The following is a 144,179-nucleotide window of genomic DNA, read 5'->3' on the forward strand; positions in this document are numbered from 1 at the left end:
AGCATCACAAGATAATAAATGTGCAGACCATTATTCCTCATGAATGATGACAGAAAGCTTCAAAAACTCTAGCAAACTGGATTCAGCAGCACATAAAAATGTTAGACAAGCCTGGCATGGTGGTGCACACCTGTACTCCCAGCTACTTAAGTGACTGACGTGGCAGGATAACTTGAGCTTAGGAGTTTGAGACTATAGTGAGCTATGACTGCCACTCCGCCCCAACCTGGTGACATAGTAAGGCCTCAACTCTGATAAAAATTAAAGAAAATTAGAAAAGTATGTTAGACAATATAACCAAGTGGAATTATCTTACAAATACAAATTTAAAAATCAATCAATGTAATATACCATATTAATAGAATAAAGGAAAAAACCATGATTATTTCAATGGACATCTGACAAAGTCTGACACTCATTCCTGATAAATCTCCCAGAAATCTAGCAATAGAAATAACTTTCTCAACCTCCTACAGGACATCCATGAAATTTAATAAATTCCACTAAGGTATATTGAAAGACATATTGATACTTCCAACTCTATGCTCTTAAAAATTAATAAAATGATAACTAATAACAGTAATATATCCATCTGGAAAACATTAAACACTTCTCTAAAAATATTTCTTTTGCATGTGATAAAGGTAAAAGTTCAAATTTAATAAGAGGAGTGCTCTTGAGAAGACTGAAACTTGGTGTTCCTAATTTTTCTGACTCATTAGCAATTACGATCAAATTATCAATAATTCCAACAAGACAGGAGTATTCTCCTCAGCCACAAGGCATGATCACATAAAATCCTTATGTTAGGCATAACAGCATTTCATATTTGAATTGTTTAATAACATTATCATCATTGCTATATTCTCCTGGAAATAACACACAATACAGACTTCAAAAAATCAGAGCTTTTGCTGGGGATATATGCTCCTTCCAAAGGCAATTGTGTGCAGTATTCTGAGAAATAATTCCTCCAAAGGTAAAGTGTGGCTATCTGGGCTTTTGGAGGAAATACTCCAAAAATCCGCTTATTCTAAAAATCTTTTCCACTACAAACCACCATAAATGCTGGACAACAGAATATGTGCTCAACTGGGCAAATTATTCCTAAGTGGGGAATGAAAGTGAAGAAGCAGATGTGGCAGGAAGGAGGGAGGATGACAGCAGAGTTGGCAGGGTGGGGCTGCCCATGATGGTGCAGTCATAATAGGGGCATCCTTTGTTGGGTTTTAACAGCATTTGGGTGTGGATACAATGCTACAGCAACACCAGTGAAGGGGAGAAGAAACTGACCAGCCTAACTAAAGGAAAAGCCTCAAAGTTCCACAAGTCTAAGAAAAATGGCCTAGAATACTCAGACTGCAGTCAAAGGAAGATAAACAGTGAAGCTCCTCAGGCTATGCCTTGGCTGATGCCGGAAGGAAGGCAGCCCGTTGTTACTTTGGGGCTTCTGTACACAGTTTTTGCACAGAAATATTTAAGTGACTATAAATTAATTCAAATGTTTTCCAGGTGGATATTGAAGGAGAAACAGAAAAATCGAAGACAATCTCCTGTGGAAGAAAATTCTCCAACTCAAAACTCAACCGAACCCAAAGCTCAACCCAAAGCACTGAACAGCACATCAGTTAAGACCTGTCAAATATAATCACACAATCTAATATTTTTAAACATGCAAAATGAAGACCACCGAAGTCAATGTCATTCAGAAATAACAACAACAAAACCGGAGCACCCTATACAATTAGGCCTCAAGGAATTCCAAAGTAGTGTATTAGGTATAGAAAATATATATGTAATTAGAAACATTTACAGATTAGAGGGATACAGACAATGTAAAAAATATGAGCTAAAATATGAGTAAAAGAATGAACTGAAATCTATACTTAGGTGTCAGGACAAGAAGAAAAATGAATAGAAAATATAAAATAGAGGTGAAAATAAATTGAAAATGGAATGAAAGGGCTATTTCTAATGAATTTTCAAAACAGACATTTAAATAAACAGAGAAAATAGTAGAAAATAAGACATGTTTAAACATTTCAAAGAATGATGAAATACATGCTCATCAAATATCAACCAAGAAAAGCACAAAAGGTATACATACCTAAAAACATCATAAATGAAAATGTTAACACCAAAATAAAAGAAATGAATTAAACTCATTGAAATATAAAATGCAAATTATGGAACAATAGATTTTAATCCTGTTTCTCAGCTTCTTCATGAAATTGATATATCAATAGATATTAAGCTTGAAGTTGTAGGTTAAATATGTGTTAATCTGGAATTGCATACCTAGCTAAAATATTTTTCAAGATTGTGGAAAAATGTAAATTAATTCATACAAGTAATACAAAGTCTTTAATGCAATTATTCACATCTTTAAAAAGTATAGGCTGGGTGCAGTGGCTCACGCCTGTAATCCCAGCACTTTGGGAGGCCGAGGTGGGCGGATCACGAGGTCGGAGTTTGAGACCAGCCTGCCCAATATGATGAAACCCTGTCTCTACTAAAAATACAAAAATTAGCCGGGCATGGTGGCGAGCACCTGTAATCCCAGCTACTTGGGAGGCTGAGGCAGACGAATTGCTTGAACCTGGGAGGCAGTGGTTGCAGTGAGCCAAGATTGGGCCATTGCACTCCAGCCTGGGTGACAGAGCGAGACTGTCTCAAAAAATAAAAAATAAAAAAAGAAAGAAAAAAGTATAATAACATTTTAAATAAATTCCTACATTTTATTAACATTTGTGAAGTATGATTTTTTTTAAAAAAATTGGCCTCTAAAACGGTTAACAATTTCAGTAAAGAAGAAAATAAAAATTCAATGTTTGATATACATATATAAAAATAAATTTCAGGAAAATGAAAGGTCCATGTGATGACAGAATCCAAATTATATAAAAGATAGAAATTTCAATATTTGTTTTTACACATTTTAAGGAAAAAACCCTGAAAGCAGGGTTTTTATTTTTATTTTTTTATTTTTCTGCACTTTACCAGAAAATAATGTTAATAAGTCTTGAGTTTTCAAGTCCTTCTCACTGACTTTGGCACTTAGAGAACAGCCAGCACAGGCTCAGGACACCGTGCTGGGCATTCTATCAAGGAGACCATCCTCATGGAAATGCAGCAGAAAGCTACATGCAGAAGATGGATGGATGCTCCCCTCCCAGAGACCAGCAGGTGCAAATGTAGAGGGAGTGGGCCAGGGAGGGGCTGTGAACACCAAGCTGGGAGAGGTGCTTGGACCTCCATTGGACCCTCCTGCCTGCAGGGGCCTCACAGGGTTCCATCAGAGGCGAATCCTAGGTTCCCTGTCCTATGGCTGGCCCCTGAGACTTGCTCCACCTGCCAGCTCTTTCCACAAAGACATCAGGATGGCAAACCCAACCCAGCCCCCTCACAGAAAAAGGGGATTAATGTCAGGGCCCATGCCCATCCTGGCCTGTTCAGTAACTGTTTAATTGAGTAGTGAATAGGTTAGGCCAGAACGTGCTGCTGTGGCCCCTGGGATCACATCCCTGAAGGGAACTTGCCTGGGGCTGTGACCTAAAGTGGGAAGCCCACTTGGGGTTCAGTGAGCTGGGACTTAGTTCCCAGCTCAGTTCCCTCTACCACTCCTGGGGGACTTAGGCTTGTCTAGAGCAGGCATTGAGGATGGCATATAGCAGACATGCTGAGCTGTCAGGTGGGTGCCAAGGGGTGAGCATGAGGCATCCCGAGGGTTGGAACCATCAGAAGGCCCTGAGGTCAGCCCAGAACCAGCCCAGCCTCTGTACCTGGAGCTGCAGGTGCACAGGCTGTACCTGGAGCTGCAGGGTGGGCGCTGTGCGATGGGCTGGTCAGAGTGGAGTGAGAAGCCAGTCAGGGAGGGGCTTTCATTGCCCTTTATCCTGTGGTGCAAATCAAGTCCCCAAGGCCACAAGCCAGGCGGGGCAGAAACAATGGGCTAAAGCATCGCCTTCTCTCCTCTTTGGCTCACATAGGCCCCTGACTTTCCTGGGCTTGCCTGAAAGTGAGAGAAAATCCCTCTTCTTGTGAGGATGAACAGAGAAGTCACCAGTCAAGTTTGGTGAGAGGGGGCCCAGGCACCCCCAGAGTCTTTGCAGGGCAGCACCCACTACTTGCTGGCTGGACCAGGAGGCCAGGCTGGGACATTCCGGGAACTGAGGTCACCAGTTCCTACTATGCCTCGAATCTGTCCCCACCATGCAACCTCGGGCCAGCTCAGGCTCTGCCACCAGCTCCCCACATCGTCGTCCCTCAAGAGCCCTAGAGTGGGTCCCCCCTGCTTGGTGTCTCTGGTCCCTGCTCTCCATTCTGAGGCCTGACAAGCACCCAACCTCCAAAGCTGTGTTTTCCTGGGGGAGCGGGTGTTGGGACCACTGGCATAGAACTCGCAGCTTAGCTACATGTTTGTTTCAGACTTGGTTAATCAATGCAGCAGTAAACCCGCTGCTTCTGGGGTACAGTCTCCTACATTTCACGGGTCAGGTAGACAGACTGCGTCCCCTTCACCCCCAGGTGTGCGAAAACACAGTTGACTCCACCTGCAATTCGGTCCTGCCCTCTTCCACCTGAAGAAGACCTGCTCACACCCCAGGGGTCAGCTCCGCGGCTTCTTCTTGGTGAAGCCTCCCTGACATCGCCTCTGGCACTGATACCACCCTCTGAGCCCCAGCACGGTCCCAGCAAAAGCCGCACGCTGTGCAACAGAGGCCTGCGCTCGACCTCGCTGTGCACACAGCAGGGGCTGCCCTTGGTCCCACCGTCTCCCCTAACGCCCCTGCCTCCCAGTCCCACGGCCCCCAAGAGGAGCCAGTACCCTAGCCCAGGGAGCCGGGTTGGGCGCGGCCTGGGGACCGGGCGTGGGAAGCTGGCCCACAGGGTCGCCCCTAGCAAGGAACCACCAGAGCGCGCATGCGGGAGCCGAGGCCGCAGCACTGGGTGGGCAGCTAGCTCGCCGAAGACCCACGCAGCGGGCCAGGCGCCAGCGGCCGCTAGGTCTGGGCGCGGGGCCGGGCCGGTGAGAGAAGGGTCCGGGGCACCCAGTGGGCTCGGATCTCGAGCGGTCCCCGTGACGGCCCCGCGACTGCGCGACTTCCCGCTCTAGAGAGTTTATGGACCCTGTCCCAGGAGGGCTCCGCAGCCGCCAGGGAGGTACCGGAGGGACCGCGGCGCTGGGAGAAGGTGGCGCCAGGCGGCCCTGGAGCCCTGGGCGACGCGGCCGGGCCGGCCAGAGGGCGGAGAAGTCCAAAGCAGGAGCCCGGACAGCCGCTTCCGCCCCTGCGCCGCCCTCCCGGCCCAGGTGACCGGTCGCCCTCCCTGGGGAGCAGCGCCCTCCTCCGCCTGGGCCGGAGCCGGGCGTGGGGGTCGCAGGCTGGTGCCACAGACTGAGGACACCGCGGCGTCTGCCCCGGGGAGCACGCCAAATGCCGGACGGAGCGGCTGTTGCAGATGGTGAGGCCGCAGCCCCGCTTGAGGGTAGGGTCGGGCGGGGTGTCGGGGTCCTGGCAGAGGCCGCGGCAAGGGCAGGAGCGGGTGCGCTGGCCGCTGCACATGCGCCGCCCGGCTCCGGGACCCTGCCCCCTGGTGGCAGCCAGCGGGAGGTGGCGTCCCTGTCCCCAGCCAGGCCGCAGCGCGAAGCTGCTTCCCCGCGGGGGGAGCGGAAGTGGCCCACCTGCCCGAGTGACTTACTAGTTAAAAAGCTGGGGTTGGAGCTGCCACGGGGGGAGGTGTGGAGGCCTGGGGGGCTCCGCCTAGACTTTCTGGGTGTCCTCCTGGGACCTCAGGTTCCTCACCTGTCCCAGAGGACTGATGGGCTGCTATGGCAGGGTTGTTTGGAGGATTAGGCCAAATAGTCCCAGTAAAGCCCCATTAGCCTCCCTGGCCTCTGGATTTTTTTTTTTTTTTCTGGCTTGGGTAACTGCGGAATGTGGCCAGGTGCTGAAGCGGGAAGGCTGGACTCTCCCTAGGCGTCGGGGTTCCTTCCTGGCGCCCCCTCTTCTTAGGCTCTTTTCAAGCACATACCCGGCAACGTGTGCTCTACCCAAGAGCGCTTCACATATCTTCCTGTGGGCTTAAAACCAGAACGCTTTGTTCCCTGACCCCGGCTCTCATATCACCCCAAAGCCAAGTCTTTTGGCGGAGCTGGCTTCAGATTCGAGTCTCAGTTTAATGCTTGTTCTCTAAGGTCTGCCCAGGGCTCTTATCATGGGGCGTTGTTCCACTCCACCCCACCCTGTGCCTCCCCCAATGCGCTGGGGGCCTCAACTGCAGGGACTTGGAACTGGGAGCCCTCCCTGACAGGCTGGCCTGGCCATGGACTGGTGGACCTCAGTCCCAGGGCGAGATACCCCGGGCAAGGACTCTCATCCCGGCTTTTGTACACTCCAGCCATTTAACCTGGTGTGGTGGCCTCGCTGAGACCCCAGGTCTGTGGGGCAGGATTTCTTCCTTGTGTCATAGTGGAGGAAACTGAGGCAGAGGGCCGGTGAATGACAAAGTCAGGGAAATGCTCTGATTGTGAAATGCCCCCTAGGCCTTGCAGGTCCCTTCAAGACACAGCATCCCTCGGGTTGCTGCATCAGTGGGCTGTTGGCTTGGGCACCCCAAGCTCAGCACCATGTGGGGATGAAGCTGGGGAATGTGGGGGCAGGGATATTCGTCCCCCGTATCGGCACGGCAGGAGTTTCATTCTCTGATATGTGTGGACACCACTGCATGTGTGGGTGTGGGTGGGGCCCCCACTGTGTTGATTAAGAAAGAGCCCTTCCTGGGGCCTCTGGGGAAGTGAGGGGCACCATGTGTGCCTGGCAGCTGGTTGGGGTGTGGAGGGGCTCGTCTGGACTCTGTCCTGTTGTCACCTTTTCAGGGCCAGCTAGACCCTGAAGTCTTAGTGCCAGTCATGCCCAGTTGCATGCTGCCCTTCACTTGCCTTCCCCCCCGCCCCCGCCTGACTCCCCCAGCTCAGCCCCTGCCGGGCTTTCTCAGGCCTCTGTGGACCCTGGATGGGATCCCAGGAGATGGCAACTTCACTGCCTGCCTCTGCCTGAAGTCTGGGGTCCCTGTGCAGGGTGGGTGAACAGGTCAGGGGTCAACTTTTGGCTGAGTGCGGGGCCTTTCCCTGATCCCCACCCCACACTGCTGGAACCACTGTGCACGGCTGGTCCCGGGGCTGCACTGGGTCCCCCAGCCTACTGCTGGACCGGATTGAGGAGAATACTTGTGCACATGGCTTGACCTGTTGTTAATGCCCAGTCCAAATCAGAACTAACCAGCTGTTTCCCTGGGGTCAGGGCCCAGGCCTGAGGCTGCCATGACCAGCCCATTCTCTGCCTTCTTGGGGGCCATCAGCGGCCAGTGCTTGGTGGTCCCCAAAAGACATGATGGCTAGGACTGGAGAGCTGGGGGTTAGGTCAGGAGACCCCCTGACCATGGGGGTCCACAGGGGCTGTCCCTGAGCTGTGGGTCCCTATGGGATGCAGGCACATGTGGATGCTTTAGGAGGTGAGCATGGGTCCTTCTGGCTGGCAGGATCTTGGTGGGCACTGGACATGTGGGGCCAGGTTAGGTGGGATGGGCAGAATTGGGCCTGGCTGGGGAGTGTGACTGGTGTGGCCAGAGTCTGCAATGAGCCCCTCACATCTAGGTTGCACATTGACAGAATGACAAGTGGCGGGTCAACCATCCCAGCTGGGTCTGGGGAAGCAGGCCTACCCAGTGGGACCCCCACCCTTGTCCTGGCCCCAAGTCCAGACTGCCTGCCTGCACTGGGCATTGTCTAGCCTTAGCAGGGAAGCCTGGGTGCGATGATCAGGTGTCATGTCTCTGGGTCTCAGGCCTTGGTGGGCCCTAGGCAGATGGGCAGGCACTGGGCAGGGGGAGGGTCTGGGGGCCACCTGAGTGCATCTGCCCCTGGGTGTGTGCCCCCACCCCAGCTCCTCAGCCCTCAGGGCAAAGTGACCAGGGCTCCTCACCTGCTGTGTGGCTCCACCTCTGACCCCCTTGCCTAATGACTGACAGACTCTCCCCTGAGCCTGTGGGAACTTTATGTGGGTCATTTGTGAGTTGGGGGTCCCAACCTCCCTATAGGAAGGAGCCCACCACCAACCACCCTAGTAGGCCCACCTGGGCCTCCTCACTCCACTGGCCTTTGAGACCCAACTGGCCAGACCTGGTGTCCTATTTATATTTTGCTCTTTTTCTCAGTGTGCGTTTTCTGTAATGGTTGTTGCATGGCACTTCCAGATAAGCTGCAGGGTAGAGACTGCTCCCTGCCGCAGAGAACCCCCACACCAAATAGCCCTCACCACGATCTCCTGGGCTGGTTGTGTCTGTGCTCAGCTTGGTGTAAATGGCACCTGCAGTGTGCACCATTGAGTGGATCTGTCCACACGGCTGCCTGAGCTGGCATCTCTGTCCTTGTTGCTGAGGCCCATTCTCTTCCCCCACTCTCCACCTGAGCTGCTCTTGAAGCCAAGAGGAGGGATGGAGAGGGACCCCACCCCTCCTGGGGTAAATCTCCACCATGAGGGGGCTGGGCTTGCCCACCCTGTCATCCACTCCTCTGAGCTCCATCTCAGCCAGAGGTCAGCCAACTGCAGCCTGTCCCCACCTGCTTTTGTGCCGCCCGTGAGTTAAGAGTGGATTTTACATTTCCAAATGTTCAAACAAATCAAAACGATTATACTTCATGATGCTGTGAAATTTGAATGTTGCTGGTTCATGAATAAAGCTGTACAGGAATCCAGCCATGCCTGTTTATTTACAGGTGGCCTGGGGAAGGCTGCTGTCTGGCTACAATGGCACAGTTAAGTCCTTGGCACAGAAAATGGTTGCCAAAGCTGATAATACTGACCCCTTTAGAGAAACAGCTTCCAGCCCAGGGTTTGAGGTTGTCTGGCAGGACCCCAGACTCTGGGTTAGATCCTTCCCCACTCACAGCTGTGTTGGCCTCCACTGGTATGCCTGTAAAGAAGGGGTGCCAGGGGCCTCCCAAGGGGATGTTGAGGCCTTGTGTGTCAGGTTTCAGTGTGTGTGCTTCACAGTCACTCATCTCACCCGCTGAGGTCCCGGGCCTGAGGTGGGCCTGCCTGCAGGAACAACTGGTCCTTGGCAGTGGGAACTCTGTGGAGCTGAGCTGCCACCCACCTGGCAGAGGTCCCATGGAGCTCACTGTCGGGGTCAAGGGTAGTGCAGGGCTGGTGTCCTGGACTGCATGGGCCCCAACTACTGCAGGTGCTGACTTCCTCCCATGAAGAAATCAGAGCCAACAGCTGCAGCAGCTCACCCAGTGCATGCTGTGCCCCTTCCGTGTTCATGTGACAGAGGGTGCCTGCTGGATCTGCACCAGTCTGTGGGTAGGGGGCCTTGGTGGCTATGTTCACTGAGTGGCTACCTGGCCCAGGAGTGGCCAAAGGGTCTCAGGAGGTATGGCCACAGCATCCTCTCCGTGAGGGTCTGTCTGATGATTGGTAGAGAGGAGGGCACCCCCAGGAGGTGAGGGGCTCCAACCCCATCAGTGAGGGACAGCTGGGGTCCTCCTGGGGAAAGTCAAAGGCTGAGCCCCAGGACAGAAGGACGCTGCCCTCAGCTGAGTAGCAGCAGGCACTTGGACGTGGGCCATCATGGGGCCGCAGCGCACACACCCTGTCTCCTGCATTGCACCTCGAGAGGTGAGGAAGTTGGGATGCCAAGGCTGAAGACACAGATGAGACCAGACTCCAGGCACTTGGGGCTGGTCTGGGGTAATGCCTGCTTCCCACTCACTAAGCCTTGCCCTCCACAGGCAAATGAGGGACCAAGGACTTGGGGACAACCTCCCTAGGGTCACACTGACAGTCAGGGTTCCCTTAGGGTGCAGGAGGGGCTGGGCCACTGACATGGCTCTGGATGCCTGGCCCATGGAGCTCACTGTCTGAGTGAGCTGGCTCTGGGGTTCAGGCTGGGGGTGGGAAGGGAGCACCCACACTGCAGATGGGAAGACTGAGACACAGGGCTCTAGGGGTTCCAGGGTTGGAAGGAGGCCAGGGCTGGCCTGCGAGGACTTTGGTGTTGGCTCTTGGTGAGGTAGGCCATCACAGGTGTGAGTGCAACAGGTCACAGGGGCTCAGGAGGCTGCCTGCTGGACCAAGGCCTTATGGGCAGCAGAAGGCAACTGTCACATCCCAGTGGAAGGGGAGGTTGGTGATGGGGGTGGCAAAGGGAGAGCCCACAGTGTTTTTCTGACAGATGGGCTGTGGGTGTGAGAGAGCAGTCAGGGGGACAATGCCTGGGTGATTTGGCCTGGAACAGTGGCAGGGGGACTTTGCCCAGCTGTGGAGGGGTTTGGCTGGGAGGTGCGGCTTCTGGTTCTGGAAATGCTGAGAGATGTGCAAATGTTGTTGAGGGTCATCAAGGGACAGATGTGTGGAGACAGTTACAATTTGGGGACAGATGGTGTGTTGGCTGAGCCCCTGGGCCCTCTGGCATGGAGGACACAAGGAGGTGAGGAGAAACCAGCCAGGGGACAGGGCTCAGGGAAAACCAAGCGAGCTGATCCCAAGAGTTGATCGAATCTGGGATGGGATGAACATTTTCCAGCTTCCTATTCAGCCCCTGCCCCTCGTCTCCCCTGCACCCACCTGGTTCCCTTGCCCTGAGTCCCTGCTTGTCCTGAGTCACTTCGTGTCCCTGCTTACCTGGCTGTCCTAGGCAGGCGTTTGATGTTTCCACCCCACGTGGGCTGGGGCTGTGAGGGTCACTGGAGGCCACCTTTCAGAAGGCACCATCTGGCAGTGGGCAGATGTGGCCTCCCAGTCCTGTGAAATAGCCCCCACCACAGCCTGCTGGGCTCTCTCCACTACCCACCCCAAGAGGCCTAGGAGGGCCACTCACAGCTCTGGGAGGTGCCTCTTTTCAGCTTCTGTTCACAGTTTCCACCTGGACCTAAGCTTCCTCCTCCAAGAGACGGGTGTGTCTCTGTGGATGGATGGCCAGGAGGTCACTTTGAGAGGGCACTGCCTCCCTCCTGGGAGCCCTGCCTCAGAAAGGCAGGCCAAATCTCAGGTCCTGGGAAAGAAAACAGTTGGGCTGTGAGGAAGTGGGTGATAACAGCTCTGGACATCAGAAGGAGGAGGTGGCAGGGCCTCAGGCACCATTCTCTCTGTCAGGCCACAGACCTCTGCAGAGGGTGGTGTAGGGTCTCAGATTCTAGTGAACTACAGCCACCTGGCTGCACATCATCTTTCCTGGCTCATCATTTTTTATTGTTGAAAAGTGGACATATTGAATACTATACTGTAGTAAATCTGGATAGCAAATTCTCCTCCCTCCCTAGGCTTTGTGGCTGTTTCTTGTGCGTTACAGTTGCTTATTTAGTGACCATTTCAGTTTATTTTTAAAGCTGTATTATTTGTCATAAGTGCTCACTGATTACGTTTCATTAGTTGTTGGCTCTTGATTTGAGAGAGGATTTTTTACATGTCTAGAGAATACACATTTTCTATCTTTGCAATTGTACTCTGCCTCTGTAACAAACCATGCCTTTAACACAGCCATGCAGTTTACAACTCGACTTTTGTCTTCACTTCCTGTTACTCAGAGAATAAATTTCAAGAATACATGAGATCTTAACCTTTCCCAAAACTTTTGTTGGGGCATGAGCGTAGCATTCTAGATTTTTAGAAATACATGGAAGCTTTTCAAAATGCTTCCTTATTTTCCAAATTATCACATCATACTGACTTTCTTTTCAGGCTTTTTAGTGTGTCTATTGTTTTGACATGTTTTGCTTCATAAGGCAGCAAGATTGCTCTTTTTCCCTAGGCAGGGATAATTATTCAAGCCAGAGTGGCCCAGCCCTTTGATTCCAGTTGATGGTCCCTAGGACAGCCTTAATCTTATACAGTAAAGAAAGGAAAATGAAGGTCACCTCTCAAAAGTAGCTGAAGCTGAATTTTGTAAAATTCAGACTCTATACATGGAATCTTTTCCCTATACATGGAATCTTTTCCATATGTTCTTTTTAATGTTCACACTCAGCTACATTGTTCTTTGATATCTTTCTTCCTCTTCATTGTGTTGATTTCCAGCAGTAAAATTGTCAAATCAGAGTTGTCCTGTCATGTCACATGCATTTCTACGTCGATTTTAACATAATCACGTGTTCAGCTTATCTGGGACTGCATATATGAGACACTATACATACGCCCCATGGCAGTGACAGATTCCATTATTTCACTTTTCATAAAGTGTCAAGTTGGGTCTTCTATCCTGTAATTTTCCTCTAACTATTTAACCATGCCTAAGAAAATGTCTATGTGACCTGTAATGAAAACATAAATAGCCACCAGCATAAACAGTCACCAATAGAATAAGTAAGTCTGGGGCAAAAAAGTGCTTCTAACAGAGCAACTCCAACTACGTCTACAGGATCTTTGAGAATTTTTTTTCTATTTCTAACATTTTTGTTTAATGTATACTTTCTCAGTTTGCCTGATTTCTCCACAAAATTAATTTATATATTCACTTATTAGCCATCTAAGGTTCATAAATATGTATTACTTTAATTCATTTTTTTCTACTTAATTGGCACTAAATTTACCCAATGATACTAATGTTTCTAGCTGTGCTAGCTTTGGCACTTGCAATAGTTTTGCTGCATTGACCATGCATATTCAGCTCGGATGTCCACGAGCCCATGTTTAACATAACAGATCTAGACAGAAGACGATTAACTGGCCATCTCCTTGTCATGGATGCAGGCTCTGTCTCCTTTCTCATCTTCTACTACTCTACAGTCTTAAATCACATTTTCAAGTAAAACATAATAGAAAAAATTTGTGTCTTTTTTATCAAGCAAGTAATTCAAATTCTAGGTCCTAGTCTCAAGTCTCTCTCAGAGTGACTCCTGTTCTGTTATTGCTTTTGTCAGACTTCTGTACCTTCCTCTAGGCCCATCTATAAACTTTCTTGTAAAATTCAGTTGTAGCAACAGTGTAAACAAAGTCACCAGGAAGTCTGAACTGGGAAGAGCCCATTGCAGCTTAGCAAGGCCTCTGTGGCCAGACTATCTCTCTAGATTCCTCCTCTCTGGGCAGGGCATCTCTGCGAAAAAGGCAGCAGCCCATCAGGGACTTATAGATAAAACCCCCATCTCCCTGGGACAGAGCACCTGGGGGAAGGGGTGGCTACAGGCACAGCTTCAGCAGACTTAAACGTCCCTGCCTGATGGCTCTGAAGAGAGCAGCGGACCTCCCAGCACAGCGTTCAAGCTCTGCTAAGGATCAAACTGCCTTCTTAAGTGGGTCCCTGATACCAGTGTATCCTGATTGGGAGACACCTCCCAGTAGGAGCCGACAGACACCTCATATGGCAGAGATCTAGCTAGTATCTGGCAGGTGCTCCTCTGGGACGAAGCTTCCAGAGGAAAGAACAGGCAGCAATCTTTGCTGTTCTGCAGCCTCCTTTACCCAGGCAAACAGGGCCTGGAGTGGACCTCTAGCAAATTCCAGCATACCAGCAACAGAGGGCACTGACTATTAGAAGGAAAACTAACAAACAGAAAGGAGAGCATGTCCACTCAGAGACCACATCCGAAGGTCACCAACATCAAAGACCAAAGGTAGATAAATCCATGAAGATGGGGAGAAACCAGGGCAAAAAGGCTGAAAATTCCAAAAACCAGAACACCCCTTCTCATCCGAAGGATCAAAACTCCTCATCAGCAAGGGAACAAAACTGGACTGAGAATGAGTTTGACAAATTGACAGAAGTAGGCTTCAGAAGTTGGGTAATAACAAACTCCTTCGAGCTAAAGGAGCATGTTCTAACGCAATGCAAGGAAGCTAAGAACCTTGAAAAAAGATTAGACGAATTGCTAACTAGAATAACCAGTTTGGAGAAGAATATAAATGACCTGATGGAGCTGAAAAACACAGCAAGAGAACTTCGTGAAGCATACACAAGTATCAATAGCCAAATCGATTAAGCAGAAGAAAGGATATCAGAGATTGAAGATCAACTTAATGAAATAAAGCAAGAAGACAAGATTAGAGAAAAAAGAATGAAAAGGAATGAGCAGAGCCTCCAAAAAATATGGGACAGTGTGAAAAGACCAAATCTACATTTGATTGGTGTACCTGAAAGTGACAGGGAGAATGGAACCAAGTTGGAAAACACTCTTCAGGATATTATCCAGGAAAACTTCCCCAACCTAGCAAGACAGGGTAACATTCAAATTCAGGAAATACAGAGAACAACACAAAGATACCCCTCAAGAAGAACAACCCCAAGACACATAATTATCGGATTCACCAAGGTTGAAATGAAGGGGAAAATGTTAAGGGCAGCCAGAGAGAAAGGTTGGGTTAACTCACAAAGGGAAGCCCATCAGACTAACAGCAGATCTCTCGGCAGAAACCCTACAAACCAGAAGAAAGTGGGGGCCAATATTCAGCATTCTTAAGGAAAAGAATTTTCAACCCAGAATTTTTCTTTCTTTTTTTTAATTATTATACTTTAAGTTGTAGGGTACATGTGCACAACATGCAGGTTTGTGACATATGTATACATGTGCCGTGTTGGTTTGCTGCACCCATTAACTCATCATTTACATTAAGTATTTCTCCTAATGCTATCCCTCCCCCATCCCCCACCCCACAACAGGCCCCTTCAACCCAGAATTTCATACCCAGCCAAACTAAGTTTCATAATCAAAGGAGAAATAACATCCTTTACAGACAAGCAAATGCTGAGAGATTTTGTCACCACCAGGCCTGCCTTACAAGAGCTCCTGAAGGAAGCACTAAACATGGAAAGGAACAAACGGTACCAGCCGCTGCAAAAACATACCAAATTGTAAAGATCATCATCACTAAGAAGAAACTGCATCAACTAATAGGCAAAATAACCAGCTAGTGTCAAAATGACAGGATCAAATTCACACATAAGAATATTAACCTTAAATATAAATGGCCTAAATTCCCCAATTAAAAGACACAGACTGGCAGGAGGCTCAAAATAAAGGGATAGAGGAATACTTACCAAGAAAATGGAAAGCAAAAAAAATTAAAAAATAAAAAAATAAAAAAAAGTAGGAGTTGCAATTTTAATCTGTGATAAAACAGACTTTAAACCAACAAAGATCAAAAGAGACAAGGCCATCACATAATGGTAAAGGTATCAATGCACCAAGAAGAGCTAACTATCCTGAATATATATGCACCCACTATAGGAGGATTCAGATTAATAAAATAAGTTCTTAGAGACCTAAGAAGAGACTTAGACTCCCACACAATAATAGTGGGAGACTTTAACACCCCACTGTCAATATTACACAGATCAATGAGACAGAAAATTAACAAGGATATTCAGGACTTGAACTCAGCTCTGAACCAAGTGGACCTAATAGACATCTACAGAACTCTCCACCCCAAATCAACAGAATAAACATTCTTCTCAGCACCTCATTGCACTTATTCTAAAATTGACCACATGAAGTAAAACACTCCTCAGGAAATACAAAAGGACAGAAATCATAACCAACAGTCTCTCAGACCACAGTGCAATCAAATTAGAACTCAGGATTAAGAAACTCACTCAAAACCACCCAACTATCTGGAAACTGAACAACCTGCTCCTGAATGACTACTGGGTAAATAATGAAACAAAGACAGAAATAAAGATGCTCTTTGAAACCAATGAGAATAAAGACACAACATATCAGAATCTCTGGAACACATTTAAAGCAGTGTGTAGAGAGAAATGTATAGCACTAAATGCTTACAAGAGAAAGCAGGAAAGATCTAAAATCGATATCCTAACATCAAAATTCAAAGAACTAAAAAAGCAGAGCAAAAAAATTCAAAAGCCAGCAGAAGACAAGAAATAACTAAGATCAGAGCAGAACTGAGGGAGATAGAGACACAAAAAAACCTCAAAAAATCAATGAATCCAGGAGCTGATTTTTTAAAAAAGATCAACAAAATAGATAGACCACCAGCCAGACTAATAAAGAAGAAAACACTGAAGAATCAAATAGTTGCAACAAAAAATGATAAAGGGGATATCACCACTGATCCTACAGAAATACAAGCTACCATCAGAGAATACTATAAACACCTCTATGCAAATAAACTAGAAAATCTAGAAGAAATGGGTAAATTCCTGGACACATACACCCTCCCAACTCTAAACCAGGAAGAAGTTGAATCCCTGAATAGACCAATAACAAGTTCTGAAATTGAGGCAGTAATTAATAGCCTACCAAATAAAAAAAGTCCAGGAGCAGATGGATTCACAGCCAAATTCTACCAGAGGTACAAAGAGGAGCTGGTACCATTCCTTCTGAAATTATTCCAAACAACAGAAAAATAGGGAATCCTCTCTAAATCATTTTATGAGGCCAGCATCATTCTGACACCAAAACCTGGCTGAGATACAACAAAAAAAGAAAATTTCAGGCCAATATCCCTGATGACTATCAGTGGGAAAACCCTCAGTAAAATATTGGCAATCTGAATCCAGCAGCACATCAAAAAGCTTATCCACCACGATCAAGTTGGCTTCATACCTGGGATGCAAGACTGGTTCAATATACACAAATCAACAAATATAATCCATCATATAAACAGAACCAATGACAAAAACTACATAATTATCTCAATAGATGCAGAAAAGGCCTTCCACAAAGTTCAACACCCCTTCATGCTAAAAACTCTCAATAAACTAGGTATTGATTGAACGTATCTCAAAATAATAAGAGCTATTTATGACAAACCCACAGCCAATATCATACTGAATGAGCAAAAACTGGAAGCATTCCCTTTGAAAACCAGCACAAGACAAAGATGCTGTCTCTTACCACTCCTGTTCCACATAGTATTGGAAGTTCTGGCCAGGGCAATCAGGCAAGAGAAAGAAATAAAGGGTATTCAAATAGGAAAAGAGGAAGTCAAATTGTCTCTGTTTGCAGATGACATGACTGTATATTTAGAAAACCCCACCATCTCAGCCTAAAATCTCGTTAAGCTGATGAGCAACTTCAGCAAAGTCTCAGGATACAAAATCAATGTGCAAAAATCCCAAGCATTCCTATACATCATTAACAGACAAACAGAGAGCCAAATCACAAGTGGACTTCCCATTGCAATTGCTACAAAGAGAATAAAATACCTAGGAATACAACTTACAAGGGATGTGAAGGACCTATTCAAGGAGAACTACAAACCACTGCTCAAGGAAATAAGAGAGGACACAAGCAAATGGAGAAACATTCCATGCTCATGGATAGGAAGAATCAATATCATGAAAATGGCCATACTGCCCAAAGTAATTTAAAGATTCAATGCTATCCCCATCAAGCTACCATTGACTTTCTTCACAGAATTGGAAAACACTACTTTAGGCTTCATATGGAACCAAAAAAGAGCCTGCATAGCCAAGACAATACCAAGCAAAAAGAACAAAGCTGGAAGCATCATGCTACCTGACTTCAAACTATACTACAAGGCTACAGTAACCAAAACAGCATGGAACTGGCACTAAAACAAATATATAGACCAATGGAACAGAACAGAGGCCTCAGAAATAACGCCGCATATCTACAACCATATAATCTTTGACAAACCTGACACAAACAAGCAATGGGGAAAGGATTGTCTATTTAATAAATGGTGTTGGGAAAACTGACTAGCTATATGCAGAAAACTGAAACTGGACTCCTTCCTTACACCTTATACAAAACTTAACTCAAGATGGAATAAGACTTAATCATAAGACCTAAAATGATAAAAACCCTAGAAGAAAACCCAGGCAATACCATTCAGGACATAGGCATGGGCAAATACTTCATGTCTAAAACACCAAAAGCAATAGCAACAAAAGCCAAAATAGACAAATGGGATCTAATTAAACTAAAGAGCTTCTGCACAGCAAAAGAAACCATCGTCAGAGTGAACAGGCAACCTACAGAATGGGAGAAAATTTTTGCAACCTACTCATCTGACAAAGGGCTAATATCCAGAATCTACAATGAACTCAAACAAATTTACAAGAAAAAAACAAATAACCCCATCAAAAAGTGGGCGAAGGATATGAACAGACACTTCTCAAAAGAAGACATTTGTGCAGCCAAAAAACGCATGAAAAAATGCTCATCATCACTGGCCATCAGAGAAATGCAAATCAAAACCACAATGAGATACCATCTCACACCAGTTAGAATGGCGATCATTAAAAAGTCAGGAAACAACAGGTGCTGGAGAGGCTGTGGAGAAATAGGAGCACTTTTACACTGTTGGTGGGACTGTAAACTAGTTCAACCATTGTGGAAGTCGGTGTGGCGATTCCTCAGGGATCTAGAACTAGAAATACCATTTGACCCAGCCATCCCATTACTGAGTATATACCCAAAGGATTATAAATCATGCTGCTATAAAGACACATGCACACGTATGTTTATTGTGGCACTATTCACAATAGCAAAGACTTGGAACCAAGCCAAATATCCAACAATGATAGACTGGATTAAGAAAATGTGGCACATATACACCATGGAATACTATGCAGCCATGAAAAATGATGAGTTCATGTCCTTTGTAGGGACGTGGATGAAGCTGGAAACCATCATTCTCAGCAAACTGTCCCAAGGACAAAAAAAACAAACACTGCATTTTCTCACTCATAGTGGGAATTGAACAATGAGAACACATGGACACAGGAAGGGGAACATCACACACCAGGGACTGTTGTGGGGTGAGGGGAGGGATAGCATTAGGAGATATACCTAATGCTAAATGACAAGTTAATGGGTGCAGCACACCAACATGGCGCATGTATACATATGTAACAAACCTGCACGTTGTGCACATGTACCCTAAAACTTAAAGTATAATAATAATAATAAAAGAAAGATACTATAGAAATGACTACAAATACATATGCATATCAAGAATAATGCCACTTTGTTCCCCTGGGACCACAGAAAAAGATTGTAGATATTGTATATCATGGCACCCTAGCACACAACAGAGGCCAATTATGCTTACTAAAATGCCTTACTAAATTATGCTTACTAAAATTATGCTTACTAAATGGTAAAACCAGATTGTGAAACAAAAACCTGTACCCCTATAAACTTTACCATTCTAAAGCCAGGCTTACCCATGTGGACTTCAGGTTACCCCATAAGAAAGTACCCAGCAACCTACCTATATGTTATCATATACCCTACCTGTATGTTATCAAAAAAGGAACCCAGACCCGTCCGGCCCAGCAACAATTCCAGGTCTTTAAGTGATTCTATAAGCATGTAGACCAGAAGTTACCAGGGCCTCCTCCTTTAGCTGAGAAACTATTTGCTCAGCTGGCTGAAAACACTGCCAGCAGCCTAGGCGTTTCCTCATGTTATGTTTGTGGAGGAACTAACATAGGAGACCAATGGCCTTAGAAAGCAAAAGAGTTAATGCCACAAGATAACTTTGACTGACTCTTCCCCCGAACCGATGCCCACAGGTTCAAGCGTCTGGCTCTTAAAAACTTATTTCATCAGGGGATACTGTGTTGCTCGCTGAGGAAAAGCTTTTACAGACCCAGTAGGAGAATTAATATGTTTAGTGCTGCAATATTATAGTGAAACACTAAGAAAAACTTTCTTGCGAGGTAAAAATAGTTCCAAATCACCTCATCCAAATCCATTCTCCCGTTTCTCTTCTCTAAATCACACCTGGTATCAGCTTGCTGCCTGGTATCAGCTTGAAGCTCCAAATACCTGGCAGGCACCCTCTGGTCTCTATTGGATTTGTGGGCCATAGGCCTACCAACAGTTACCAGCCAAATGGACAGGGGCTTGTGTACTCAGAACAATTAGGCCATCTTTCTTTTTGCTTCCACTGCAACACGAGGAAACCTTAGGGTATCCTGTCTATGATGAAATTAAAGGAAGAAACGAAAGAAATGTAGACATAAAAAAGACATAAAACAGGATATTAGAAAGACACAGATTGGCCACCTGAAAGAATAATTCAATACTGTGGGCCAGCTACCTGGGCACAAGATAGGTCATGGGGGTACCGCACCCCAATTTACATGCTTAACTGCATCATAAGTTTGCAAGCAGTCCTTGAAATTATCACTAATGAAACAGCAAATGCATTAGACTTATTGGCCCAGCAGACCACAAAAGTTAGAAACTCCATTTATCAAAATAGACTGGCTTTAGACTATCTCCTAGCCCAGGAAGGAGGAGTATGTGCAAAGTTTAATCTAACTAATTGCTGCCTAGAAATCGATGACAATAGAAAAGCTATTATCCAAATAACTGCAAGAATGAGAAAATTAGCCCATGTTCCAGTCCAGACCTGGAAAGGGTGGACTCCTGATTCCATCGTTGGAGGCTGGTTCACCTCTTTTGGTAGACTCAAAACCTTAATAGGAGTAGTTCCAGCCATACTAGGAGGTTGCTTGATACTTCCTTGCCTTTTACCCCTCCTTGTTAAGAGCATTAAATCAACTATAGAGGCAACTGTAGCTAGGCAGACTACCACTCAGCTAATGGCTCTGCGTAAATATCAGCCTGTGCCTAAAAAAGAAAAACTGTTCTTTCAAAAAGAATCAAGTAATAGTGATGCTTTCTATTAAAATCTTGTTTATAAAAGCATCAAATGGGAAAACTGAGGCAAAAATTTGAAAATAATGACAATAAGTATAGCATTCATTCACTCCAAGAAAAGTAACAGACAAGGCTATAAGAAGGTTGTAGTGACCCAGTCTGAGAAGTAAAAGCCAAGGCCCAGAATGTGACAAGGCAAAGGTTAAAAAAAAAAAAAGAACAAGTTTTCCTCTGCCTAGCAAGCTCACTTCAAAGACAGTTATAAGATAATGCTGTCCCTGAAGTCAAAACCAACGGAATAGGCTCCAGACACCCCTCCTCTGGAGCAAGCGTGAAGGAAAAAAAAAAAAAAAAGGACAAATGTCTGTATTTAGACAGTTCTTGTTTTTTCTTTCGAAGCAGCTACAAAGCCACAAGTTATATGAAGTCATCAGTTATGCTATAGATTACGTGACCTGTCAGTATATGATTTACTGCCTTTGTTTTGCTCTTGTATGCTAGCCTTTATAAACCAAACTCTTGTTTTTGTTCAACCCTCATTTTTTTGAGTGGGAATCCACTGAGTCAGTGTGTACCTTAATATAAACATCCTCCTGTTTTCCCATATAGGTCTCTCTCGTCCTCAGTTTCCCACAACAGAAATACCGGGTGCTGAAGGCTTTTTGGCTTCCTGCTCCCTCCCTGTTTACCCCTTTCATCGCCCTGCTTCCCAACCGCCCCGACTCTGCTCCCCATTTTCTGCACGCCTGCGCCCCCGCTGCAGCCCGGGACCTCCTCGTGGGGGGTCCACAATTGTAGCACCACCAGGTAGCGGCATCCCACCTCTTCCACCTCGCCGCCGCCACAGCACCAGGAGCCGGGCTTGCTGTGCGGGGAGCGGCGGGCCAGGGCCTGACCTCAAAGACGCAGGGGCGGGTTCCCTGCAGTCCTGAGAGGTTTCCGCTCCCGGAACCCTCAGGCAATTCAGTTCACTCATCCGGCGCCGCCTCCACCGTCCAAGCTGCGGGAAGGGGCGGGCAGGGGCAGCGGGCTGCTTTCCCGGGGGGAAGGACATTACCTTCGCCAGTCACCAGGAAAACCGTAACTGTACACCCGGAATCCCATTGCCAACAACTTCATGTAAACTCCAGTCCCAAGGACACAAGAGAGACCCAGGCCTCAGGCCCCATGGGCACTCTCGGCGTCAGGGCTCTCGTCAGACAGACTGGGGCAGTCTACAAATCTCGGGGCCCACCGCAACAAGTGGACAGGAAGGAGCAAATTAAGGGAAAACCCTACGAAACGCACCTCCAACGCAACCAACCAATCCAAGAAAAAACACGCTTCAGGGCTCCATTGGCCCACCCTCGTGGGCGGCCCTGCCGCCCTGTTCTGGCTCAGCTCAAGCACCCTCCACCCGACCCCAGCCTGCTCAAAGGGGCCCTGTGTACTGGAGCAGAACGCTTCCTCTCCAGGGCTCTATGGCTCTCGCTTTCTAGGTCCCTCACCCTCTCTCTTTCTCTTCTTCCCCCTTTACCTCGCGCTCTTTCTGTCACCTTTTCTCTCTCTCTCTCTCTCACCCTTCTGTCTCCACCCTCACCGTGCCTCTCTCTCTACTGCTGTCTCTCTCTTCCTCCGTTTCTATCTCTCCGTCTCTCATTCTTTGCTCTCCTTCAAGCTGTCTCTGTATGTGTCTTTGTCTGTGTGTCTGTGTGTGTGTTTGCCCACGCGCGTGCACCCTTTATGGGGAGGTGCGGTGGTTTAGCTCGTGGTGGTCATTAGTTGTGCCTGGGTGGGCCTCACCCCCTGTCCCCCGGGATCAGACTGCCGGCTTTGGTGCCAGCGCGGGGCAAACAGTGCCCCTCCGCCGGACCCCTTGTTGCCCACAGGCAGGGTCCTCCTCGGATAAGGCAACGGTGGTGAAGGCTTTGTGAGAAAGAGGGCCCGCGGGGCTGGGTCGGCTTATCGCCCTTGGGCAGCCCAGGCGGCTCTGATTGGGTGGGGCAAGAGGGGGCCTTGCAGGACGGGCAGCGAGGGATCCAAAACAATCCCTCAGCGCTAAGGCGGACGACCGGAGGGGATCCCAGGACCCAGGACCGTGGGCCGTGGGCCCTGGGCCCTGATGTCTCGGAGCACACCGCGTCCTGAGCGGGCCCGATGTGGTCTCGGGAGCTTGGGAGCCGGGGGAAGGCCTGGAGCTTCAGCGGAAGGGAGGCTGCCTGGAGAGCCTAAAGCCTGTTCTGGCCCAGCCCAAGCACCCTCCACCTACCCAGGCCTGCTCAAAGGGGCCCTATCTACCAGAGCAGAGCGCTCCCTCTCCAAAGCTCTATTGCTCTCGCTCTCTAGGTCCCTCACCCTCTCTTTCTCTTCTTCCCCTCCACCTCGCGCTTTTTTTGTCGCCTTTTCTCTCTCTCTCTTTCTCTCTCTCCTCCCTCACCCTGTCTCTCTCTCTATGGCTTGGAGAGCGCTTTCTCTCCAGGGCTCTATCGCTTTCGCTCTCTAGTTCCCTCACCCTCTCTCTTTCTCTTTTTCCCCCTCCACCTTGCGCTCTTTCTGTCGCCTTCTCTCTCTCTTTCTCTCTTCCCTCACTATGTCTCTCTATCGCTGTCTCTCTCTCCCTCCGTTTCTATCTCTCCATCCCTCTTGCTCTTGCTCTCCTTCAAGCTGTGTGTGTGTGTGTGTGTGTGTGTGTGTGTGTGGCCGCAAGCTTGCGCCCCTGTGTGAATGGGTGGTTTTGCTCATGGTGGTCGTGAGTTGTGTCTGGGTGTGCCTCAGCCCCTCTCTCCCAGGATCAGGCTGCCGGCTTTAGTGCTAGCGCGGGGCAAAGCAGAACCCACCCGGCCCCCTTGTTCCCCACAGGCTGGGTCCTCGTCGGGACAGGGGACAGGGGTGAAGGCGTTTTGAGAAAGAGGGCCCGCAGGACTGGGTCGGCTGATCGCCCTTGGCCAGCCCTGGAGGCTCTGGGTGGGTGGGGCAAGAGGGGACCTTGCAGAGGGATCCAAAACAATCCCTCACTGCTAAGGCAGAAGACCGGAGGGGATACCAGGACCGTGGGCCCTGGGCCCTGACGTCTCGGAGCACACCCGGTCCTGAGCGGGCCCGATGTAGTGGAAGCTCGGGAGCTCGGGAGCTCGGGAGCTGGGGAAAGGCCTGGAGCTTCGGCGGAAGGGAGGCCACCTCGAGAGCCCGAAGCCTGTGCAGGAGACAGAAGCCTCTGGCGCCCACGCCCGGCAGCAGGGCGGCGCTGTGGCGGTCCCGCGCTTGGCCTGGCCACCAGCTACTGCGGGAGGCTCCGGGAGGCCAGCGGAAGGCGCAGCGCGGTGGACGGTGCTCGGGCGTAGAGGGGGAAAGCGGCCGGTAGAGGGGGAGAGCAGACCAGCCCGGCCGCCGGCGAGCAGCTCAGGGGTACTTGATCCGAGCCCCGTGGACCCGGGGTTGCAGGGATGCCTGGAGTCGGGCGCGCAAGACTGAGCGGAGCTCTTGGGGCTGCCAGGCGTCTATGGCCATACCACCCTGAACGCGTCCAATCTCGCCTGATCTCTCGAAGCTAAGTAGGGTCAGGCCTGGTTAGTACTTAACTGGGAGACCGCCTGGGAATAACGGGTGCTGTAGGCTTTTTGGTTTCCCGGTCCCTCCCTCTTTCCTCCTTTTATCGCGGTGCTTCCCAACAGCACCCTGACTCTGCTCCTCCTTTTCCGCCCGCCTGCGCCCTCGCGGTACCCTGGGACCTCCTCGTGGGGCGTCCGCCACTGCAGCACTGCCAGTTAGCAGCTTCCCAGCTCTTCCGCCTGGCAGCCACCCCATCAGTAGGCCAGCTCGCTTCCCGGGGCGGGGCGGGCCGGGGCCAACCTCGAAGGCTCAGGGGCGGGTTCCCTGCCGTCCAGGGTGTCTTCCCTCTCCCGGGACGCCCAGGGAATTTAATTCACTCATCCAGCGCCGCTGCCACCGTCCAAGCCGGGGGAAGGGGCGGGCAGGGGAAGTGGGCCCCACAAGACACCAGCCTAGACCTCCGCTCCAGAACGCATGGGCTACTTTCCCCAGGGGAGGGACATTGCCTTCTCCAGCCACCAGGAAAACCGTCCCTGTGCACTCGGAATCCCATTGCCACCAACTTCGTATAAACTCCAGTCCCGAGGACACGAGACAGACCCAGGCCTCTGCCCCGTGGGGATGCTCGGTGCCACAGCTCTCGCTAGAGGGACGGTTGCACTCTACAAATCTCGGGGCCCACCGCACCAAGAGGACAGGGAGGAGCCAACAAAGGAAAAGTCCTATGAAACGCACCACCAAAGCAGCCAATCCAACAAAAAATACGTCTCAGGGCTCTGTTGGGTCACTCCGTTAGCCCTTCCACCCTGTTCTGGTCCAGCCCAAGCACCCTCCACCCTACCCTGGCCTGCTCAAAGGGGCCCTGTCTACCGGAGCAGAACACTCCCTCTCCAGGGCTCTATGGCTCTCTAAGTCCCTCATCCTCTCTCTTCTTCTTCCCCCTCCACCTCGTGCTCTTTCTGTAGCCTTCTCTCTCTCTCTCTCTCTCTCTCAATCCTGACTCACTCTGTCTCTCTATCACTGTCTTTCTCTCCCTCCGTTTCTATGTCTCCATCCCTCTCTCTTGCTCTCCTTCAAGCTGCCTGTGTCTGTGTCTTTGTCTGTGTGTCTGTGTGTGGGTGTATGTTTGCAGGAGGGGCAGCGAGGTGTGTCTGGGTGTGCCTCAGCCCCTCTCTCCCGGGATCCAGGGTGTGTGTGTTGGGGGGAAGCTGTGGAAAGGGTGTTGAAGGAAAGTGACAATCAGCTTCCTGAAGGGCACTGACAGGCCATTATTCCTGTGGCTTGGCAAATTTTCTGTTTGAACTTATTTCTTGTTAAGGGTCCAAGTGTACTGACTATGGAGATAAGAAAAGAATAGCTCTAAGTAGCTGAAGCTCTGTGAGGTACAGAAGATTTTTCTGGCCCAGAGAGACTTGAGTATGGGATTTGAGACACATCTCCACACCCTTTCCCAGGGGCAATTGTTTAAAGGTACGTTGTTCCTAACTAGCTGTCTCATCTGGAATTTGTGATACAAAGAACAATGTATAGCCAGTCAGTGACTTATGGATTTTAATGTAAATTTTTGATGAACATTTTAGGAACTGCCTCTTTTCTTAAAACCCACTTGTAATGGTTACTAGTTGGAATGTATAATCAGGGCAACTTTAGTCTATGCTCTCTGGTAGGTATCCTAAACATATGCTTTTGAATATACTTTTGAAAATAGATTCTGACTTTTTTATTATGATGGGTTGACAGGGGACTGGCCTGGGACACCTGCCTGGGTGTAAATACCCCAACCATGCGCTGCCCTGCCCAGCAGAAGAGGCGGGTGGACAGCAGGCCCCCTTTGGTCAGAAACACATGCATTGCGTAGCTGTTCTGGACCTGGGTCCTGCTTGCAAGGACAGTTCTACAGGCGCACCGGAATGCACCTCCGCTTTCCACCCGCCAGCATTCCCAAGCGCGCCTCGGCTTCTGACTGTTCTGTGCTTTGGGAGGAAAACTCATCTTCAGGTTTTTCTCCAACAGAAGATGATGATGACGTTGTTTAGACACTCAGGAACAGAGATTACAGATTGGCTTAAGAGTGCGCTCTTTATTAAAGATGGTATGCATGGAAAGACATGGAACAATTTTGGAAGGATACAAAAAAATTGCCCATTTTGTTAATAGTCTCATTCAACCCCTTTGCTGACCTCATCTCCTGTCACTCATAACCAAAGGAGGCGGGTCCTGGAGCCCTGTCCAATCAGGGACATCGACGTGGGAACTGTCCAATCAGGAGCGCAGCTTGAGAGGCAGAGGCGGTTTCCGGGATCTGGCGCGGCCTTTGTCTTGTGCTCCAGCTGGAGCTTCGGTCCCGTATTCTCGGCTATTTATCCCCAGCTGCGGGAGGCCCTGGTGACTCTGCTGCTGCAGTGTCTGGTTTCCCTGTGACCTGCAGGTACTGGGAGTTACACAGCTAAGATGCCAGGACACCCCGAAAGCCGGAAAACGGTGAGAGTTCCCGGGAGGGCGTTCCAAGATGGCGGCCCGGCCTCCCGGCGTCAGCACTGGAGTCCGCGGCCGGGAGTCCCGGCTGGCACCGGTGGGATCTGTCACCTCTGGGTAGGGGCGGGGCCAGGCCGCCGCGGGATTCTCCTCCCATCACTGCGCCGCGGCTTCCGCCCCGGCCTCTCTGGGCGGCTATGAAGCCGCAGTCCCGCGGGTCCCCCAGACTGTGTGCTTGGTCCAGAGGGGAGGGTCATCGGGGAGAAGCCAAATCGGTGTGCGAAACATGCGTGGGAAGAGCTGTTCCATGGGGCTTATCTTAGCTGTGCAGTCCATCTTTTTCCTGTGAAAAATGGAGTCACTTTTAAAGCTTTGAAGAGTTTGTTTGAGGAAAGGGAGTTTCATGAATGGGAGAGCGCCCAGCTATGGTGTGTGGCTTGTGGGTTTATGGAGGAGGTGCTTGAAGGAAAAGCTTTTTTGTAAGGTGCATGAGGAAGCAAGCCAAATTTAATAATTGACGACAGTTACAGTCACCTTATTTGGACTGTCCAGGTGGAAATTTCCTGGTTATTTAATTACTGATTAATTGGAGTTTTGTGATTGGTTGAACCTGGATTTTGTTTCTACTTAAGGCAGTCATTAACAAGAAATGCATTTGAACTATTAATATTCTTTTTCACGTAGAAACGCAAGACACTAGAGCCACCTTAGTCTAATTGCCTGCTAATTATTTTAACACTGCACAAGAGACTGCTTTTCCCCTGCATTTTCCAAATAACATGGAAAGCAGGGTCTTAAATCCACTCCTCTGTTCTCCCAGCCTGACTCTGGCCTGCAATAAAATACTACATTTTCAGTTTCTTTCCAAAATTCATAAAAACCACCATCACCTCTTCAGTTCACAACATTGTCAGCTATTTGTCTTTTATTGCGTACTCCAGGCACAATATTTTAATTAATCATTTTTTCACAGAACATTGGAGGGCACTCTTTGTTGTTGCTGTTGTTGTTTTGTTTGTTTGTTTTTTTTCTTTAAGAAGGAGTCTCGCTCTGTAGCCCAGGCTGTAGTGCAGTGGCGCGATCTTGGCTCACTGCAACCTCTGCCTCCCGGGTTCAAGCGATTCTCCTGCCTCAGCCTCCTGAGTAGCTGGGATTACGGACCCGCGCCACCACCTCCGGCTAATTTTTGTATTTTTAGTATTTTGTATTTTAGTTTCACCATGTTGGTCAGGCTAGTCTCCAACTCCTGACCTCGTGATCCCCCGCCTTGGCCTCCCAAAGTGCTGGGATTACAGGCGTGAGCCACCACGCCTGGCCTGTTGTTTTTTCCCTACCCGGCTTTTTTTTTGTTGAGTTGGAGTCTCGCTCTGTTGCCAGGCTGGAGTGCAGTGGTGTGATCTCGGCTCACTGCAACCACCGCCTCCTGGGTTCAAGCGATTCTCCTGCCTCAGCATCCCAAGTAGCTGGGACTACAGGCGTGCGCCACCACACCTGGCTAATTTTTGTATTTATAGTAGAGACGGGGTTTCACCATGTTGGCCAGGATTGTCTTGATCTCTTGACCTCGTGATCTACCCGCCTCTCCCTCCCAAAGTGTTGGGATTACAGGGGCGAGCTACCACGCCTGACTTGTTGTTTTTAAGAGGATCTTGCTCTGTCATCCAGGCTGCTGGAATGCAGTGACATTGTCATAGCTCACTGAAGCCTCCAACTCCTGGACTCAAGTGATTTTTCTGCCTCAGCCTCCTGAGTGGCTAGGCTTAAATGTGTGTGCTACCATGCCCGGCTAATTCTTTTTATTTATTTATTTTTTTTGTAGAGATTGGGTTTCGCTAGTTACCCATGCTTGTGGAACTCTTTAAAGATTCGTTTTCTGTTTGTGAAAGCAGAGAATAACCCCTTGGCACTCTATTGTAAAGAAATATTTGTGCCACTCTGCTTTTTATCTTTCCTAGGCACAGACGCCTTGTACAAAACCTTTGAAAACTTTGGAAACTTTACAGCTTGTATCCTCAGCCACTCTTTTTTATTTTTATTTATTTTTTGAGACGGAGGTCTCGCTCTGTCGCCCAGGCTGGAGCGCAGTGGCCTGATCTCGGCTCACTGCAAGCTCCGCCTCCCGTGTTCACGCCATTCTGCCTCAGCCTCCCGAGTAGCTGGGACTGCAGGCGCCCGCCACCATGCCCGGCTAGCTAAATTTTTTGTATTTTTAGTAGAGACGGGGTTTCACCGTGTTGGCCAGGATGGTCTTGATCTCCTGACCTCGTGATCCGCCCACCTCAGCCTCCCAAAGTGCTGGGATTACAGGCGTGAGCCACCGCGCCCGGCTCCTCAGCCACTCTTATCCTAGTCCTGAATTTCAGAATTGTCTGGGAATGGCCCAAGATGCCCACAGTGGCTATGTCTCTTGGAGTATCTAGTGAATTTTGGTTCCTGGGTTTTTTCCTCCGAGAGGACAGCCTATGGCATGGAGATGGAGCCTCTCAGTGAAGCAGCTGGATGTCCTGGGGCTGAGAGAAGTCTTCTGGTACACCCTTTACCTAAAAAGCTAACCCCTTAGACATTCTCCCCCAACCCCCAATTTCATTGCCTGGAGACACATCAGTGGTGTTGGGAAAAGACAGAAATAATTCCTGCCCTCTGGATTCTCAGACTTGTGAAGGGAGAAAAACTAGTCCAAAGGACAAGCAATAACTACTCCAGTGAGCTGGTGCGAGAACATGCAAAGCAAAACATCCCTGGGGCACACCGTGAGGCACAGTGCAGTGTCTCCAGACAGAATGGTCAGTGAGCACTTCAGTGAGCAGAATGAGGGGTGGGAGAATGTCCCAAATTATAGGATAGCCTGACTTGACGCTTGAGTCAGATGTGTCTGTGTTCCAGGTAGCACTGCTTCTCCCTGAGTTTGTCACCTTAAAAAGATTTGTTCACTTATTTCATCATCAGTTTTTTATTAAGTATATATTACACTTTATCAGTAGAGTTTGAAAGGTTAGAAGATATTTACAAAGGGTATGAAAGTGGTGAATTCTAGGAAAAAATATGTAGTCATATATTTCATTTGTTAAAAAACTCATTTACCTTTTTCTTCATCAGAGTGAGTGTAGTAAGTTTCTTAGTTCTGTTCTATTTTAAGGGTGATTTCAAACAGAATCTCAGGGCTTAAGTTTGGGAATTCTATCGGGGAGAAAAATAGGAAACATCTCTTTTTCATTATGCCTATAGGAAACTCACTTTCACAAGACAATATGGTAGATTAATTGGTAAATTATATAGATTCATGAAACATCAGTTCCTCTTTTTTACAGGGTGGATAATTTGTGACATTAAATGTTCTGTATTTAATTATCTGGACATCCAAATTCAATGCTAAGTTTTAGGAGATGGGACATGGCTCCTCTTAGAAGGGTTCACATTTAGTAAGTGTTTCCTAAATGATCTGTTATAGAAATATTTAATTGACGTTTTTGTTATCTGAAAGGAATAGACACTTTTGCCTTTCCTTTTGAAATATAAAATGTAAGTGTCTTACAATTTTATTCCCTTTTATAAACACTGTCTTTGAGTGATTTTGCTGAATTCTTCAAACTGGGCATTTTCTCATTTAAAACTAAATGAATAGCCCTGACTGGAAAGTAGAAGTCTGAGCCCAGTGACTCTAAGTTAAGGCCAATCTTGAGCCTGCAAAAGAAGGTCATTGAAGGCCCAGTTAGTTCTTCCTGCAGGAGCCACCTCCTGCAGGTGTCCCAGCCTGCTCACACAAGCGCGGAAGAGCCCTGTGCATTGAGAGAAGCTACAGATCTCCTGGAAAGTGGGAGATCCATAGGCAGATGCAAATGGGGTTGGGTTGGAAGACGGGTTCAGAAGCTCTTTCTGAGGATAAATTTCATTGTCCTGGGCTGTTTCTAGACTTTGTCAAATAAAGCTAATTTATATTTACATAAAAAGTTACTTAATTCTTTTTTTTTTTGATTTTTTATTTTTATTTTTTTTATTTTTTTCTCCAGAATTTTTCTTTATTTTCCATTGTAGTTTGGGTGATTTTTTTAAATTATTATTATACTTTAAGTTTTAGGGTACATGTGCACAATGTGCAGGTTAGTTACATATGTATACATGAAAAGTTACTTAATTCTAAAGGAGTATTGCAACGGGAAAAATACCAACTATATCTGCAGTCATCTGAAATGTTAGGCAGAAAAGGGCTTTATTTAAAGGGGAACACACAAAACTAGAAAGAATGTGGGAAGGGGAGGACAGGATGAAAGGTGCCAAAATTAGATCCTAGATCAGAGAATGTTTCACCCTGAGGTCAGCCTGTGTTTAGGAGGGGCATAAAGAGGAATTGTTTGTTGGCTCAGGCTGAGTGTGCGTCAAAGTTCAGGGGCCTGTTGGAGAGAGAGAAGCTAACCCATTTATGCCTAGTGTTCCATTATTGGAGCACTAAGCTCGTGGGAGTTATTTATACTTCCTACTGCTAGATGACCCTACTGCTCAGGGTCATCACCATGGTCTGATTTTTCACACACAAAAAAATTTGCCACCTCCAGCATAAATGGGTTAAGCGGTGGTTGGTGAACAAGTACTTTTTTTTTTTTTCTTTTTTTTTTTTTTTTACCACTAAAGAGAATTGTTCAGGTGATTGTTTATGAGACAAAAATGGGAATTTGCAATCCGTGTCTGGCTTTGTAATAGGTTAAAAAAAAAGGGAGCATCATCTAAGTCAAAATGAGAAGAGTGTTTCTTTTCATTCAGCTGTTCTTTGAGAACATAAAGGATGGGGAATTTCTTCAATCACATGCATTTACCAGGATTGCCTACCCACCCAATCTGCTCCTGCCACTTTCCTTTGCTGTATACAGATCTTTCATTTGGCTGTTTTGAGATGTACTTTCATGACAAACTGGTACATGTTTTGCTGAGTTCTGTGAGGAGTTCTGTCAAATTATTGAACTTGAGTATGGGGTTATGGGAGTCCCAGAGTTACAGGCAGTCACTCAAGAAGTATAGGTGGGTCCCTGGTGCATGTGACTGGCCTCTGTAGTGGGGGCAGTGATGTGGGACTGAGGCCTGGCCTTGCAAGGTCTGTGCAAACTGAGTGGTGTCAGTATTGAATTGTTGAACAACCAGTGGTGTTGGAGAATTGGTTGGTGTTCAGGAAACTCCACACCTCTGGTGTCAGAAGTTTTGTCAAAAGTGCAGGAGCGGCAGCTGGAGGCAGATGCCCTTTCTTAGCGAAGGGAGGCTCTGTTCTGTACACAGGCTGTCACACTGCACTGTCCTGTGATTCCAGGTGTCCTCCCAAGATGAGAGGGGACTGAGGACTTAGAGGTGTTGCTGGAGTGCAATCATAGCTAACTGCAACCTGGAAATCTTGGGCTCAAGGACTTCCTGCCTCACCCTCTGGAATAACTAGGACTACAGGCATATACTACCATGCCTGGCTAATTTGTAAAGTTTTTGTAGAGACAGGGTCTCAGTATGTTGTCCAGACTGGTCTTGAACTCCTGGCCTCAAGGTTGCTTTCTACCTCAGCCTGCCAAGGTGCTAAGATTATAGGTGTGAACCCCCATGCCTGACCGGGACAACTTAATATGTATTTTTTCTTCTGCTTCTTAAAATATATGCAATTTTTTTTTACCAGCTAAATAAATTTGAATCATTCTTTTTAACTCATGGTTGTCTTTATCTAAGACCTGGATTCTGTTGCATCGTTTTTTGTTTGTTTTTTGATTTGGCAGAAATTTATTGTTTTTAAAATTTTTAAAGTTGATTAAGAGCACGCAAAAGTTGAGCCCAAAGAATAGATCTTTCACCACATTGGTTAAATTTATTGCTAAGAAATCTATTATTTTGTTGCTATTGTAAATGAGTTTTTTTTACTGGTTTATTGCTACTCTGTATAAACAAAACTGATATTTGTATGTTAATTGTATATTCTGCTACTTTACTGAATGCATTTATTAGTTTAAGCTATTTCTTGGTGGACTATTTATGATTTTACATATATAAGATTATGCCATCTACAAACAGTGACTTTTTTTCTTCTTTTCAATTTTGATCTTCTACGTTTTCTTGCTTAATTATTCTACGTAGGACTTCCAGTTCTATGTTCAAATAGAACCATTAGAATGGTCATAATATAGACTTGCATTGGTGTTTGTGCATTTGAAGGAGCAAACACCTCTTTTCATTTTTATAAACTGGTTTCTGTAGGTAAAGGTCTTCATCTTTTGGGTCTCAAGCCTGATGAGATCTTTTCTGGGCTTGCAGTAAAAAGGGTTGTAGCTGGGTCACAAGGTTGCTGCCAAATCTGGAGTGGGTTTTACCTTTAGTGGGCTTATTACCAGGAGCACGTGTGGTTGTGAGTCCTGTCATGTTTTTGGGCAGACTGGATTGTCTTCAGGACTTTCTGTGGAGCAGGCACTAGGTCAGGGTTCTGCTATATGGTGGGCCTAATACCAGATGCGTGGATGAGTGTGGCTCCCACTGAGTACCTAGCAAGGTTTCCCCAGGTTATCTACAAACAGTGACTTTTGAACTGTTTTGTGTGGGTCACTAGTATGATGCCCTCAGCTTTTTTCTTATTCCTCATGATTGGTTTAGCCATTCAGTATTTCTTGTAGTTCTATGTACATTGTAGGCTTGCCTTTTCTGTTACTATGAAAAGTGGCACAGGAATTGTGATAGGGATTTGAGTTAACTTACAGATTGCTTTGGATAATATGACACTTCATTAATCAAAGGGCCTGTCTTCTCAAAGTGACTCTTCTTGATCTTGGGTTTTAGCACAGTTTCCTAATGCCCTGTATCCCAAAGCTCACTGTACTGTCCAGGCTGTTCTTGAACTCCTGGCCTGAAGCAGCCCTCCTGCCTCAGTCTCCTGAATGGAGGAGATTACTGTCATGAGCCACTGTGCCTGGCTCTCTCATAAAGTTACTTTGGTTGATGGATAGCTGACTAGTTTTTTTTTTTTTTTTTTTTTGCTGCAAGGGAATATAAAAGTAGGGAACTCCTATTCCATCATCTTGATAATGTCACTGTCTCCATACATTTCTGCCTTATTTTGTTCTCCTGTATGTTTGTGTGTTATTTTAGGTTCAAACATTAAGAACAACATGGTAGAATTTATACATTGTGTAAAAAGTAAATTAGATAGCTAGTAGGTACCCTATATATATTATAATATTCACCTGTAAGATTAAGTTTACTGCAGACAAAAGGGCTCATTGAGATTTTCATCCACTTTTTTCAACCTCTGTCCAAACTATAATATAGTTTATGCCCAAATTTTTATCAGTTACTCTTAACCATATTTCACAAAATTTGTATTTTTTAAATTTAGAAATGTGAGGCTATTATTTGCTTTTAAAGGCTGTATTACAGGTTATTTATTTTGTAAAATAATAGTATCAATGTATTAGTAATATAAATAGTTATTTGTAGTGTAAATACTTATTCATTAAAATTTTCACATTAGAGAATTTTCTTAATTATTGTAGTGCATTTTCTGTAAAATTGTACTGCCATACATCACAGGCCAATGATTCAGAATGCCTGGTCTTCACAGATGCACAGTCACATATGAACATTGTAGTTATTTAGAAAAATTCTTTTCTAGTGTTGTATCCATGTTCCAAACAAGATTTTATGGGTAAATGTTTCTCTCATTCTAGTTTTACAGTTCCATGTTAACTGTATTTTTATTTTAGGGTAGGTTCCTTGACATCAGTTTATTGTATTCTTGGTTTTACCTAAGCATTATTTTGGATGACAATGTACAGCTTTTTATGTACAGTTTATGTCAATTTGCAGTTTAATTGCAATATGAATTAGCCATATGTGTATTCACAATTCAATTTAAGTTCAACAGAGTTAATGAAAACTAAGCAAACTAATGTTACATGATAAAGCCCCAGTCAGCTGTCTTATACTTAAGCAAATACACCGAATAATAGTTTGTAGCTTTATTGCTGCTTTTGTTCAAACTATGTTTTATATCCTCTGTGACCAAGGAAATTTCTGATATTGTCCTATCAGGCTAAAGAAACAAAAAGCCGGGCGCGGTGGCTCATGCCTGTAATCCCAGCACTTTGGGAGGCCGAGGCGGGCGGATCACGAGGTCAGGAGATCGAGACCATCCTGGCTAACATGGTGAAACCCCGTCTCTACTAAAAATACAAAAAATTAGCTGGGTATGGTGGCGGGTGCCTGTAGTCCCAGCTACTCAGGAGGCTGAGGCAGGAGAATGGCGTGAACCCGGGAGGCAGAGCTTGCAGTGAGCCAAGATTGCACCACTGCACTCCAGCCTGGGCAACAGAGCGAGACTCCGTCTCAAAAACAAACAAACAGACAGTGATTATACTTTCAAGTGGCAGTTTATCCCAGATACTCCATATGTAGACAACTATGCTCATATTTGTTTGTTTTAATAAGGCTGTGGTCCAAAACCTTACGTTTTTATAGAAATTAAAGCTTTTCAGTTCCATTCTAAAGAAAGGACAGCCCCATGATCTAAATCCAAAGGTGATGGCTTAGAGTGAGGACCATTTCTTGTTGACATGGAGATGGTTGAGCTGGTCTACAATAAATCTATGGGAGAGGCAGGTTGTGATGACTTGGAAGTGTTGGCTGCCTTCATGGTCTCAAAGTTCTTTGCCAAGTTCACCTCAGCAGTGCTGTACTGTTCTGCTGTCAGATTGGGAATGCTTGGCCAGTAGTGGTTCTCTGCATGGTCCAAAACTGCGGATGCTTCCTTGATACACTGCCTGCCAGAAATGCAATTGTAGCAAAGGAGGTCGGTAAGGGGACAGAAGCTAGCTGGCCACTGCCTGGTGGGGAAGAGCGATGGGCACCCAATCCTAGCTCACATGCCAAGTGCCATCCTCATCCCAGTACCCAGGGGTGTCTCCCATAATGGGCACTGCCTGGCCTTATGTAAATAGAGAGCTCAGCTAAGGCCTAAAGTTGTAAAGGGGCCTTTCCGGAGCCCCAAGTGTGCTGGACAACTCACTAGCCATGGAAAGAGCCTGGTTCCTTGTGGCCGCAGAGAGGCAATGATTGCTGCATGCCCACATTGCAAGGCCTTCTGGAGTCTTCATGTGAGAGTTCAGCTCTGGCAACAGAGGACGTTTCCGGTATTAGAGATTCTCAGTGTCTGGCAGGTGGGAAACTGATTGATGGCATCTGCTGGCTTCTAGAGCACTGCCTGGCGGTCCTTATCTGTGGGCCCCAGCCAAGGCACTTCAGAAAGCTTGATCTCTGGCTAGCATTCTGGACTGCGAGACAGCCTGGCTACAGCTAGCGCTGGATGGAGAGAGTAGAGTGTGGTGAGGTGGGAACAGTGTGCAATCTGCCGCGTGGCATGGGGTTTCTTGTGATTCTGAACTACCCAGGTGCGGTGACAAGAAGGCAATCAGGGAGTGGAAACAGTCCGACTCACACACATGGTTATTTATTGTCAGTGGAGAGAAGTTCATTGAAGGAGATACAGCGTGGGGGTGGTGCATTAACGTAATTCTCAGGGCTGAAAATGCCACCTTTTAATAATTTTTGTCTTAGGACCCCACAAATGTGTCATTGTCTGTTTTTAATTCCATGTACAAACATAGTGCTCTCCTCAAATAATGAAAGTAGCACTATTATTATATTGGGAAGAGTGCGGCAGCACTTATGAATAAAAGCCCATTGACAGATTGAGCTTATAATGCATACACTAATTTATTCATGATATGATTTCAGGTCATGCATAATGTGTGCTTGTTAATAAAAATATGAATTTAAAAAATTAAACAGTTTCTCTTAAAATGCAGCTATTTTAGCATTGCTCTTTACATTATACCTAACATATATAAGGGTTTTTGACTCACACAGATGGTCCACAGTTTTAGTAAATGTCTATTTTTTCCCAGTAAACCGTATTCTTAATACAAATGTTAGCACTCAGTACTGCTTTTTATTTTTATTTTTTATTTGTAACTTTTAAGTTCAGGGGTACATGTGCGGGTTTGTTACATAGGTAAGCTCGTGTCATGGGAGCTTGTTGTACAGATTATTTCATCATCCAGGTATTAAGCCTAGTATTCATTAGTTATTTTTTCTGATTCTCTCCCTCCTCCCACCTCTACCATCAGATAAGTCCCGGTGTCTTTTGTTCCTTTCCATGTGTCCATGTGTTCTCATCATTTAGCTTCCACTTACAAGTGAGAATATGCAGTATTTGTTTTTCTGTTCCTGTGTTATTTTGCTAAGGATAATGGCCTTCACCTCCAATCAGGTTCCTGCAAAGGGCATGATCTCATTCTTTTTTATGGCTGCCTAGGATTTCATGGTGTATATGTACCACACTTTCTTTATTCAAGCTATTATTGATGGGCATTTAGGTTGACTCCATGTCTTTGCAATTGTGAATAGTGCTGCAGTGAACATATACATGCGTTTGTCTTTATAATAGAATGATTTATATTCCTTCAGGTAATACCCAGTAATGAGATAGCTGGGTCAGATGGTATTTCTGTTTTTAGTTCTTTGAGGAAGCACCACACTGTCTTCCACAATAGCTGAACTAATTTACACTCCCACCAACAGTGTATAAGGGTCTTTTTCTCTGCAACTGTGCCAGCATTTGTTACTTTTTGACTTTCTGATAATAGCCATTCTGACTGGTGTGAGATGGTATGTCATTGTGGTTTTCATTTGCATTTCTCTAATGATCAGTTATGTTGAGCATTTTGAAATATGATTTTTGGTTGCATGGATGTTTTCTTTTGAAAAGTGTCTGTTCATTTCCTTTGCCCACTTTTTAATGGAGTTGTGTTTTGGTTTTTTTTAAGTTCCTTATAGATGTTGGATATTAGACCTTTGCCAGGTGCATAGTTTGCAACAGTTTTCTCCCATTCTGTAGGTTGTCTGTTCCTCTGTTGATATTTTTCTTTTCTGGGTAGAAGCTCTTTAGTTTAATTAAATCCCATTTGCCAATTTTGCTTTTGTTGAAATTGCTTTTGGCGCCTTTGTCATGAATTCTTGGCCCATTTCTATGTCCTGAATGATACTGCCTAGGTTGTCTTCTGGGGCTTTTATAGTTTTGGGTTTTACATGTAAGTGTGCTATCCCTCTTAAGTTAATTTTTGTGCATGATGTAAGGAAGGGGTCCAATTTCAATCTTCTGCAAACGGCTAGCCAGTTATCCCAGTAACATTTATTAAATAGGGAATCTTTTCCCCATTGCTTATGGGGTTTTTTGTTGTTGTTGTTGTTGTTGTGATATAGTCTCACTCTGTTGCCCAGACTGGAGTGCAGTGGCACCCATTGCTTATTTTTATCAGGTTTGTCGAAGATCAAATAGTTGTATAGTTGTAGGTGTGCAGCCTTATTTCTAGGTTTTCTATTCTGTTCCATTGGTATATGTGTCTGTTCCAATACCATGCTGTTTTGGTTATTGTAGCCCTGTAGTATAGTTTGAAGTTGGGTAGCATGATGCCTCCAGCTTTGTTCTTTTTGCAAGGGATTGCCTTGGCTATTCAGGCTATTTTTTGGGTCTATATGAATTTTAAAATAGTTTTCTCTAGTTCTGTGAAGCGTCTCTTTGGTAGTTTAATAGAAATAGCATTGAATCTATAAATTGTTTTTGGGCAGTATGGCCATTTTTACAATACTGATTTTTTTTCTATCTTAAGCATGGAATGTTTTTCCATTTGTTTGTGTTGTCTAATTTTTTGAGCAGCATTTTATAGTTCTCCTTGTAGAGATCTTTCACCTTCCTAGTTAGCTGTATTTCTAGGGATGTTACTCTTTTTTGTGGCAGTTGTGAGTGGGATTGTGTTATTTGGCTCTTGGCTTGGCTGTTGTTGGTATATGGCAATGTTAGTTATATTCACACGTTGATTTTGTATCCCGAGACTTTACTGAAGTTGTTTGTCAGCATAGGGAGATTTTGGGGCGAGACCGTGAGATTTGTTAAGTATAAGATCATGTCATCTGCAAACAGGTATAGTTTGACTTCCTGTCTTCCTATTTGCATGCCCATTATTTTTTTCTCTTGCCTGATTGCCCTGGCCAGGACTTCCATTACTATGTTGAATAGGAGTGGTGAGAGAAGGCATCCTTGTCTTGTGCCAGTTTTCAAGGAGAATGCTTTGAGCTTTTGCCCATTCAGTATGATATTGGCTGTGGATTTCTTGTATATGGCTCTTATTATTTTGAGGTATGTTCCTTCAATATCTAGTTTATTGAGAGTTTTAATCATGAAGCGTTGTTGAATTTTATTGAAGGCCTTTTCTGCATCTATTGAGATAATCATGTTATTTTTGTCTATAGTTCTGTTTATGTGATAGATCACATTTATTGATTTCCATATGTTGAACTAAACTTGCATCCCGGGGATAAAGCCTAGTTGATCATGGTGTATAAGCTTTTTGATGTGCTGCTGGATTCAGTTTGCCAGTATTTTGTTGAGGCTGAGGTTTTTGCATTGATGTTCATCAAAAGTATCAGCCTGAAGTTTTCTTCTTTTGTTCTGCCTCTGCCAGGTTTTGGTATCAGGATGATGCTGGCTTCAGAGAATGTGTTAGGGAGCAGTCCCTTCTCCTCAAGTTTTTGGAAGGGTTTCAGCAGGAATGGAACCAGCTGTTCTTTGTACATCTGGTAGAATTCAGCTGTTAATTTGTCTTGTCCTGTGCTGCTTTTTGGTTGGGAAGATACTACTCAATTTCAGAGCTCACTATTTGTCTGTTCAGGGTTTGAATTTATTCCTAGTTCAGTCTGGGGAGGGTGTGTGTGTCCAGGAATGTATCCATTTCCTCTAGATTTTCTAGTTTATGTGCATAGAGGCATACATAATATTTTCTAATGGTTGGTTGTATTTCTGTGGCATCAGTGGTAATATCCCCCTTGTCGTTTTCTATTATATTTATTTGAATCTTTTCTCTTTTTTACTTTATTAGGCTAGCTCATGGTCTATTTTATTAATTAAAAAGAAAATGCCTCCAGGATTTGCTGATGTTTTGAATTGTTTTTCATGTCTCAGATTTCTTCAGTTCAGCTCTGATTTTGGTTATGTCTTGCCTTCTGCTAGCTTTGGGATTTGTACTTGGTTCTCTAGTCATTTTAGTTGTGATGTTAGGTTGTTAATTTGAGATCTTTCTAACTTTTTGATGTTGGCATTTAGTGTTATAATTTTCCATCTTAGCACTGCCTTAGCTGTGTCTTAGAGATTCTGGTATGTTGTATCTTTATTCTCATTAGTTTCAAAGAACTTCCTGACTTCCACCTTAATTTTATTATTTGCCCAAAAGTCATTCAGAAGCAGATTATTAAATTTCCATGTAATTATATGGTTTTGAATGGTTTTGAGTGAATTTCTTAGTCTTGATTTTTAGTTTGATTGTCTTGTGGTCTGAGAGATTGTTATGATTTCAGTTGTTTTGCATTTCCTAAGGAATGTCTTTCTTCTGATTATGTGATTGATTTTACAGTATGTGCCATGTGGCTATGAGAAGAATATGTATTTTGTTGGTTTTGGGTGTACAGTTCTGTGGATATCTATCAGGTCCATGTGATCCAGTGCTGAGTTCAAGTCCTGAATATCTTTGTTTATTTTCTGTCTCAAAGATCTAATACTGTCAGTGGGGTATTAAAGCCCCCTACTATTACTGTGTGGGAGTCTAAATTTCTTTGAAGGTCTCTAAGAACTTGCTTTATGAATCTGTGTGCTTCTGTGCTGAGTGCATGTGTATTTAGGATAGTTAGATATTCTTATTGAATTGAATCTTTTACTATTATGTAATGCCCTTCTTTGTCTTTTTTGATCTTTGTTGGTTTAAAATCTGTTTTGTCAGGAACTAGGATTGCAAACCTTGCTTTTTTCTGTGTTTTATTTGCTTGGTAGATTTTCCTCCATCCCTTTATTTTTAGCCTACATGTATCATTGTGTGTGAGATGGGTCTCTTGAAGACAGCATACCAGTGGGTCTTGGTTCTTTATCTATCTTGACATTCTGTGTCTTTTTATTGGGGCATTTAGTCCATTTCCATTTAAGGTTAGTATTAAAATGTATGGTTTTGATCCTGCCATCATGATGGTAGCTGTTTATTTTGCAGACTTGTTCATGTGGTTGCTTTATAGTGTCACTGGTCTGTGTACTTCAGTGTGTTTTTGTAGTGGCTGGTAACAGTCTTTTCTCTCCATATTAAGTGCTTTTTTCAGGAGTTTTTGTAAGGCAGATCTGGTGGTAATCCATTCCCTCAGCATTTGCTTGTCTTAAAAGGATCTTATTTCTTTTTTGCTTATGAATCTTAGTTTGGCCAAATATGAAATTCTGGGATGGAATTTCTTTTCTTTAAGAATGTCGAATATTGGTCCCCAGTCTCTTCCGGCTTTTAAGATTTCTGTTGAGAGGTCCACTTTTAGTCTGATGGGCTTCCCTTTGTAGGTTACCTGACCTTTCTCTCCAGCTGTCTTTAACATTTTTCCTTTTATTTCAACCTCAGAGAATCTGATGATTATGTGTCTTAAAAGATGATCTTGTTTTGATGTGTCTTACTGGTGCTTTCTGCATTTTTTGAATTTGAATGTTGCCCTTTCTAGCTATGTTGGGAAAGTTTTTGGATGACATCCTGAAATACGTTTTCCAACTTGCTTTCATTCTCCCCATTTCCTTCAGGGACACCAATGAGTCTTAGATTCATTCTCTTTACATAACATAATATATCTTGGATGTTTTATTTGTTCCTTTTAACTCTTTTTTTTACACTATTCTTGTCTGATTGTCTTATTTTAGAAAGTCAGTCTTTAAGCACTGAGATTCTTTTCTCCATTTGGTGTATTCTGCTATTAATACTTGTCATTGCATTACAAAATTCTTGGAATGGGTTTTTTAGTTCTGTCACATCAGTTATGTTCTTTTCTATACTGGCTATTTTGTCTGTCAGCTCTTGCATTGTTTTGTCATGATTTTTAGCTTTCTTGCATTAGGTTTCAATATATGCCCGTAGCTCAGATGATCTTCATTTCTATCCATATTCTGAATCCTATTTCTGTCATTTCAGTGATCTCAGCTTGGTTCAGAACCCTTCCTGGAGAGGTGACACAGCCGTTTGGAGGAAAGAAAGCACTCTAGCTTTTTGGGCATTCAGGATTCTTGCACTGATTGTTTCTCATCTTTGTTAGTTTATCTACCTTCAATATTTGAGGTAGCTGACCTTTGGATGTGCTTTCTTCTTCTTCTTCTTCTTTTATTATATTTGATTGCCATGAGAATTTGATTGTGGTAAAATGTGGATTCAGCCAACTGGTTTTGTTTCTGGCAGATTTTAGGGGGCCAGCACTCAGTTCCCAAATCTTGGACTTTGTGCTCTCTGGGAGACTTGTATTGAACCTTGTTTGTTTTCTGGCACCTGGAGGTTTGGAATCCACTGCACTGTATGTATGGTGGGGGGTGAGGTGCAGCAGCTGCAGCAGAGTGCTAGTGGGTGCTGGGGTGCTTGCCATGCTACAGGCATTCATTGGAATGGTGAAGGCAATACAGCTGGGGGTTAGGAGTGGCGGGAGTCCCTGTTGCAGAGTGTGTGTGCCATTGTGCTGGAGGTGGTGTTGGCTTAGGGCCAGGGTGCTAGTGGTGCAGGTCTGGGTGCTTAATCGGCGCCCTACAAGCAGGAGTGATTGCTCAGGGGAGGACCTGCTGTTCTCTGTGCAGTGTTAGTGCAAGGGTAGGGTGCAAGTGTGGGTAGGGCTTGCTGGCTCTGTGCCTGCCACGGCTGAATCTGCAATGGTGGTTGGTGGGGGGTCCACCAGCACAGGTGGGCAATGAAAGTAAAACCTGCCCGTATAGACATGCACCAGCAAAGTGATGTGGGAAGTTACCGTGGCCCTGGGGGAAGCTGCAGTATGGGGAGGGAACAGACAGGCTTGTGCATGGTCATAGGGGTCATCTTGCTGGAGCTCTTCACCAGTCGGGCATAGTGCATCAGTGCAAAAGCTACAGTGTGGGCCCCCAGGACACCCAAGACTGCCCTGCAAGCAGACATGGCCAGGCTGGGGCCCCAGGATAGGCCAGCAGACCAAGGGATGCTCAGGTCAGACCAGCGCCATCTGATAGGCAAGACAGCCCTGTGGAGATCAGATCTGACAGTTCCCCTGGACTGCTAAAGTCTCCTACTGGAGCAAGTTGAGCCTGTGGGGATGGTTGGCCAAGTCCACACTTCACTACAGATGCTTCTTTATCAAACCCTTTGGGCTCTGCATCAGCTGGCTTGCTATCTCTACCAAGTAGGGGTTGCAGCTCTAAGGGACAGCAGCTCTCCCTGCTAACTCAAGTGTCTCTGGTGGTTGAGGGGTCTCTTCCTGCTCGGGGTTCCAGAGGCCTATGAGAGTGGATTGCTTCTTGACAGTTCAGCTTGTTCTCCTGGAGCTGTTGTGGTCCAACAATGAGTCCCGGTGTACAGTAGCCCCATGCATTGTTTCCAGCTTTCTGCCGCTTCAGACCAGCTTCTGTGTCTTCCCTCTGTCCACTCTCAGCGCCTTTCCTCTGAAGATCTGTTAAAAGCATACCTGTCATCTCAGTCCCTCTGTGAGAGCTGTTCTACCTGGCTGCATCTGGTTGGCTATCTTGCCCTCCCCTGCTGCTTTTTAAAATAAAGCAAAATTGACTTTCATTAGTCATACTTTCACCTTTAATACTAAAGCAAATGCTATAAAATTGAAGTTATTCAAACCTAAATATTTTTGACAGAAATTATATCCATATTTCTGGAAAAGCTGTTAATGTCCTGATACACAGTGAATTTTTGTTATCATTACTTTTGATGCCTGTATGAAACTAAGGACTTCCTTGAGTCTCTAGTCTTTCTGTCAAGAACATTGACATCATTCTTTTATGAGGAATGAAAGTACATGATAATTTATCTAACTTCTAAGTCTATTTAGGCCAAAAATTACCACAAAAGGCCAGGCACGGTGGCTAATGCCTGTAATCTCAGCACTTTGGGAGGCCGAGGCAGGCGGATCATCTGAGGTCGGGAGTTCTAGACCAGCCTGACCAACATGGAGAAACCCCGTCTCTACTAAAAATACAAAATTAGCCAGGCGTGGTGGTGCATGTCTGTAATCCCAGCTACTTGGGAGGCTGAGGCAGGAGAATTGCTTGAACTCAGGAAGCGGAGGTTGCAGTGAGCTGAGATCGCGCCTTTGCACTCCAGCCTCAAGAACGAAACTCCCTCTCAAAAAAAAAAAAAATTTACCACAGAAAATTGATAAATTAATATTGCAAGAGTGATACACTTAGAGTATGGACTTCTATATAAAGGTCATGTACAATTTTCATTGGATAATTTTCAAAGTCTTCAATATGAATGCTGAAATGAAAAAGGTTTAATAAATATGAAGAAAAGGAGGAAAAAGAATAGAAAATGTAGTATGGTTTCTTAGAAATATAAAATCCTTATAGAGATTTATTTATAATTTGTATCCTGTCAATTGCTAAGAAAGGTATTAGGGCTTGTCATTAAAATTATATTGAAGTATATTATACATATGTAAATATACATAAGTTATAAGTATATAGCTTGATAAATGTTACAAAATTCTGCAACATACCTAGGTAACTAGACCTCAGTTCAAGAAGGAGAGCATTAAAAAGAGGAATAAAGAAAGGAAAGAAGGAAGGAAGGAAGGGAGGAAAAGAAAGAAAGGAAAAATTAAAGGAAACATGGATTACTAGAAATCTAGATGCCCTCTTGTAGTTTCTGCCTATCCACCAAGTGAAAACATTACCCTGATTTCTAAAACCATTAAGTAGTTTTGTCTATTTATGAACTTTATGGTCATAAAATGTGTACTCTTTATGATTGGCTTCGTTCACTCAACATTCTTAGTGGCACATTGCTTCTTTTTCATCCATAATCTAATCTATCTATACTTATTGCTGTATTGTATTCCATTGTATAAAATCAACTTGTATTGTTGATAAAATTTCAATTGTGTCTAGTTTGGGACTATTATGAATACTCTTGCTTTGAACTTTTTAGTGCATGTCTTTGTTGCCAAGGTAGTCACATTTCTGTATGCTAGAGACCTAGAAAAAGTGCTAGATTATAGGTTATGCATATGTTCAGCTTTAGTATATACTGCCAAATGGTTTTCTAATGTGGTCCTTACAATTTACATTTCCACCAGCAGTGCATGAGAGTTTCATTTGTTGTACATCTTGGCAAACATTCGGTATGTTTTCTTTTTTCATTTTAATTATTTTGGTGGCTATGTAACTGAACTGCATTGAGATATAATTTGCATTTCCTTGATAACTAATAAAGTTGATGTCATTTTATATGTTTAATGGTCATCTGAAGGTAATTTTTCTTAAGTATCAGTTTAAGACTTTTGCATTGTTATATTGCATTGTCTACCTTTTTCTTATTAATTTGCAAATACTCTATACATTCTGGATACAAGTATATTGTCAGATATATACACACGCACACACACACACACACACACGAATATCTTCTTCCACTCTAGTTTTTTATTTTCTTAATTTTGATAATAATAATTTCTTAAATTGAATGTAGTCACACATCAATTTTTCTTTTTTTCTGGTTATTTTTGTTAATTAATTTGTTATTATGTATGTATATATGTGTGTGTGAGATGGGTTTTACTCTGTCACCCTTGGTGAAGTGCATTGACATTGTCATAGCTGACTGTAGCCGCAAACTTCTGGACTTCAGCAATCCTTCAATCCTTCCATCTCAGCTTCCCAGGTAGCTAGGACCACAGGGGCATGCCACCTGCCCAGCTAATTTTTTTTTTTTTTTTTTTTTTTTTTTGTAGAGATGCATTCTCACTATGTTGCCCAAGCTGGTCTTGAACTCCTTCCCTCAAGTGATTCTTCTGCCTAATCCTCCCAAAGTTCTTAGATTACAGGTATGAGCCATCACACCTGGTCCTGGTTTCTATTTTTAAAAGTTTTGCCAATTATAATACATATGTCACTCTTATGTTTTCTTCTAAGAGCTTTACAATTTTAACTTTTGCATTCAGAGCTACAGTCATCTATAATTAATTTTATGTGTGTGGCCTGAGATAAGAATCAAGATCTTTTCTGTGTGTGTGTGTGAATGTCTAATAGGCTTGGCACCACTAGTGCCAGTATAAGACATTATTTACTTACTGCACTGTCAACTTTGTCATTAATAAGTTGGTCATATATATTTTGTAAAAGTAGTTTTTAAAAGGATTATATTTTAGTTGAAGGTTAATTGGCAATTTCTGATAGGTAAAGTCTCTAGTTTTGTTTGTTCTGTTTATATTGCATTCTGGCTTTCTTACTTAGAAACCTAAAGCACTGGAACTGCCACTATAATAGCCTCCCTGTTAAGATTTTTAAACACTTGTTTTTATTTATTTTACATATTATGTATCCGTTGTTCTGACTCCTTAAAGTTGGGTCTATTATTTCTAAGTTCTATTGGTAACCTTTACATCTAATAACTGTTCACAGCATACCTGATGTCTTATTTCATGTGTGATTCAGTAGACATCCAGGCAACAAATATTATATTTATGAACCCCTACTATTAATTCTTCCTTTTCTATAATGATAACTTTGCAACAATTCAATAAGTCCATTTTAGAAAATTTCTTTTTTTTTCTTTTTTCTTTTTTTTTTTTTTTTTTTGAGACAGAGTCTTGCCTTGTTGCCCAGGCTGGAGTGCAGTGGCACAATCACAGCTCCCTGCAACGTCCACCTCCCAGGTTCAAGCAATTCTCATACCTTGGCCTCCCAAGTAGCTGGGATTACAGGCAATTCCACTTTTGATTTAACTTTGTCAGGAGTTCCTTGACCACTGTCAGAATTGATGACTCATTAGAAAAACTAAAAACACTTAGAAAAACTGTTACATTTATGGCTACAATTTATTAAATAGAAAAGATACAGATTATATTTAGGGAAAAAAAAAATAGGAGGTAGGAAAGCTTTCAAAGGAGACCAAGTGCATGCCTCCAGTTGTCCTGTCACAGTGGAGTCACACAAGCAGTACATAATTTTCCCAGTCATAATGTGACATGTGCAAAGTTTTGCCAAGTAGAGAAACCAACCAGAGTCTTGGTGTCCGAAGTATTTTGTTGGGATTCAATTGCATAGGCATGCATTGGGCACATGATTGGCTCTAGCTACTCAATCACCATTTCTACTGTAGAGATCAAACTAATACAGCATGGCCCAGAGACCCATGCATCCAAAAACAAGAGATTCACTTCCACTTATATGGTTAGAATCATATATCTGTTGCTGCCCAAGACCTCAAGTGAGCTAAGACAGTCTTTCTTATCACGTAGAATTTTCCGAGGGTGTGGAGGTTACCTTCTAGGGGCAAGTCTAGAGCCAGTTCTGAAGACCTTTAAAATGTACATGGTTGGGGAAGTCCACACCAATTGAATTAACATTTTGTTGCAGAGCTTTATACTGTCATTGGGGCAGGATATTTTATATTGAATTATTTGTTCATTTGTCACAAGGCCTAAAGCAGTCAACAGCTCACTGTTGAATGAATACATGATTTCCAGGTACCTGTTCTCAGGCATGAAAATGTACAAGGCTTAAATAGGAAAATTAATGACTACCTTGGTGATACAAGAACTTCCTTAAACGAACCGTTTATCCACTCTCCTCTCAAACTATTAATATTTAAAATATGCATAAATAAGCAAATATGACTATTAACTGAGATGAGCTAACAACTGAGAATTCTGAAAAAATCTACAGCTAGGTATTTACCTTGCTGTATCTCCAGCTAAGGCTGATCACTTTTGGCTGTCCATGTGTGAGGAACACTATTTACAAATTACATGTCAAACATGTTAAAAAATATTCCATGATACTTGTTAAAGCATGATGAGAAACACTTTATTCAGAATAATAAGATCGGTATAGACACCACTGCAGTAAGATTTTGTAGTTGGGGAGAAAGATTGTGCTCAACTCTAAATACAGACAGTATGGGTAAGTAAGAACTTATAGCCAAGGAACAGGCTAAGGGTTGATGGATGAAAACTTACTAAGAGGAAACAAGGATGAGGGGTATTCTGGTTAAAGTGACCAAACCAATTCTTGCTGGGGACAGCCAGGGTGATCAGACTTGCGGGATGGCGGACAGTGAGAAACCTTATGAAACATTGAGGCTGATCAGATATTAAGGATGAAGTGTTCTTGCTAAACTGACTTTTCAAGGTAATTTGCTACAACTGAATTTTACAAGAAAGTTTATAGATGGGCCTAGAGTAAGGTACAGAAGTCTGACAACAGCAATAACAGAACAGGAGTCACTCTGAGAGAGACTTGAAACTAGGACCTAGAATTTGAATTACTTGCTTGATAAAGAAGAGACAAATTTTTTCTATTATGTTTTACTTGAAAGTGTGATTTAAGACTGTAGAGTAGTAGAAGATGAGAAAAGGAGACAGAGCCTGCATCCGTGACAAGGAGATGGCCAGTTAATCGTTTTCTGTCCAGATCTGTTATGTTAAACATGGGCTCGTGGACATCCGAGCTGAATATGCATGGTCAGTGGAGCAAAACTATTGCAGGTGCCAAAGGTAGCATAGCTGAAAACACAGGTATCTTTGGGTAAATTTAGTCCCAATTAAGTAGGAAACGAATTAAAGTAATACATGTCTATGAACCTTAAATGGCTAATAAGTGAATATATAAATTAATTTTGTGGAGAAATCAGGCAAACTGAGAAAGTATACATTAAACAGAAAATGTTAGAAATAGAAAACAAAATGCTCAAACACCTTGGCCGGGCACAGTGGCACACACCTGTAATCCCAGCACTTTGGGAAGCTGAGGTGGGCAGATCACGAGGTCAAGAGATCGAGACCATATTGACCAACATGTTGAAACCCCGTCTCTACTAAAAATTCAAAAATTAGCTGGATGTGGTGGCACATGCCTTTAGTCCCAGCTACTCAGGAGGCTGAGGCAAGAGAATCGCTTGAACCTGGGAGGTGGTTGGTGGTTGCAGTGAGCTGAGATCACACCACTGCACTCCAGCCTGGTGACAGAGTGAGATTCAGTCTAAAAAAAAAAAAAAAAAACAAAAATGTGTATTCTCTAGACATTTAAAAAATCCTCTCTCAAATCTAGAGCCAACAACTAATGAAACATAGGTTTCAGTGACCACTTAAGACAAAGAATAGAGCTTTAAAAATAAACAGAAATGATCACTAAATAAGTTACCACAACTCACAGCAAACAGCCACAAAGCCTAGGGAGGGAGGAGAATCTGATTTCCAGATTTACTACAGTATAATATTCAACATGTCCACTTTTCAGCAATAAAAAATGATGAGCCAGGCAAGATGATTTGCACTACAGGTCCCAGATAACTCAGGAGGCTGAGATGGAAGAATTGTTTAAGCCTAGGCATTTCAGTGCCCTATGATTGAGTCTGTGAATAACCACTGTACTGCAGACTGGGCAACATAGGAAGACCCCATCTCTAAAAAATAAAATAAACAAATAAAAAAAAATTAGTCATTCAAATGAACAACAAAATATTATTCACAGGAAAATACTAATGAATTAACAGAAACTGTCTTAGGAAGCACAGACGTAATATTTATTAAACTAAGCCTTTAAATCAACTTTCATAAGCATGTTTTAAAAGCCTAAAGAAAAATGAACAAAAAGTAAAGCAAGTGAGTAAAACAATGTTCCACCAAATAGAATATATCACTAAACAAATAGGGATTTTTAAAAAGTCAACCAAATAGAAATTCTAGAACAAAAGTATCCTAACTGAAATAAAAAATTTACTAGAGGGCTTTAACGGAGCACTTGAGCAAGCAGATAAACGAATTGATAAACTTAAAAATAAGTAATTAAGAGTCTGCTAAAAAGTAAGCACAAAAGAAAAAGGTAATGCAGAAATTTAGAAACAAAACTTACAGAATCTCTGATTATCACCAACATTTAAACTCTGCTTGCAGGCACCACTCCCTCTGTGGTTCTGTGTGGTGTCCAAGGTGTTTCTTCCTTGGCATGTGAGAATATGTAGTTAATAAGCTAAAGTCAGTTTTACCAGTGCCAGGCATCATGTGTTTGGTCATATTCTTAACCCTAATAGGCAATTTTTCCCTCATCAAGGTGGTGATCAAGAGGTAGATGAAACAAAGCATTCCCTAATTACTGTGGGGCAGGAATGTAAGGGAGAGCTCCACTTACAGTCTCCCTGAATGCAAAGCCCATGGGGGTGGGGTGATAGGCTGCACCTAAATGGCAGGATGAGAATGGAAGACAGAGCCCTGTTCAGTATTTGCTTTGACAGTGCATTCAATTCAATTTGGGTTGGGAGAAGCTAGGCCTCAATATTGCAGGGTGAGGATGAAAGAGTTCTGCTCCTAGTTTTTGTAACACTAGCACTGTGGGAAGAGAAGTGTTATGTCTTACTTGTGTGTGATGTTTGCCAGAATATGAAAAAGTGTCGTCAAGTAATCACTTTCTGCATAGGCCATCTTTATCCCATGCTTCTTTGGCTAGAGAGAGCATGTTAGATTTTTCTTTTTTTTTAATTATTTTTCAGTGGCCTTTTCCAGGTTACTGTGTTCTCTGCTACTGAACCAGGATATATAGGAGGCAAAACAAAACAAAACAAAAGACATACCCAGGGCAGTAGCCGTTAAACCACTCCTGCTGTTCCAAGTTAGTCTGCCTTCTTTTCTGTACTTTCAGAGTCTTTAGACTGATGCTTTATAAGTTTTTACAAGCCCATTGCTATAATTTTTGAGAATAGAATAGAGTTTGCTTATCCCATCTTGTCTAGAACCAAAAGTTTCAACTTTTGGTGTTTCAAGAACATTTTGAGATATTTAAATCCATTTTATCTTGTATTTCCTGCATTAAGCAGTAGCCTGTCAGTTCTTATACCTTCTAAACTGCTGCAGACTCCTGAAATTTTGGGTATCATCACTGCCTTTACAAAGTGCATGATGCAGCCAAAGATGTTAGGGGAAGTTATGGGTAAAATTTGGAGCTTCTCCTCCATGCCTTCTTATCTGGAACATCTCTCTACATTTTAGCCACTGTGGAAACCCTGAAATTCACCCTTTCCTTTTTTTTTTTTTCCAAGATATTAAAAAAAATTCAGGGGTACATGTGCAGGATATGTAGGTTTGTTACATAGATGTGTGCCATAGTGGTTTACTGCACAGATCATCCCATCACCTAGGTATTAAGCCCAGCATCCATTAGCTATTCTTTACGATGTCTTCCCTCCCCCCAGCCCCCTAACAGGTGCCCAGTGTGTGTTGTTCTCCCAACATGTTCATGTTTTCTCATCAATTAGCTCTCACTTATAAGTGAGAACCTGCAATGTTTGGTTTTCTGTTTCTACATTAGTTTGCTGAGAATAATGGTTTCCAACTCCATCCGTGTCCCTGCAAAGGACATGATCTCATTCCTTTTTATGGCTGCATAGTATTCCATGGTGTGCATGTACCATATTTTCTTTATCCAGTCTATCATTGATGGGCATTTAGGTTGATTCTATGACTTTGCTATTGTAAATAGTACTACAGTGAACATACATGTGCATGTATCTTTATAAAAGAATGATTTATATTCTTTTGGGTGTACATCTGGTAATGGGATTGTTGAGTCAAGTGGTATTTCTGCCCCTGGGTCTTTGAGGAATCACCACACTGTATTCCACAATGGTTGGACTAATTACACTCCCACCAACAGTGTAAAAGTGCTTCTTTTTCTCCACAACCTCACCAGCATCTGTTGTTTTTTTACTTTTTTTTTTTTTTTTTGGAAACACAGTCTCACTCTGTCACCAGGCTGGAATATAATGGCATGATGTCAACTCAATGCAACCTCCACCTCCTGTGTTCAAGTGATTTTCATGACTCAACCTCCTGAGTAGCTGGGATTACATGGTGGCATGCACCACCATGCCCAGCTATTTTTTTCTATTTTTTAATAGAGGCAAGGTTTCACTGTGTTGGCCAGGCTGGTCTTGAACTCCTGGCCTCAAGTGATCCACCTGCCTCGGCCTCCCAAAGTGCTGGGATTACAGGTGTAAGTCACTGCCCCCAGACTGTTTTTTGACTTTTTAATAGCCATTTTGATTGGCATGAGATGGTATCTCACTGTGGTTTTCATTTGCATTTTTCTCATGATCAGTGATGTTAAGCTTTTTTTTTTTCATATGTTTATTGGCTGCATGTATGTCTTCTTTTGAGAAGTGTCTGTTCATGTCCTTTGCCCACTTTTTAATAGGGTTGTTTTTTTCTTGTAGATTTGTTTACATTCCTTGTAGACTCTGAATATTGGACCTTTGTCAGATGGATAGATTTAAAAAATTTTCTCCCATTCTGTAGGTTGTCTGTTCACTCTGATGATCATTTCTTTTGCCGTGCAGAAGCTCTTTAGTTTAATTAGATCCCATTTGCCAATTTTTGCTTTTGTTGCAATTGCTTTTGGCATTTTCATCATGAAAACTTTGCCTGTGCCTATGTGCTGAATGGTACTACCTAGATTTTCTTCTAGGGTTTTTATGGTTTTGGGTTTTACAAATGTAAAAGTCTTTAATCCATCTTGAGTTAATCTTTGTGTATGGTGTAAGGAAGGGATCCAGTTTCAACTTTCTGCATATGGCTAGCCAGTTATCTTAGCCCCATTTATTAAATAGGGAATCCTTTCCCAATTGCTTGATTTTGTTAGGTTTGTCGAGGATCAAATGGCTGTGTAGCAGGACGAGCCGCAGACAAAACTCCTCAGACACTGAGTTAAAGAAGGAAGAGGTTTGTTCAGCTGGGAGCATGGGCAAGACTCCTGTCTCAAGAGCCAAGCTCCCTGAGTGAGCAATTCCTGTCCCTTTTAAGGGCTCACAACTCTAAGGGAGTCCACGTGAGAGGGTTGTGATCAATTGAGCAAGCAGGGGGTGCGTGACTGGGGACTGCATGCACCAGTAATCAGAACGAAACATAACAGGACAGGGATTTTTACAATGCTCTTCCATGCAATGTCTGGAATCTATAGATAACATAACAGGTTAGGTCAGGGGTCGATCTTTAACTACCAGGCCCAGAGCACGGGGCCGGGCTTTCTGCCTGTGGATTTCATTTCTGCCTTTTAGTTTTTACTTCTTCTTTCTTTGGAGGCAGAAATTGGGCATAAGACAATATGAGGGGCAGTCTGCTCCCTTATTCCCCCCCTTTGAGACTCTCACTCATTTTATTAGTGGGAGTTCTCACTTTTATCTTTACCATCTATGTCTTCCTGCATGACAGATAGTGATTTATTGTAATACACTTCTGCTGAAGCATTCTGGTGAACTAGAGTAGCGATGAAACCTTTTACCATTTGAATGAGTGCAGGTTGTAAATAAGGGATCAGTAAGCAGGTTCCTATTACTACTATAATTTTTATTATAAGAGTTTTAAATCGTTCTAGCACTGGGAACCATTTTTAAACATGGCCTCAGGGTCAAATCCGTGCCACACTTGTACAGGCACTTGCCAGTTTCATCATGTCTTTAACTGTATCTTCGACTACTTGCCCTGGATCATCTATGTGCAGGCAGCAATTGGTAAGGTTAAATTTTCTACAGACTTCTCTTTCAGCTGCTAGCAAGTAGTCGAGAGTCAATTTATTTTGATAGACAGCATTTCTCATCTGAGTTTCTTGCCGGGCCAGAACAGTCAAGGTTTTACCAGTTTTATTAGTGATAATCTCCAAGACAGCAACTACATGATTTGGTTGAGCATGTTAATGGGGGTCTGGTATCCCCACGAGCCATCTTGTGCCCAAGCGGCAGGCCCATAGTATTGTATAATTTTTTCAGGAGGCCGTTTATCATCTTTTTAATTATCTATGGCTATGCTTCTCTTTTCGCAGGAAGCATAGACAGGGAATCCCAGGAGTTTGCCTGTTTTTATGGGCAGTAGGAAGAAAGATGGTTTAATAGTGCCAATAACACAACTACCTGTCCACTGATCAGGCAGCTTAGTGTAGGCTCTATGTCCACGTATCCAGTATAGCCCAGTGGGGGCCATCCAGTCCCAGTGGAATTCTGGGTAGGCCTAAATGGTCTGCAGCTTTGGAAATTTACTCTGTGTCGTTTGAACTCCACCATGTGGTCTTCCTACAGGAAGGGTGAACTCCTTCCCCACTCTTGCTATACAGTATTACCTAATGATTGAGGCTTTTAGGACCTAGAAGTGATCAGGGTGATTCTTTTGGGACGGGAATTCATTCAGGAACTGGGTCTGTAGGTACTAATTCTCGGGCTTCCTATGGCCATTGATCTCCTATTACAGTTCCTCCACATACATAACATGAAGTGACATTGAGAGACTGCGCTACATGCTCGGCTAATTGCAAAAACAAATTTCTTGTTTTTCTTGGAATTTTTGGTACTGGCACATTTCGTTTATTGTAGAAGGTTTGAAATACTGACTCAGGAGAGCGTTTATAAACTTTTTCTCAAACCACAATATTTACTTGAAGATCCAGTCCAGCTCTATCAATTTTTAGGGTTACACGTTCCCCTTTTTTCTAACGAGGATTAAGGGTTATTACTAGTTCTAAGGGGTTACACTGACCACTGGTACAGGAACGGCCACTTTTCCCTTGCTGAAGGTAGACAGGATTTTTTCATTTTTTTAAATTTAAGTAGCCTAAATGACACAAGACCAGTATCTACATTTATTTTCACACAGTCCTAATTCATGATAAATGTACTTATTTTCTGCCATATAGCCTCTTTCCTAATTAAGAGAACCACATCCTGTTTTTAACTTATTAATGACAGCACAGGCATCAAATTTTAAGGTGACTTGTTTGGGCACCTTTTTTTTTTCTGTTTTGGCTCGCACTTTACTCGTATCATTTATGAGCCCCCACCAGTCTTCAGTTCTTAATCTTATTTTAAAAACTGTGGTCATGGGAGGCTTAGATGGGTCATAACACACATCAGGTTGGTCATTTCCTGGGCTGCATACCTTGTATAGAATAACATTGTACAAACAAGTTCTTTTTAGAGTTCCAGTACACTTATAATAACCATAAAATAATAGGACCATAGCAACCTTTTCTCCTACTTCAGTGACTTGATGTATACACTGTGAACAGCCCTCAGTCTGAGGAAGGTCAGTTGAAGTCCTTACTGTACAAGTCCAAATTTTAAGGAAAATGAGTCCCGCGATGAGTTTCCTCATGCTTCAGCCGTGCGTGGACCAGTCAGTTTCCGCATGTGACTGGAGCAGGGCTTGTCTTCTTCAGAGTCACTTTGCAGGGATTTGCAAAGCTGCTCCCATCCACGTACAGCTCCCAGTCTGCTGATGTTTAAGGATGGTCTCAGAGGTTAAGCCCACTAGAATAAACTGAGTCCAATACCTCTACATAGTTATGTTCAACTGGGCTCTCTGATACCGGGAGCAAGGTGGCGGGGTTTAGGGTGTTGTAAACTTCAGTGGTTATGCGGGGATTTTCACAGAGCAAGCTTTGGTATCTAGTTAGTCTAGCATTCGTCAGCTAATGATGTCCTTTGGTATTTATTAAAGTCACCACAGCATGGAGGGATTTTATGTTTAGGTTTTCCCCAAGAGTTAGCTTATCTGCTTCTTGTGCTAACAGGGCCATTGCTGCCAGGGCCCTTAGACATGGGGGCCAGGCTTTGGAAACCCTGTCTAGTTGTTTTGAGAGATAGGCCACTGGCCTTGGCCAGGGCCCTACAGTCTGGGTTAAAACTTCAACTGCCATTTTTCTTTTTCTGACACATAGGGTGTAAAGGGATTTGTCAGGTCAGGTAGCCCCAGGGCTGGGGCCGACATGAGTTTTTCTTTAACTCATGAAAAGCTTGTTGCTGTTGGTTGTAATAGATGTAGTTTATCTAATCTACATTTTTATTAACTGTCACCCACTAAAATATTGACTTAAATCCTGTAGCTATTTGATTTCAAGCTTTAAATTGATCTGTTATTTCTTGCAGGGCTCCAGTTGCATCTAAATAGATGTGAGAGTTGAAAGACCCATAAGGGGCTTCTCTCGCTTTATGATGTCTTATTTCTTCTCCCTCTGGTTGATGAAATGCCAGGGTGAAAGGGACAGCCAAATGGACTAAAGCACAGTGCCACTCCAGTTATTCGGCAGAGTGCCCAGTAAAGGTCCACCACAGTACCACCACACATCTGCTCAGGGATGAACAAGGGCTGACTGATTCATAAGCTCTTGAAAATTCTTAAGCTCATCACATCCCTTCAGGTCTCCAAGGAATGGTAAGTTTTCTCCTTGTCGTGAGAGACACAAAGTGAACTTAGTGTTGGGAGACGGAAGCTGGATGGCCCTCGGGGGCTGACCCGCAGGGTGCCAGACTTCAGGATATGGCAGAGAGAGCTTGGCATGACTTACTACTCCAGGCTGTAGAATCCTAGAAAAGAGCTACCATGCAGCCTATGCCTGGTCGACTGGAGGACCACCTTAGTGGAAGGGGGACAATCTGGGCCTCTGGCCTGCCATGTGCACAAGTATAACAATTGCTTTTGTTTAATGTGCAGATGGATTATTTGATCCATTTTAACCAGGCATTTGCATCTTGGTATCCTGTCTTTATTGCTAAAGTTTGTTTTAAGTCTTTAACTTCTATGACCCTCTAGTAAAATAAAGGTATGATTTTAGGAAATTACAAAAACCGGTTGGGGCAGTCCATCCTTGCCCTTTAGTGGTCCACAGAATGTTGGACCAACTATGGCATGAAAGCTCTACACTGGGGGGCAAGACTCCTGGTTGGCACTGGGGTCTTTAACGAAATCTCCCTGGATTAATGGTCCTAGTTTACTAATGCCCAGTCTGAGGAGAGTCAGGAGGGACAGAAGTACTTTTCTGAAGTAGAAAGCTGTCTTTGACTTGCAAGTCTCCACAGGGTATAACAAGGCAAGCATGAAATGCAATAGTATGAGGCGAAATTAACATGGTTATGTTAATAACTAGATGGTCAGCAATAGAACAAGGAAAGAAGAAAGAGTAGTACAATAGATGGAAAGAGTTACATTTTTCTTAGCTTTGGTAGGGTTTTCCCCGGGACCATGGCCCACAACTCTGGATGGGGTGGTGCTTTCTTGACTCGGGTGTTATGAGTCCATCCCCCCCCTTTTTTTTTTTGCTGTACGAACAGCAGTCTTGGTGGTTAGCAGCACAAGGTAGGGTACTTCCCAGGCTGGCTCAAGTTTTTCTTCTTTCCACCCTTTGATGAGAACGTGATCTTCAAACTGGTGCTGATTTACCGGAAATTCTAGGGGTGGTACATGTGCTAAAAGACTGAGTTTTTGAGAGAAAGGAAAGTGGAAGATAAATGAAGTATATAATTTTTAAGAAATTGACCTTTTGTTTTAAATGTGGGGACCTTGTCAGTGGACTTTATAGTCCTAAGTGCCTTTTTACTGAGAAATTTCCTTTAGCACCTATTTTTATTAGTTTTTAAACCAAAGAAAGCCAAATACCATTTTACATTTAACAATGCTTTTTGTATGATTTTTATACCAGATAAGCTAAATTTTACCTTTGTATTACTGTGTTATTAATGTTAAACCTAATTTTAATTAAACCTTATAGACATATTTATCCAATTGTTAATGTTTGACCATAAGGTAAGATTTTATAGACTCTTTTTAACCTTTCATAATTTTTGTTAAAGAGCAGGTTGGTGCTTTAAGAAAAACCTGCTGTGCTTTTATTTTAATGTCCAGTTTACAGAAAAACTGGATGATACCTCTTTAACTTTAGCCAGTGTTTACACACAGAATTTTCTTTCCAATTAACATTTTAAAACTTGATTAAACCTTTAAAACAAAGTATACATATTTTTAACCTTTTGATGTAGGTAAAAATTTATAGTCTTATGCCTCCTTATAATTCTTTTATCAGAGGTATATTTTACTTTCCTTATACATCTTGCACATAAAGTGTTTTTATATAACATTTTTCTCTTTCCTGACTTTTGCAGACAATTCTTCGACATGCGTCAACTTTCTGACTTATTACAAATATTTGTTTCTTTAAACAGCTAGTTAATTTATTTCAGGACAAGAGTTTACCATATAATACTCTTTTTACATAAATTCCGCCCACCCCTTTTTTCCTTAGGTTACTTCTGAACTGGTGAGGTGTGCTCACAATGAGGTTTCCTCTAAAAGTTATTTTTTTTACTTTTTTTCTGTTAGCAAAGCAGTTGCTGCTACAGATTGAATGCATTTGGGCCATCTGTGGATTACTGGGTTAAGGACTTTTGATAGGAAAGCATCAGTGCTTTCGGGATACGCCCTTGTTTACAGTGACAACAAAGTGGTATTGGAGTGTTATAGGGTTACGGAGAATACCTTCAATTATCAATTACAGGTTTTAAATTTACCTTTGCTTTTAAAGGAATAAGGTACGCTGTTTTTTTTTTTTTTTTTTTTCTTAACTACTTGTATATATCTCTCTTTCTCTCTTTGTTTCTGTCTTTGACTTTGTCTCTCTCTCTTTGACTTTCCTTTTGCCTCTGTCTCTTCCTCTCTCTTCTCTGTCTCTCTCTCTCTCTCTCTCTCAGCCTGGCTTATGCTGCAGTTCTCTCAACCACTGTGGAGAGATCTAAAACCAGCTGTAACCAAGCATCTGTGTAAGGGAACTGGTCTGGGTGCCCTGGCTTTACAGGTTACCTTGTTACCTTTGAAACAAGGGACCTATCCAGGCTTCTTTCTGATGGCCAATCCACCTCTAATGCTGGCCAGTCTATTTTACACAAAGTTTTACATTTTCCTGGTGTCATAGTACTCCATAGTCTCCTTTAAATCCTTTTTTGAAATTTTTCAACATAGTTCTTAGTAGGGTGGGCTTATTTGTGCCTGACCCATGCTTCTTCGAGACAAAACACCGTGCTCACACCACACGCACACCACAAAACAAAGAATGGGTAAAAAGGGCACACACACACTTTTGCAGTTTACACCAAACCAAAATCAAAACCAAAATCAGAGTATCCAGAAATCCAAGCCAGGTCAAAACCAAAACCAAAGTATCAAACAATCCAAGTCAAGTCAAAAACAAAAACCAGAGTGCTGGTACAGGCACACCGTGGGTGATCAGGCCACGCTTCCACTCAAATGGAGTAGGCAAGTTCCCAAGACCAGTCCTGTCAAGCAATTTAAACCAAGTCAAAACCAAAACCAAAACCAAAGTGCAGATAAAGGCACGCTGTGGGTGATCAGGCCATGGTTCCACTCAAATGGAGTGGGCAAGTTCTCGAGACTAGTCTTACCAAGTTTCAGATGTCCGGACTCCAAGTACTAGTTCCTTCCCCGTGTTTAGCCACTGCATTGATCCTCCATGGGAGCCTGCCACACACTGCTCTGGTGAGGCATCCCACCAGGGCAAATGCCTACCTGGGAGCACTCTCAGGATCTGCGTTGCTTGGGCTGGTCGGAGTACCCTGCAGGGATGTTCCACAGGGCAGGCTTAAGCTGCATAAGGAGCTGCCGCAACCGTCTGCCAATCACCTCACTTCCCAGTCAGGGAACCAAGAAATATAGCAGGACGAGCCTAAGACAAAACTCCTCAGACACTGAGTTAAAGAAGGAAGAGGTTTATTCAACCAGGAGCATTGGCAAGACTCCTGTCTCAAGAGCCGAGCTCCCTGAGTGAGCAATTCCTGTCCCTTTTAAGGGCTCACCAGTAGTCAGAATGAAACAGAACAGGACAGGGATTTTTACAATGCTCTTCCATACAATGTCTGGAATCTATAGATAACATAACCAGTTGGGTCAGGTGTCTATCTTTACCACACCCAGAGCCTGGTGCCAGGCTGTCTGCCTGTGGATTTCATTTCTGCCTTTTAGTTTTTACTTCTTTCTTTGGAGGCAGAAATTGGGCATAAGACAATAAGAGGGGTGGTCTCCTCCCTTAGCTGTAGGTGTGCAGTCTTATTTCTGCTGAATTGTTTACTAGGAATGTTAAAATAATAATTCATTTTCATTTTACATTTTTATACAATCAGGTAACATGAAATATAACTTGATGTACAATTTTGCCTGTTACAAAGGATGTGCTAAATATAGTGGTATATGCACAGAGCATATTGGCATGACAACAGGCTGAATAAATAGCGATTTTACTTAATAAAAATAAAAAAAGAAAATTATAAAATAAGGAATATCAAACACAAAGTCCAAATTCAACAGCACATAATAAAAGTTTTTTCTAAAATCTAGTTTTTCCTTTGAATTCCTGAAATTAATACCCTTCTGAAAACATCTACTGTATTTAGACATAATTAACTAAGATATAACTGAAATTAAAGAATAAAATTCCCCTACCACTTCATTGAGAAAATCCTGCCTCATCCTGATTACTGGTGTCAGTGATAAGCTTTGTTTCTATAGATTATAGATTAACTAAAATTATTCCTTATTGGAAACAAAGGGGTGGGCCAAAACGGATGGGTTTGTCTAGTTATCTGCAGCAGGAGCATGTCCTTAAGGCACAGATAGCTCATGCTATTGTTTGTGGTTTAAGAAGGCGTTTAAGTGGTTTTCTGCCCTGGGTGGGCCAGGTGTTCCTTGCCCTCATTCCGGTAAACCCACAACCTTCCAGCATGGGCATCATAGCCATCACGAACGTGTCACAGTGTTGCACAGAGTTTATTTTTGGCCAGTTTTGGGGCCAGTTTATGGCCAGATTTTGGGGGGCCTATTCCCAACATAAAACTTAGTATAAAACATGCGTTTTAGAATCTTCAGCTATCAAGTTCAAAAAGTACCAGTGTCTATTTAAAATAATTCCTCTCCCAAGCCAAAGTGTAATCAAAATTAATTCAAATGACTTAACACATTCTAATGCTAAAAAATATTCATTATTATTGAAGTGGAGGTAAATCCCAGAGCTTTTAGGGCTTTCTCATGCTGCAAATGGCTGTTTCTCTGGTTCACTCAGAGCAGCATATGACAGAACATATTGGCATGACAACAGGCTGAATAAATAGCTATTTTACTTAATAAAAATAAAAAAGAAAATTAAAGGATGACACTAAGCTCAGTAAAGGATGACACTAAGCTCAGTAAAGGGCAAGACTGCTGGTACCCAGCTCTGACCTCTCAGTGAAGCGTGGCTACTATGTCCACAATACAGGATGCATGAGGATCAAAGGCACACTATTCTGCTAGCTAAAGAGATAGCAAACCAGCTCCGCAACCCTAAAAGCTCCTTCCCCAGGTAAATAAAAGTATACGAGGGGAAAAAATTAAAATATGCTTCTCTACAGAGTAAGGGTTTTGAAATATTAATGTAATCCCTCCTTCAAAAATTTTAACTAGAGTCATCTGGTCATTTCTGACTACATCTCAAAGATGTATCCAGATTCAATTTCTGTTGGTTTATCCTAAGACACTTCTAGCTAAAAGTATTAATTTTATTCCCAAGTAACCACTAGTCTGACTGCAGAGTATTATCTCCCAGAGTTATCAAGCACTGGAAGAGAAAAAAACAGATGTTCAAGCAGCAGGCAACATTTGTGGCCCTTTCACACAGTGGCATCTGAGTGGCTACTGAATAGTCCAGGAATAATTCTAAACACAAGAAAATTCATGGATTTTAGTAAATATGTTGTAGTTTTCACAGTTGAAATTTCCTCAGACATTGCACTTTCTTTATAAGGGAATCCTGATTTTTCTTAATGTTATGGTGAGTCAGGACTTGAACTAGCAGCCTTCTTTTTCTTCTTCTTACTATGTTTCTTATGCTTCTTTTTCTTTTTTGTTTTTTCTGTTGCTTTTTCTCATTTTTCACTGCTTTTCTTCTTTTTTGCTCGTACCTCCTCAGTAAACTGTGATTCTGACAAGGACTCGGATGATAAAGGTTTATCTTAAGAATTTATCGTTCTCTTTTTGCTGAGCCCTTTAATGTCCTTTTCTTTCTCCATTGCATCTTTTGACTTCTTTTTCTTTTTTAAACTATCCTTACTGTCTGATTCAGATTATGACATGGAGCTTTCAGAAGATTTATGTGAACGGTTCTTTTTCTTTCTTTGTTTTCCTTGTTTCTTATCCTCATTTTCACAATCAGAAGAACTGCTGGAAGAATTAGAGCTTGATGAAGAAGATGAATACCTACCAAATTTATTCTTTTCTTTTTTTGTTTTGATGAGCTCTCACTTCCACTTAACAATTTCTCCCTGTCTTTTTCTAGTTCTTTCTTCCAGTTCTCATTCATTTTTTCTTCAAATTCAGCCAAAACCTTGGAGCCTTTCTTTTCTCCTCTTCTAGTTGCTCTTTTACTTCTTCCCAGGTAGGCCTTGGTCGATTCAAACAATCCTGTATTGTTGGCCCTGAAGACTGGATTGGACCCCTTGATCTCGCCATTGCTATTGGGTTCATATAGGCCAGGATGTAGAACATATTCCTCCAGTTCTAGAATCATTTTCTTGTTCAAATAACCTTTGTTAAATTTAACTGGTGTCAGGTTTTTGTTTTTAACAGTATTGATCACATTCTAATTCCGTAGGTATCATGTCATAATTTTGGCAGTACCACGCGGTTGTCCCGCTTCCCTATGGTGCTGAGCTGAGTGCACAGTCGCACGCTGAGGGAAACCAGGCCAGAGAGAAGGCCGAAGCAGGCCCACCGCAGGCCCTCCTGCCGCCTCCCCTATAATTTTCTTTTAAATACTGTATGTAATTAGGTGAAATTTTATCTTTGAAAGCAACAGATATCTAAATTAATTCAGAATGACTGAGTTATGCTTTTTTTTTAAGTTTGGAGGTACTTTAGTGTATTTATAATATTTTAAGACTGACTAAAATTATGTCATAAAGTATGAGATTATTTTACATTTTGTATTAATTAGATTTTAGATTACTATGAAGACTGTTTAGTTTTATTATGCCATAGTAGTTGCAATTAGAGAATTTTTTTTTCCTGGCTACCATATAATATCTGAAAATAGAACTTTCTATTGTTTATGAAATCTTTGAAGAATTAATAAACACCATACATGAATGTTGCTTTAATATTCAGCGTGATTGTATATACCTTCTTAAAAATAAATTCAGCTTTATTATTTTTTCTTTATTTTTTTATTTCAAGCACAGGGGTACATGTGCAGGTTTGTTATATAGGTAAACTCGTGTAATGGGGGTTGGTTGGTTGTACAGATTATTTCATTACCCAGGTATTAAGCTTAGTACACATTAGTTATTTTTCTGATTCTCTCCATCCTTTTGCTGTCTACCCTCCAGTAGGCACCCCATGTCTGTTGTTGCCCTCTATGTGTCCATGTGTTCTCATTTAGTTCTCCCTTAGGGAAACGCAATATTTGGTTTTCTGTTCCTGCATTAGTAGCTAATAATAATGGCCTCCCACTCCACCCATGCTTCTGTGAAGGACGTGATCTCATTTTTTTTAATGGCTGCATAGTATTACATGGCATATAGGTACCTAATTTTCTTTATCCAGTCTACCATTTATGGGTATTTAGGTTGATTCCATGTCTTTGCTATTGTAAATAGTGCTGCAGTGAACATAAGTGTGCATGTGTCTTTATGATAGAATGATTTATATTTCTTTGGGTATTTACCCAGTAATGGGATTGCTGGGTCAAATGGCAGTTCTTTTTTTCAGTCTTTGTGAAATCAGCACACTGTGTTCCACAACGTTTGAACAAATTTACAGTCCTACCAACAGTGTATAAGCGTTTTGTTTTGTTCTGTTATTTTCTGACTTTTTAGTAATAGCCATTCCAACTGGTGTGAGGTGATATCTCATTGTGGTTTTGATTTGCATTTCTCTAATGATCAGTTATGTTGAGCTTTTTAAAAATGATTGTTGGCTGCATGTATATCTTTTTTTTGAAAAGTGTTCTTGTCCCTTGCCCACTTTTTAATGGAGTTGTTTTTTTCTTGTAGATTTGTTTAAGTTCCATATAGATGTTGAATATGAGACCTTTGTCAGATACATAGTTTGTAGAAATTCTCTCCCATCCTGTATGTTGTCTGTTTACTCTGTCAGTAGTATCTTTTGCTGTACAGAAGCTCTTTAGTTTAATTAGACCCCATTTGCCAGTTTTTCCTTTCATTGCAATTGCTTTTGGCATCTTCGTCATGAAATCTTTGCCTATCTGTATGTCCAGGATGGTACTAGGTTTTATACCAGGGTTTAGTTATGGATTTTACATTTTAGTCTTTGATTCATCTTGAGTTTTATGTATGGTGTAAGGAAGGGGTCCCGTTTCAATCTTCTGCATGTGGCTAGCCAGTTCTCCCAGCATCATTTATTAAATTGGAAGTTCTTTATTCATTGCATGTTTTTTTAAGCTTTGTCAAAGATCAGATGGATGTGGGTGTCTGGGCTCTCTATGCTGTTTCATGTGTCTATGTTTCTATTTTTGTATCAGTACCATGCCACTTTGGTTACTGTAGCCCTGTAGTATAGTTTGAAGTCAGGTAGTGTGATACTTCCAGCATTGTTATTTTTGCTTTGGATTTTCATGACTATTCAGTCTTTTTTAAAAAAAAGTTCTGTGAAGAATGTCATTGCTAGTTTGTTAGGAATAGCATTGAATCTGTAAATTGCTTCGGGCAGTATGACCATTTTAATAATACTGATTTTTTTAAATGCATGACCTTGGAATTTTTAAAATTTGTTTGTGTCATCTCTGATTTATTTGAGCAGCGTTTGTAGTTCTCATTGTAGGGCTCTTTCACCTTCTTGGTTAGCTGTATTTCTAGGTTTTTCTTTTTTTTTTTTTTTCTTGTGACAATTGTGAATGGGATTCCATTCCTGATTTGGCTGTTGGCTTTATAATTTTATTTATTTATTTTTATTTTATTTTTTTTTGAGACGGAGTCTCACTCTGCTGGCCAGGCCGAAGTGCAGTGGTGCAATCTTGGCTCATTGCAACCTCCACCTCCTGGGTTCAAGCGATTCTCCTGCCTCAGCCTCCCGAGTAGCTGGGATTACAGGCATGTGCCAACACGCCTGGCTAATTTTTGTATTTTCAGTAGAGACGGGGTTTCACCATGTTGGTCAGGCTGGTCTTGAACTTCTGACCTCGTGACCTGCCTGCCTCAGCCTCCCAAAGTGCTGGGATTACAGGTGTGAGCCACCATGCCTGGCTTGGCTTTATAATTTTTGGTGTATAGAAATGCTAGTAATTTTTGTACATTGATTTTGTGTTTTGAGACTTTGCTGAAGTTGTTTATAACCTTAAGGAGCTTCTGAATCAAGGCTATGGCGTTTCCTAGATATAGAATCATATCATCTGCAAACAGGGATAACATGACTTCCTCTCTTCTTACTTGGATGCCCTTTATTTCTTTCTCTTGCTTAATGTTCTGGCCAGGACTTCCAATACTATGTTGAATAGGAGTGGTTAGAGAGCATCTTTGTCTTCTGCTGGTTTTCAATAACAAAACAAAAACTTATATAAAGTTTTCTGCTTATCAGTTTGGCAGAGACAGATTAGTAATGAGATAATAATTGCTGAATTTGATAATTTGCCAGATCATTAAAATAAAAATCCTGCTGTTTTCTCTGAAAGTTTCAAATTACTTATCAGTTAAAATTTATATTTACTGTGACAAGTAAATTTTTGAGAATTTTTAGTTGTATGCATTAAAAATTTGTGTAATATACAGTACTTTTCAGAAGCACAAATATCCACATTGTACACGTAAGTAAAATATTTCACAATTTTTTTTGGACAGACAGTAGTGTTTCATCAGAGATTTCAAGTCTCTTATTTGGACCACACACCCTATCCTATATACCATAAGATAACAGTAATTCGTAGAGTGCAATTATTTTTAGTACTTGAAAATTTATGTTTTGCATAAATTGTTGAAATAATAGTTCTTCACTGCAGAAATAGTATGTGAATATAGCCAGAATTACTGTTTGTTTATAACAAAGTCTCTTAGAATTGGTAGAATTATTTTAGGTATTGGGCTCTAAGCATCCTTCCTCCTCCTAGCACTTTCCTGACTGTGCAAAAATATCAGTTTGAATATTTCATTTAAACCAGGTGTTAACTTAAAAAGGTCTTAAATGAAGTTTGCATATGGCTGAATAGTACTTGTTGGTTACACTTTAAAGAATGCTTTTTGATCCAGGCAGAGTTGCATGTACCTGTAATTCCAGCTTCTTTAGAGGCTGAGGTATGAGAATTGCTTGAGCTCAGGAGTTCAAGGCTATAATGTGTGATGATTGTACCTGTGAGTAGCCACTGTGCCCCAGCCTGGGCAACATACCAAGATCTCCTGGAGGGGAGGAAAGCAAAACATAACTTGTGACCCATACAAGCATGTGCATCTTCCTGGAATGGGCTGTTGCTGGTTGTGCCGGGTTCCCTCTTGCAGGTACTGCCTGGCTGCCTCAGCATCTCCATGTGTGAATGAAGTCTCAGGCTTTGTGGGGAGAAAGAGCAGCTCCACAGGCAGCTAATTGTCTCCAGAGCTCCAAATCTGTTCCTCCCACGTCATGATGGGCATGGGGCGGGGGGAATGTTGCATTGTTTTCAGAGGAATCAGATACAATCCCTGGAAGGATGAATCTGTTTTGCTACTTTCTGTTGCCAGGTTGGGGGAAGTACTAGGTGGTTCGCCTTTATTTGTATGGGGTACTCAGATGCCCTGCCACTGTGTTACTTGTTTTACTACCATACAATGAGGGTTCACTTTCAAACTTGGCATGTAGATGCTATTTGCCACCAGCACAGAGGAGGACTGCTGACTTGGGACAGTGTACTTGGCAGCCTCAGGTGTATCTGGCCACCCCAGTGTGACCCACTGGGCCCGACTCCAGGTGCTGTAGTCCTGCTAGTATGTAGGGAGTCATCTGATTCCTCACCCGCCATTGCTCATGGGCTCCAGGGTCTTGGCACCCCAACCCAGCCCCCTTCTGCTGCTTCATGCCAGCTGTGGGAAGATGAGGACTGGTGCCTTGTCCACTTGAGCTCTTGTGGGTGCTCCAGGCCTGTTGACAAAGCAGTAAGTGGCAGCCACTAACCTTGAACTTCCAGGATGTATTCAGTGGACTTCAAGTGCCTCTTAGAAGCCTGATTCCATTAACTCCCCCAAAACTTAATGCAATTTGAGGCTACTTCTCATTCTCATCTTAGTGTTACACAACCATTAATCTCCATTCTATCTGTAGACATTCACTTTCTGGACATGTCTTGTATAATTGGAACCATACATTATCAGTCTTTTGCTTCTGGTTTCTATTAGTTTGTTTGAGGTTCATATCTGTTGTAGCATGTAGCATTATTTAATTCATTTTGATTGCCAAATAGGATTCCAATATAAAATGTACTTAACTGTTTTTCCTTATATTAACTGGTTGACATTTTGACATTTGAGTGTTTCCATTTTTCATATTTGGTTATAACAAACAACGTTCCAATGAGTCTTTGTGTGAACCAACATTTTCATCTCTTTTGGGCACATGAGTGAGAGTGGAGCTGATGCACCAATATGGTAATTCCATGTTAAACATTTCGAGAAACTACCAAATTGTTTTGTAAAGCGGCTGTGCTGTTTTACAGTTTTATCAGCAGTTTGTGAGGGTTCTATGTTTACTTCTCTGCCAATGCTTACTTTTGTTTGTTGTTAAATCATTCTACTGCATAAGAAGGGATATCTCCCTGAGGGTTATTTTTTTGAGACAGGGCTTCACTTGGGGACCCAGGCTGGAGTGCAATGGCATGCTTATGGCTCACTGCTGCCTCCACCTCCCAATCTCAAATGATCTTCCTGCCTCAGCCACCTGAGTAGCTGGGACTACAGGATGTACCACCCACCATGCTTAGCTAATTTTTGTATTTTTTGGTAGAGATGGGATTTCACCATGTTGCACAGCTGATCTCAAACTCCCGGGCTCAAGTGATCCACCCACCTCTGCCTCTCGAAGTGCTGGGCTTACACGCATGAATCACTGCACCCGGCCTCCCTGAAGTTTTGATTAGCATTTTTCTAATGACTAATGTTAAGTGTAGTTTTATATACTTATTTACAATTTATATATATTTTTGACAGTGACAAAATGTTCGTTAAAATTACCTTTTTAAAAATGTGTTTTTATCTTTTTATTACCTTTTTTTTCAGTTAGCACTTTTATTTTATTTTATTTTTTAGATGGAATTTTGTTTTGTCGCCCAGGCTGAAGTGCAGTGGCGCAATCTCCGCTCACTGCAAGCTCCGCCTCCCAGGTTCATGCCCTTCTCCTGGCTCAGCCTCCCAAGTAGCTGGGACTACAGGGGCCCACCACCACGCCCAACTAATTTTTTGTATTTTTAGTAGAGACGGGGTTTCACCATGTTAGCCAGGATGGTTTCGAGCTCCTGACCTTGGGATCCGCCTGCCTCGGCCTCCCAAAGTGCTGGGATTACAGGCATGAGCCACTGCGCCCGGCCCAGTTAGCACTTTTTTAAAAGGTTTTTCTCTTGAGAGTTTTTATTTGGTTTTATTTTGAATGATATGGTTTTCTTTGTTGTATTTTCAGAAAGTTCATAGCTAGTGTACAGAAATACAGTTAATATTTGTATCTTTACCTCATAGTCTGCAACATTGCTAAACTTATTTCTTTGAGTTTTTAGACAGCTCCTCAGGATTTCTTTTATATATGAAATAGTGTCTCAGATATTAAAAGAATTTTACTCAGACAATGTAGAGTCACTTTCTTTATCTTTTCGTATATGACTTTTAAAGCAAAATTTTCCAGGACAATATTTAATAGATGTGGCAAAAGTGAATATTTGTCTTGTTCCCAATGTTATGGAGGAAACATTTTTTTCACTAAGTAATATTTACCGTACATTTTATGTAGGTGCCCTTTAACAGGTTGTGGAAGTTCTCCTCAATTCCTAGTTTGTTTAGGATTACAATCATAAAGTACATTTAGCCAAAATTTTTTTCTGTCAATGATGTTATCACATCTTGATCTTTATTTTATTATGATACATTTTATGGATATTATTAACAGCTTTATTAAAATATTTGATAAAAAAGTTCAGGCTCAATATACTCAATTTCATGAGATTGGATATATTCCTATGACACTTCACCACTATGAGAATAATAAATATAGCCATGTTAAGTGTACTTATAAAACACACACACACAAATTGGGGAAACTTGTGGAAGTATAAGCATAAATGGATAAATTAATTGTTTTCTAGATGTTATAACTACATGTTTTTGAAACAATCCCACTTGGTCAAGGTGTATAACTCTTTTTATATGTTATTTATTATCTCCTTTTTATTGAAAGTGAAGGGGGCCTGCCCCTCCACACTGGTGGGTATTTCTCATCTCACCGGTGGGACAAGAGACTGAGAAAAGAAATAAGACACAGAGACAAAGTATAGAGAAAGAACAGGGGGCCCAGGGGACTGGCACACTCAGCATGCAAGGACCTGCACCGGCGCCGGTCTCCGAGTTCCCTCAGTATTTATTGATTACTATTTTCACTCCCTCTCCAAGGGGAGTGCGGCAGGAGAACGGGGTGAACAGGGTGATGGTGGGGAGAAGGTCAGCAGGAAAACATGTGAGTAAACGAATCTGCATCATAAATAAGTTCAAGGGAACGTACTGTGCCCGGATGTACACATAGGCTAGATTTGTGTTTCTCTTTAACCAAACATCTCAGTGTAGCAAAGAGTAACAGAGCAGTATCACCACTAGCATATCTTGCCTCCAGCCACAGGGCGGTTTTCTCCTATCTCAGAATAGAACAAATGGTTGGCTTTACACGGAGACATTCCATTCCCAGGGACATGCCGGAATCAGAGGTCTTCCTCTTATTTCAGCCGCAAAGAGGCCTTCCTCTTTTACTAATCCTCCTCAGCACAGACCCTTTACGGGTGTTGGGCTGGGGAACAATAAGGTCTTTCCCTTCCCACGAGGCCATATCTCAGGCTGTCTCAGTCGGGGGAAACCTTGGACAATACCCAGCCTTTCTTGGGCAGAGGTCCCTGCGGCTTTCTGCAGTGCATCGTGTCCCTGGTTAATAGAGAATGGAGAATGGCAATGACTTTTACCAAGCATACTGTCTGCAGACATGTTGTTAACAAGGCACATCCTGCACAGCCCTAAATCCCTTAAACATTGATTCAGTACAGCACATGTTTCTGTGAGCACGGGGTTGGGGCTAAAGTTACAGATTAACAGCATCTCAAAGCAGAACAATTTTTCTTTGTACAGATAAAAATGAAGTTTCTTGTGTCTTCCTTTTCTACATAGACACAGTAACAATCTGATCTCTCTTTTCCCCACAGAAAGTATTTGGGAAGGGTTGATATTAATTCTCCAGAAAATTTGGCAGAATTATCAGTGATGCCATCCAGATCTGAGGTACTCTATACATGATGATTTTTAATTGATTTAATCTCTTTATTTATTAGAAGTCTATTAACACATCCTGTTTTGTCTAGAATTTGTTTTTATAATTTTTGTCTTCATATACATTTGTTTATAGTTTCTAATGTTCTGTGTCTCTAGATTCTCATGGCAGTTGATATTTTAAAATAATGTGAAAAAATGAGGCTTTGAGGCTGTCTGTTAATACCCTCTTTCTGAGGGTCTTTGTAGAAAATAAAACAAGGTTACAACTTCATACCTACCACTCAGACATGTCATTTTGCATAAGACAAAAATGCACCTAAAATAAACTAGAAGATTATGTCATTTGACTTTAAGTTTTATCAAATGATGGCTGGCAGCCTACTGTCCTCTTTTGTGTCAGTATTTAGATAACACAGGAAATGTAACTTGTAATGAGAAAAATACAAAATAACATTGTAAATAAAGAATGATATCAGTGGTTGATCATTTGACGAATCAGTGGTTAACACATAGCACAGAGTATGTATATTTACAAGCCACTTACATGTACATCTTTATATAGCCATTTAAAATAACTATATATAATTTTAAATAGTTATATATTTAAATATATTTATATTTTATAATATGTATTTTATATATTTATTTTATAATATACATTTATTATATATTGTATATTTATTAATTTATAATATATGCTATATTATTTAGTTATATATTCAAATATATATTTAGTTATATATAGCACATACGTTCATTTAGAAAATAAATTGGCACAGTTATAGTTTTCATAGGGGACATTAAAACTATTATAAAATAATTTGTTGTAGTGTATAGGAAAAATTAACACAACAAATGTTAACTAACTTTATTAGAAACATTGATTAGTTAGAAAGATAAACACATGAACAACAATTATTGTGATAACCAGAGTATACAGATTATTTTTGATTACTTAAAAAAAAATCTTTAAAACTTTAAAGTTTAAGGCTCCAAAAGTATAAATAATGTTATGAAAGCAGAACTCCTACAGGTTGCATTTTCTGTGAATAACAATAAAATGTACCAGTTAAAATTGTAAATTGTAACCAAAAAGTATTATCTAGCCATCTAGCCACATGCAAATATAATTTGAGGTTACTTAAAATAGCATTTGGGTTAAGTAGAAAATTCCAACTGATTTTTTTTTTAAGGATTTAGGTGAGTACTAAGAAGGAAGCATGGTGATTGGAACCCAATTAATTCAACAAAGCTATCTTAAAATAGGTAAATAAATACTCATTTGGGTCATATTCAGTAAAGTAGAGAATGATATCTTTACAAATTTATTCAACACATAAAATTATTTTTTGAATATTGAAAATTATTTGGCGAATGATACGTATAGAAATTTCTCAAACACATAAAATTATTTACATATTAAAAATCATCACATTCTACAAATTATTACTAATATATGGTACACTGTTGGGTTCAGAAGCTATTCTTGAATAAGAAACTTGAGATTTCTCATGAGGCTCTATTGTCAGCCACAAAATATCTATCTGAAATATTTTAATTATGTATTTTTTGGGAATAATATTCTATATAACAGCAAGTTTCTTCTAAGGCAACAACCGAAAATGCTCGGGATGTTATAAGAGCACTTAAAATGCCCAGTAGAGTTGAAGGAAAAATGCAGAAACTTCAAGAAGGAAAAGTAAATCTAGAGAAGGATCTAGAAAAGGAATCAAACAGAGATGAAGTTACTGCCCTCAGGACAGTTGATGATCTTGTGATCATCAAACCTGTATGAGTCCTCAGACTTGCCCTCAGGTAAATTTGAATAAAACAAAGACACGTAAAAACTGGACTCTTGACAAGAATTAAGGTATTCCAAATTAGAATTTATAAGCCACATAGGAAATAAACCACCAGAATAAAGGTTCAGAAAAACTAGATATTTCCAAAACGTCAAATACTAAAATTTTTAAAATATTTAAATGTACATAAAGGAAAAAATGGGAAATTGAAGTGATATGTAAAGATCAAGGAGCAACAAACTTTATAAGCCATACTTGGAAAAGAAAACCAAATATAAACATTTGAAAAATAAAATAAAGTTAATATACAATGCACAGTCAAAACATTAATGCATAAAGATCAAGGAAAAACAAACTTTATAAGCCATATTTGGAAAATAACTAAACCAAATATAAACATTTGAAAAATATAATAAAGTTAGTATACAATGCACAGGCAAAACATTAAAATAAGTTAATGAGAGGATTAGTGAACTGTAAGATTTAGCTGCCAAAATGCATTACAGAGGAACGATGAAATAGAAATACGAATACAGATGGCTAGTACCCATTAGTTATTTATTTAAATCCTCTCGCTCCTCCAATTCTCCACCCTCCAATAGGCCCCAATGTGTGTTGCTCCCCTCTGTTTTAAAATACGTAGATACTTCATAACAATAGGTTTATTGAATGCTGATTTTACCATAAAATTTGTGACGATTCAATAACTACATTAAAATTTACTTGTAACTTTTTGTGAATATATGTTTTAATCCAACATCAATATTTGAAACCTTTAAACAGCAAAAATACTAACAGGATTATCTTTGAAAATGGAACACCATTTCCTTCACTTTTTTTTTTTTTTCTCTTTGAGACAGAGCCTTGCTCCGTCACCCAGGTTGGAGTGCAGTGGCAAGATCTCGGCTCACTGCAACCTCCACCTCCTGGGTTCAAGCGATTCTCCTGCCTCAGCCTCCTGAGTAGCTGGGACTACAGGCGCGTGCCACCACGCCCAGCTAATTTTTTGTATTTTTAGTACAGACAGTGTTTCACCGTGTTAGCCAGGATGGTCTCGATTTCCTGACCTTGTGATCTGCCCTCCTCCGCTTCCCAAAGTGCTCGGATTACAGGTGTGAGCCACCGCGCCCGACCCTCCTTCACTTTTTAAAAAGTTTTTCTCTCATTAGAAAACAAATCTCACACAAAGTAACATACACAGTGTTCTAATAAGTATGAGTTTATACAGAAGACCTAGGGAGCTCTTATTCTACTTTTTCAAATGGAGACTGTCCCCTAAAAATAGAAAACCTGACATACTACTAATAAATATGTTTAAGCTCATGGTGAATATTTCCAGCCCCTGTCATCACTAAGTTAGTCAATAACGTTACAAGGATTTTATAAATAGCAGAGAATAATATTTCCACATACTTCCGTGGTAGCCAGAAAACAAGATAAACAAAAACCTACATATATAGTAGTTCAATACCTTACTTGTTTTGATTACTATAGCTTTGTTAGTGTAGTTTTAAATCCGGAAGTGTGTGCCTTAAAACCCATGGGCATTTATGGCCTAATTTCACACTGATCATAGGTTACTCTGATTTCCACATACCCAGTGCAGTTCACCAGTCTTGTTGTGCCCATGAATGGACTTGGAGGAGAACAAGCCTTTAGAATACTTGCCAGGGTCATCATTAAGGGAGGACCCATCATTTTTTCACAAGCTCTGGTGTTACTCCCAGTCACCTCTCAGTGACTATTTCCTATCATTGGCCTGGACATTCTGGCGCTTTGGATCCCCACCTGGACCAAGCCCAAGTCTTTTGTACTGATGACTGTACAATTCAACAAGAAACCGGTACAGCTTTCCAACCCCCCTAAAGGTAATCAACACCCTACAATATCAACTCAAGTAGGGCATAGAAGGGATTCATCCTGTTACATATGACATGATAGAAGGGGGTTTTCTGAAACCACTTTCTTAACCTTTTAACTTCCCAGTCTGGCCCTTTTTCAAGGCCAGGGAAAGGAATGGAGGCTCACTGCTGATTACCACAACCTCATCAGTGCTATACTTAAATCTCCTTACATCAGACATTGTCACCATCTTGGAAGAAGTTCAGAATTCCTCTGCAACTTGGTTTACTGTTACTGACCTGGCAGACATGTTTTGTTTTGTCTCAATTTGTAGAGAAATTCAGGTGCAATTCACTTTTACTTTTAAAGGCCAAAGATACATTTTTATGAAGCAATGGGCTACCTCGGTAGTCCTCCACTGGCTCATGATCTGTGTAGAGAGGACCTAGCTGCCCTCTGACTTCCACCTGTGGCATTATGTGGGTGGTGTCCTGGGTGATAACCCAAAGGAAGAGGTAAAATTGACCCTTACATTGAGAACCAACCCATGACCCATGGGGATGGGCCATCACCCTATACAAGCTACAAGGACCTGCCATCTCCATCAATTTTGGGGGCTATATTTAGAGTAAGGAAGGCAGGCAAACTTCACAATCAGCCTCCCTCACTCACTCACAGAGTTCTTTTCTTGGCTGAAAAGGCCCAGCACGTTGGCATTTGTGTCTTATTGAGATAACACATTGATCACCTCTAATGCGTTCTAAGATGCATTTATCAGGCCACTCACAAGACATTCACCTTCATCTTTGTTCTTCTCAAGAAGAAGCTATAAGAGCTGCCCAGTGGTTAGTCCAGGAGGCTCTTCCACTAGTCCCATGGGGAAAGGACTTGCAATGGTAGGTAATAGGTTTCAATAATAATACTGCTTGACTCATGGAGTCTTTAGACTGCTCACTCTGGATCTTGACTCACAATGGGCTTTTGGTGTATGCCTGTGGTTAATATATGCTTCTCAAGACACAGTTGGTTGCAGTTTATCTAGTTCTGTCTGAGACCGAGACACTGACAGGATTTGAATTCATCTACTGAAAACAGAGATCTCCCTTGTGCCTTGGATCTGAGAACCCTATCTACCTGCCTGGATGCAGGTGGGCTGAGGCCTAAAATGGGGTCAGCCTGAACAATATATTTTTTAAAAAGATTCTGTCTTCTACTTTTTTCATTACTTTTCATTACTTTTATTTTTGTTTTTGCAGTCTCTTAGCAGATGACATGTGATATATGTCACATTGTGGTTCAATTTTATAAAAAAAAAAAGCAACAGTTTTCTCTCTGTTCTACCATTGTGGAGAGTTTTTCTGGAGTTGAAAATAATTTTGTTTTTAGTTGCTTTTTAAACACTGTCCAGAATTACCAAACATGATATAAACATATGTTACCCACAAGGTTTCACTGTAAAGGGGCCTTTCATTTTTGGGGCATCCAGTCACATCTCACAATTGTACAGCAAAATATTGCACAATTTTTAGATAGAAGGGTCTCTCTATTTGGAATCTACAGTTCTTTGAGAGCAATTAGACCATATTTCTACCAAAAAAAATTCACAAAACAGCAACCAGACCTTCCAGCTCTTTCTTTTAATGCCCTGGCATCTTCAGACCCAAAACTGAGTCAGAGATAATGGGACCCAGAAACAACTGGGCTCACATCTTTGTAATGAGTAGGCGTTAAGACTCTCAACTTTCATTCCTTCTCCTGTTGTCCAAATGCCCAGGAATCTGCAGAGGGCACCTGTGACATTCCTGCCCCTCAAAGACCTAAATCTGCAGCTTAAACTTTTGAATCTAGGTCCTGGGGTTCTTCAGCATCTGTTAGAGAAGCCTTCATGAGGGCTATCTCTCCTCCAGATTTTCTCCCCATTCTGTAGCTCCACGAAATAGTAAACCAGGTTGACTCTGCCTACAGTCCATACAGAGGGGCTGGCATTTGCCTAAGATTCAAAATAAAGGGCTAGACTTTGAACTGAGGCTGGATAGAAAACTCAGGGGAGACATCTACCTTGTGAGACATCAACATAGACTTTGTAAAGTCCCTCTTTTGGAGTGGGTTTCTCCATGTTTTGTAGATTTTGTCCAGTGACCTGCTGCAGTTGTGCAAATAGCAAAAGGTAGAGCACCCCGTCTCAGAGTTTCTTTTGGAGAGTAAAGCCTACTTTCAGCAGGACCTGGAAGAATCTTTAAGTGTAAACAAGTACCTTAGCAATGAGAGGTCAGCACCACAAAAATGCCCAGAGTCATGACCACAACTACACCTCATATGTGAACTCTTACTAGAGTAGGATAGTTTTGTCTTTCCTCTTACCCAAGAGTTAGCTGATCAGGGACAGGTAGTATCCCACATGGATCCAGGGTTGGCTGCTTTACAAGGGCAGTTTAATTTACTTTCCTGGCCTCATAGGAATACCTTGAATTGGTCCTCCCTGATTCATCATGGGGACATCAGCCTAGGCTTACTGGAACCCCTCTCATCAGCATCCAAGATTCTGTGAGACATTTAGGGATGCCTTGTGAAGACTGTTGATGGGGTTGTATTCTGCTTTCATCTCAGTGGAAGAGAAATAAGGCATCGGGGGTTTGTTTCTCCCCTCACAGAATGAATCTTCTTGGTTGGTACCTAGATGGGAGTTTCTTCAGTTTCCTGGTACTTGGATGAAGAACCAAGAGGAGATCTGGAGATGCAAACTAATATATAGACCAATTGCCTCCATTTGATGTGGCTATTAGAAAAGCAAATGGAGCTGTCATGGCTCCATCATCCAGGAACTTTCAGTCTAGAAAATGTAGATAAATGCTTGAATTTGGAAGTATGTGGCCTGTTTTTTTAAAAAGTAGAGAGAGAGGTGCACAGGGAACTTGGGCTTCATTTGAGCTTCTTACTTCCCTAATGTTATTGTGAGTTCTGATGTCACTACCTGAATGGCCATTCCTGAACAGAATTAGTAGTAGTAGTAGGAGGAGGAGGAGGAGGAGGAGTTAGTAGTAGTAGTAGTAGTAGTACAGCAATGGTGGTGGCAGTAAGTGCTTTTACCTTCTTAGGAATAAAATATTTAGCTTCTAATATATTAGTGCCAGAAAATTCTAAAGGTTTATATTATATTTATTGTTAGGTTACAGAATAAAGAATTGTCTTAATTGAAATCACACAGACTGTGAAAGTCAAGTTTCTCATGGGCAGCCTTAGGAAAGACGTAACTGAAAATAAGCCAGTGGTATAAAGATGTGAAGCCCAGGGTCCCAGCCCTGCCCAGATTCACCCTCTTCAAAACCTTGTCTAAATATGTTTCCACCCTGGCATTTCCCCTCACACAACTGATTAGGGGAGATCAGAGGTTTGAGTAGCTGCTCTTGCTGCCTCCCCAAAGCTGGTACCCACAATTTTCCCAAATCCAAACAGATAAATGGGAGCCAAAGACTATATTTTGGTGCCTTTTTATTTTTTAATTAAAATCTGTGTTTCTAAAAACATTTTTTTTTTTTTTTTGAGACGGAGTCTCGCTCTGTCGCCCAGGCTGGAGTGCAGTGGTGCGATCTCGGCTCACTGCAAGCTCTGCCTCCCAGGTTCACGCCATTCTCCTGCCTCAGCCTCCCGAGTAGCTGGGACTACAGGCGCCCGCCACTGCGCCCGGCTAATTTTTTGTATTTTTAGTAGAGATGGGGTTTCACCGTGATCTCGATCTCCTGACCTCGTGATCCGCCCACCTCGGCCTCCCAAAGTGCTGGGATTACAGGCGTGAGCCACCGCGCCCGGCCTATACATTTTATTTTTAAAATCAGTGATAGAGAAATGGAAAAAGAAATAGAAAGGATATGCCCTGTATTTACATCCTGGCAATTATGAGACACTTCGCACCTACCTACCAGGGTTTTATGAAGATTAACTCACATAATGTGAGGTTCCCTGTGTAATGCTTTGTAGTGTACTTCCGAGCACATAGTACATGCTCCATAAACATGGCATTAATGTATGTGCACAAGTTGTTTCCCAAATGGAGATTTGCCCAGACATTGTGGTCCTCTTTAAACTTTAAAGGGCTAGCAGACAATGCCATGTTTCAGAATTGTGATTGGTGGTCTTCACTTTGGATCATAAATATTTGTATTGGGCTAACAGTATTGTGTAAAGGGACTCTGTTTGTTGTGCCTGTTTTTTTCTAGCTAAGCGCTACTCATGATGGGCCTAGGAGGATCAACATTAACACGAACAGGGACTTCTTACAGAAGCCAGTTAATAGACCTCTTCCAAACCTACAAAATCACATTACTTAAATTGGGGCTCAGAATAGCAAATGATATATGCACATTGAAGTTTCAGAAGCAATGCTTAGCTAAGTGGCTCTCAGCCCAGGCTTCCAATTAGGATCACATGGCCAGTTTAAAGAAATACTCCCACTTCTACCCTCCCCACAGGTTCTGTCTGTTGGTCTGGGTAAGAACATCGGTGTTGTTTTAGTTTAGTACCCCATGTGATCCTAAGGCAAGGTCAGGGTGAAGCATGAGGGCCCTTAGATACATTTGTGAGAGTTGAGTTCAGCCTTTGTTCCAGAGGAAGGTCATAGGGCCTGCTCTCCTTTGGTTTGGTGTGGTCAAGTCAGTGCAGCCAGTATTTTTATTGTCGTAGCCAAAATTGCTGGCTTCCATGGCAGAGAAGGGCACTTGATAGCAGGAAAATGAAAACTCACATTTTGACCTTTACATAGGAGCTCATTGTTCCTGTCCGGTATGATGAAGAAACAGGAGAGTAGCTTTTTCTCAATTTCAAGGTCCTTCTGCCTGTGTGTATGGTCATAGCAGGTGAAGGAGTTGTGCTGACATCTCTAAAGGCATATTCTCAAGATGTGTGATTTGTCCAGATAATCTCATCTGAACAGAAATCAGAAAAAGAGGAAGAAATGGCTGGTTCTCGGGTAAATGAGTACTAGGTCAAGGGCTGGGTCAGCTGTTTCTCCAGAAATGTCGTGTGTTTAAAACTTGCAGACTTTTATTTATATATTTGTAATGTTTCTGCCTAATAAATTTATTTCAAGTACTTTAAAAATTTTTCTTCTTATGATAGTCAGGGGGCTCTGAAAAATATTTCTTTCCTATATATCAATGTTTTATATCCATTCAGGCTTTTTAAGTGCCATAAGCAATCTTTACTATAAATTTTGACCTGCAAAATGAATGTTTCTTTTGTATCTGTTGAACATAGGCAGGTGTGGATGCCCAAGATTCCCATTGGAGATGGATTTGGGTCCTTGGATTAGTTAAAGGAAAGTTAATGGAACTTTGCATGAAACTGATGTTTCTTTATGATTCGATTCAGATTTTGCCTTCTTGACCTATGCTATTATAGCAATGATGTTGTAACCTCCTCCTGTGCATTTTTACACGTGATACCAGTTTTTTCTGTTACAGTTGATGTTAATTTTATTCACTAGGTTAAGGTGCTCTCTGACAGATTTCTGCACTATAAAGCAAATTAGTTTTCTCTGTATTATTAAGTACATTGGGGAGGTTTAATAACTGATGGGCATAAACCATCACATTTAATTTGGAAGTTCTCGTTCTTAAATTGTTTGGCCTATATTTTGCTTTGGAAAATGAAGGCTTTTGTTTAATGGTCAAATGAACTGAGATAAATGCCCTGCCACTTAATGTTTGGCAGAATATTCTCCTTGGTTCAGAAGCATTGGCATCACAGGTGAACTTGTTCAAAATTCAAAAAGTCAGGTTTCAGCCCAGACCTTTTGAATCAAAATCTACATTTTAAACAGATTTCCAATTTCTTGTTGTATGCATTAAAATCTGAGAGGCACTTCAGATGATTTTTCCATCTGAGAAATTTATCCAGCTTATCCTGTGTAATGTAAATATAGCTGTCCAATATGTAATGCATGTATTGGCGCCGTTAGTTTTATACTACAACACTTATAAAAATATAGCATCTACACTGGTTTTGTAAATCTTATGCCATCCTCTTTCCTTAGAGTTACAGGATGCATTCGAGAATCTTTGTGTTTTAAACAATGTCTTACTGGACAGTTTCTGCCAGAACAAGTTCACTTTACTCTCTTCAGTTGGAGTCAAATTAAGAACTCTGCCCATGGCACATTTTGTAAATATGTGTGTATTTTTCCCCCCCAGGGACTATTGGCATTCAGTGATGTGGTCATAGAATTCTCTCCAGAGGAGTGGGCATGCCTGGACCCTGCCCAGCGAAATTTGTATAGGGATGTGATGTTCGAGAACTACAGAAACCTGGTCTCCCTGGGTGAGGATAACTTCAATACACAATTTATATATTTCATACTACGGATTCCATATTTTTCACTCCTGAAATGTTACCTGAGAGTTTGTCATTTGCATGAATCAGTTTTTGATCTCTGCTTCTAAGGAAAACTTGGGAATTTGTTGCTGTAGAAAATAAAATCTTCAAAATGTTTCATCTTGACATAAATTTTAAGGTGGTCTAAATTCTTCACTCTAGATGACTGGTAATTCCAGAACTTTAGTGGCATAAGATATTGTTGCCCACACCTCAAAATCTAATTACACTACCAAGTTTTGATTCAGTAATATTGGGTAGTGGAGCTGAGAACCTATATGTTTTTGGGAGGTGGGCAGATCACCTGAAGTCAGGAGTTCGAGACCAGCCTGGCTAACATGGTGAAACCCCATTTCTACTAAAAATACAAAAAAAAATTAGATGGGCGTGGTGGCTTGTGCCTGTAATCCCAGCTATTTGGGAGGCTGAGGCAGGAGAATCACTTGAACCTGAGAGGCAGAGGTTGCAGTGAGCCGAGATCGTGCCATTGCACTGCAGCTTGGGCAACAAAAGCGAAACTCCGTCTCAACAAACAAACAAAAAGAACCTATACATTTAAAATCCTTTCTAAATATTGTATAAAGTCAGAAAATAGTATTTTTGGAGTAATTTTCTAGAACCTTCAAAAAAATTTTTTTCCTACTGAGCACCATACCAGGTTGGTAACTGGAGCATGCCAGCAAGAGTCATGTTATTTTTTCTAATGAAACAGGTCTTGCTATGTCTAATCCAGACCTGATCACCTTTCCAGAGCAAAGAAAATAACCTGGGAGTTTAAAGAGACAGGTGATAGTAGCCAAATTTCAAGGCAGGTAGGAGTAAATAAAGCAGATGACACAGGTTAGAGGCCCATATGTCAAGGAGAAAGCCAGAAATGAAAATGTGGTTTGGGCAGCTCTGCTTCAGAAAAGCCTGGTTTTCTTTGTCTTCCCCTCACAGGAGCATCTTCTGCCCCATGCTCTTAAGTTCTCTAAGGATTCCACTACCCATGAAGTGATTTTCCTTTGAGGTTACAGAGTGAAGCAAAGTCCTCTTCATGGTTTATAAGGCACTATATAATCTGACTGCTTTTCCATTGCTTTGTGGAACATAGGAATATCTACATATTTTTGAGGAACTCTATTTTACACAATTTAATTCTCTTTTTGCATCTTGTCTGAAATTTGCAAGAGTAGTGGTATATTGGCATTTGGTTCAGAAATCCCAGGAACACCACAAACGTGTGTTGTATTTTCAGCTTTGTGATTTTCTATCCTATGGAGGTTTCAAATGTGATTTTACAGAAGCTCATACTCAGTGATTTTATCAGAACACTAAATATAAGAAAATCTAAACTTATTTTACTTCAAAATTTTATTTTCTAAGTAAAAACTGAGATTGGTAATTTAAACTCTATGCCCACATTGTTACAATATCAACAGTAATATAATTTAATATATCTACTCCCTACATTTAAAAAAAATACTATTAGGGAGCTTGGAAGATTGCTGAGCATATATTAAACTCCCACCTTTTACCTTATTTTTAAATAACTATATTTTAAATTTGTTTTTATTTACTATAAAGCTTACTGGGCCATACACACATACGCATGCATGCATATGTATTTATTTGTGTGTGTAACAACTCTTTTACAAATAAAAATTATGTATGTCCAACATAAAAATTTGATGTGTAAACATTGTACTATAATTAACACACTCAAATTGATTTGGAGTGAGAATTCCTAATGTCTACTGCCTTAGCACATTTTAAGCATACAAGACATTATTATTAACTGTATTCATAAAATTACACATTCGATCTTTTAAATTTATTCATCTTAAAACCAAACAGCAATTCCAGCACTTTGGGAGGCCAAGGTGCGCAGATCACTTGTGGTTAGGAGTTCGATACCAGCCTGGCCAACATAATGAAACCCCATCTGTACTAAAAAAAACAAAAATTAGCTGGGCATGGTGGCAGGTGCCTGTAATCCCAGCTACTCAGGAAGCAGAGGCGGGAGAATTTGCTTGAGTCTGGGAAGTGGAGGCTGCAGCAAGCAGCCACTGCACTCCAGATCCTGCCATTGCACTCCATCCTGGGTGACAGAGCGAGACTCTGTCTCAAAAAAAACAAAAAAACTGAAAAACACCTTCCCAATTTATTCACTTCTAGGTCCTGCCAACTCCCTCTGTACTCTCTGCTTCTGTGAGTTTCACCATTTTGGATTCTTTGTATAAGTGAGATCATACAGTATCTGCCTTTTGGTGTCTGGCTTATTTTACTTAGCATAATGTCTTTCCAGTCCATCCATGTTGTTTAAATAGCAGAATTACATTATTTTTATGACCGAATAATATTTTATTGTGTATGTAAACCGTATTTATCCATTTACTATCTAAAAACATTTAGGTTATTGTCATATCTTGGCAATTGTGAATGATACTGTAATAAATATGAGGATGCAGCTATTTCTTTGAGATACTGATTTCATTTCCTTTGGTTATATACACAGAACTGGGATTGCTGAATTTTATGATACTTGTATCTTTTTCTAAGAGCCTTCATACTAATTTTTATAACGACTTCACCAATTTACAACTTTTAAAGTATACAGTACAGGATTTCTGTTTCTTCGCATTGTGTGTTGTGTTGTGTTGTGTTGTGTTGTGTTGCGTTTGAGATGGAGTTTTGCTCTTGTTGCCCAAGCTGGAGTGCAATAGCATGATCTCAGCTCACTATGACCTCCACCTCCCAGGTTCAAACGATTCTCCTGCCTCAGCCTCCCAGGTAGCCAAGATTACAGGCATGCACCACCACACTCGGCTAATTTTGTATTTTTAGAAGAGACGAGGTTTCACCATGTTGGCCAGGCTGGTCTCAAACTCCTGACCTCAGGTGATCTGCCCACCTCAGCCTCCCAAAGTGCTGGGATTATAGACATGAGCCACCGCGCTTAGCCTGTTTCTTCACATTATTGTCAAACTGTTACCTCACTTTTTAATGTATATGTATTAGTCATCTTAAGTGTGAAGTGATATTTTATCATGGTTTTGATTTGTGATTGCCTGATGATTGGTGATAGTCAGCCCTCTGATATATCTGTTGGCATTTGTATGTCTTCATTGGAAAAATATCTATTGGTTCTTTTGCCTGTTTTTCAATTTTATTATTATTATCATTATTATTGTGTTCCTTTTGATTTCTGAGTTCCTCATATATTGTTGATGTCTACCTTTTATTTGATATATGGATTGCAAATATTTTCTCCCATCCTTCAGGTTTTCTTATTTTATTGTTTTTCTTGCTGTGCAGATGCTTTTTAGTTTCATGCAGTCCAGCTTGTTAATATTTGCTTTTGTTGCCTGTACTTTTGGTGTCATATCCAAAAAATCATTACCACAACCATATCAAGTAGTTTTTAAAATATATTTTCTTCTAAGATTTTTAAGGATTTCTGCCTGACATTTAAGTCTTTATTTTGAGTTAATTTCTTGATATCATGTAAGAAAAAATGGTCTAATTTCACTTGCATGTAGATATTCTTTTGCCCAGCATCAATTACTGAAGAGACTATCTTTTGTGCATTGTGTATTCTTGACGCCCTTGTTAAAGATTCATTGACCTTATATGCATGGGTTTATTTCTGAGCTCTCTATTTTGTTCCATTTTTTTGTATCTATTTTGTTCCATCCTACTCTTATTACCATAGTTTTCAAATAGAGCTTTAAATCAGAAAGTGTGATGCCCCCAGCTTTGTTCTTATTTCTCAACTATTCAATGTCTTGTAATGCTATATAAATTTTAAAATTTTATTCCATTATTTTAAAAATGGCCATTGGAATTTTGATAGGAAGTTTATTGAATCTATTGATTGCTTTGGATAATATGACACTTTACAATAATTAGTCTTCTAATTCATAAACATTGGGTATCTTTACATTTATTTGTTTTTTCTTGTTTCTTTTATCAATATTTTATTTCCCAACGTAAAGATTTTTCACTTGTTTAAGTTTTTGCTAAGAAATTTATATAGATGTTACCGTAAATGAGTTTTTTTTTATTAAGTGGTTTGTAGTTAGTGTATTAGAACAAAACTGATATTTGTATAACCTTTTATATTCTGCCAATTTACTGAGATTTTTGATTTATTTGTTATGGCTTTCTACATATAAGATAATGTCATCAACAAACAGCAGTATTTTTACTTCTTTCTTTTCAATTTTTATGGCTTTTAAAAAATTTTCTTGCCTAATTGTTCTGTCTAGGACTTCCAGGACTATGTTAAAATAGAAGCATTGATAATGGGCACAATATCACTTTGCATTGGTGTCTGTGCATTTGAAGGAGCAAACACCTCTACCAGTTTTTATAAACTGGTTTATACAGGTAAAGATTTTATCCTATTGGGTCCCCAGGCTGATGAGATCTTTTCTGGGTTCATAGTAGAGAGGGGATATACCTGAGTCCTAAGGTTGTTGGCAGGGTCCACAATGGGGTCTGTCTTTGGTGGGCTTATTAACAGGGGCTTGTGTGCTTGTGAATTCTGTCTTATTCCTTGGCCAACTGAGTTGTCTTCAGCACTTTGATCTATAGGGCAGACACTTGGCCTAATACCAAGTGTTTGTATGTGTGTGGCTCTCACCTAGTACTTGTGAGGTTTTTACCAAGTCACAGGTCTCTAGGTTGGCAGGACTGTCCACGTAATGTAGCTTAAAGGTCTAGAACTGAGTTATTCACCTGCTTCAGAGACCACAGTAAATGTCAAGGTCTGCAGTTCTGCATCTATGGCCATGAATGAGCATCTGACCCCAGCTCTCTGACTGGGCAGGACCTCTTCTTGACTATGGCTGGGAGGAGTTAATGACAGTTACAGTGTTACTTCAGAGTTCTAAGTGGAATCATGTTAAATGGGCCATTTCCTCATCTGTAGCCAAGACCAGCAGTCCTCAAGTTTGCCACCTGAAGGAAGACTTGCTTTCTGAAAAAGGCTTTCCTTGGTCTTGTGCTTTCAGCAGGGTATTACAACCCCCTGCCTGAATCACAAAGCAATCATAAATGTACTTTTTGTGTGACAGGGTCTTGCTGTGTTACCCAGGCTGGTCTCACACACCTGGCCTGAAGTAATCCTTCTGCCTCACCCTCTCAAATAGCTGGAATTACAAATATGAGCTATGGTGCCCGGCTCTGTCACAAAGGCACTTATGTCCATAGATGGCTGATAAATTTTTGTTGCTTTGGGAGATACACAAGAAGAGGACCTCCTGTTCCAACAACTTGCTGATTTTACTCTTCCTATATGGTTGCACTTTCCATTTAGTTTTCTCTTTGCATTTCAAATTTGTGTGGAATTTTTTAATAAACATATATATTTGGGAAACCTAGTGGGGAACGTATGTTCTTAGTAAATCTTATATGTATTCATGAGTGCTTATAAATTATATATGTTCCCAATAAATGAACACTTTTATTATTACTTGATGTTCATATTTTCTGTTGTGACAATTTTGGCTTAAAGTATACTTTGTGAAATATAACAGTTGTTGACATATAATGTACTTTTCCCAGTATAATTGTTACCTTTCCAACTGTCATTTGGTCACTATTTGCATGGAATCTTCTTTCTTCCTGCCACTTTGTCTATTATGCCAGTCGTCTAAAGTTAGTGTCTTGGAGACAAGATATAGTTTGTGGTTTTTAAAATTTTTTCCAAATCTCTTTATTCAGTCTTTTGATTGGGATGTTTTGTTGATGAATATTTGAATAGCTGTCTAAAACATAATTACTTACTATTGTCATTTATTGTTTTATTGGATTCTTGTAGCCATTGCTTCTACTCTCTTCTTCTGTGTGTGTTTATGTGTACTCTATAGGTATTTTCTTTGTGGTTACCATGAGAATCACTAAAACCCCCAAAGTTACAACATATAATAAACTGGTAATAGCTTAACTTCAGTTGCATACAGAAATTTTTTTCATTATTTTTACCCTAAACTTCATATTATTGACATCACTAATTATATATTTCATATTATAGAGACATCAACAGATGTTTATTGTTGTTCTTATGCATATTTCAAATTGTAGAGCATAAGTAAAAGTGTTTTCAGCACAATCATTCTAAAACTACAGAATTTTATTTTTGTATATGTGTACATCTTTCCCAGACAGTTATGTATTTGTATATAATTTTTTGTTTAATGACACATTTTATTTTCAATGGGCTGGAGTCCATTTTACATTTTCTATAGGACAGTTGTACTGGTGATGTAGTTTTTCTGCATTTGGTTATCTTGGAAAATCTTCATCTTCTCTTAATTGTGAAGGACAGTTTTACTGTTAATAGTATTCTTGCTTGAAAGTTTTTGTTTTTTCTTTCAATACCCTGATTATATCACTCAACTCCATTTTGCCCTGCAAGGTTTCTGTTGATAAATTCACAGGTAATCCCATAGGAGAATGCTTATAAATGACACATCACTTTTCTGTTGCTGCTTTCAACATCTTATTCCTCTCTGTGATTTCAAAATCTTGCTTATAATGTGTCTTGTTATGGTTCTTTTTGTGTTTATTCTTGATTTTGTTTTACATCTTATGTATAAACATTTCTGTTATTTTCTTGTATTCTTCAGTCCCACACTTTGTTTCTTGTTATATATTTTATTATTTTGTTGATACTCACATTTCCTGATTTTATTTAGTTGTCTTCATTCCCATTTCACTTATTGAGCATCATTCAGATGAGTCATTTGAATTTTTTAGATAATTTATACATATTTATTTTCTTAGAATTAATTATTTATTTTGTTTCCTTGATTGGACCATGTTACCCTGATAACTTTGCATATGTTGTAATCTTTGGTTCATATTTGGGCATTAATAAAATGCCACCTGTCACACTCTTTATAAGTGGCTTTGTCCTGGAGGAGGCTAATAGCTATTTGCCAGGATGGAGATTCTTATAGCCTCTCAAACCTCTTCTTATGATCTGTCTTCTCTGGAATTGTGTGTTTACTGTTCAGCTAAAGAGATTTGTTCATATTTCTTTGTAAAAACCTGTAATCATGTGCTACACCTGATGTCTGTCTGTGGCACTGTGATCTCTCTGCTGCAGTAGCAATTATTTACCTTTTTCTTAGCAGACCAAAGCTGTCATTCAAAGCATACCACCATTTCTTTCAGCAGTCTTTGTTGTGGGAAACAGAAACCAGTCTTTGGAAAGCCCCTAAAAGCCAGAAGTATGGGCACATGTGCAATGTATTGTTTTTTTGTTTTTGTTTTTTTGTTCTTTGCTTTGAGGGAGAAGCCAGGAGTTTGAAGTTTACTCTTAAAGGCACCATGCTGTATTGGGGTGGAAGAAAGGCTGTATGTATAAATGTAACAAACTTTACTTTCTATTCTTCATGGATTTTGCAATTATGCTCACCTAGGGTGTTGCAAACTCTTAACTAGATTTTATCGTTTTCAAAAAGGCATTTTGGTCAGTATATTTTTGTTAAGTTTATATGTTCAAAAAGGAATCATGGCCTGTGATATTTTATTATGCCATCTTGTTAATGTCTCTGATATAATTATATTTATTAGATTTGTAAAGTATATTTACTGGAGATTAGTAAGCAGAATAACTTTTTATTTTTATTTCTTTCAGCTATTTTATGTTATTCCATTCAAGACCTTTTGCCAGAGCAGGACATGAAAGATTTATGCCAAAAAGTGACACTGACAAGACATAGAAGCTGGGGCCTTGACAATTTGCACTTAGTGAAAGACTGGAGAACTGTGAATGAAGGTAAGGGGCAGAAAGAATATTGCAATAGACTTACTCAATGTTCATCAACTAAAAGCAAAATCTTTCAATGTATTGAATGTGGCAGAAATTTTAGCCGGAGGTCAATCCTTACTGAACATAAGAGAATTCATACTGGAGAGAAGCCATACAAATGTGAAGAATGTGGCAAAGTTTTCAATCGATGTTCAAACCTAACGAAACATAAAAGAATTCATACTGGAGAGAAACCCTACAAATGTGACGAATGTGGCAAAGTTTTTAATTGGTGGTCACAACTAACTAACCATAAGAAAATTCATACTGGAGAGAAACCCTACAAATGTGATGAATGTGACAAAGTTTTTAATTGGTGGTCACAACTAACTAGCCATAAGAAAATTCATAGTGGAGAGAAAGCATACCCATGTGAAGAATGTGGCAAAGCCTTTACCCAGTTCTCAAACCTTACACAACATAAGAGAATTCATACTGGAGAGAAACCCTACAAATGCAAAGAATGTTGCAAAGCCTTTAACAAGTTCTCAAACCTTACTCAACATAAGAGAATTCATACCGGAGAGAAACCCTACAAGTGTGAAGAATGTGGCAACGTTTTTAATGAGTGCTCACACCTAACTAGACATAGGAGAATTCATACTGGAGAGAAACCCTACAAATGTGAAGAATGTGGCAAAGCCTTTACACAGTTTGCAAGCCTTACTCGTCATAAAAGAATTCATACTGGAGAAAAACCCTACCAATGTGAAGAATGTGGCAAAACTTTTAATCGGTGTTCACACCTAAGTAGCCATAAGAGAATTCATACTGGAGAGAAACCCTACAAATGTGAAGAATGTGGCAGAACCTTTACTCAATTCTCAAACCTCACTCAGCATAAAAGAATTCATACTGGAGAGAAACCCTACAAATGCAAAGAATGTGGCAAAGCATTTAACAAGTTCTCAAGCCTTACTCAACATAGGAGAATTCATACTGGAGTGAAACCCTACAAATGTGAAGAATGTGGGAAAGTTTTTAAACAGTGCTCTCACCTAACTAGCCATAAGAGAATTCATACTGGAGAGAAACCCTACAAATGTAAAGAATGTGGCAAAGCTTTTTACCAATCCTCAATCCTTAGTAACCATAAGAGAATTCATACTGAAGAGAAACCCTACAAATGTGAAGAATGTGGCAAAGCCTTTAACCAGTTCTCAAGCCTTACTCGTCATAAAAGAATTCATACTGGAGAGAAACGCTACAAATGTAAAGAATGTGGAAAAGGTTTTTACCAATCCTCAATCCATAGTAAGTATAAGAGAATTTATACTGGAGAGGAACCTGACAAATGTAAAAAATGTGGCAGTCTTTAAAAACTGCTTCATTATACATGGCTTCACTAATTTCATACTGAATAAAAGTGGTATGAGCATAATGGCTGTTTAAGGATGTTTCACAAAATGTAAGCTTCAGAGTGCACAACACTATACTGAATGAAATTTATAAATATAAAAGATTACAATATCTTTATTTCAAAGATCTTCCTGTAAACAGAATCTGTACTAGAGGAAAAACCCTTAAACAATTATTCAGACTTTATTCAACTTTAGAGGATTTTATGGGGGCAAAAAACCTCCTACAAATGTGGAAAAACATTTTTTCAAGATATATACCTTAGAAAACACCCGAGTTTATAGTATAGTAGAATATATTTTACAGATACAGTGAATACAAACAAATGTCCAAAATTAAGTCTAAATAAAACATTACATAATTTACTGTAGAAAGTACTAAGGCACTAACAGTTTCAGATGTTACTTTAAAGCAGTGTTGATTGTCGAGAATAATTCAAAGTTAAAATAGATAATTTAGTTGTATGTAAATTTAAATGAATCAAGAGATGATGTCTTTTTGAAGCACAGTTACATTCACGTTATACTTTTTTGCATTAAAAGTTTTTATATTTTTGATTATATATTTTAATATTGATGTAATTCATATCTCAAATAACTTGATTTTTATTATATTTATTGTTTATGTTAAAGTATGTGGTCAGTTGTTGCTGCATAAGAGCTATGAGAAGTTCTTCTATATTAGATGACCATCATTTATATGCTTTTTCATGAATGATTAAGGGCGCTGAAATGTAACATTTATAAGGAAAATCTAAGTAGAAATGCTTTTTGTTGATGTGTAACAGTGTTTTAAGTAACACATTAGGTATTCAGAGAAGTATTTTGCATTATAGTAATAGGGAAACATTTTGAATTTTAGTAATAAATTGTTTTATGAGTTGCACATTAAGGTAATACAGTAGCTTTTGAAGTGTTATTTTTAGAATGCAATTTCTTTTCATAAAACAAAATGATTTTTAATGTGTTAAGAATATTTTGCATTGAATGAAGTATATCTTGCCACAATAATTAACCTATACCACCTTACCCAAAGTTGTAGGTAACACATAGTAACAATACACTGCTGGGTAACAGTGAAAGGACACCCCTAGTAATCTCTTTTCCCAGTGGCTTTTAATTTCAAACAACTTGGGGAGGTTTTTTTTTATATGATATGCTTTGGTTTTTTTGTGCCTTACCTCATGTTGAAATGTGTTCCCCCATGTTGGAGGCAGGGTCTAGTGGAAGGTGTTTAGGTCATGGGTGTAGATTACTCATGAATGGATTGGTGTTCTTACCACTGCAGTTAGTGTGTTCTCTGTTAGTTCATGTGAAAGCTGGTTGTTAAAAACAAAAACAAACAAAAAAAAACTGATATTCCTCTTGCTTTGTCTTTTGCCATGATACCCCTTTGCCTTTTATCATGCATAAAAGCTTCCTGAGGCCTCATCAGAAGTTAAGCAGATGTTGATGTCATGCTTGTATAGCCAACAGAACTGAGGCTAATAAACCTCTTTTCTGTATTAATTTGCCAGTGTTAAGTATTCCCTTCTAGCAGCACAAAATGGACTAACATCCCATAGGTTATATTTTTATTTTTTTCTTTTGTAAATACTGGACAATGATAGTCTTATATATAATCTTCAGTATAACCATTATAATTGCCCACTATAAAGGAGTATAATGAAAAGCCATGTATTTTGAATCCTGAATGACTATTTACAAAATGTCATACTACGTTTTTCTTTGAGCCTGTGACCCCTCTGGCCTGTAAAAACACATACATACATTTAGTTTTGATTAACATGGAGTTAATTTTATAAGTCTGTCACTCTAAACGTAAGTGTTAGCTTTAAGAGAATTACGGAGCATGTAATTGTGTTTGAGTGTAGGTGTGTACTTTTTTTGAGAAGAAAACAAAAATATTGGAAGAAAATATAATTTAAAAAGTATTGGTAATTTGCTAGCAAACTAGGAATCTCAAAGATTCTGAAAGTAAATATTTATTCTCTGCTTTGTATTGAATTTACTTCTGTAAAATCTTATGGCTGCTGGCTCAGAATCTTCTCATGCAAATCCTGTTTTTTTCTTGTCTGTTGATCATACTAAACCTAATGTATAGTTTTCTCATTCCAAAGTTCATGAAATTTTCTCTATATTCCTGAGAAATTCTAAGAATAACTTTCATAGAATGTATTAATGTTCACAAGATAATTTTAAGATGTAATTCTACAATGTGTGTGTTGCTACATTTTATTTAATTAGTACATTTTATTTTTGTATTTCAATTGGAGAACCCTATTTTGGCCAATTTTTACTTGGTTTTTGTTTCCATTTTAATATTTTACATAATTGAATTTTTTTCACTTTATTGAGCCAATTTGTTTAGATGTACACTGGGAAGGCTTCATAATTCACAAAGTTGTTTTGACATATAAATGAGGTGAACAAACACAGGAAAGTGCTAGGTTTCCTGGGGGTATAATAGATGCTCTATAATTAGCAGTAAATATTCTTGTTTAAGTCACTTTTTGGCTACAAGTAAGAGATTAGAAATATTCAGCATAAAGAGATGGCATTAACTCTGCATGTAAAGAAAACACATGTATACCCAGGCTGTACAACTGCCTCTGAAATTAAGAGGAATTGTGTTTATTTCATAGTTATCTCTGGTACTTCACTGTTATTTTATTTTCACCCCCAACTGTGCGTCAGTCATAGCCCTTTCCCTTCTTTGCTTATTATGGCTACAGATTTCTCACTGTTCTCTGCAGCCCATGTAATTTCATACAGTATTTTGTAGGTTGTGATAAGGAATTTGAAATTTTTAATATAGTGAAAAATTGGATTTAACTGGAGAGTTTGAGGACATTTTTAAGTTATAAATGCACCATTTGAATCATTTAATTGGCATAATTGGGATGTACTCTACACAGTTTATAGGATTAAATTACTGAGTTAGTAATGTTTGTATGAAAGAAATGTTATTAGATTCTACCACAAAATATAGTAAACATGAAATCAGTTAGAATAGGTAAAGCATTAATAATGGTAGGCTATATATCATAATCACTATATAAAGAAACATCAGAATTTGGAAACCCATTAAGTAAAAATATATCTTAGAAATCTTAAGGACACTTAATGGCAAGCAAAAAAGTTTAAATTTAGTTTTTTATAAATTACATATAGCACAATTTATGTGTACATGTAGAATCTTTTAGTTTTTAGTGTTTATGTAATATATTAGACAATAATAAACATTTACATTTATGTTTACATTTATATTTAATTTTTCGAATTTAATTTAAATTTCTAAATGTTTCTGTGGATTTAAATTTTGGAATAATCTTTTCTTCCCCATTGATACTGGAATCTTGGGAAGTTTCTTACTCATATCACAATATGTTTTATTTAAATGGGTGCAGCTTACATTGCAGAGTTTATATAAATAATCACATAACAAGCCAATTCCTTAGTCATTTTCTGTATTAAAAAACTCAGAGATCTAGAGAGCTTTTGGATTGAAATATTTCCTTGGTGATTTTGGATGCAAACCTGATTTCTGTGTTCACACCATGGCCAGAGATGGGACTGTTAGCACCACCTGCTTCTTTAATGTCATCCATATGATCAGCATCAGCACCAGAAACTCCAGGTGTCCCAAACTTAAAGTGAAAGCCATAGAGTCCTTTGGTGACTCCCATGTTCTGTGCTGGTTCTAGAACATGCTGGTAAATATCAGAGTTTCTATGCTTATGGCTGATAAGTAGACATTTTTAAAAATCATAAAAACTGTATTTTCTATATAGTTCAGCTAAGTTTATGAAAAAGATGCAGACTCAGTATTTGGAGCATTGCTATCGCTCCATGATATGTTTAAAAATTATTTTTAAATTGACAAACTTATATCTACATATATATATATCTTGTAACACATGATGTTTGAAATGCTTAATTCTAGCCAATTAAAAATGCTTTACCTCAATAGTTATTTTTATTGTGAGAACGGTCAACATTGTCTTGGCACTTTAAAAAAAAAAAACAATATATTCTCAATAACTGTATTCACTCTGCACTACAATAGGTCTCTTGAACTAATTCCTCCTAGCTAACAGTCATTGTTTATCATTTAACAGATAATTCTCTAAGCCCCCTTCTCCTAAAACTTCAGCATCTCTTAACCTTCTTTCTAGTCTCTACTTTTATGAGATCAACTTGTTTAGATTCCACGTGAGTGAGACCATGAGGTATTCATCTTTCTGTGTTCTGCTCCATTGGTCTATTTATCTGTTTTTAATGCCAGTATTGGACTGTTTCAGTTACTGTAGCTTTGCAGTATATTTGACTGTCAAGTAGTGCAATGCTTCCAGCTTTCAGAGCCTTTTGCTATGCTATATGAATTTTTGTTTTTTTGTTTTTGTGAAAAATTTTATTGATATTTTGATAGACATGTTAAATATATACATCATTTTGTGTAACATAGACTTTTTAGCAATATTAATTTCACCAATTTATGAATAAGGGATAACTTTTCATTTATTTATGTTTAATTTTATACCTCAGTTTTCTTTAGCTTTTAATGTAGAGATCTTTAACATTTTTGAATAATTTTATTTGGAAGTAAACTTTTTGTAACTATTGCAGGTGTCAATTGTTTTCTTTATTTCTTTTTCAGATAGTTTGTTGTTAGTGTATAGAAATGCTACTGACCCTTATATCTTGATTTTGTATCCTGCAACTTTAGTGAATTTATTCTAAGTATTTTTAAAGTTTTCTATTTATGACTGTGATATCTGCAAACAGGGACAATTATTTTCTTTCTTTCCAATTTGGTTGTCTTTGGTTTTGTTTTCTAATTGCTCTGGCCTGGAAATTCAGTAGCATGTTAAATAAGAGTGATGAAGTTAGATATCTTTGCCTTACTATAACTCTTAGAAAAAAGGCTTACAACTTTTGAAGGTTTAGCATGATGTCAGATGTCCATTTGTCATATATGGCCTTTATTGGCTTGAGGTATGTATGTTCTATATGTAATTTGTTTTGAGATTTTGTCATAATGTTGAATTTTCTAAAATTCTTTTTCTGCATTCACTTAAAAGTTATAATTGGTTCTGAGATCCTTCATCTTTCTCAGAATCTAGGAGGATGCATCTATACCTAGAGGAGGACACAAAGGCATCATATGTTACATTCTCGTGACATATAATGTCTACTGCTTATAATGTCTACTGCTTATAATGTCTACTGTGAGTTTCTGACTCCCCAAATGAAATTGAGGTCCAGAAACTTTCAACTGCTTTGTTCGTTGAATAATGCCAAGTGTCTGGAAATGTGACTATTCAGATTAAATGCTTAATGTGTGTGTGTTGACTAAATAAATCTCAACCAGAACCTTCTCAGGTATTTTGTTGAACGTGGTGGGACCTTTGTTTTTTGTTGTTGTTTTGTTTTTTTTTGTTGTTGTTGTTGTTGTTTTTTACCAGCAGGGGATCCCTGTTTTGTCTATGTCAAGAACAAAGACCAGGCAAAAGAAATGTCAAACCGCATTTACAAATGCAAAAATGGACTTGCTTTTGATATGCTTTTCCCAACAAGGGACATGAGTCATTGGGGCATGTTACAGAGAGTTTCAGTAAAATTCAGAAAAAAATAATAAATATGAACAGCCACAGCATGCCCAGAAGCCTTTTTATGGAGCCAGGCATGGTTGACCTGCTTTCCATGTCTGAAAACATTAGTCCCTACAAGAACCCTATGAGGTTTATCTTCTTTTCACCCATTTTCAGAGAAGAAAAGTTCAGCTCAGAGAGCTGCAGGAACATTGGGGACATCTCCAAGTCACAGCCAATAGGTGGCAGTCATCAGTGTGTCTTGGAAGGGACAAACATTGAGCTTCTGAACAGCTACTCCAGGAACTATGGTGCTGTGGTGAAGTCCTGGTTAGGAGCCTAGGAAAATGGTGAAGGAAAAGATGGTCCCAGCCTGCAAAGCTGAAGTCAGGAACTCCACCAGGATCTCCCTTCTCCCTAGCCTGGTGGTCCACATCATGCAGATTTACTCTAGATTCAGCTTAGACTCATTTTTATACTACTCAGGGGACAAGGAGGGAACTACAGTCAGTAATAGCAGCATGAGCCTCAGGTGCTTTGGGGATTGAAATTCAGACCAGGAAATTCCAATATATCAGTGCATGTGGAGGACATGAGTATTTAAGGAGAAGGTTCTAGGCTTCCAAAGTAAAATTGGATGTGGAGGTTGGGGATTGATTCAAACATTAATACTTTCAAGCGTTTCTATGGTATTTGTCAGCTGTGGAGCAACAGCACACATCTGTATTAATAGCCTGTGTTAAGAGATTACTGTGAATCCTGAAAAACATCCTCATTGTAGAGATGAGAAAACACAGGCTTTTGCACATCAAATGTCTCCTTAAAGCATGTGGTTCAGAATTGAGAACGCGCAGAGTGAGAGTGGTATGAATTTTCCTGTAAGCTACCTGAAGTTCTGTTTGCTGTCATGTGGAGGAAAAGAGCCTTGGAGAAGTTTTATTTTTTTCTTTGTTTGGAAAGAATACACAGAGCAAGATGATTTACAATAACCCTTTTGACCTAATGCACATACTTGTTTTCTTTAACATTAAGGGGAGTCTTAAGAAACAGCTATAGCAGTTTCTCACCTGGCAAAGACAAATGCTGGGAAACTGCAGGGCCAAGGATGTGAGCAGATGACGCAGGGAAGAGAAACCCCAAATAAGTATTAAATGACTGAAAGGTGACTCAAACTTATATGTTAAACAACTGGAAATGCAAGGAATTACATGAATTTCTTTGTCAGACAGACACCAGATTGGCAAAAAATTAAGTCTCAACATTCAAGGGAGGCTGGATGTAGGGAACCAGCGATATTGAGAGACTGCTGGGGACACTATACTTGCCACAGCCCTTTTGGAAAGTAATCTGGCTGTACCTATTAAAGTTTTACCCATGCATATTTTTTCACCAAGTTACCCCTTTCTGCAGGTGATTACTATATATTATGGGCTGAATTGCATTTTCTCCCAAAAATGTATGTGTTCACATGTTTTAATAGCCAGTGCCTCAGAATGGGAATATATTTGGACATATGATTTTTATAGAGGTAATTAAGGTTAAGTGAGTTTATTGGAGTGAGCCCTAATCCAATATGACTGGGGTCTTTATAAGAAGTGATGGTAAAGATACAGAAACAGAAGATCCTGTGAACACAGCAATGGAAGACAGCCATCTACTAGTCAAGGAAAATGGCCTCAGAAAAAACACCCCAGCCATAGCTTGATGTCAGGTTCCTAGCCTCCAGAATTGTGAGAAAAAATATCTGTTATTAAAGCCTTGAGTTTGTGCTGCTGTATTATGACAGCGTAGCAAACTGTTATAGTTTGTTAAGACACATACAATATGTTTCCTGCAGCACGACTGAAGTGGAAATAAAATGTCTTCATGCCAGTTTCCACCAGCATTGAAAGGCTGAACCACTGTGGGAAAGAGCTTTGATTATGAAATAACATAAAGACGTGATATCAAGACATGTAAGGGCAGAGCTCCTGCCCTGATGGGACTATAGGCACGAGTTCTCTGAGGTGACACATTGCAGAGAAATGCATAGGATACCTTAACCTTTTTGGGTTAACCCCCGGCTCCCCTTTTGTAAACACTTCCCTCATAAAAATACTGGTGTGTAAGGTATGGAGAAGGAGCTGTCTGCTATAAGAAATACCTGGGTGCAGTTATTTAATAAAAACAGCAACATGCAAAGATACTCATGGCCTAGTGTGAAGTAAAAGCAACAGAAAAATGTCTTTTCTGATATTCCTACAAGTATGTGAACAGGGATTTGCGCCTAACCATTTGCCATTTAGGACTCATGAAAGCCAGACTCCTTTGGGAAAGAATGGTGAGTTACCCTAGTGGAAAAGCCCTAGGACAGATCCCAGGGTGTCTACATATTCAGGTGTTGGTGCTGGGCCGACTTTTGTCTCCTCTGATCCCTGTCTGCAAAGACCTCTCTGTGCCCACTCCCACCCAAGCCCAGTGCTAGATATGCTCGGTGGCATGGTATACCTGCCCTTCATCCAAAGAGATGGAGTAGTTGGACCCATCAAACAGCTTTTTATTGATCTCCTGCATGGAGCTCTGCAAAGAGAGTGCCTTGCAGCTAGGCCAAGAGGCATCAGTGGTTGCCTGGTTGTCATCACGGGGACACTTCCATTAAAAGTTCTCCAAAGGTTGAGTCTTCATTGAGCCATGATTATACCACTGCACTTCAGCCTGTGAGACAAAAGTGAGACCCTATTTAAAAAAAATAATTATCCCTATATCAGGCATAAAAGAGAATTCCCATAGACCTTCAGCCAGGGAGGAAACCAGATCACGGTTTGAAGTCTTGGGGTTCACATCCAAGAAGACAAAATTGTTTTTCAACACTCACCTCCCTGTCCTGTCATGCCCTGTGGTATGAACCTGACCATCTCACTAAGGCTTCCGACACTTGATAATCTGCTTGTGTCCAGAAATAGCCTCCTCAGCACTTGCTTTCCCCAACACACGGTGTCAGAAAGACATGTGAGCCTTATTTAATAGGATCACAGATGAGGCCTCACCTGCATGGGCCTCTCCTGAGATGCCCTGTGTTACCTTTGCATGCCCCTGCCAAATGGCCAGAGGCATCAGTGGTGAGAGTTGAGCCAATGCCTGCATTGTTGGAAAGCATTCTCACGTCAGGCCTTACTAAATCAAGAGCCTTGGAAAAGTCAGGATATAGCAAAAGAACATCTTGCTCTCTTGAGCATTTCCTACTGAGTAAGTTGACTACTGGGGCTGTCTCTAGAATGTAGGTGCCTGGTTACCAGGGTTCTAAATTATCTTGGGGTCTGTCACCGAGAAAGTAAGGTCACTTCAGGGTTCTATCCCCAGGACCCTTTCCTTCCATAAGACCTACCCAAAGGCCCTGCTGGGCTACTGAATTCTCACGCTCCCCACCATGTCAACTCCTTGCCTATACACAGTTATGCAAGCACAGCCTCTCTCAGTCCCCTACGGAGACTGGACGCAGTCAGGGCCCCAGGTTTGTGGTGACACAGCTGGATCAGAACTACTTTTTTCTAACCAGTTCTGTGACCCTAGAAGTCATTGTGTATTTTGGTGCCTACCCAGCCTCCTAACCTACCCAATGGGGATTATACTAGCATCTTCCTAGAAAATTCTTCAGGTACAAATGAGACAAAACTCATGGCATAGTGTCACATGAAGATAAAGCACAAACTTAGAGATGAAAGAATTACAAGAAGTGGTGGGAGGTAGCATGGACTACAGCTCAAACAGGCCTGGGCCCAGCAGTGTGGTTTTGGAAAGTCACTTCTCTGGGCCTCATTTTTCATTTTGAATTAGAGGTTAAAATCCAAATATTGCCATCTTCCAGCTAATTACACATTCCAGTGACTTTCCATTATATGTAAAATCAGACCCTTGTGCTGCATATCAGGTGGTGTGCAGCATCCACAAAAACTCAGAGCAGTATGGGGCTAATGACTCACTTCTGACCAACAGAATTCAACAAAGACAATGGGATATCACTTATATTTCACCTCAGGCTGGAGATCAGCGTCTGGCATAATTGGGCTTTGGCAAGGGCTCTCAGGTTGTAGGCCGGAGGCTTAAGGTTGTACACTTACCTGGCAAAGAGAGTAAGAGCTTTTTAAGAACTATTTCATAAAGCCAGTAAATCCAATTATGAGGGCTTCAGCCTTAGAATATAATTGCTTTCCATTTCCTCAGCTTTAAGATGTCAAAATATGAATTAGACAATTATGTCATGACTAAGCCTGAGCATATTTTATGTATGTAAAGCTATTAATATTTTTTGTGAACTACAACATATCTTTTGCCAATTTTTCTATTTTGTGGATTATCTTTTTCTAGTCAATAATCTTGTGATTATTATTTAATCCAGGGTCCCATTATCCTCTAGGCAACCGCTCTCTCCTGGGAGGGTGTGCCTGGTCATGTTTGCCTCACCTTTTGTAGCTACCCTATCCTGTATGCCGTTTGGCTGTGGTTTTCTTCTTCAATCCAATCCTATCTACATTTCATGTTTTAATGATTTTTCCTGACTTCTAGTTTAGTGAGGATACATCTTAATTTTCAGAGTGAGTTATTCTTTCTAAGAATTTGTGGTAAAGAAAGGTTGCCACAGATGACCTGTCAGCCATCTTAAATCAAAAGATCAGAAGTTATCTGACGTATATTGCATTATTTAGTCTGATACTTCTGAAATGGTAAATGCTTCTCTTTGGCAAGAGAGAACACAGGAATATTGGAGGATTTGCCTCATTAATGTATACTCATCTTGGCATAATTGTGCTAGACTGATTATTAAGCTAAAGAGGGTAAACAAAAAAGGGAGCCCAAATGGGTAAAAAATCTACCTTCAAATTTATCACTGACAGTATTATCTAATGGAATTTTACGAAAGGCCCCATCCTGGCTTTTGAGCTGCATTAATCTATTGTGTCTGGATACTATTTACATATTCATATGAGTCATTTTTTAGGTTGTGAAACTTCTATAGTCACCGTTCACTAATGAGTCCTCTGGGAACTAAACTGTTTTTTAACAAGCTTAACTGTGGTAACTGGAATCAAACAGGCCATAAATTACACAGGGTAGCCTTGGCTTGTGGCTTAGGGGAAATATTTTTCTAAGTTTCTTATGCTCAGTGACAGATATGTGCCCTTGCAGCTTCTCCTTGGGTAGGCCTTGCTGCAGTTCGACAGGGAATATCCTGCTCATGAACTGTGGGGTTGAAAAGCATCCCTTCCCTCACTGTAAAGGGTACACGCTCTCTCCTTTTTCTTTTCTTTTCTTTCTTGCTTTTTTTTTTTTTTTTTTTTTTTTTTGAGGTGGAGTTTTGCTCTTTTTGCCCGGGCTGGAGTGCAATGGCAGGATCTTGGCTCACTCCAACCTCCGCCTCCCGGGTTCAAGCAAATCTCCTCCCTCAGCATCCCAAGTAGCTGGGATTACGGGCATGCGCCACCACAGCCGGCTAATTTTTTGTATCTTTAGTAGAGATGGGGTTTCACCATATTGGTCAGCTGGTCTTGAACTCCAGACCTCAGATGATTCACCCACCTCGGCCTCCCAAAGTGCTGGGATTACAGGCGTGAGCTACCGCACCCGGCCTCTCCTCTTTTTTTTTTTAAACAGAAACTCATTTCCTCACTCAGTCTGGGGTGCAGTGGAGTGCTTTTGGCTCACTGCAGCCTCGACCTCCTGGGGTCAAGCGATCCTCCTTCCTCAGCCCCCCAAGTAGCTGGGACTACAGGTGCACGCCAGCACACCTAGCTAATTTTTTGTAGAGACAGGGTTTTGCCATGTTGCCCAGGCTGGTCTCAAATTCCTGACCTCAAGCAATCCGCCCGCCTTGGCCTCTCAAAGTGCTAGGATTTCAGACATGAGACACCACACCCCACTGAGAACAGAAAAAGATAAAAAAGGTCTACTCTATATCTCAGTCAATGTGTTATTTGATTCTGAGATAATAGCTACTGGGCCTTGCTCTTTCCCCCTGCTGATATATAAATACCTTGGAAAAACTTGGTTCACAGGCTACAGATGAGCCACTACAATTAAAAGTAGAACTGGCATCTACAATTTTGCTGAGAAGACGAGATTGGTGACCCCAGCTTCCATTAATCTCCTCTCCAGGAATTTTCTCCTGGGAATGTTGATAGCTGTTTTCTCACATAATTAGATAAAGAAAGTAAGCAAGATCAAATATTTCTCAGAACGATGACTTTATCAGTTCTTGTTTGAGGGATACTTTAATAACTTGCAGCAGAAAATATAAGTTAATTGTATTTAATGTAGTCAGAGAAGTTTACTGTCAATTATTTTGGGAAATAAATATACCCCGAACTTATTTATCAGGCTCCTAATGGATCAGAGAATTTTATGTCTTCAATAATGTGATGAAACATATGAACACATTAACCATGAAATTATAGGGAAGAAAAAAGGATATCTAATTTATTGAGAAAAGCTAAGGTATTCAGATTCAAATGGGTGTATTTTTCTTTATCCCACTGCCCTGAGTTTGTTGAGAATACAGATTTATGGAACATTTAGATATTTTATGGAAATGAAGTCACAGTATCAGAAGAAACTCCCAATTTATTTTTTAAAGTTTCTGTTGCAGCTCTTGAAATGGAAACCTCAGGAGATTCAGAACACCAAACAGTAGCTCTAACAATGTAGATATTTGAGTAAAAGTGTTTTGTGTCCCCCAGGAAGAAGTCATATCCCTGAAGTTTTGGGACAATAATATACCTACTAGACTAAATTGTGACTATGTCCATAGGTTTCATAATAGTTTAGCCTGTTGATACTAGTTCTATAATTAGCGATTTAATTTCTATAATTAAACATAATTCAACCAAGTTGAATTAAAACTAGTATCAGGCTCATAAAGGTTCTGCAGATATTACATTTATTAAAATGTGTTTTGATCTGCTTTGGTATTGGAGCTAAAAAAATCCATAATTCTGGCTAGCAAGCAGATTCTCAGTAAAATTTATAACAGTCCACACACATATATGGTCCATCATTGTAAACCTAAAATGCCAAGCTGGATAGAGTGTCTTCAGATGTTTTCTGATTCATGGCTGGTCTCTTGTGTTCAAATACATTCATGGTTTTGGCAGGAGAACCTTTATTCTGAGTTGGGCATGAGTATATGAACCTGTGGCTTATGTAAGCCACTGGGGTGTACAGGTGGTCACATTTGGCATCACACACTTGACTGTGTTCACAGTTTTAAAAATATGTTTAAAATATAATTTGAATTTTTAATCTACTTTGAGTTAAATTTTTTATATGATGAAAGGTAAGGATCTATTTGTATTCTTCTGCATATTGCCAGCCAGTTATGCCAACACCATTTATTGAATAGGAAGTCGTTTCTTCATTGCTTGTTTTTGTCAGCCTTAAAGATCAGATGGTTGTAGGTGTATGGCCTTATTTCCAAGTTTCCTATTCTGTTCTATTATGTGGATTAAAGATTTAAATGTAAGATTGCAAAATATAAAAATCCTGAAAGCAAACCTAGAATTTACCCTCCTCAACATCGACTTTGGCAAGGAATTTAAGACCAAGCCCCCAAAAGCAATTGCAACAAAACCACAAGTTAACAAATGGGACCTAATTAAACTAAAGATTTTCTGCAAAGTGGAAAAAAAAAAAACAACCAACAGAGTAAACAAACAACCTACACAATGGGAAAAAAATATTCACAAACTGCATCCAACAAAGGTCTAATACCCTGAATCTGTAAGAAACTTAAGTCAACAAGTAGAGAATGAATAGTGCCATACAAAAGTGAGCAAAAGACATGAACAGACACTTTTCAAAGTAAGACATACAAGTGGCCAATGAACATATCAAAAAATACTCATCACAAATCACCAGAGAAATGCAAATTAAAACCACAATGAAATACCATCTCCCCACGCCTGTAATCCCAGCACTTTGGGCGGCCAAGGTGGGTGGATCACGAGGTCAGGAGATCGAGACCATCCTGGCTAACAAGGTGAAACCCCGTCTCTACTAAAAAATATATATATATCTAAAAAAAAATTAGCCAGGTGCGGTGGCGTGCGCCTGTAGTCCCAGCTACTCAGGAGGCTGAGGCAGGAGAATGGCAGGACACGGGAGGCGGAGCTTGCAGTGAGCCGAAATCGTGCCACTGCGCGCCAGCCTGGGAGACAGAGCGAGACCGTCTCAAAAAAAAAGAAAAAGAAATACCATCTCCCGCTGGTCAGAATAGCTATTATCAAAAATACAACACATGCTATCAAGGCTGCAGATAAAAAAAACCCATACCCCATTGGTGGGAATGTAAATTAGTTCAGCCACTGTGGAAAGCAGTTTGGAGATTTCTCAAAGAACTTGAAACAGAGTTACCATTTGACCCAGCAATTCCATAACTGGGTATATCCCAAAATGAAAATAAATTATTATACCAATAACACACATGCACTCATGTACTCATCACTGCAGTACTCACAGTAGCAGAGAAGTGGAATCAACCTAGGTGCCCGACAGTGCTGGATTGTATTAAGAAAACGTACATTTACACCATGGAATACTATGAAGCTGTAAAAAAATAAAATCATGTTCTCAGCAGCAACATAGGTGAAGCTGGAAGCCATAATCTAAAGCAGATTAACTCTGGAACAGAAAACCAAATACCACGTGTTCTCACTTAGAAGTGGAAGATAAACAAATAGGCACTGTGGATTCCTAGGAGAGTAGGAAGAGAGACGGGCATGTGTTGAAAGACTACCTGTGGGTGCCATGCTTACTATACCCAGAATACCCATGTAACAGTCCTACACGTGTATCCCCCTGATTTAATAAAAGCTGAAATTTTAAAAATCACATTGTACACCACAAGTATATATAATTGTAATTTGTCAATTATACTTTAATACATCTGAATAAAGAATAAAGTGTAATTTGAACCAAACATTTGTAGAACCATTTAAACGAGTAGTTTGGCCTCCATTGTATTGGAGTAAAGTGTAAGATTATTATGGTCTCAGGTAGGACCTTTACCAGAGTGGGCTTCAGAGGGCCTCCCTACTTTGATCAGGTAAATGTCTGCCTGGCTGAGGGCTTTTTGCCTCCCAGGAGCTCAGCTTTTGTCTGCCCAGAATTAAATTTAGCTGACACAGAGCAGGTCCTGTGTGTCTGTGGCAGTAGCTTCCCCTGGTCAGGAATGATCAGAAAGGTCTCAAGTGGAAGCTGCTCACTCTCCCAAGATTCTACACAGTTCCTATCCAGTAAGGATTGCACATCCTTCACCTAGAACTTTTCTATCCAGCTCTGTGAAGAGCTGCCCTAGTCTTTCAGGTTCCCTGTAGTCAGGATTTTTAAGCCCCCATTCAACCCCTGTTTACTGCCTCAGAGTCTCTATGCTTATACTCTGGTTTTAATAATTATGTTCAACTTTAAAATAACTTTTGGGACTGGGAGGCCAACACAAAATCAGACCACCAGGAATCCTTCTCATTCCCATTTGTGTGTTCCTTCATGTGAGGCCTTTTTTTTTTTTTTTTATGTCAAGCATTTTCATATTTGTAGATGTCTCAGGTTTACTGGGCTTGGGAGGCTCCATTTGTTAGGAAAATTATGGCAATGAGTGGATCACCTTTTTTTTTTTTTTTTCTTAAGACAGGATCTCACTCTGTTGCTCAGACTGGAGTGCAGTGGTGCCATCATAGTTCACGGGAGCCTCAAACTCCTGTGCTTAAGCAATCCTCTTGCCTTAGGCTCCCAACTAGCTGATACTGCAGGCACATGCCACCATGCTCTACAAATTTAAAAAAAAAAAATTGTAGAGACAGGACCTTGCCATGTTGCCCATGCTAGAACCAATTTTTCTAATGTTCTGAATTAAGGGTTTATAAGTCTGTCAGGATGTCCCGCCATATTTGCAATTCTGCCCTATTTGCAATTCTAGAGAAAAAAAACACACATTTTCATCAGACTTATCCATGCACATATTGGTGTGACGGACCAATAGGGCTGAATTTTTTTTCATGCCCAGTGTAGTATGAATATTGTGACTGTCTTTTATCCTACACAATCATTGTTTGCCAGTCTCCATAAGGGATTCTTCATTCTCCATCCAACACTTGCAGGGTGATGTTCCCTGAACTTCCAGCCATAGATCTTTTCCTTTCATATTTGATATTCTTTCTCAGGGTTACCACATCTATTTTTATACTTCTGTTGATTATTCCCAACCACCTTTAGCTATGACTCTGGAGTCACAATATGACTCCAATCTACCTTTTCAAAGTTATTCCACCAAACTTCTTTACATTTCTTATAAACTGGCCAAATTCAATGTTCTTGGCTCTCCCTATGCCTCCATAAAGGTGAATTTGATGTAAGGCCCTTATTTCCAAGGAGCTTATCACTTAATGAAAAAATATTAAAAAGCATGTCCTTTTTTTTAAATGTAAAAAAATAGGACATGTGGTTCCAGGAGTCCAAAAGAGGTGCTTGCAGAGGAAAATCAGAGAACATTCACGCAGGAGCTGATCTTGAAGGATGGGTAAGATTCAGAAATGCAGTGATGCAGAGAAATGCATTCCATACAGAGCAAAATGCAAAGGTAGAATGGAGTAAAAAGTGTACAGAGAAGAGAGTGGTTTTGTTTGCCTGACATTGGAAAGGCAGATTGAAAAAAACTCAGGAAGGGCTTTGATGTACAGGCTTAATTTGAATTTTATTCCAGGTGATGTAAATACTTCTATGATTTTAGAACAGAGCAGTGACATTATTAGAACCCTGTTCCTGAATGTTCAGCCTGCCACCACCATATGAGATTAGGGAACAGTAGGGGGAAGAAAAGGGAGAAATTTCTGAGTTAGGGGAGTGACAGTGGGTATGGAGAGTTAGAAAGGATATGAGGTAGAATTTTCAGGGCAGGGAAGACGAAGGGCCCATAAGAAGCCTCAGGTTTGAGCCTGAGTGATTGGGAGGCTCAGGGTACTATAAACAGTATAGAGAAAAGAAAACACAGAGGGACAGAGGGAATAAATTTAGGGCATGTTGGAGCTGATGCGATCTCTGGGAAACTCAGGTGGAGACTCCTACTCACATCATCATCTCAACCTTAGTGTTTTGAACTCCAGGGTCAGGTCGGTCTGGTTCCCTTCCCTACTCCTTTCAGCTAGGAAAAGCCTACTTTGGTGCCCAGGCTTGTGTGACTTGAGGGAGTAAATACTTCAGCAGCTCCCCCTGACCTTCATGCTGTGGGTCGGTCTAGGGATGATTATGAGAACCTTGCAGGCTCACTCCGGCTTCTGTGTTCTACCTCACAGGACTAGCTTTTGATTGTCTCCGAAAATTATTGTCCCCTTTCTGAGGCTCTGACACAGTCACCTGGGACAAAAACCCCTGCCCCAAGTCTTGTGCTGGGGTCCTAATATCTATGGACAAAACCTAGAGGATGAAAACTCATCCTTAAAGATAACTGTGGTTTTCTAACTGTTCCATCAGCCTAGGTGACACCTTGTGGTTTCTGATTATTGACCATTTTTAAGCCCAGTAGGGTTGGCTCAACTCTTCTTCCTGCAAGGCCCAGTCCCCATGCCTGTATCATCCTCATAAATGAACCCTGGCCCTCTCTCCACTTCCAAGTGCTACTTCAAGTTCAACACCACACTATGCCAGGAACTCAGAAAGTGAGCTGACCAGCAGGTGGTCACACTCCACCTTGCACTTACTTGGGGTTTTTGATGGAAGTATCTTGCATCCTGCCTCTTGGGTTTTCAACAATCCCATAATTTTTCACCTCTGAGCCTACCCTGGTTGTAGACAACCCACCACTGGACACCTGACCTTTTTGCTACACTGGAGGGCTCAAGACTGCTGCTGTTCATATCTCCTGTCTTGGATGACGTTTCTGCTAGTTGCATCTTGGTTCTAACAGTGCCATCATCCAATTCCATGAGAGCTTCCTTTGCATTTATGGTTTGAGGTTTGCAGAAATAAAACAAAATTGGAGGGAGGTCTGGGAGAATCCTGGTCCTCCATGACTGATTTGGTCAAACATCTTTAGTCACCTTCTTCTCATTCTGAAGACTTCACATAATTAAAACTTTTCCCGGCCAAACACTAAATAAATTTTACACATGCTGCTTGAATCACTGTGCAAGCATTCTATGAATTACTGTGGATTTCTCAGAGATTAATATCTCTCTAAAACTATTCCTCTGGGTAGGCTGAAGCCAGCAGCTGTGGAAACTCAAGATTTGCCTTATCCAATGAAGCTTTAGGACAGGGCTGCCTTTCACATTTCTCAGATATACTGCCTATTTGGAAAATATTAACACTCTTGGCAACTGTGAGCTCCTCAAATATTCCAGTTTTTCAAAAATTTGAAATGGAAAAGGTAATTGTACATATTTAGATCAGAAATTGCTTGGAGTTGCTGGGATTTATTATAAAGGCTTTTATTCATATGTTTTAATTAAACTTACATTTTTAAAACACATACAAATATATTATTATGAAGTATATGAGAAAAAAAAAAGCTTTCTCTCTACAATTTATTTTTAAGACCAGAACTTAAGAAATGAGAGGCACACCACCGAGGTGGCTGCCAGTGTCAGGCAAGGGTTTGGCAGAGAACAACCTAAGACAGGACCAACCACTGACAGATTCTACTATAGAAGCAAGAGGAAGTTTCAGGGAAGAGAAGGCAATGACCTACAGAATCGTGACCTAAATAAATGGTGGTGGTTTTAAGCCTTTAGATTACAGGTTAGTTTATTTTGTTCCAAATGGTAATTGATACATAAGTAGAGTTAGATCCTTTTAGAAATTTTTCCCAGGAAACTTTCAAGTAAAGATGGTGGATTGAGCAAACACATCTGCTTTCATCTTCTCTTTGTCCCCAGTAGACTCAGAGTAAATGATAATTTTAGAAGTGCATAAATCCACAAGGATAGGAATCAAGTATAAGAAGGATAGACAAGATAAAAAATGTTGGAAGCTGGAAAGCAAATAGTATAGGACAAAAGATTGAAACAGGTATATATATTTGTCACACCTTATGAAACTGTGAACTTAAAAGCTGAGCATTTTCTTTATGTAAATTATTTAAGTTTATTTGGAAAAAAATCATAGTGATATTAAATATAATTTTTCTTTTTTTTTTTTTTTTTTTGAGGCAGAGTTTAACTCTTGTTGCCCAGCCTGGAGTGCAATGGCATGATCTTGGCTCACTGCAAACTCTGCCTCCCGGGTTCAAGCGATTCTCCTGCCTCAGCCTCCCGAGTAGCTAGGATTACAGGCGCCTGCCATCATGCCCAGCTAATTTTTCTATTTTTAGTAGAGATGGTGTTTCACCATGTTGGCCAGGCTGGTCCCTCAGGTGATCCACCCACCCCAGCCTCCCAAAGTGCTGGGATTATAGGCGTGAGCCACTGCACCCAGCCTATTTTTCTATTTCTATCTACAATTGAAATTCTTTTATTGTTTTGGTATTAAACATGATGTTGACATTTGTTTTGAGATAAATACATTGTATTAAGAAAGTATTTTTCTAGTCTTATTTAATAAGAAGTATATGTTGAACTTATGACATACATTTGAACATTGCTATGGTCTGAATTGTGTTTCCCTAAAATTTACATATTGAAGCCGTAATCTGAAGTGTAACAATATTTGGATATCGGGCCTTTGGGAGATAATAAGGTTTAGATGAGGTTTGAGGGTAGGGCCAACATGATGAAATTAGTGCCCTTATAAGAAGATGCACCAGAGAACTTTCTCACTCCCCTCCACTCCTGCCCATCCTGTGAGAACACAGTGAGAAGGTGGCCATCTGCAATCCAGAAGACAGCCCAGAAATGAACTATGCTAGCACCTTGATTTTGGACTTCTAGACTTCAGAACTGTGGGAAAGTTAATTTCTATTGTTTAAGCCACCAAGTTATGGTCTTTTGTGGCAGCCCAAGATGACTAAGATAAAAATCTAAAGGACTAATTATTTGGACTTTATTACTTGATTAATTATATGTATTTATATGTTGCCCAAAATGAACTATTTCTAAATTCTTTGCAATATGTGAAAATAGATTGTGTTTATTCAAACTAGAGGGAAAAGTACATCATGTTTTGTTGAACTGCAAAGAAAATTCAGGAAATTTTTCCTGATGACTGTGAACATTCACTTAAAATACATTTTTTTTACATCTTTAAAATTATACATATAGTTACTTTCATTTCTGGCAACATGGTACTCACTCCATATCCTGGGGGGGTGGGGAAAGGCCCCATAAAAAACACCTATTATGCTGGATAAAATGAAGTGAACAACAATCATCTAAACTTGTAAAAAAGTAATTGTAACTCTCAGGATTCAAAAAACAAAAATGCAGCTGAAAGCCAAAGTGGTAAACTCATGTTAAGAATGCAACATCTGCAAGGTGTTTGCCAGTACTGATAATCTCAAGACGGTATTTAATGGTAACAGGGAAAAGGAGAGATAAGCTGTGCATTCAGGTTTTAGGTCAAGATAAAATCCCATCCCACTATAATGCTGAGATCCTAAAAAGATTAGGTTCAAAATGAAATTGGAGACTGGAAATAATCTATCTTTGACAAAAGTTGTTGCTTGGGACATTTAACAATTTTGGAGTAATTGGTGGCTAGGAAAAGCATTCCCCTTAAGAGTTTATAACCACAATTCTTCCCTCAAGTTTGCAGTTTAGACTTAAATCACCTGCCTGTCCAGAAAATACTAAGGCAACAAACCAATCTAAAACAAGCCTTTGATTGATAGCATCCCAGAGTACCTCGAAGAAGCAAACACAAATACTGTCAGGAGGGACTCACCCTTAAACTAGGAGTTACAAGATTTTAACAGTGTAAGACTACCAAATGTAAGCTCATGATTTCAAATCCCAGAAACATACAGGGAAACAAGAGCCATGAATGGGAAACAGGGGAAACCACAATAGCAGAACTAGACTTCCAAAAACCTTAAGACAGTGATTTCTCAGATAAAGTAAACTATGTAAATCCCCAAAACATTTTTTTTATTTCTTACTATAATTTTTTAAAATTTTATTATTATTATACTTTAAGTTTTGGGGTACATGTGCACAACATGCAGGTTTGTTGCATATGTATACATGTGCCATGTTGGTGTGCTGCACCCAGTAACTCGTCATTTAACATTAGGTATATCTCCTAATGCTATCCCTCCCCCCTCCCCCTCCCCACAACAGGCCCCGGTGTGTGATGTTCCCCTTCCTGTGTCCATGTGTTCTCATTGTTCAATTCCCACCTATAAGAGAGAACATGCGGTGTTTGGTTTTCTGTCCTTGCGATAGTTTGCTGAGAATGATGGTTTCCAGCTTCATCCATGTCCCTACAAAGGACATGAACTCATCATTTTTTATGGTTGCATAGTATTCCATGGTGTATATGTGCCACATTTTCTTAATCCAGTCTATCATTGTTGGACATTTGGGTTGGTTCCAAGTCTTTGCTATTGTGAATAGTGCCGCAATAAATATACGTGTGCATGTGTCTTTATAGCAGCATGTTTTTTAATCCTTTGGGTATATACCCAGTAATGGGATGGCTGGGTCAAATGGTATTTCTAGTTCTAGATCCCTGAGGAATCGCCACACTGACTTCCACAATGGTTGAACTAGAATCAATTCTTAAGTAATTATATACTGGCCATATCCTCCACCCTGTCATCTCTTAGGTTAAAAGGACTACTGACTCAAACTCTGCCTCTTGAGTTCACGGTTCACCACTTCCAGCCTGGTGACTTGTTGCTGATTAAAACTTGGAAAGAAGACAAGCTCCACCCAAGTTGGGAAGCTCCCTATCAAGTGCTCCTGACCACTAAGATGGCTGGATGTGCAAACAGCTGAACAAAGGTGGACTCACTACACTCAAGTCAAGGGACTGGTAAAAGGGACCCCAGAAGGCAAGGAAAAAGACCAGTGGAAAGTGCATGGGTCACCTGAGGAACCCTTAAAGTTAACTCTTGGAAAAATCTAAAAGGAAAACATGGGCTGGCCCCATTTCTGGAAGTTAATATGGCTGGGATGGGCTACTATACAAAGAGCAGAAGGTCAAAATGGAAACTGGCAGGGGACTCTTCCCTACCCAGTCAGGTTGGCGATTAATGTGACCAAGACGATAGCACCTCAGAATATAAGATTTGATACCTGCCAGGTTTTAACTTGTGGGAATTTAGAAAATCAGAGACAGTTCTCACAGGCAGATAAATATCTTTTCCCTGAACCAAATACAGGTTACAGTAGGGCATCACCCTGCCCCAGCTGGGATAATGTATGGTGGACTACCCAATTTCAGGGTTGAACAGTAAACATAGAATAGGTAACTCTGAGCTGGAGACCCTTAAAGAATAAACTACATCTGTCCAAGGGCTCCCTGCCAAATAACTTCCAGAATTTAAAATGCAATTCTATACTCATCACCATTGACAATCCAGCCATTGTAGACCAAGAACCAAAAGTAGCATCTGGGATATATGCATTAGGGGCAGAAATCACAGGGAAGGACCCCCTAGGGTGATTTGTTCTCAAACTAATCAAGAACTCAACCTCCCATTTGCCTGGGACTACAACCCCAGACCCTAATAAACACTTTAGTCCACCAAATAATGACCTTAAAAGGGAAAAATATGGTAAAGGATCTAAGGCAAACCTTAGAAATTGAGACAGGGTATGGGGATGTAAACGCCTGGGTCGAATGGGTCAAATTTTTGGTACAAGCCCTCAACAAGAGTAACTGCTGTGGGATGACCTTGGGCACAGATGGTTCCATTTCCCCTAGGATGGAATACCCATCCTAAAGGACTACACTGTATGTTGGTTCTATACCAGGACAAGGATGCATGCGGAAGTAAGACTTGTAAGAGTCTGTCATCGCTCTTTCCCACATTCCACAGCTCAGATCCCAGAGCAATATCCTTGTTCTCTATAGGGAATATGAACCACTCCTCTTGGCTCTCTAGGCAGGAGGAAGAGTTCAATAATCCTGTGGGAGAACTCTCAACTTCTACCTACCTCCTAAACATCACTGGTGAGTCAAGCAATGGCAATTACTCAGCTCTCCATACACCCCGGGCTGATGTCTGGTGGTATTGTGGGAAATGGAACCTCCGTAACCTGTTACCATCCAATGGGACTAGGACTTGTGCTTTAGTCCAATTGGCTATTCCCTTCACCCTGGCATTCCATAAGATACCCAAAAATACACATGGCCACTGACACCAGAGAGATTTGACAAATTCTTTTAATCCCAATACATATGTTAACTCAATTGGAGTCCCTAGAGGTGTGCCTAATGAATTTAGGCCTAAAACCAAATAGCTGCTGGGTTTTAGGACTCTTCTGGTGGTCAACTATTAATATGAATGTGAAAATGGAAAATGGAAAAAATGGAAAGGCATGGTAGCTTTAATCCTTACATCTCTCATAATTGTGGCAGGAGTCTTAACAGCAGTGGGATGTTGTATTACCCCTTGTGTGAGGGGACTAGCACAAAGATTAATTAAAACAGCTGTTAATAAACAAATGCCCATAACTTACCAGCAAGATAACCTACTACTATTAGAAACTGAATTAAACTCACTCTCCTATGGAAAAAAAAAGTAAATGACTTCTAGAGCAATTCAAGGACCAAAAGGGCTTAAATGAAAATGAGACCAAAGGAAGTAAATAGAAAAGAGTTAATAGAAAAAAAAAAAAAAGAGTTAATAGTAAATAGAAAAAATAGAAAAGGGCAAAGTTATATGTCACCATTTTAAGGGAAGAGACCACCCCTCATATTGTCTTATGCCCAATTTCTGCCCCCAAAGAAAGAAGAAGTAAAAACTAAAAGGCAGAAATGAAATCCAGAGGCAGACAGCCCAGCGCTGTGCCCTGGGCCTGGTAGTTAAAGATCGACCCTGGCCTAACTGGTTATGTTATCTATAGATTCCAGACATTGTATGGAAAAGCATTGTAAAAATCCCTGTCCTGTTCTGTTTCATTCTGATTACCAGTGCATGCAGCCCCCAGTCACGTACCCCCTGCTTGCTCAATTGATCATGACCCTCTCACGCAGACCCCCTTAGAGTTGTGAGCCCTTAAAAGGGACAGGAATTGCTCACTCAGGGAGCTCAGCTCTTGAGACAGGAGTCTTGCCGATGCTCCCAGCCGAATAAACCCCTTCCCGGTCATTTATATACCTCTCTAAACTGGTTATTCTAGCTAGCAGCTCCTCTAACCTTTTTTTAAGGTTTGTAACTTCTTTGCATTGAGTTAGAACATGCTCCTTTACCTCAGTGAAGTTTGTTATTACCTTCCTTCTGAAGCCTACTTCTGTGAATTCGTCCATCTCATCCTCTGTCCAGTTCTGTGCCCTTGCTGGAGAGATGTTGCAATCATTTAGAGAAGAGGCACTCTGTCCTCTTCTCTAATGCTGAGTTAGATTGTTTTTTTGTTGACTCTTTCTCATCTTCATGAGTTTATCTAGTTTCAATCTTTGAGGCTGCTGACCCTTGGATGAGGTCTTTGTGGGTACTTGTTTTGTTGATGCTGTCATTGCTTTTTGTTTTTTTGTTTTTCTTTCAATAGTCAGGTTCCTCTTCTGTAGGGCTACTGCAGTTTGCTGGGGGTTCACTTCAGTCCCTATTCATCTGGTTTGCTCCCAAACCTGGAGATGTCACTCGAGCCTGGAGAACAGCCAAGGCCTGCTCCTTTCTCTGGAATCTCTGACCTTGAGGGGCACCGACCTGATGCCAGTAGGAACGCTCCTGTATAGGATATCTGATAGCTCCTGCTGGGGGGTCTGGCCCAGTTGGGTGGCACAGGAAGCAGGACCAATTTAACATAGCACTTTGGCTGTCCCTTGGTGAAGGAGGTTTGCTGCACTTGGGGGAAACCCACTTGTCTGGGCTGCCCGGATTCCTCAGAGGTAGCAGGAGGAAAGAATAAGTCTGCTGGTCCGCGGAGACTATGGGCACCCCTCTGCCTAGGGGCTCAGGTCCAGGGAGATCAGAGTTCTGTACCTAAGCCCCTGAGTGGAGTTGGAGTTCCTGCAGGGAGGCCCTGCAGCTTCAGTATTGGCAGCTGCCCCTCCACCAAGGATCTCAGATGGCTTAGATGGCAGACAGCCGCAGCAGTGGTGATGGCTGCCCCTCTCCCTGGGAACTCAGCAGGCTTAGGCCGATTCTAGCCAAGTGGCTGTTGAGAATCTGCACAGCTCCCTGATTGAGACCCAAGGCCCCAGTGGTGTGGGCTCCCGAGTGGGATCTTCCGATCCGTGGGTTGCACAGTTTTGTGGAAAAAGCATGAGTGAGGGTAGCACTCTCACTCACCACCTCCCTTGGCTGGGAGTGGGGGCTCCTCTGCCCCTTATCACTCTCAGGTGGGCTGCCGCACCACACTGCTCTTCTTTTCTCTGATTGGGTCATGCCAACCACCTAGTCAGTCCTAATGACAGAATCTGGATATCTCGGTAGCCGGTGCAGGATTTTCGTGCCATTTTGGATCTTTTCAATGGGAGCCTCCAATTGCCACTGCTTCTAGTTGGCCATCTTGGCACCCCCCCCCCCTTTTAAGTATTTTATATTATAAAATCTGACTGGGCATGGTGGTTTACGCCTGTAATTCCAGCACTTTGGGAGGCCAAGGCAGGTGGATCACTTGAGGCCAGGAGTTTGAGACCAGCCTGGCCAACATGGTAAAACCCATCTCTACCAAAAAATACAAAAATTAGCTGGGTATGGTGATGCATGCCTGTAGTCCCAGCTACTCGAGAGGTTGAGGCAGGAGAAACGCTTGAACCTGGGAGGTGGAGGTTGCAGTGAGCCAAGATAACACCACTGTACTCCAGCTTGGGGTGAGAGAGTGAGACCCTGTCTTAAAAAAATATAAAGTCTATTGTCTCTACTTAATATTTTCTATCTGTGTCACATGTACATTTCCTGTACTCTAGACTTTGCTTCAGATTGTCCATCTCATTCTCTCTCTCTCTCTTTTTAACTACACCAAGTCAAGTCTTTCTTCCACAGAAGCAACTCATACTGAATAGAAATATGCAAATTATGGCTACCATGCCAGATTTAGCCCACTTTCTCTTTTTATATGACCTATGAGTGCCTTTCTTGGATTATTGGTTGTAACCTTTTTGATTTTTTTTTGTTTTGATTTTTAAATTTTTTTGTGGAGACAGGATCTCACTATGTTGCTCAGGCTTGTCTCCAACTCCTGGCCTCAAGTGATCCTCCCTCCTTGGCCTCCCAAAGTGCTGGGATTACAGGCATGAGCCACTGCACCTGGCCTGATGGTAGTTTTATGGTTCATCATATTCATGTTTGACTTACAGGCTACCTTCAAACAGAATTATGCCATCTCATGTATAATATACAAACTTTATAAGATGCTTCCCTTTAGCTCTTCCCAGCTTCCATGCTTATCATACTTTTTACTCCTACATGTTATAAACTCCACAATACATTATTTTCTTGCTTCAAAGGGTCAGTGACTTTTTAATGAGTTCAGAAATAAGATTAATATATATGTTTACTCACATATCTACCATTTCCATTGTTTTGTTTATTTGTATTTACCCAGATTTCTGTTATCTTTTTTTGTGTGTGACAATTTTATCATTGTATACCCTTGGCGTGCTTATCTCTATGTTGTTTTTTTCTGTAAGAGGTTTAGATGTCCCCAAGCCTATGATTCTTCTGATAACAGCTGCAAATTTGGGCATCCCCAAGAAAACCCACAGGTTCAGTAATCCTAGAAGGAATTAAGAACTTAGAAAAGGCTTTATATTGACAGTTATGATTTATTACTATGACAAGATCAACTAAAATTAACCAAGGAACAGGGTGCATAGCGCAGGATCTGTGAACCACCTGGCACAAGTTTCTAGTTGTTTGCTCTTTGTGGAGCCTTGTGGTCATTGTCTATTTCTGCCAACAATACATATCAGTACCCACAGGACATTGACAACACAAGGATCTCATTCGAGTCTGTGTTCAAAGTTTTTATTACAGTTTGGTTATGTAGATTTGCTGACTACATGTCTACACTTTGGTTATGTTGACTACCAATGTGGCTGCCTTTTTATGAAGGTACCCTCTTAGGAGGGCACCCATGTGACCTCTTGTGAGGTCATAAGAGTTGAGACCTTTAATCCAGTAGGATTGATGGTCTTATAAGAAGAGGAAGAGAGAGATCTAGCTATCTGTTATGTGAGTACACATCAAGAAGGCTGTGTCATATGTAAACCAGGAGGAGAGAACTCATTAGGAAGTGATTTGTCTGGCATCTGGATCTTGGACTTTTCAGCCTCTAGAATTGTGAGCAACAAAATTTCTGTTGTTTAAGTCACCCAGTCCGTGGAATGTGTTATGGCAGACACAGCTGACTAATACAGGGAGGAAGGACCAGGTTTTAGGTGAACAGAAATATAACCTACCACACACTGTCTATTCTTGTTTAATTTTCCACATAAGTGTTCTTCTGGCTTATCAATATCTAAGAATGTGTTATTTTCATAGGATGATATTAAAGTACTTCACTGACTTAGGGAGAATTGGCATCTTTGTGATGTAGACTCTTCCTGTTCATAAACATAATATATCTTTTTATTTGCTTAATTATCTTTCGTATCCCTCACTTTTCCCCCTGCCACCATATAGCTCTATACTAATTTTGTTAAATGTACTGCTAGGTGTGTTGTCCTGTGGTTGTAATAGGAATGTTATTACATGTATGAAGACATTTGTAGTCTGTTTATAGATTGAGCTTTCTTTCTTTCTTTTTTATTGAGATGAAATTTCACTCTTGTTGCCAGACTGGAGTGCAATGGCGTGATCTCGGCTCACCGCAACCTCCACCTCCTGGGTTCAAGCAATTCTGCTGCCTCAGCCTCCCAAGCAGCTGGGATTACAGGCATGTGCCACCATGCGTGGTTAATTTTTGTTTAGTAGAGATGGGGATTTTCCATGTTGGTCAGGCTGGTCTCAAACTCCTGACCTCAGGTGATCCGCCTGCCTCGGCCTCCCAAAGTGCTGGGATTACAGGTGTGAGCCACCGTGCCCAGCATATTGAGCTTTCTTATTTGGAATAGTTTTAAGAAGATCCTCGTGGGTTTTCTAGGTTTAAATTACATGCAAATCATAGTCTTTCTCATTTTTGTTTCTCTTCATTTGAATTGAACAGTACCTCTTGTACAGTGGTAAATATTTGTAGAGATGGAGCATGTGTATCTTCCAGTATTTCCTCATTAACTACGAAGCTGCTCTTTGGGCCAAGATATGTTGATTTTAACACGTTGAAGAATGTCATGTGTACTTTTTTATTGACTTTTTATTACAAATGGGATGATATATTTAAATATATCTTCTCAATGTCTGTGTGATCACAGGACTTTTTTCATAAACCTGTGAATATTATGAAATATATTTATAGATTTTATTTCTTCTCAGTTGTCATGGTCTATTTCTCTTCCTCCATTGGTAAATATCAGTGTTTCCTCAGATTCTGTACTTGCTCCTTTTGTCCTTCCAGTCTCTTAGGTTCTCTTTGAGCTATTTTGTTCAAGCTGCTGGCTTCAGCTACCACTGAAATTCTGTTGCTTTTCAAATCTTTACCTTGAGCTTAGATCTCTCTCCTGAGCTCTAGATCGTGAATCATTTCCAGATGAACATCCCCACATATCTGACTGCAGAAATTTCAGATTGTGTATCCAAGATCATTTTTGCTTTTCCTTATCATATTCTTTGTTCTTTTTTCAATTTCAGTTTACAACGTCAGTATCTACCTAGCTGGTGATGAGACAGCATGGAATTGAACTCCATTTTTCACCCTCAGCACGACAAATTAGGTCAGAATTCTATTCTGCTTTTGCTTTCGTTTTCTTTTTTTCAAGATTAGTTTCCTATTCTGAACTTTTATTGGCCTGTATCCTGATATAGATGGTCATGTCTCACCCTGGTTTCTTCCCCTCTGACTCTCCCTTTAGTCCTTGCCCTGTCTCCTGGCAAGGAATGACTGTGGAAATGCAAATCTGAGCAAGCACCTTACCACATTTTATTTTCCTTTATTACTTGTATCCTGTGTTTTAGGAAGTGGGTGATTACTTTTATGTGAACATTTAGCAGCTTTTTTTTAATGTAGTAGGGAAACATAAGGATGCCTGTGAACTTACTTTATAAGTAATTTTTTAAAATCAGTGAGTACATGAAGTTTCTTTTGTTGGAATTAGGTCAAGTATTGAAATGCAGAATCACTTGATAATCATGCCTTGCATATCTTTGTCTCTTGTCACAGCTGGGAAACACTCACTCAGGCATGGTACTCTTTGTAGTTCCATTTATAGTTATGACTTTTTTCTTTCTTTTTTTCTTTTGAGACAGAGTCTCACTGTGTCACCCAGGCTGGAGTGCAGTGGTGCAGTGGTGCAATCTCACTGCAAGCTCTGCCTCCCAGGTTTACGCCATTCTCCCGCCTCAGCCTCACAAGTAGCTGGGACCACAGGCGCCTGCCACCACGCCCAGCTATTTTTTTTATATTTTTAGTAGAGATGGGGTTTCACCGTGTTAGCCAGGATGGTCTTGATCTCCTGACCTCGTGATCCGCCCACCTTAGCCTCCCAAAGTGCTGGGATTACAGGTGTGAGCCACTGCGTACAGCCGGAGGACCAGAATGTTTATCTTGACTTTATCCCTAGCAGCAAGGACAATTCCAGATCTGTAAGGGAAAGTGTTTAGTAGAACTTTTCATAATTAGTAAATTAGTAGCAGGATGCTTCTACTGTTATTTTTCTTTTTCCCATCATAGAGTAAAAAGCAAGCTATATCTCACGTAAGACACATGCACACACACGAGTGAACAACACCAAGACTTTGTGTTCTCATGATGCAGCGGTGATGTGAGGATAAATGTGCCTTGTATTCTTAAAATAATCTAGAGGAAAGAAAGTGTTATCAAGAAAATTATGAGAGAACATATGTTCACTGGAGACACTGGTCTTGCTGACTCTAGGGTGGCAGAGACAGAAGAAAATCTGCATGTACATGGACCCATGTAGTTCAAATCCATGTTGTTCAAGAGTCAGCTGTAATTAAATGATTACACTTGAGGATATTTCTACCATGATTTTTCTTTCTCACACCATATAGACTACAAAGCAAACTCCATCTTATATGACATGTATATAAGACACACAGAGAAGAGTGATCTCCATGATTCTTGTTCTTGTGACCCAGGGCTGGTGACTTGAGGAGAATATGCCATTACAGGAGTTGGTGTCCTTTGAGGATGTGGCTGTGGGCTTCACCTGGGAAGAGTGGCAGGACTTGGATGATGCTCAAAGGACTCTGTACAGGGACATGATGCTGGAGACCTACAGCAGCTTGGTGTCCTTGGGTGAGTGAATATCACAATAACTCCCAGGAGCAAGTGCTTTCTTCTCTGCTAGTAAGTATATGGACACGTACACAGTTTAATGTTATTTAAGTATAATATTCCAGATGATGAGTAACGTGTCAGCCCCCTCTAATGAAAGGTTCAAACTGGCCCTTTCACTGCACAGCTCCTGAATCCAAGCTGTTGTCATTCTTCAAAGGACCTGATTTTGCAGTTCCCAGGTTCACACCATTCTCCTGCCTCAACCTCCCGAGTAGCTGGGACTACAGGTGCCTGCCACCACGCCCAGCTAATTTTTTGTATTTTTAGTAGAGATGAGGTTTCACTGTGTCAGCCAGGATGGTCTCGATCTCCTGACCTCGTGATCTGCCCGCCTCAGCCTCCCAAAGTGCTGGGATTACAGGTGTGAGCCACTGCGCCTGGCCTAGTCTCACATTTTTATTAACAGGGTACCACATTACCAAACCTGAGGTGATCTTCAACCTGGAGCAAGGAGAACCTTGGATGGTAGAGGACACCAGAGCCTCCCAGGTTAGTGATTACATATAGTGCAGGGAGATGGAGAAGAGGAAAACCCAGCAGATGTTGACTTTTTAAAGGTTTTTGTTGTTGTTGTTGTTGTTTTTTAAGACAGGGCCTTGCTCTGTCACCCAGGCTGGAGTGCAGTGACACGATCTCGGCTCACTGCAACCCCCACCTCCTGGACTCAAGCGATTCTCCTGCCTCAGCCTCCTGAGTAGCTGGGATTACAGACGCCTGCCACCATGCCTGGCTAATTTTTTTTTTCTTTTTTGGAGAATTTTTTTTTAATACTTTAAGTTCTGGGATTCCATGGGCAGAACGTGCAGGTTTGTTACATAGGTATACATGTGCCATGGTGGTTTGCTGTACTCATCAACCCATCATCTACATTAGGTATTTCTCCTAATGCTATCCTTCCCCTTGCCCCCCACCCCCCGACAGGCCCTGGTGTGTGATGTTCCCCTCCCTGTGCCCATATGTTCTCATTGTTCAACTCCCACTTATGAGTGAGAACATGCAGTGTTTGCTTTTCTGTTTCTGTGTTAGTGTGCTGAGAATGATGGTTTCCAGCTTCATCCATGTCCCTACAAAGGACATGAACTCATTTTTATGGCTGCATAGTATTCCATGGTGTATATGTGCCACATTTTCTTTATCCAGTCTAACATTGATGGGCATTTGGGTTGGTTCCAAGTCTTTGCTATTGTGAATAGTGCCACAATAAACATACATGTGCATGTGTCTTTATAGTAGAATGCTTTATAATCCTTTGGGTATATACCCAGTAATGGGATTGCTGAGTCAAATGGTATTTCTAGTTCTAGATCCTTGAGGAATCACCACATGGCCTTCTACAATGGTTGAAGTAATTTATACTCTCACCAACAGTGTAAAAGAGTTTCTATTTCTCCACATCCTCTCCAGCATCTGTTGTTTCCTGACTTTTTAATGATCACCATTCTAACTGGCGTGAGATGGTATCTCATTGTGGTTTTGATTTGCATTTCTCTAATGACCAATGATGATGAGCTTTTTTTCATATGTTTGTTGGCCACACAAATATCTTCTTTTGAAAAGTGTCTGTTCATATCCTTCACCCACTTTTTGATGGGGTTTTTTTGTTTTTTTTCTTGTAAATTTCTTTTAAGTTCTTGTAAATTTGTTTTAAGTTCTGGATATTAGCCCTTTGTCAGATGGATAGATTGGAAAAATTTTCTCCCATTCTGTAGGTTGCCTGTTCACTCTGATGATAGTTTCTTTTGCTGTGCAGAAGCTCTTTAGTTTAATTAGATCCCATTTGTCAATTTGGGCTTTGTTGCCATTGCGTTTGGTGTTTTAGTCATGAAGTCTTTGCTCATGCCTATGTCCTGAATGGTATTCCCTAGGTTTTCTTCTAGGGATTTTACAGTTTTAGGTCTTACATTTAAATCTTTTATCCATCTTGAGTTAATTTTTGTATAAGGTTTAAGGGTCCAGTTTCAGTTTTATGCATATGGCTAGCCAGTTTTCCCAACACCATTTATTAAATAGGGAATCCTTTCCTCATTGCTTGCTTTTGTCAGGTTTGTGAAAGATCAGATTGTTGTAGATGTGTGGTGTTATTTCTGAGGACTGTGTTCTGTTCCATTGGTCTATATATCTGTTTTGGTACCAGTACCATACTGTTTTGGTTACTGTAGCCTTGTGGTATAGTTTGAAGTCAGGTCGTGTGATGCCTCTGGGTTTGTTCTTTTTGCTTAGGACCTTTGTCTTGGCTATAGGGGCTCTTTCTTGGTTTCATATGAAATTTAAAGTAGTTTTTTCTAATTCTGTGAAGAAAGTCAATGATGGCTTAATGGGGATAACACTGAATTTATAAATTACTTTGGGCACTATGGCTATTTTCACAATATTGATTCTTCCTATCCATGAGCATGGAATGTTTCTCCGTTTGTTTGTGTCCTCTCTTATTTCCTTGAGCAGTAGTTTGTAGTTCTCCTTGAAGAGGCCCTTCATATCCCTTGTAAGTTGTATTCCTTGGTATTTTATTCTTTTTGTAGCAATCGTGAATGGGAGTTTGCTCTTGATTTGACTGTCTGTTTTTGGTGTATAGGAATGCTTGTGATTTTTGCACATTGATTTTGTATCCTGAGACTTTGCCAAAGTTGCTTAAGGAGTTTCTGGGCTTAAGGAGTTTTTGTGCTGAGATGATGGGGTTTTCTAAATATAGAGTCATGTCATCTGCAAACAGAGATAATTTGACTTCCTCTTTTCCTATTTGAATATGCTTTATTTCTTTCTCTTGCCTGATTGCCCTGGGCAGAACTTCCAATACTATGTTGAACAGGAGTGGTGAGAGAGGCCATCTTTGTCTTGTGCCGATTTTCAAAGGGAATGCTTCCAGCTTTTAGCCATTCAGTATGATATTGGCTGTGGGTTTGTCATAAATAGCTCTTATTATTTTGAGATGTGTTTCATCAATACCTAGTTTATTGAGTGTTTTTAGCATGAAGGAGTGTCGAATTTTATCAAAGGCTTTTTCTGCATCTATTGAGATAGTCATGTAGTTTTTGTTGTTGGTTCTGTTTATGTGATGGGTTACATTTATTGATTTGCATGTGTTGAAGCAGCCTTGCATCCCATGGATGAATCTGACTTGATCATGGTGGATAAGCTTTTTGATGTGCTGCTGGATTTGGTTTGCCAGTATTTTATTGAGGATATTCACACTGATGTTCATCAGGGATATTGGCCTGAAATTTTCTTTTTTGTTGTTGTGTCTCTGCCAGGTTTTGGTATCAGGATGATGCTGGCCTCATAAAATGAGTTAGGGAGGAGTCCCTCTTTTTCTATTGTTTGAAATAGTTTCAGAAGTAATGGTACCAGCTCCATTTGGTAGAATTCAGTTGTGAATCCCTCTGGTCCTGGGCTTTTTTTGGTTGGTAGGCTATAAATTACTGCCTCAATTTCAGAACTTATTATTGGTCTATTCAGGGATTCAACTTCTTCCTGGTTTAGTCTTGGAAGAGTGTATGTGTCCAGGAATTTATCCATTTCTTCTAGATTTTCTACTTTATTTGCATGGAGGTGTTTATAGTATTCTTTGATGGTGGTTTGTATTTCTGTGGGATCAGTGGTGATCTCGTCTTTATCATTTTTTATTGTGTCTATTTGATTCTTCTCTCTTTTCTTCTTTATTAGTCTGGCTAGCAGTCTATCTATCTTGTTAATCTTTTCAAAACCTAGCTCCTGGATTCATTGATTTTTTTAAAGGTTTTTTTTGTGTCTCTATCTCCTTCAGTTCTGCTCTGATCTTAGTGATTTCTTGTCTTCTGCTAGCTTTTGAATTTGTTTGCCCTTGCTTCTCTTGTTCTTTTAATTGCAATGTTAGGGTTTCAATTTGGATCTTTCCTGCTTTCTCCTGTGGGCATTTAGTGGTATAAATTTCCCTCTAAACACTGCATTAGCTGTGTCCCAGAGATTCTGGTACATTGTGTCTTTGTTCTCATTGGTTTCTAATAACTTATTAATTTCTGCCTTAATTTCATTATTTACCCAGTAGTCATTCAGGAGCAGATTGTTCAGTTTCCATGTAGTTGTGCAGTTTTGAGTGAGTTTCTTAATCCTGAGTTCTAATTTGATTGCACTGTGGTCTGAGAAGACTGTTGGTTACGATTTCCATTATTTTGCATTTGCTGAGGAGTGTTTTACTTATGTGGTTGATTTTAGAATAAGTGCTGTGTGGTGCTGAGAAGAATGTATATTCTGTTGATTTGGGGTGGAGAGTTCTGTAGATGTCTATTAGGTTCTTTTGGTCCAGAGCAGAGTTCAAGTCCTGAATATCCTTGTTAATTTTCTGTCTCGTTGATCTGTCTAATATTGACAGTGGGGTGTTAAAGTCTCCCACTATTATTGTGTGGGAGTCTAAGTCTCTTTGTAGGTCTCTAAGAACTTGCTTTATGAATCTGGGTGCTCCTGTATTGGGTGCATATATATTTAGGATAGTTGGCTCTTCTTGTTGCATTGATCCCTTTACCATTATGTAATTCCCTTCTTTGTCTTTTTTGATTTTTGTTGGTTTAAAGTCTGTTTTATCAGAGACTAGTATTGTAACCCCTGCTTTTTTTGCTTTTCATTTGCTTGGTAAATCTTCCTTCATTCTTTTATTTTGAGCCTATGAGTGCCTTTGCACATGAGATGGGTCTCCAGAATACAGCACACCAGTGGGTCTTGACTCTTTATCCAATTTGCCAGTCTGTGCCTTTTAATTGGTGCATTTAGCCCATTTACATTTAAGGTTAACATTGTTATGTGTGAATTTGATCCTAAATTCACTAGTCATTATGATGCTAGCTGGTTATTTTGCCCATTAGTTGATGCAGTTTTTTCATAGTGTCGATGGTCTTTACATTTTGGTTTGTTTTGCAGTGGCTGGTACCAGTTTTTCCTTTTTATATTTAATGCTTCCTTCAGGAGCTCTTGTAAGGCAGGCCCAGTGGTGACAGAATCCCTTAGCATTTGCTTGTCTGTAAAGGCTTTTATTTCTCCTTCACTTGTGAAGCTTAGTTTGGCTGGATATGAAATTCTGGGTTGAAAATTCTTTTCTTTAAGAATGTTGAGTATTGGCTCCCACTATCTTCTGGCTTGTAGGCTTTCTGCAGAGAGATCCACTGTTAGTCTGATGGGCTTCCCTTTGTGAATAACCTGACCTTTGTCTCTGCCTGCCCTTAACATTTTTTCCTTCATTTCAACCTTAGTGAATCTGATGATTATGTGTCTAGGGGTTTTCTTCTCAAGGATTATCTTTCTGGTGTTCTCTGTTATTTCCTGAATTTGAATGTTGGCCTTTCTTTGTTGGTTGGGGAAGTTCTCCTGGATAATATCCTGAAGTGTGTTTTCCAACTTGGTTTCATTCTCTGCGTCACTTTCAGGTACACCAGTCAAACATACGTTTGGCCATTTCACATAGTCCCATATTTCTTACAGGATTTATTCGTTCCTTTTCCTTCTTTTTTCTCTAATCTTGTCTTCACGCTTTATTTTATTAAGTTGATCCACAATCTCTGATATTCTTTCTTCTGCTTCATTGATTCGGCTATTGATACTTGTGTATGCTTCACAAAGTTCTCGTGCTGTGTTTTTCAGCTCCACCAGGTCATTTATGCTCTTCTCTAAACTGGTTATTCTAGTTAGCAATTCCTCTAATCTTTTATCAAGGTTCTTAGCTTCCTTGCATTGGGTTAGAACATGCTCCTTTAGCTCAGAGGAGTTTGTTATTACCCACCTTCAGAAGCCTACTTCTGTCTATTCATCACACTCATTCTCCATCCAGTTTTGTTCCCTTGCTGGTGAGGAGTTGTGATGCTTTGGATGAGAAGAGCCATTCTGGTTTTTGGAATTTTCAGCGCTGGTTTTTCCTCATCTTCATGGATTTATTTACCTTTGGTCTTTGCTGTTGGTGACCTTCAGGTGGAGTTTTTGTGTGTTTGTTCTTTTTGTTCATGTTGATACTGTTGCTTTCTGTTTGTTAGTTTTCCTTCTAAAAGTCAGGTCCCTTTGCTGTAGGTCTGCTGGAGTTTGCTGGGGGTCCACTCCAGACCCTTTTTGCCTGTGTATCACCAGCGGAAGCTGCACAACAGCAAAGATTGCTGCTTGCTCCTTCCTCTGGAAGCTTCATCCCAGAGAGGCACCTGCCAGATGCCAGCTGGAACTCTCCTGTATGAGGTGTCTGTCAACCCTTGCTGGGAGGTGTCTCCCCATCAGGAGGCACGGGGGTCAGGGACCCACTTGAGGAGGCAGGCTGTCCCTTAGCAGAGCTCAAGCACTGTGCTGGGAGATCTGCTGGTCTCTTCAGAGCTAGCAGGCAGGAACGTTTAAGTCTGCTGATGTTGTGCCACAGCCGCCCCTTCCCCCAGGTGCTCTGTCCCAGAGATGTGGGAGTTTTATCTAGAAACCCCTGACTGGGGCTGCTGCCTTTCTTTCAGAGATGTCCTGCCCAGAGAGGAGGAATCTAGAGAGGCAGTCTGGCTACAGCAGCTTTGTGGTGCTGTGGTGGGCTCCGCCCAGTTTGAACTTCCTGGAGGCTTTGTTTACACTGTTAGGGGACGACCACTACTCAAGCCTCAGTAATGGCGGACACCCCTCCCCACATCAAGCTCAAGTGTCCCAGGTCTACTTCAGACTGCTGTTTTTGAAGTGCTTTCATGAAGAGATAAAAAAATGTTAACTTTGAACTTCACTTTCAAATGGAAATCTGAGTCCTTTGACATAAAACCCTGAGTACACTTCACTTTGGTATAGCTTATATTTGAGAAGCTGTTTTCCAAATTTAACATATAATGTGTAGGTAGATATATAATTTTAGAGAGTGGACATCACTATTGGAGATACAAATTTGAGTCTCAGGAGGTGAAAGTTGGTATTTAAAGCCACACTTATGAATGAGGTCACCTTGGGAATTGATAAGAATCTGAGAAGTCCAGCAGTTAGAATTGTGTATACAGCATCAGAAATCATGAAAGTGAGGAGGACCTAGTATAGCGGTATGCAAAGGGAGTGGTCCTGAAGTTGGGAGGAGAACAAGGGATTTCTGGGTATCACATTTTACCTGCTTAGTTGAGAGGCAAATAACCCTCTCCTGCTCCTACAAGTAGCCGATCTAGGAAAACCTTCTCATCTTTAAAGCAGAAGAATGAGAAAAATACCAGCATGAGAGGTCTAGTGTTATAAGAACAAAATAGGTAAAATGAATAGGTAATGCAAATGGCAGGTCAAGAGCACTTAGTTGAAAAATACAAGACACTAAGTGAATTTTTTTACTAAATATTTCTACATGAATTTAAAAGGCCAGGATCAGTGGCTCATGACTGTAGTCCCAGTACTTTGGGGGATGGAGTCAGAAATATCATTTGAGGCCAGGGGTTTGAGATCAGCCTAGTAAGATAGCAAGACCCCGTCTCTACAAAAAATCCAACACCAAAAACCAAGTGTCGTGGTGTACGCCTGTAGGCCCATCTACTTGGGAGGCTAAGGTGTGAGGATTGCTTGAGCCCGGGAGATTGAGGTTGTAGTGAACTATGATCTCACCACTGCACTCCAGTCTGAGCAACACAGCAAGACTCTGTCTGTTTCTCTCTCTCTTTTTTTTTTAAAAAAAGCAAGAAATACAATTTAGCATTAGATAATCTATTAGTGTAATTAACTCAATAGAAAAAGAATCCATATACTTATAAAAAGAGTACCCATTGATTTTTATGAAATCTTATGGCACTAGGATAGAAAGTTATTTACCTTAGCTGGGTGCGGTGGCTCATGCCTGTAATCCCAGCACTTTGGGAGGCCGAGGCAGGTGGATCACAAGGTCAAGAGATTGACACCATCCTGGCCAACATGGTGAAACCCCGTCTCTATTAAAAATATAAAAATTAGATGGGCATGGTAGTGGGCGTCTGTAGTCCCAGCTACTCGGGAGGCTGAGGCAGGAGAATCGCTTAAACCCAGGAGGTGGAGGTTGTAGTGAGCCGAGATCACACCATTGCACTCCAGTCTGGGCAACAGAGTGAGATGCCATCTCAAAAAAAAAAAAAAGAAAGAAAGTTATTTACCTTTACATGAGCATCTCATAGGAAATACTTATGTGTGGTTCATACATATGATTTTTTTTTTCTTACTTCAGCTGTCCAGATAGTTGATGACATAATTGAGAGGAGCCAAGAAAGTCACAGTAGACATTTGTGGCAAGTTGTAATTACCAAAAGTAAACCATCAATTGAGAAGGGAGTGGAATCAGGAAAAACATGTAGTTTGACTTCAAACCATGTACCAGAACTGATTAGAAATAATGGAAACTATTCAGGAAAGAGATCTGAGGAGTTGAATGTATTTCAGAACATACTTCTTTCTGGTGATCCTGATGAGATGGAAGCTTGAGTGAGACCTGATGCTTATGATTTAAATGGAACATTTCTTAGAGGTCATGAGCATCTTAGGATCACAAGATTCAAATTGGACTACAGTGTTTTGAATATAGTGGACGGAGGAATGCCTTCAACGTGGAGGCTATATTAACACATAAGAGTGCTTCTATGGGAAAGACCTCTTGTAAATCTAATAAATGTGGGAAAGCCTGTAATGAGTCAGCTCCTATTGCTCAAGAGCTAACTCAGGTAGGGAGGAAAACTTTTGAACGTCATGTATGTGGGAAAATATTTAGTAAGAAGCATAAATTCACTGAACATAAGAAAATACACTCAGGAAAGAAAACTTATAAATATAGTGAATATGAGAAAGCCTTCATTAGCCAATCATGTGTTACAAAACATCAGAGAACACATACAGAACAGAAACCCTATCCATGTGCCATATGTGAGAAATCCTTCTGTCAGAAATCAAATCTAAGCGTTTATCAGAGAATCCACACAGAGGGAAAATCCTATTTTGCTAAAAACATTTTGGCAGCAGTCAGCACTCAGGGTGCATCAGAGAACTCACACAGGCGAAAAACCCTATGAATGTAATGGATATGGGTTGACCTTCTACCATAAGTCAACCCTCACTATCCATCAAAGAACTCACACAGGTAAGAAGCCATTTGAATGTAAATAATGTAGGAAAACATTCTGCCGGAAGTCAGCCCTCCCAGTATGTCAAAGAACTCACACAGGTGAACAACCGTATGAATGTAAAGAATGTAGGAAAACTTTCTATGAGAAGGCAAATCTCAAGGTATATCAAAGAACTCACACAGGGGAAAAACCCTATGAACGTAATGAATGTGGAAAAAAGTTTCATCACAAGTCATACCTCAGGGTGCATCAGGGTTTTCATACAGGCAAGAAACCCTATGAATGTAACGAATGTGGGAAAACCTATGAGAAAGGAATCCTCACTAGCCATCAGAGAAATCACACGGGGGGAAAACCCTATGAATGTAATCAATGTGGAAAACCCTTTGGCTGGAAGTCAAGCCTTAGGTCGCATCAGAGTATTCACAGAGGGCAGAAAACCTATGGATGTAATGTATGTGGTAAAAGCTTCCACCAGAAGTCAGACCTCACTAAACATGAAAGAATTCACACTGGGGAAAATCCCTATGAATGTAATGAGTGTGGAAAATCCTTTGGCTGGAAGTCAAGGCTCAGCCAACATCAGAGATCTCACATAGGGTAGTAAAACCTATGAAAGTAATGAATGTAGGAAAATATTTTGCCTAAGGTCAGTCATCACTTGACACAGAGAACTCACATAGAGAAAACCCTGTGTAGTAAATGTGGAAAAAACCTTTTGCTTGAAGTCACAGCTTAGCAGACAGTAGAGAAGTCACAGAGGAAAGACATCAGATATTGTTCTTCAAAAAGCATTCCCTTTTATCTAGGACACAGACTTTGTCTACATTTCTGGGCATTCCAGTGTTGTGGTTGGGACCATGTAAAACAGAGTTGTATAGGATAATGTGGATAGAAGTGATGAACATTATTTACAGGCTTCACAACAGTAGTCTTGATGGTCCTTCCTGATTTATTATGCCTTGTAGGACTGAAGTTCAGCTGACCCCCAGAGTGACCGGGGAGCCATTAGTTTGGATCTGGTCACTGATTTAAGAAAGGAGGAATTAAATAGAGATCTTTCCACCTCCACTCCCAAGAAATTCCCCTTTGTGCTTTAAATACCTGATCTCTCAAGCCATTGTATGTGTGATTTGTTTGCTTTACACTACAGCCCACTCTAGTAATTTAGGAACTTTCTGAGAGAAGTTACTGTCTTCTGGCAAAGCAGTCATTATAACACCGATGGAGTTACCCTTTCCTCAGCCCTGGCCCAGGTCTATGGTTTGCACCTGCTAATTAGGCCCCATCTTGTCTGAGATCCAGCTGTGCTTCTACTCCCACCAAGTGGTGGCACACCTGTTCCAATATCCAGGCTCTCCTGAATCCCCAGTGGCTCCTCTTTCACCTATGCGTAGCGACCTTCAGGGACACAGAATCCAACTCTACACCTGCAGAGAAGCAGTGGGAGAGGACAGATTTCTGGACTTCCAAAGGAAAGATAGTGGGATTTGAACTGAACCAGAGAGTCTGTCTTGCTCCCTGTAGATCAGGACCTGATGGATCAAGACAGCTCTTTGCCCATATGACAGTGCTGTGGAATTTTGTTTATTTATTAAATCCTGGATTGATAACCCGTGATATTATGGCAAAAATTAGGAGATTTGAATGTAGACCAAGTGGTTGATATTAATACTTAGCTTTAATATATTAAAGGTATTATGGTTATAGACCAGATGTCTGTTTACAACACGTGCACCCTAATGCATGAAGAATTGTCTGTATTTTTGTAAGTTTATTGAAGCAGAAATTAATGTGTTAACCATCTTTGAATCCATTAAAAAGATTTTGTTCTTACCCAGTAAACTAATTTGGGTGTCTTCAATGGATTATCTTAGCTGGAAAAACTGCTCTAGTGTATATGATGGGGCAAAATAGCAGAGGCAAAGGCAGAGTCATGGAGGTAAATCTACCCCATAATTCTTCAGCCAGTTCATACTCCAGGTATCTGATAAATTTTTATCCATACTTTGAAATTCCATTGGTCCCATTTCACCCAAGCTTTACTTAGTTCTTTTATGAGACAGACTTGAACTTTGCTTTTCCTTCTCTGCTTTAGACAAGAAGTTCCACACGGGTTTCTCATAGTTTCCACTACCACTTTTCCTGTTCAAAGGGAAATGCTGGCTAGGTGTGGTGACTTACTCCTGTAATTTCAGCACTTTGGGAGGCTGAGTTGGGAGGATCCCTTGAGGTTGGGAGTTTGAGACCAACCTAACAACATAGTGACTCTGTCTTTACAAAACAAACAAACAAACAAACAATTAGGCATGGTGGTGCCTGCCTGTAGTCCTAGCTACTCTGGAGGCTGAAGTGGGAGAATCACTTGAGCCCAGGAATTGGAGACTGCAGTGAGCTATGATCACACCAGTGTACTCTAGCCTGGGCAACAGAGTGAGAACCTATCTAAAAAAAAAAAGAAAAAGAAAAGAAAAAAGAAAGAGGGATAGGGAGGGAGGGAAGGAACTAAAGGACGGAAGGAGGGAAGGAAGGAAGGAAGGAAAGGAAGGAAGGAAAAATGCTGAGGTGGAGTCATCCAGGTTTATGTGATCTTGACTTTGGTGCAGTAATAGGTTGAGGCTGAGAGGCTTTGTATTTTGCCCTCTTTGATAAGGATTGCTAAAATCTGTCTTGATGGGTCTCAGTGTTCTTTCCATAAAAAGGGAGAGTTTAATACACACTTCCAAGTGTTAAGTCCACCTCGAATATAAACGCAAAAAGTGCAATTACTTTTCTCCCCCTAAGAAGGTAAAGTGGTCAGAGCCAAGAGGAGGAGGCTCAGAGATGAGTCTTAGGTGTTTACAACACTAGCCTTGAATTGTAATGTTCACTGTTCCAGTTTTCACTTCTTTTGTTAAAATTATTTTTGTTTGGCTTTTGATACTATTGCAACTAAAATTGTTTATTTTATGTATTGTTCATTTTTTATGTCAAGAAATACAATTAATTTTGTATACTGATCTTGTATCCTGTTACCATACTGAACTTTTTTATTCTAAGGTGGTGAATTCCTTATGATTTTCTAAATACAAGATCAGGTCAAGTGCAAATAAAAATACATGTACATAATACTGGCCAGGCGCAGTGGCTCACACCTGTAATCCCAGCACTTTAGGAGGCTGAGGCAGGTGGATCACTTGAGGCCAGATGTTCAAGACCAGCCTGGCCAACTTTGTCTCTACTAAAAATACAAAAATTAGCTGGGCATGGTGGCGTGCACCTGTAGTCCCAGCTACTCAGGAGGCTGAGGCACAAGAATCGCTTGAACCCAGGAGATGTAGGTTGCAGTGAGCCGAGATCATGCCATTGCAGTCCAGCCTGGGTGACAGAGTAAGACTCTGTCTCAAACAAAACAAAACAAAACAAAACAAACAAACAAACAAAAAAGTATAATAATCCTTTTCAAAATAGATGCATTTTAATTTTGCTTGTTGCCAAATTGTCCTGACTAGCACCTCGATTTTGTACAATGATAAGTAGATGTGACAGTGGATATATTGTTTTTTATCTTAGGAAATACTTATACAGGCTTTCACCATTAAGAATGATGTTAGCTGTGGGTTTTTCATGTATTCTTTACCAATTTGACTGTATCCTTTTCTATACTTAGCTGAAAGTTTTTATTGTGAAAGAATGTTGAATATTTTCAAACCACAGCTGTGATCCCCAGCTAGCGATCAGGCCCCTGCAAGTCAGAAAGGGAAGGACGGGACGCCAAGCTTGCAACCCCACCACAATCACATAGCACAAGAGATTATAGAAACACCAGTTAGTAAGAGGTGTATTTCACTCAGTAGAAGACAGAAACTATAAAGAAATCAGCCAGTCCTCAAAACTAAGATCAAGAGTGATCACAGGATTTCTGAGTGACTTTCTCAGCCAGGAGACTGCCCCTGTTAAAGATTCAGTGGTACGAGGGAGCAATTAGGAAGTAAAAGGTACTGACAATCTACTGGACCCCCAGGGAGCTGTTCCAAGAGGATAAAAAGGCTGAGCACCTGTCAGCCACCACCCAGCACCAGCCGCAGCTGCAGCAGAGGTGAGTGAGGAACCCTCACATGCCATCCCTCCCCAGGAATGTGCCCCAAAGAGGTCTCTTCCTCCTGCTCCACATTCTGTGTGTCTGCACACCCACTGATGCTTCTCCATTTCTTCCCACTCTTCATTTTCCCATCCCACCCTTCTACCTCATCCCTTCCTACACAGACTGAAGCAGGAACTAGAAAAGTGTAGGTCAAGCCCCTGCCCAAGTCCAGAGCATGCAAGAGGTAAGGATGGCCCAGGAGGAGTGAGCAGAGAACCGAGCTCCTGAAGGGGACTGGAGGCAAGAGGGCAAGGAGGGTCCTCAGAGAATGGGCTGCATGGAGGGATGGTTCTATAGAGATGCAGCCAAGAAAAAGGTGTTGAGGCAGGGAGCTGATGGGGCAGAAGGGTATGGTGAGGGTAGGGAAATACGTGGCGACCCTCAACCCTGATGCTGATCTAATGAAAGTTAGTCCCCAGCCCCTAAGAATTTCTGAGGAGAAACCTAGTGTTGCCCATTGAGCAGGGCCTGATTCCCTCCTAAGCTGAGAAGACACATCATGCCTTGCCCTTTGGGAAAAAAGGCAGTATTTTGCCACAACCTACCTCAGCTGAGCCTGTTTGTGATGGAGTAGGTGTTAAGCACAGGTCCTATATGCAGGCCTCTGAACAGAATGAAATGGCCTGACTGCCTCTTGTCCTGGACAAAGTTATCACTGCAAGTGCTCAGTAAATGCTTACCTACACTCCAGGTCTCTACACTACTCATTTCTAGGACCTAACAGGCTGTTCTGGGCCCCCAAGCATAGGGATGCAGTCCTGAGACCCTCTAACAATGGGCCCAGGATGTTTGGAGCAGTGATGACTTCTTCCATTCCTGCACAGACTCCCAGTATTATTACTTTTTAAAATAAAATCAGGGAGCTGGGATTCAAAGCCAATAAGTTCCATGCTGTGGTCCCTTCTGGTTCACTGAGAAAATGTAATTTGAGACTGCATGTAGTGTGTGTTCTCATGGACACACATTATGTAACAGACACTTGTTAAACGTAATATGTTAGAAATCCTCAGCGTGCAGGGAGTCATTCAACTAGCTTAGTCATTCAACTAACTTAAAATTGTGTACATTTGAGGCATATTATAAATCCATGGAAATGCGTTGATATAATTAAGGTCATGATGTGCTCCAAATTCTGTGTTTATGCATCTTGATACATTAAATTAACACCAAAGAGGTGTCTTCCCTTGATAGGCTTCCACAGTAGGTAGGCTGGTTACACCACGGAATTGGAGACAAGAGTCCCTGGAGATAACCATTTCCACAGAAAAGTAAGAATGTGGCAAGGATGGAAACTTCTTCAGTCACTCTGGGATATTAGGCAACAAACCTAAAACTTAACCTTTCAGCTTTCTAACTATGATGTGGTGTTAATCATTTCTGTGTTATAAATGAACTGGCAATAAGCTACAAAAATATATCAAGTGGAAATTAGAAAATATATAATATAAAGGCTACTAAGATATATTTAAAAAGTGCATTTCAGCTAACCCATGATTAGAAGTAATTTATAGCCTTGGTTTATTCATTATGATACAAGAAAAACAATAAATGATTAGTTCAATTGATGAATAAGATGCCTTCATAAAAATTCAACCAACTACTCATAATTGTAGGAACTCATGAAAACTAGAAATAGAAGATAGCTTCCTTCATACATATTGATGAAATGTTTAAAGCAATTTTGGCTGGGAACAATTCAAGTATGCGTAGCATATTCAGATATCACAGACCATCATACTTTAAGTTTTAGACTGTGAAATAGATAAAGGTATAAAATTTATGATTATGCAGTTAAAATAATCTACAGATAATTTGCAGAATGGCTAAATGAGAATAAAAGCTTACTAAATGTAGGTCAATATTTTAAAAATCAACTTTATGTCTTGATATCAGGGCAGAGAACCCAAAATAAATACATTGAGGAGTCTACAGTATATTAAAAGAAGAATATAATATAGCCATGACATTAAAGATAGGCACCTGGTGAGGATAAACATCTCAGTCAAAGCCTGCCTCACAGTGAAGGGTCACAAGAGGTTGGGCATGGACTCTAGTTTTTCTTTCTTCAGGGTTGTGCTGGCATGCACTTCCTCTCTCAGATCTGGAACTACCAGTGTGTGCACAGAACACCTCAGATCCAATCCTGTAGTATAGACCTAGCACTGAGATGAATAAATAGACCTGTGGAGTTAAGGAGACAACACTTATTTAAAAGACCCTTGTCTTTTAGATGCTTATAAGTGACAGAAATTGCATTTATTATTGCTCTTGTTGCCTGTGCTTTTGAGGTCATATTCAGAAAATTATTGCCCTGGCCATTGTGTTGGAGCTTTCTCTGCCCACCCCCCCTTTTTTTTTTTGCTTAGTCATTTTATAGTTTCATGTCTTACTTTTAAGTTTTTAATCCATTTTGAGTTGATTCTTTTTTAAAAAAAAAAAATTTTTTTGGAACCAGTTCTGGCTTTATCACCCAGAATGGAGTGCAGTGGCACAATCTGGGCTTACTGCAACTTCTGCCTCCTGGGTTCAAGAGATTCTCTCACCTCGGTCTCCCAAGTAGCTAGGACTATAGGCAGACACCACCATGCCCAGCCAGAGTTGATTCTTGTGTAAGCATTGATATAAGGATAGAATTTCTTCTGCATGTGAATAGCCAGTTTTTGTAACTTGGTTTATTGAAGAAACCGCCCCCACCTCCAACCTTATTTTGTGTTCTTTGTAACCTTGTTAAAAAATCAGTTGGTTCCAGACATGTGGATTTCTTTCTCTTTTTTTTTTTGAAACAGGATCTCACTCTGTCACCCAGAGTGTCACACCATGCTGGAGTGCAGTGGCATGATCTTGGGTCACTGCAACCTCTGCATCCTGGGCTCAAATGATCCTCTTTCCTCAGCCTCCAAAGTAGCTGGGCCTACAGGCATTTACCAACATGCCTGGCTAATTTTTGTATTTTTTTTTTGTAGAGACAGGATTTCTCCATGTTGCCCAAGTTGGACTCCACCTGCCTTGGCCTTTCAAAGTTCTGGGATTATAGGCATGAGCTTTCATGCCTGGCCTATGTGGATTTATTTCTATGTAATCTTTTTATTGTGTTGGACATTGTGTTTGTTTTTATACCAGTACCATGCCATTTTGATCACGATAGCTTTTTAATATATTTTGAAACATGTAGGATGATGCCTCCAGCTTTGTTCTTTTTGCTCAATGTTGCTTTGGTTCTTTTTTATTTATTTTGGTTTTATGCAAATTTTAGGACTTTGTTTCTATTTTTTCTACTTTTTCTATTTCTATAAGGAGTAGCACTGGAATTTTCATTGGAATTGCATAAAATCTATATATTGTTGTGCATAGTATGGATATTTTAACAATGCTAATTCTTGCAACCCATGAACATGGGATGTCATTCCATTATTTGTGTCACCTTTAATTTTTAAAATCTATGTTGTATAGAGTTCAACAAGGACATTGTTCATTTTCTTGTTTAAATTTACACGTGTTTTTTAATGCTGTTGTAAATGGAGTTTTCTTAATTTCTTTTTTATGTAGCTTGTTGTTAATGTATAGACATAAGTTTTGTATTTTGATTTTATATCATTCATTTTTACTGAATTTGTTTTGTCTTTTAACACTTGTACAAGAGGAATAATTGTGATACTCACTGCTATGAAAACACACTAATATTGTGTAATGGTAGAATTTTAATTTTGGCCATTTACTTCCTTTTCCAGTGAGTTATATACTTTCATATATTTTCATGTTACTAATTATTGTCCTCTTTCTTCAGCTTGAAGAATCCCTTCAGCATTTTTTGCCAGGCAGGTCCAGTGGCAATACACTTCCCCACCTTTTATTTTGCTGAGAAAGTTTCTCTCCCCTTCATTTTTGAAAGACAAGATTGCTGAAAATATTGTTCTTGGTTGTTGTTTTTTTTTTTATATCATCCCACTCCCTCTGATCTTCAAGATTTTTGCTGAAAAATATGCTGTAGCCTTCTAGGGGTTCACTTATAAACAACAAGCCACCTTCTCAATGCTTTCAAATTTTCACTTTGTCTTCACTTTTAACAATTTGACTATGATATGTCTTGGTTGGGTTGGTCTCTGTGGATTCATCTTATTTGATGCCCTTCAGGCTCCCTGGATGTGGATTTCTATTTACTTTCCCAAGGTTAAGAAATTTTCTGCCATTATTTCTCTGAATATCTTTACTATCTTTTTCTCTCTCTTCTTTCTATCATATGAATAATGTATAAGTTTTTCAACTTGATAGCATGCCATGAGTCCCTTAACCTACCTTTACTCTTTCATTTTAAAAAGTGTTTGCTCCTCAGATTGCATGATTTCCAGTGACCAGCCTTTGAGTTACTCATCCTGTCTTTGAATTAGTCTGCTGTAAAACATGTCTATTAAATTTTTCAGTTTAGTGACAATATTCTTCAGCTCTATAATTTCTCTTTGTACTATTTTTATACTTTCTATCTTTTTTTTTTGTGAAATTCTCAGTTTCTTCTTGCATTCCTCTCCTGATCTTGTTGAACATCTTTAAGACCATTGTTTTAATTCCGTGTTGTGTAAATTACATAGTTTCCTTTCACTAGGGTTGGTTATGGGACATTTTTGTCTTGTTCCTTTTTTGGAACATATTTTCTTGTTCCTTTATTTTCTTTGACTCTCTGTGTTGGTTTCTGCACATTATATAAGGAAACTGCTCCACCCTCTCTTGTCACACTGACATGACAGAAAAATTTCAGCAGTTTATGTGGCCAGAGATTCTAAGGTATCTTTCATATTTGTGCTTGTCTCTATGTTTGTTGGCTGCCAGGAGAATAAGATGTATCACATTCTATCATTACCCCCAAGACAGTAATGTTTCTACAATTTCTGCAGCTAAATTCACATGACACCTTGTGATCCTGGAGAGAGAGTTGTAGAAAATGAGCCTGTTGTGTGGCCACCTCTGCTTTCTTTTGCATAGGGAAACTCAAGAATGCAAAGCCAATTCACTGCCAATGATAGGTGATTAAGGCTACAGTCTCTTGGGGGAGCCAAAGAAGTTGTAGCACTTAGTGTGTGGACAAACTACAGAAAGAATAAGTAGTGGAACTAGATTTATCACTGTGGTGAGCTATGAGGGAAGGCTCAGAAAGATTTCAGTGTCTGCTCAGGCTGCTAGAAGTCTACTCTTTGCCCCTTTGACCCTGTGATGCAAATTAGTTAGAAGCCAGGCCATCAGGTAGCCACTGGAAGAGTTTGTTGTTAATCCCTTCCCAGGAGAAATGGAGCTGTGCCCGTTAGCCCCTTCTCTGCACTACTTATGAGGGTTGTAGCCCTTGGAAGTGCTTGCATACCGATTTGATTCCACTCCTTTTGTGATCTAGTAAGACTCACACTTGCCCTGTCTCCTGCGCTTTCAGAGTTTGGAGGTTTAGCATATAGTTTCTGAAATGGAAAATGTCAATATTGAAGCACATGTAAAATACCATCCAGGAGGAACTGGGAGATCTGAAGTTATTAGTGAGGTGAGCTGGGGAGCAGGGCTCAAGAAGTGAAGTGGTAAGCTCCTACTCAGGCTGCCAGAGGTTACTATTTGTTGGCCCCATTGTCTTCCTAATGCAGAATAGGTAGAAGCTCATTTGTCAGCATCAGCAAGCTTGAACATCCCTTCTAGGCAGAAACTGATGCCTTTGAGTTTTAAGCCCCTCATTGCCCATATTTTGGGAGATAAAGCCTTTCAAGCACTTGTGTGATCATAGAAAACTGCCATTTTGTTCTGTTTTCTATATAGACTCATGGATCTTAGTCTCTTATACTCCCAGAGCTAGATAAATTAAGAGCTGAACCATGGGGAACTTTACAGGTTGGCTCCCATATATATGGTCCATACCCTACATTTCTCAGTGTGTTGAAAGAGTGTTGGGGGTTCCTTTCCAATTGCATATTGTAGTGCCTAGGGCAGGCACTACAGTGCCCAATTGTGTTTTGGTATTTTCTACTCATGTATGTTTTTTTTTTTTTCCAGATTTCCACTGCTTAGGAGTCTTAACTTATTTATGACTTTCTCCCAGAGGGAATTGAGCCTGAATAGATGTGTATTAATTGTATTCGTGGGCAGAAGGAGAGTTGGGAGCTTTGTCTTTGGCCACGTGGCTATTGCCTCCTTTTAACATTAACCTTTGAATTGGGTTAACACATTTGCATTTAGTGTTATTTATGATGTGGTTGGATATATATCTGTCTCTTTATTGCTCTTAAAAGCCACTTGCAACATACAAATTATTTTTACATTTATTTGGATCCATCTGTGGATTTTGTGCATATTCTGGTTCTTGGTCTTTGTCAATTATTACAATATTAGAGTTTCATAATATACATTAGTGCCAGGTAATGATAGTTATTCCTGTTGCTTTTATAATTCACAAATGTCTTGGCTGATTTTATATGTATATTTAACCTTTCAGATGCATTATAGTATTTTTTGTTTTGATCTCTTCTTCCAAAAACAAAGCATATTGACCTTTTGATGTCATAGCAATGTATTTATAGATTAATTTTGGGGAAAATGATTATCTTTGAAATGGTGAGTTTTGTTTACCTACACTCATAATGTCTTTTATGTCCCTCTGTTAATTCTTATCTTCTCATTCTATGTATTTCTTTTAAAAACATGCACATATGAAATACCACCTGCAGATTACCTCCAGGGGCAACTGGAGATTCTTAATCTCACATCTGTAGCCAGTCAAAAGTTGAAATCGTGAATCTTATACTTCTATCCAGTCCACAGGTGAAATTGTAGCAGGACGAGCCGCAGACAAAACTCCTCACACACCGAGTTAAAGAAGGAAGGGGTTGGCCGGGTGCAGTGGCTCACACCTATAATCCCAGCACTTTGGGAGGCTGCGGCGGGTGCATCACGAAGTCAGGAGATCGAGACCATCCTGGCTAATATGGTGAAACCCCGTCTTCACTAAAAATAAAAAAAAATAAAAAAAAATTAGCTGGGCATGGTGGCAGGTGCCTGTAGTCCCAGCTACTCAGGAGGCTGAGGCAGGAGAATGGCATGAACCTGGGAGGCGGAGCTTGCAGTGAACCGAGATCGTGCCACTGCACTCCAGCCTGGGCGAGAGTGAGACTCTGTCTCAAAAAAAAAAAAAGAAAAAAGAAAAAAGAAGGAAGGGGTTTATTCGGCCAGGACCATCGGCAAGACTCCTGTCTCAAGAGCCGTGCTCCCTGAGTGAGCAATTCCTGTCCCTTTTAAGGGCTCATGACTCTAAGGGAGTCTGCGTGAGAGGTTCATGATTGATTGAGCAAGCAGGGGGTATGTGACTGGGGGCTTCATGCACTGGTAATCAGAACGAAACAGGACAGGGATTTTTACAGTGTTTTTCTGTACAATGTCTGGAATCTATAGATAACATAACCAGTTAGGTCAGGGGTCAATCTTTAACTACCAGGCCCAGGGCATGGTGCCGGGCTGTCTGCCTGTGGATTTCATTTCTGCCTTTCAGTTTTTACTACTTCTTTCTTTGGAGGCAGAAATTGGGCATAAGACAATATGAGGGGTGGTCTTCTCCCTCATTCCCCCCACTTTGAGACTCTCACTCATTTTATTAGTGGGAGTTCTCACTTTTATCTTTACCATCTATGTCTTCCTGCATGACAGATCGATAGTGATTTATTGTAATACACTTGTGCTGAAGCATTCTGGTGAACTAGAGTAGTGACGAAACCTTTTACCATTGGAATGAGTGCAGGTAGTAAATAAGGGATCAGTAAGCAGGTTTCTATTACTACTATAATTTTTATTATAAGAGTTTTAAATCCTCCTAGCACTGGGAACCATTTTTAAACATGGCCTCAGGGTCAAATCTGTGCCACACTTGTACAGGCACATGTGCCAATTTCATCATGTCTTTAACTATATCTTGGACTACTTGCCCCGATCATCTATGTGCAGGCAGCAATTGGTAAGGTTAAATTTTTTACAGACTTCTCTTTCAGCTGCTAGCAAGTAGTCAAGAGTCAACCTATTTTGATAGATAGCATTTCTCATCTGAGTTTCTTGCCAAGCCAGAATAGTCAAGGCTCTGCTGGTCTTATTAGTGATGATTTCTAAGACAGCTTGTAACCGTATGATTCAGTTGAGCATGTAAATGGGAGTCCAGTATCCCCACGAGCCCTCTTGTGCCTAAGTAGCAGGCCTATAATATTGTATGATTCTCTCAGGGGGCCATTTATTATCTTTTTTATTTTTTTTTTTATAGCTATGCTTCTCTTTTTGCAGGAAGCATAGACAGGGAAGCCCAGGAGTTCGCCTGTCTTTATAGGCAGTAGGAAGAAAGATGGTTTAATAATGCCAATAACACAACTACCTGCCTACTGGTCGGGTAATTTGGTGTAAGGTCTATGCCTACATATCCAGTATAATCCGGTGGGGGCTGTCCAGTCCCAGTGGCATTCCAGGTGGGTCTACACAGTTTGCAACTTTGGGAATATAGTAAATGGATTTTTTTTCAGTATGGTTTGAACTCCACTAGGTGGCTGTTTTTGTAGTACGATTATATAGTTTTTGCCTAAGGCAGCTAAGTCTTCCTACAGGAAGAGTGAAGTCCTTCCCCACTCTTGCTATACAGTATTGTCTGATGATTGAGCTTTTAGGACCTGGAAGTTACCAGGGTGATTGTTTTTTGAGCCGGGAATTCATCAGGAACTGGGTCTGTAGGTACTAATCCTCTGGCTTCCTATGGCCACTGATCTCCTATTACAGTTCCTCCACATACATAACATGAAGTGACATTGAGAGACTGGGCTATATGCTTGGCTAATTGCAAAAACAAATTTCCTGTTTTTCCTGGAATTTCTGGTACTGGCACACTCTTAAAAACTGTGGTCATGGGAGGCTCAGATGGGTCATAACACACATCAGGTTGGTCATTTCCTGGGCTAAATACCTTGTGTAGAATAACATTATATAAACAAGTTTTTTTTTTTTTTAGAGTTCCCGTACACTTATAATAACCCTAAAATAACAGGACCATAGCAACCTTTTGTCCTACCTCAGTGACTTGATGTATACACTGGGAACAGCCCTCAGTCTGAGGAAGGTCAATTGAAGTCTTTACTGTACAAGTCCAAATTTTAAGGAAAATGAGTCCCGTGATGAGTTTCCACATGCTTCAGCTGTGCATGGACCAGTCAGCTTTTGGGTGTGACTGGAGCAGGGCTTGTCGTCTTCTTCGGAGTCACTTTGCAGGGGTTGGCGAAGCTGCTCCCATCCACGTACAGCTCCCAGTCTACTGATGTTTAAGGATGGTCTCGGGGGTTGGGCCCACTAGAATAAACTGAGTCCATTACCTCTACACAGTTATGTTCAACTGGGCTCTCTGATACCGGGAGCAAGGTGGCGGGGTTTAGGGTGTTGTAAACTTCAATGGTTACGCAGGGATTTTCACAGAGCAAACTTTGGTATCTAGTTAGTCTAGTATTCATTAGCTAATGATGTCCTTTGGTATTTATTAAAGTCACCACAGCATGGGGGGATTTTGTGTTTAGGTTTTGCCTAAGAGTTAGCTTATCTGCTTCTTGTGCTAACAGGGCCATTGCTGCCAGGGCCCTTAGACATGGGGGCCAGCCTTTGGAAACCCCATCTAGTTGTTTTGAGAGATAGGCCACTGGCCTTGGCCAGGGCTCTACAGTCTGGGTTAAAATTCCAACTGCCATATTTTCTCTTTCTGCACATAGAGTGTAAAGGGTTTTGTTAGGTCAGGTAGCCCCAGGGCTGGGGCCGACATGAGTTTTTCTTTTAACTCAAGAAACGCTTGTTGCTGTTGGTTGTAATAGATGTAGTTTATCTAATCTACATTTTTATTAACTGTCACCCACTAAAATATTGACCTAAATCCTGTAGCTATTTGATTTCAAGCTTTAAATTGATCTGGCTTTCTTTGTGGGGCTTCAATTGCATCCAAATAGATGTGAGAGTTGAAAGACGCATAAGGGGCTTCTCTCGCTTTACGATGTCTTATTTCTTCTCCCTCTGGTTGAGGAAATGCCAGGGTGAAAGGGATAGCTAAATGGACTAAAGCACAAGTGCCACTCTAGTTATTTGGCAGAGTGCCCAGTAAAGGTCCACCACAACACCACCACACATCCACTCGGGGATGAACAAGGGCAGACTGATTGATAAGCTCTTGAAAATTCTTAAGCTCATTGCATTCCTTCAGGTCTCCAAGGAATGCTAAGTTTTCTCCTTGTTGTGAGAGACACAAAGTGAACTTAGTGTTGGGAGATGGAAGCTGGTTGGCCCTCGGGGGGCTGACCTGCAGGGTGCTGGACTTCAGGATATAGCAGAGAGAGCTTGGCATGACTTTACTCCAGGCTGTAGAATCCTGGAAAAGAGCTACCATGCAGCCTATGCCTGGTCGACTGGAGGACCACCTTAGTGGAAGGGGGACAATCTGGGCCTCTGGCCTGCCATGTGCACAAGCATAACAATTGCTTTTGTTTAATGTGCAGATGGAATATTTGATCCATTTTAACCAGGCATTTGCATCTTGGTATCCTGTCTTTATTGCTAAAGTTTGTTTTAAGTCTTTAACTTCTATGATCCTCTAGTAAAATGAATGTATGGTTTTAGGAAATTACAAAAACCAGTTGGGGCAGTCCATCCTTGCTCTTTAGTGGTCCACAGAATGTTGGACCAACTATGGGATGAAAGCTCTACATTGGGGGCAAGACTCCTGGTTGTCACTGGGGTCTTTATCGAAATCTCCCCAGATTAAATGGTCCTAGTTTACTAGTGCCCAGTCTGAGGAGAGTCAGGAGGGACAGAAGTACTTTTCTGAAGTAGAAAGCTGTCTTTGACTTGGCAAGTCTCCACAGGGTACAACAAGGCAAGCATTAAATGCAATAGTTTGAGGCAAAATTGACTTGGTTATGTTAATAACTAGAGGGTCAGCAATAGAATGAGGAAAGGAGAAAGACTAATAGAATAGATGAAAAGAGTTACATTTTTCTTAGCTTTAGTTTGGTAGGGTTTTCCCCTGGGACTATGGCCCACGACTCTGGAGGGGATGGTGCTTTCTTGACTCGGTTGTGATGAGTCCATCCTGTTTTCACTGTATGAACAGCAGTCTCAGAGGTTAGCAGCACAAAGTAGGGTCCTTCCTAGGCTGGCTCGAGTTTTCTTTCTTTTCACCTTTTGATGAGAATGTGATTTTCAGGCTGGTGCTTGTTTACCAGAAATTCTAGGGGTGATACATGTGCTAAAAGACTTTTAGTTTTTGAGGGAAAGGAAAGTGGAAGATAAACCAGGTATATAATTTTAAAGAAATTGACCTTTTGTTTTAAATGTGGGGACCTTGGCAGTGGAATCTATAGTCCTAAGTGCCTTTTTACTGAGAAATTTCCTTTAGCACCTATTTTTATTAGTTTTTAAATCAAAGAAAGCCAAATACCATTTTACATCTAACAATGCTCTTTGTATGATTTTTATACCAGATAAGCTAAATTTTACCTTTATATTAGTGTGTTATTAATGTTAAACCTAATTTTAAGGAAACATTGTAGAGATATTTATCTAATTTTTAATGTTTGACCATAAGGTAAGGTTTTGTAGACTCTTTTTAACTTTTATAATTTTTGCTAAACAGCAGGTTGGTGTTTTAAGAAAAACCTGCTATGCTTTTATTTTAATGTCCAGTTTACAGAAAATCTGGATGATACCTCTTTAACTTTAGCCAGTGTTTACACACAGAATTTTCTTTTCAATTAACATTTTAAAACTTGATTAAACCTTTAAAACAAAGTATACATATTTTTAACCTTTTAATGTAGGTA

General features: G+C 41.0%; 1 protein-coding gene and 1 pseudogene across 7 annotated transcripts; both read left to right on the forward strand.

Annotated features, from left to right (window-relative positions):
- The first annotated feature begins 4,939 nt into the window (after positions 1–4,939).
- ZNF678 (zinc finger protein 678) lies at positions 4,940–102,952 on the forward strand. Of its 7 annotated transcripts, none has more exons than XM_031004768.3 (4): positions 26,397–26,605; positions 45,422–45,514; positions 79,796–79,922; positions 87,607–102,952. In XM_031004768.3, the coding sequence occupies exons 1-4, from the start codon at positions 26,576–26,578 to the stop codon at positions 89,097–89,099; spliced, it is 1,743 nt and encodes a 580-aa protein (XP_030860628.2). In that variant the 5' UTR covers positions 26,397–26,575; the 3' UTR covers positions 89,100–102,952. The 7 variants fall into 7 exon arrangements, with proteins under 7 accessions (XP_063564640.1, XP_030860628.2, XP_018886899.3 ...); XM_055371460.2 differs by lacking the exons at positions 26,397–26,605; positions 45,422–45,514 and adding exons at positions 55,263–55,879; positions 84,227–84,347; XM_063708570.1 differs by lacking the exons at positions 26,397–26,605; positions 45,422–45,514 and adding an exon at positions 4,940–5,463.
- LOC115932434 (uncharacterized) lies at positions 24,071–24,190 on the forward strand (annotated as a pseudogene).
- Positions 102,953–144,179: the final 41,227 nt, after the last annotated feature.

The sequence above is a fragment of the Gorilla gorilla genome, chromosome 1 (genome assembly GCF_029281585.2).
Source record: "Gorilla gorilla gorilla isolate KB3781 chromosome 1, NHGRI_mGorGor1-v2.1_pri, whole genome shotgun sequence".
Taxonomy (NCBI): domain Eukaryota; kingdom Metazoa; phylum Chordata; class Mammalia; order Primates; family Hominidae; genus Gorilla; species Gorilla gorilla.

Bases quoted from the DNA above. Each gene is read 5' to 3' on its own strand.
- ZNF678 (XM_031004768.3), top strand. From the start codon at position 26,576: ATGCCAGGACACCCCGAAAGCCGGAAAACG. The intron at 45,515-79,795 runs GTATGAGCCATC...TTTCCCCCCCAG, and splicing joins CCAAAGTTCTTAGATTACAG to GGACTATTGGCATTCAGTGA. The intron at 79,923-87,606 runs GTGAGGATAACT...TATTTCTTTCAG, and splicing joins CAGAAACCTGGTCTCCCTGG to CTATTTTATGTTATTCCATT.